The sequence below is a fragment of the Dama dama genome, chromosome 30 (genome assembly GCF_033118175.1).
Source record: "Dama dama isolate Ldn47 chromosome 30, ASM3311817v1, whole genome shotgun sequence".
Taxonomy (NCBI): domain Eukaryota; kingdom Metazoa; phylum Chordata; class Mammalia; order Artiodactyla; family Cervidae; genus Dama; species Dama dama.
Window position 1 is genome coordinate 88,262,600 of NC_083710.1, and position 137,401 is coordinate 88,400,000.

At 54.4% G+C, this 137,401-nt stretch overlaps 4 protein-coding genes across 9 annotated transcripts; 2 read left to right on the forward strand and 2 right to left on the reverse strand.

The window, feature by feature from the left end:
- Positions 1–13,481: 13,481 nt before the first annotated feature.
- LOC133049532 (cAMP-dependent protein kinase inhibitor gamma-like) lies at positions 13,482–13,869 on the reverse strand. The gene has a single exon (XM_061133605.1). The coding sequence runs from the start codon at positions 13,739–13,741 to the stop codon at positions 13,514–13,516; it is 228 nt and encodes a 75-aa protein (XP_060989588.1). The 5' UTR covers positions 13,742–13,869; the 3' UTR covers positions 13,482–13,513.
- A 13,863-nt stretch (positions 13,870–27,732) lies between these two features.
- Positions 27,733–104,442, forward strand: ARHGEF7 (Rho guanine nucleotide exchange factor 7). 6 transcript variants are annotated; one of them, XM_061133540.1, is made up of 22 exons: positions 27,733–27,817; positions 28,003–28,089; positions 41,799–42,130; positions 43,492–43,576; positions 46,336–46,466; positions 50,366–50,567; positions 56,779–56,867; positions 67,292–67,386; positions 67,595–67,690; positions 75,703–75,825; positions 79,987–80,125; positions 80,800–80,859; positions 81,541–81,687; positions 82,390–82,476; positions 84,830–84,908; positions 85,088–85,227; positions 87,199–87,423; positions 89,080–89,173; positions 90,572–90,661; positions 100,676–100,775; positions 100,997–101,051; positions 102,184–104,442. In XM_061133540.1, exons 3-22 carry the CDS (start codon positions 42,020–42,022, stop codon positions 102,304–102,306), a joined length of 2,271 nt encoding a protein of 756 aa, XP_060989523.1. In that variant the 5' UTR covers positions 27,733–27,817; positions 28,003–28,089; positions 41,799–42,019; the 3' UTR covers positions 102,307–104,442. The 6 variants fall into 6 exon arrangements, with proteins under 6 accessions (XP_060989523.1, XP_060989526.1, XP_060989528.1 ...); XM_061133545.1 differs by lacking the exons at positions 27,733–27,817; positions 41,799–42,130 and adding an exon at positions 93,235–93,411; XM_061133543.1 differs by lacking the exons at positions 100,676–100,775; positions 100,997–101,051; positions 102,184–104,442 and adding an exon at positions 93,800–96,056.
- Positions 104,443–109,200: 4,758 nt separating this feature from the next.
- Positions 109,201–118,939, forward strand: TEX29 (testis expressed 29). Its single transcript, XM_061133293.1, has 5 exons — positions 109,201–109,258; positions 110,519–110,629; positions 117,129–117,198; positions 117,928–118,091; positions 118,899–118,939. The coding sequence occupies exons 1-5, from the start codon at positions 109,201–109,203 to the stop codon at positions 118,937–118,939; spliced, it is 444 nt and encodes a 147-aa protein (XP_060989276.1).
- Positions 118,940–131,710: 12,771 nt separating this feature from the next.
- On the reverse strand, positions 131,711–132,234 carry LOC133049161 (ubiquitin-ribosomal protein eS31 fusion protein-like). Its single transcript, XM_061133071.1, has one exon. The coding sequence runs from the start codon at positions 132,217–132,219 to the stop codon at positions 131,749–131,751; it is 471 nt and encodes a 156-aa protein (XP_060989054.1). The 5' UTR covers positions 132,220–132,234; the 3' UTR covers positions 131,711–131,748.
- Between the last annotated feature and the right edge of the window lie 5,167 nt (positions 132,235–137,401).

The following is a 137,401-nucleotide window of genomic DNA, read 5'->3' on the forward strand; positions in this document are numbered from 1 at the left end:
GGACCGCGGCGCCGCCCGAGCCAATCGCCGTCGCCGGGCTCTCCATGGGCGAGCGGGAGGAGGGGGCGGTGGGCGCAGCCGGCCGGGCCGCGGCCGCTCCGAGGTGAACGGCGCCGAGACGCGCTCGCGGCGCGAGGAGGCCGGGCGCGCCGCCGCGATGAATTCCGCCGAGCAGACCGTTACGTGGCTCATTACCTTGGGCGTGCTGGAGTCGCCCAAGAAAACCATCTCGGACCCGGAGGGCTTCCTGCAGGCGTCTCTGAAGGATGGGGTGGTCCTCTGCAGGCTGCTGGAGCGCCTGCTGCCCGGCACCATCGAGAAAGTGAGTGCCCCCCCCCCCCCCCCCCGCCCCGGCCCGCGCACGCACCCCCGGCGGACAGGCCTGGGGCGGAGGGAGGCCCGGGCGGCGGGAGGCCCCGCGCGGACGGAGGCCCCGCGCCCCACCTGGCCCCCGCCGCGGCCCGGGGTACGCCGAGACGCGCGGGCGCGGGGTCGCCGGCGCCCGCACCTGGTGGCCGCGCGCGCGCGCGCGGAGAAGCCCACGCGCCTCTTTTGTGCGCGGGCCCGGGCGCGCGGGGGGCGCGCGGGCTGCGCGGGGAGCCGGCGGCGGGATCCCGCCCGGGCTCGGGGCGCCATTGTGTGCGGGGCCGGCGGGGATGGGGGGCCGCGTTCGAGGGGAGCGGCCCGGGGAGGCCGGGGGTCACGGGAGCCCCGCCCGCAGGAGGAGGCGCCGCTCCGGGCGACCTGAGCCGAAACCGGGCTGCGGCGCCCGCGGGGCGTCCTCCCCGGCTTTGTTTGAACAGCTTTTGTTGCTGGTATCGTGTGAGACTTTCGGCCTCTGGTTCGCTGGCCAGTTGCATTTTTAAAAGATGCGTTTATCAGTCGCGGAGAGCTGGGCTGGGAGATGGTGTGCTGACCTCCCTAGGGAAGAATTCTCCTGTCTCCAAACCCGGAGGACCGCACGCGGGGTCGGGAAGCCCTGGCGTTGTTCAGGGCCGGCCGCAAGTCCTAGGTTGCATTTTCAGGTTCATCCCTGGTTCGGAACAGAATCCCGAGTCTCGCAGACCCGACTGCCCTTGTAGGTGACTTGCGGTTTCCTCGCGGCTGGAGTGTGAACCTTGACCGCAGCTCTGAGTGATTCAACTTTGCTTTCCCCTGGCTCAGCTGACAAAGCAGGACCCAGCCGATAGGGCTGTTTTAAACACGGTGGATCCCCGTGTTTCAGAAACACTACAATCTTACCCCAGTTTTTTTTCTCCCCCATACATAATCTTAAGATCAACAGTTACTTAAATGGTGTTAAATGTAGAAATTAAAGTACACCATAACTTGGAAAAATTATTTAATTTTTTAAATAAGGGGTATTGGCCCCAACGGTACAGTATCAATTTGCTAACAATAACATGTTAATAAGGTGACTTTAGAAAGTAAAATGTTTAATCTTTTAAGTTCATTCATGTTTTGGCACTACATTTTAAAGGTCAGAAAAGATTGTATTCATCTGAATGGTGTGTACATACTAGTTTCAGGTATTTTCTTATTTGGAACATATTTTTTTAAACTTTATTTTTTATTGGAATATAGCTGATTAACGATGCGGTGATGGTTTCAGGTGGACAGCAAAGGGACTCAGTCATACACACACATGTATCCTTTCTCCCCCAAACTCTCCACACATCCAGGCTGCCACATGGAACACATTTATGCAAACAGAATCTGCATTTTAGAAAGACTGTCCCCCTGTCTGTCCAGGGAATAAAAATGTTGCTCTTCAGTGAACCTGGTGTCACAATAAAATTATGATTGAAGACAGGAATAAAGGGCAGACTAACTTCCAAGGCACTCAGAATACTTTGTTGTCATCTGGGTATCAGGACCTCTGGTAATAAGAGACAGATGTTGAGAAGCATTGAAAATGCATGCTAACTTAACCAAAACAGGCTTATATAAAAGATGGTTACATTTCTAAGAGTAAAGCTTTAAGAGACTTCAGAGGCTGTTTGATTAGAAACATGTCATTATCAATGCATACGCTATTTGGCATATTAACTGCATTCATATTGACTGGTGGACTTCAAGAATCACTTTCTTTTAAATTGTAGAAAGATTTTCTTAGAAAACTGTAGCACTCCTTTCATCTCGGAAGCAACAAAGAGAGGAATGACTAACATGTTAAATTTGCAGAAGCCAAACTGAAACAACCCAGCATGCTCTAAAACCATGGTTGTTTGGGAACTTCTTACAGTGCAGCCACCCTTTCATCACTGCCCCCCCCCCCCACCCCTGCCCCGAGGCTCCAACTGGTTTCTTTAGAGGGACCCAGCCACAGTGCAAGTTCAGTGTCAAAGTTGCAAATTATAGACATAGCGACCACTTCTCTGTGGTACAAAGGTAGGTTTGAGGAGTAAAATATTAGCCATTCTCCGCCCCTGGAAACCCTGGGTTTCAGAAGTTTCATGAGCATTTTTCCATTTCCTGAGACGCGTTATTTACTTGAACTTTCCCATGTTTGCATGCACACCAGATAACTTTCCCGTTTGCCAGAAAGCACACACGCTGAGCACCCTTCACCCCAATGTGGGAACGCCAGGCTGAGGACGTTGTTTTTCCTTAAAAAGGAACGTTTGGAAACTTCGCCGAGTATTCATATGGAATTGAAAGGCTCTTGACTCGGCCCCAGCTTGCCACATGAACACATGGAAGACTGGTTAACGGGGTGTCAGCAGCCTGCAACTTAACTTTTTGCAAATTCACAAAATGTAAAACGAACCATCAGATGGAGCAGAGTGTAGCACAGAGTCGGGAGGAGTGTTGGGGCGGCTCGGGTTTCCCATGTGCCTTTCATTAAGAAAGCATGTCCCCGTATGTTTCGTGCCTTTGTAGGTTTGTTCTGTTTCAGGGCCGGCAAGAGGGTGAGGAACGAAAGAAGTTCATCACGGTTCAGATTGTTCTGCTCGCTTTACAAAGCTTTCTGTTGAGGTTCCCTTCACGTGGCCTGCTTTTCTTTAGGCGGAAGGTCAGACGGGAACAGGAGGGGCTCAGAAACTTCCCAGGAGCGGTTCAGGCGAGAGATGCAGTTTGTTACTGACGAGGTGGTCCTCTCTGCTGAAGGGGAGAGAACAGTGGGTGTTCTGAGGTTTCCTCCATCGCCCTGGGCGAGCCCCTGCTGCTTTGATTTTGCCTGGTAACAGCCAGGGTGTTTTTCTGACCTGCCCATACTGTTTGCTTCCGTCATTCATTCCTCCCGTGATGAGGAACACACGGAGGCTGCAGGGTCCAGGGAGCCCTCTGGGCACCCAGCTCCTTAGGTAACACTTTAACCGACTCTGAACCATGAAGTCAGAGGGGGTGAAATTGAGAGGCAGTCACACCCCAGCCTCTGAAACTCCTGTAGGACCAGGAAGACATGTTTGGATAATGGGAGTGGTCAAAGGCTGCTTTACTTACTTACTTACTTGGTTATTGGATGCCCCTCGCGGCTAGTGGGGTCTTGGTTTCCCCACCAGGAAGCGAACCCCGGCCCTCGGCGGTGAGAGTGTGGAGTCCTAACCACTGCACCGCCAGGGAAGTCCCTGGGCCGCTTTAATGTCGCTTGTTACTGCAGCAGATGACGTTGCTCGATTCAAACACTCAGGGACCCGGTTCCCCTCTCTCTGCCCAGGAACACAGCACATGCTGTAAGCCACAAAGTGTGGCCAGGAGACCCTCTCCCACCCGTGTCTGTGGAGTCACACACACTGCCCTGTGGTCCTGCTGGTGCCCGGGGTGTGGTGTGCGTCCAGACTTGTGGGAGCCGCTGGGCTGTGTGTTACCTTCCTGGGACTTCACAGCAAAGATCCACAGACCGGCCTCACATACCAGGATTGCATGCTCTCACGCCCTGGGGATGCTGTTGTGGGCAGGGCCGCGCCCTCTGCAGCGGTTGGGGGTCTGTCCCCCCTGCCCCGAGGTCTCTGTTGGTTCCTGGCTGGTGGCAGCACAGGTCCAGTCTCCCCATGGCGTCCCCTGGGGTCTCCTCTGTGTCGGGATGCCCCTTTCATAAGGACGCAGGTCAGTGGATGAGGGCCGCCCTCCGGGAATGACACTGACTGGTTACATCAGCAATGACCTTGTTTCCAAATAAGGTCCCATTCTGCCCTGGGGCTTAGGGCTGGAACACACGAATTTCCGGGGTCATGACCCAACCCATAACAGGTTGCACAGTAAGTTTGACCAAATCAGCTTATTATGTATTGACCTGCCTGCAGGTGCAAGGTGCTATGGGAGACAAGAAAGACGGCATAACAAGCTCTTAAGGCTTTTAGTCCAGGGGAAGACATAATTCTAAAAACAAGCAGTGTGGGGCTGAAGGAAAAGTAAAAAAAAATGTCCGGTGTAGACAGAGAGGGGCTGAGGAATGAGGAGCTGGAAGGGACTTGCCCTGGGCTGTCCAGCCTCTGCTGATTTCTGAGACATGGGTTAGAGTATGGTGTTTATTTTCCCAACCTATGATTGGGGCTTTCCTGGTGGCTCAGCAGAATCTGCCTGCCAAAGCAGGAGACCTGGGTTCGATCCTGGGTTCTCCAGATCCCCTGGAGAAGGGAATGACAACCCACTCCAGTATTCTTGCCTGGAGAATTCCATGGACAGAGGAATCTGGTGGCCTTCAGTTCACGGGGTTGAGAAAGAGTCGGACACAATTTAGCGACTACACAGCAACAGCAAACTGATGGGGCATTCCTGCCTGATCTTCCGCAGGCTTGCAGAGAATCCGTGCATTCTGATGTGGCAAGGCAGGAAGAAATTGCATTTTCCTGATTGATTCCTGACTTGCTTTCTGCTCATTCTTGAGATTCTGGGTCAGGCTGGGGTAGAAGAAAAATGTAGTCCTAGTGGCCACTGGACAGCGGTTCTGAGCGCCCACCTGGAGAAGCGTGTCTTTTTTCTGGCCCCCTGAGAAGGATGTGGTTGGCAGTGTGGTGTGGTGTCAGGGCCTTACTCCGGACCAGCTGGTTCGGAAGCCGGCGTCCTGTAGCTGCCACAAACACCTGCTCATCACGGGTGAAGCTCTCCGAGAGAAAGGTTCCAGAACGCATGGACTTCTGTGTTTGTAAGGAGAAGACACCTTTAAAGTTTGCAGACGGAATTACTGACTGTATTGAGTTACTTCTACTGAAACTGCTTGAGCTTTCAGGATAGTTGATTTTGTCCTAAGAAACATCTGCCTTTGAAGCAGTGACTTTCAGACACGACCCAGCGCCAGTGAAGAGAGGAGCCATAACTGCGCTTGCTGCTTCATTCGGAACAGAGCAGACACAACTAAATTCCATTCAAGTGGGACTGCCTCCCGTCATCTCCCTAGAGCCACGCTGGAAGTGCTGGGGTGTCGATGCCGGCATTCCCGAGCGCGCGCACAGGCACACGCGTGCAGAGTGCCTTGGGTTTGCGGGCGCTGGGGAAGGGCCGCAGGCTGCCCTTTCATGGGGGAAGCTGTCCCCGGGGGCCCTGGGGCGGGAGGACGCGGCCTGTGTTCTCCTGGGAACTCGTGCTATCGATGGAAGTGGCACCGCGGTGGCCTTCTTCCCGCTTTCTCTGAGCATAGCCCACCTTCAGATGCGGCTCCTTTCCAGAAAGCACTGAGCGCTGTGAGCGGCTAAACTGCTGTGGCCTCACGTGGCCCCCGCTTCACGGGGGAGAACCCTGAGGCCCTGCAGTCCAACGAGCCCGGGGCCCCAGCCGAGCCCGGATCCCCCGGGGTGCCCGCGGCCCCAGGCGGGACCTCCCGGGCGGCCTTGGTGAGCCCCGGCTGGGCCCCCGTCTGCTTTGGGGTCACCAGCCAGGGCGGGAAGGCCGCCGACCTGAGCGGCCGCAGGGGACGCGAGAGCGCAGCGTTAGGTCGCCTGCCGTCCGTGGGCGTCTGAGGAGGGAAGGGGCGGCGTGATGCCGTGCGCAGGCGCAGGCGGGCGGCCTGGCTGGATGGGAGCCGGGGCGGGGGGCAACGGCAGGGAAGGAGGGCGCTGGAGCCAGCCTTGGGGACCGGTGAGAGGCGGCCTCGCGAAGGACGCCCCCACGGACGAGTGTTCAGCTCTCGTTCTGGCACCTGATAACCTCCGCTGGGGCTCCTGGGCCTTCGGACCCTGAGTTCACTCAGAGTCCATCTAAGCTGAGATTTAAAACAATGCCGTGTGTGTGCGTGCGTGCGTGTGTTAGTTACACTTATTTGGTGGGACTGTCTCTAGACTTTTGGGCTGGCATTGCATGGGGGTCAGGAGAAGGAGGTCACGGCCCAGCCCTCCCTCTGGGAGCTCACCTCTGCCCAGGGCAGCACCGGTGCTGGGAGGCCCAGCGGTTCCCAAGACCCACTCTACCCCGGGGCCTGTACCGTGAGGTAAGTCCCAGGATGTGCTCCAGAATCGTCCATTTGCTGTGTGACTTTGGACAACCTGCCCTGCTTCTCTGAGCCTCACTTTCTTCCTCCTAAAAACAAGATTAGGGCTTCCCCAGTGGCTCAATGGGTAAAGAATCCGCCTGCGGTGCAGAAGACACAGGAGACGTGGGTTCGATCCCTGGGTCGGGAAGATCCCCTGCAGAAGGAAATGGCAGCCCACTCCAGTATTCTTGCCTGGAGAATCCCATGGACAGAGAAGCCTGGTGCACTACAGTCTATGGGGTCTCAAAGAGTCAGACACGACTGAGCGACAGAGAGAGAAAATCAAGATTAACCATTCCTGCCTGGAGGAAACGGCCTCGTGGGCCAGTAGGCTTGTCACAAGGGTAAGTGACTGGACGTGAGGGGTTGTGTGCGGTGCTGGGCGCAGACCAGGCCCTTGTGGATGAAACTTTACAGATCAACACCTGGTGCTGTGGCCGGGAAAACTAAGCCAGGATTTGAACCTTAAGGCCGCCCACATCCGGGAACATGTCCTTATTCTCACAACTGGACACTCTTGCCGTCTTAGGGTGCTGGCGACCCTCCCTTCTCACCCTCATGGATCCCATGGTCCGGGGTGGTGGGACCACGGGATGTGTTCCCGGGTCCTCCGCTTAGCTCCAGGTCCCCGCGCAGTTGCTGGGCGCATGCAGCTGCCTGCTCGAGGGGCCAGAGGGCCGGCCGGGAGCTCGGGTTTCGTGCGTCTAGGGTTTCGTGCATGGAAGGGCCCAGAGTCACAGATGGGCAGTGAGGCCCGCCAGGGCCCCGTGTCTGCACTGGGAGGGCGTCCTGGGCCTGCGTCCTGGGAACCGTTTCTGACGTTTCCTCTCCTCCTCATTTCTACCAAGTTAGGGTCGGATCATTTGTTTCCTTATTTTTTTTTGTCTAACTTTAGCTCTGTATTTCTTGTTTGATGAACCAGACTGGTAGTTCTCAGCCTTGCTTTTGTGGGATAGTCCTGTAATCCAGGAAGAAGGATGGGATGTTTGTACATTTGCAACACATTTGTTCAAAATTATTTTAATCTTCATTCCAATGTCAACATATTTAACCGATGTATTTATGTTCCTACTGTGTGCATGCTAGTGTACCCTTCATACACATGGAAACACACACACACACACACACACACACGTATGTTCTGTACTGCCTTTTCAGGCAAGTCGTAAGAGAAACCGTAGGGTCTGAAGTGTAAGGCATTTGTGAATTCTGGGTGGAAGGTGTTCTCACGACGTCATGCAGCACAGACTTGTCATTTTACAGATGGGTTCACTGAGGGCAGCACCATACGGTTGTGTAAGTTGTATACTGTGTGGCCTGGGGGGAGTCATTCACACTGTAGTCTAAATGAATGGGGTCTCCAGGTCTGTGCTGGGGCAATGGGGCATAGAGGTCAGCCTCCACAGAGGTCAGCTTCGTAGGGCACACAACAGATTAGAGAAGGGCCGTGGTAGGTTACGGAGGAGGCCCCCACGCCCCCTCCTCACTGCCCCTGTAGCCACGCCCCTCACGGCTTGTCGAGTCACGCTGCAGCTCTTCCCATCGAGGGGTGGGGTGGGGCCTTTTGCCTCACTTCTTGCATCTGAGCTGACCTTGACTTGTTCTGGCAAGCTTGATGTGGCAAAAGGGGACAGGAACCAGTTCCCAGGAGGCCTGGTGTGTTTCCATGCTCTCTCAGAGCCTGTCTGCACCTGGGACCAGCCCGGGCCCCAAGACCACAGGGCCAAGAGCCTAGCTGTCCCTGCTGAGGCCCCCTGGGCCCACCCGCAGCCCTCCGACCCCATTCATGGGCCAGTCCAGCCGAGGTCAGCAGAGCTGCCACCTTGATCAGAGGTCCCCACTGCTGCGTGAGCCCAGGCCAGCCGAGCACCGCCCGGCGGGCCTGTGGCCCCACGGACAGAAGCGCAAGCGTGCTTCAGCGGCCACTGAGGCTTCCTGGCTGCTTGTTCTGCAGCCTCCCCGTGGCGGTGGATGCGGTACAAGGCTTGAGAGCGCTAGTGGTGTTTTGTGCGTGACCGTAATTGCTGTTACACCGAGAGCAGCCTTTAAAAAGGAACTGATAATCTTCCTATCTTTTCTCTAAAGAAGGTGCATGTGATTCAGAACCAAAAAAAGTGTAGCTCGTGAAGCCTCTCCCAGCTGACATCTAATGGTTTTATTTAAAACGGGAGCCCTGGTGTCCAGGTTTGCTTTGAAGTCGCAGTTCCTGGCAGAAGTCGTGTTCTGGCAGCATGATTTTTTTTAGCAGTCAAGCAGAAATCCTGAGGACAGCCTGGTTTGGATTGCCTGCAATCCCTCTGGCCTGTGGCGGCCCTTTTCCCTCCATCCTGAGTGTCTCACTGCTGAGTTTCTGCCGGGAACACACTTTGCTCTGACTCCCTGATCTTGAGATGGCTGAAGTTCATAAGAGACTTTTTTTTTTTGTACTTAAAATTTTTTTATTCCTAAAATTTTATCTAGCAAATTAATGTTCTAACTTTTGAAATATAATGTGTTTATGCTCAATGATGTCTTAGAGGAAAATACACTTTGGGTAACAGAAACATCTTAGTTGAAAAGATCTTATTAAAACGTTTGACACATAATTATTTGTAAGTTCACAAGAGAATTTTAACTCCAGCTGAAGTTAGTAAATTTGTTCAGGAGTCTTGTCAGGAATACAGACTTTCTGAAAAAAGCTTGTTGCTTTCTGTGTGTGCCTGTGTGGTCAGTTGCTCAGTCGTGTCCGACTCTTTGTGACCCCATGGATGTAGCCCACCAGGCTCCTCTGTCCATGGGATTTCCCAGGCAAGAATCCTGGAGCGGGTAGCCATCCCTACTCCAGGGGATCTTCCTGACCCAGGAATGCGTACCGAAAGGTTATGACTTTGTCCGTCACTCTGTGAAGAATGTTGTAGAAATTCCGTAGAAAGTTGGGCGCTTCGGAGGCCTCGTCCTGGCCCTGAGGCCAGGTTGCTGGCTCTCGGGAGGAGCCAGAGGCGTGGGAACGCACGCCCGTCAGCCTCCACTTCTCGGGTGACCGCAGGGCCGTCTCTCTGTAGTGCTGGAGAAACTGCTTTGTCCAGCGACGTGCGTAGCAGATTTCTTCTCATGGAAACGTGAAGTTTTCTGGTTGCGGTTCTCTTATTTGTTAAGGCATTTTCGTTTCCTTTGAAAACAAGCCCCATAAATAGAACGGGGTTAGGTTCCCAGCAGCCTCTTGGCAGAGGTTAAGCTTCCAGAGAGCAGCACAGGTTGAAGCCACGCCTCTGAGTGGCCAGAGCCTGGGACTGAGCGTCTCCCAGGCTTCATCTTTGCAAGAGGAACGGGGAGGAAAGGTTCGTTTCTCCTTCCTCTGACCTCTGACCAAGCACGTTTATGTAGACTGAACCCGGGTAACTGCCTTGTCGGCGAGCCCAGGCTGGGTCCTCACATAACTCACAGTAACGATTTAATTGGGTGTGAGTCTTAGGCATCCTGTTTATAAATAGTTAGAACGATGTTCTGGGAGTGAGAGGGAACTCTGCACAGGCTTTGAGGCTTCTGTGGGGTGGAACAGAGCTGCCGTCTTAAGAGGCTAGAACAGTAAAGGCAAGTTAAGCGCAAAGTAAGCAGCAGACAGAACAGAAAAATGAAGAACTTGATGACCAACCGGTGACGTGGAAAGCAGAGAATTACCAGAGGGAGACAGCAAAGCCCAAAGCTTGTTCTCTGAGAAGAATCCACAGAACTGATGACCCTCTTAGGCTGACGAGGAGAAATGGGGGGAAGACAGAGTAGTCAGCCTAGGGGGCGGTGACGTGAACGGGCACCTGTGCTCAGGGAGGGGCCGAGCGTAGGGCTGCGGGGTGTTGTCGGGACCCGGGCAGCGGTGGGCCGGAGGCTGGGGGGCAGAGTGTGGGGCTGCGAGAGCGCGGGCCCGTGGGATCCCAGGATACATGAACTCAGGGCGGGTTTTCACAGCCTCATGCTCATCAACGCTTGGAAATTTTGTTAAAAGGAAGTGGACCTTCAGCAATTTTTTTTTTCTTGAAAACGGAGACTTTAGAGAACTCTGTTCCTTTCAGTAGCTTCAGGGAAATACATCTGTGTGGTTTTCCTTCACTTCCTACATGTTTTAACACGTGTTCAAGTCCGGTGAGTGTGTTGCGGCCAAGCAGTGGTCACTCTGAGCCCATTTCCAACTTACTATTTTTTTTGAAATAAATTTTTTATCTTTTTTGAAAATCTTTTTTAAAAAATTTAATATTTATTTATTTTTGGCTGGGCTGGGTCTTCGCTGCTGTGCAGGCTTTCTCTAGTTGCGGCGAGCGGGGGCTACTCTCTAGTTTTTTGGTGCCCAGGCTTCTCCCTGTGGCGGCTTCTCTTGTTGCGGTCCTCGGGTTTCGGGCGTGGTGACACGCGGGCTCCCGAGGAGCGGGTCCTGGGCTCCAGGTGGCGGGCTCACGAGGGGCGGGTCCTGGGCTCCAGGCCGCGGGCTCAGGGGCGGGTCCTGGGCTCCAGGCCGAGGGCTCAGGAAGTGTGGCCCCCCGGGCTGAGTTGCTCCTCGACATGTGGGATCTTTCTCCACCAGGGACTGAAATCTTGTCTCTTGCATTGGTAGGTGGCTTCTTTACCACTGAACTGCCAGGGAAAACCCCTGTCTTATCATAAATGAATTCACGTCAGGTGTTGAGTTTCCCTGCTTTGATTCATTTTGCAGTGAAGGGCTTTTTAGGTAAAGATTAGGATGGTTGAGAACCTGCTACTCTAGGCCGTCTCTACGTGCTGCTGACACCTGAGAGTCCAGATCCATTGGAGGGAAGGCCTTTTTAGGGACAATGTACAGTTTTTAGGAAGTTCGGGTTAAAGTCAAAGACTATTTGCTTTATAATTTTATGAATATACGCACACCTCTCCTGGGCCTGCTCTCTCTCTCTCTCTCATGTAGGAAACACTGCCAATTAGTTACATTTTATAATAAATGAAGGGAGATAAAAGTAAATCAAGTTGTGTTTACTGGGAATACTGTCCCTAAACAACCTCAGTGAGTGTAAGCAATGTTTAGCTGCTGGGTGTTATTTTTTTCCATTCAAGGGCTTCCCTGGGAGCTGAGTTGGTAAAGAATCCGCCTGCAATGCAGGAGACCTGGGTTCGATCCCTGCGTTGGGAAGATCCCCTGGAGAAGGGAACGGCTACCCACTCCAGTATTCTTGCCTAGAGCATCCCATGGTCCATGGGTCACAAAGAGTTGGACACGACTGAGCGACTTTCACTTCACTTCACTTCACTTTCGCATTCAAAGCAATAAAACCCACACTCGTCAATCTGTCTCCTTGTGTGGGGAATGGAGGCTCACTGGTTCTTTTTCCTCCTTAGTCGTTTTCCTTTGAGAGGATGAAGTGACTTAGAGTAAAGAATCCACCTGCCAGTACAGGAGACTCAGGAGATGTGGGTTTGATCTCTGGGTTGGGAAGATCCCCTGGAGGAGGAAATGGTAACTCACTCCAGTATTCTCGTCTGGAGAATCCCATGGATGGAGGAGCCTGGCGGGCTGCAGTCTGTGGGGCCGCACAGAGTCGGACACGACTGAGCATGCGCGCCCGTGGCGGGGACAGTATCGTTGATAAGGGTATTGGAGGAAGACGTCTCTTCCCTCTCTCCCCCACCTCTCAGTTCCACGAAGAGCCTATGACTTGAGATTTCAGGCTTGGGATGGTTTCCTTTTCCTTTTCTTGTAGCTGGAAGCATAGCTGCCCAACAATGAATTTTTGTATAAAAATGTTTACAATTTTACATCAAAGTTATGAGTGAAGCTACTGACATCGCAGCTGGCAGCACCTGTGTTTCGGTGGTGGTTCCTCGCTTTGCACCTTTGGCCCAGGTGGTTACGCAGTTCTTACGCATGAGTGTGCCCAGAACCTCCTAGATGGCTTGTGAAGATGCAGACTGCTGGGCTCCACTCAGAGTTTCTGATTTCACAGTCCAGGTTGGGGAGGGTGGGCATTTCTCACAAGTGCATGCTGCCGGTCCAGGGGGCATGTTTCAGGACCACTCACAGCCCCCGAGCTCATCGGCCTGGCGGTGCTATAACCTGGGGCCAGCCCCATGACCCGCGTGGCGCTGTAAGGACAGGGGACTGAGGTGTGAGCCCCCGGGGGCTTCCCCACAGGTGAGCGCAGGCTGCTTGCTGATCTTGTGAGCTCCCCACCCCCGTGCTGGGGAAATGTCCTAACCCAGTGCTTTTTAGATCAGAACAGAGCAGACCCCTGGCTGCTTCACGGCGGGCTTTTGGAGCCTTGAAACGTGAAGGTAGAGTGTTTTGAAAGAAATCCTGCCTTGGATTGGAAGGGGCACTTGGAATTTATCTGCAAAATGGGATTCCTCACCTGTCTGTTTACTTCTAGAAATTCTTGTATAAAACAGAAGAGAAACACAGTCTCCATTAGGAGACCAAGCTCAGGAGGCTTGCTTGTGATTTGATGACTTTTTTTTTCCCCCCACAAATCATCAGCATTTATTTCCTGGGTCCTAGGTGTCACTTATCTTGGTAGAAAGGGCAGAGAGTTAATCAAGATGGTTTTGAGCACAAAAATCCCTTCCCTAAAAATGGATCTGTGAAGCTCCAGGAGGGAACCTCAGAGCTGCATAGATGGTCCAAGAGTTTAGCTCACAATGGCTTCCAAAAAAAAAAAAAAGTAAATTGTCAGCTCCCTCCCTTCTCTGCTGAGAAAAGTTTGAAAGTTTCTAAAAAGTTTAAAAGTGATTTTTAAAAAACGGGGTAAGAAGGTGTCCTGACTCAGAAGGTGGAAAGGCTGGAGACAAGGGGACTGAGCTGGGACGTGATCCCGCCCGGGCCGCTCACCCCTGGGGTCAGGACCCAGCCCCTGAGTCCCGGCACCCCCTGAATAAATTTACATCCTTGCGGTTACAGTGTCTTGAAAATGTACCCAGGCGCGGGGGGACGTGGTGGGGGCGTGGAGCCTGGGGGTGCGGGCAGAGGGCCTTTGAGGGAGGGGGCTGCGGGAGCCCCTGGGCCCGCCTTTCGGTCTGGCCCTGCTTGCCTGGAACACACTGCTCAGGGCAATGCCAGGGCTCCGGGTCCACGGCGCATCTCCCTCCCAGCCTCCTCGGGCAAGGTCACGTTCAGGATGAGGTGGTGCCATCGCTGCTCTCGGGCTGGCTGCTGGCTTCCTTGTCTGAGGTGCGCACCTCCGCCTGTCCTTCTGCGCCCTCGAGGGCCAGCCCGCCCATGTCGCCAGCCAGCTTCCGCACGCTCACGGCCTCGGAGTCTCCCTGTATGTCGGGGACTGCGTTCCGGCGGTGCGTCCGGTCACAGGAGATGACGTCTGAGTAGGACTCGACCTCCATCATGCCTGTCGCATTGCTCTTCAGGCCTGGTTTAGTTTCTTTTTCCTGCTCGCATCTCTTCAGATTTTCCACTGTTGACTAATCAATGTGGAAATTCTGCCGTCCCGCCACCAGCCGAGCCCGGGCCGCCGGCCCGCCAGCCCGCAGCGCCTCCCGAGGGCTGCCAGGCACCCGCCGAGCTCAGCGGCGCCCTGATGACTTTTTTATTTAAGTCAGGAGAAGGAAATGGCAACCCACTCCAGTACTCTTGCCTGGAAAATCCCATGGACGGAGAAGCCTGGGAGGCTGCAGTCCATGGGGTCGCAAAGAGTTGGACACGACTGAGTGACTTCACTTTATTTAAGTCAGGGCACTTAAGGCAGGATCCTTGGAATATTCATATTAGGGTTGGGAGGAACTGTAGCTCACTAAGAAGATGAGTCATTGAAAGTTACCAAAAGATATGGAGACACTTGTAGGTAAGGGTTCTGTCTAAAACTGAGGCTTTTAAGGGGAGAGGTAGATCAGCCGTCCTGTGGGCTTGGGGCTGGGTAGCGTCCGGGATCCAGGTGAAAACACTCTTCAGCGTGGGGGGTCAGCAGGGCCGTGACTCCTCCTCCTGCTGCCTCCCACGGGGGGTGGGCCTGGGTCCTTAGGCTGGGGACCTCTTCTCTCTGAAGGTCTGTGGGGGTCTGTGGCTTGTGCTGGCTTTCCACCACTACTGAGGGTGTGCGTCTCGATTTCAGTCCATTCGGCGCTCTTCAGTTCAGTAGCCGATTAAGAGGGCCCCCCCGGTGGCTCAGTGGTAAAGAACCGACTTGCCAAGGCAGGAGATGGGAGTTCGACCCTTGCGTCAGCAGACCCCCTGGGCCAGGAAATGGCAACCCACTCCAGTGTTCTTGCCTGGAAAACCCCACGGACAGAGGAGCCTGTTAGGCTCAGTCCATGGGGTTGCAAGAGTCCCAACACAGCTTAGCGACTGAACAACAAAAGCCAATTTAGAAGTGCATTTTGTCACTGAATACCGGAGAAAACAATTTCTGGCAACCCCGCCACCCAAGTCCGGTCACAGCACGCTGCTTTTCTAGATGATACTGTACTGCCGAGGGACCTTCAGGGGCCACCTCCTTCAGATGAAGGGGCTGGAATCACCTGACAAGGGTTTTCAAGCTGCCGTCATACAAAGGCTTCAAAAAACAATTACAGATTCTCTTGAAACAAACGGAAAACTAGGAAATCTTAGCAAAGAAAAAGGAGTTGTAACAAAAGAAACGTGGAAATTACATAGCTGAAATGTAGAATAACTGAAGTCCAGCTCACTGCATGGGCTCAAAACTTGAGGGGAGGAGACCGACTCCGTGGGCCCGGGGACGTGGTCTGCTCGGCCTGAGGGACAGGGAGGAAGGGATCGAAGGAAGGGGACGTGGTGAGGGCCACCTGCGGCAGCCGCAATGAAGCAAGAAAGCTGACCGAGGCTGGGATTCCGGGAGGGCTGCGTCAGCATGTTCCAGCCTCCCAGTGAGGCTTAGGACCCGAGTACAGGGCAGCCTGTCCTCACACAGGTCTCCTGGGCGGCCGTCCCGGTGCCGGCCTCGGGCAGGAGGCGAGGCCTGGGGGAGCCTGCCAGCTGGTTATGGGCCCTGCCTGGAGAAAGTGATCGTCCTGGGTGATGGGGAACCATCCCTGAAACCAGAGCCTGGCGCTCGGCGGCGCCTGGCTGACGTGCCCGTGGAGGGGAGCGGAGCCCGGACCCTGGGCTGGCTGTCCTTGGAGCTCTGGGTGGCGGCTGGCAGCCGGCCTCAGGTGGGGCCGGCGGCAACAGGATGCATCCGACAGCCTTCACAGAAAGGGCTTACGCGTTTATGCTAAAACCCGAGAGCGTCTTTTCCGTCTGTGTCGTTTTGTCTATGGTGATTATATCTCCATGTGTTTTTTTTTTTTTTAAAGCGTGGTTCCTGTATCAAGTATTCAGTTCTCATGTTAGACCAGTTGCCTTACTTTTTGGTTCTAGGTGCTGTCAGCGTCACTCACTTCCACTTCTGGAAGCTGTACCCAAGTGGTTCTGGTACCAATTCGAGTCACAGGCACTGGTCCTTAAGTAAGCCATTCAATCACCTAACGGATAATATGCTCAGTGCTTGTATCACTGTGTGCCAGGTGTTGAGACCTAGCACTCCTCACACAGAGTCTGCATGTGAAATGTGTGTTCCATGTGCAAGGAGGCTCTCTGGATGTGCGCATGGCACGCACGTCGATTGCGTAGCGTGTTTGTGTTGGAGCTATGGGGAAAACCGGGGGCAGGGGCAGGTAGGGTAATGCTGCAGTTTTGCATCTGGCCGGTAGGGAGGTGTGCCAGGGAGTGACATTTAAACAAAGACAATGCATATGAGCAAAGGCGAGACCTGAATATCAGGAAGAAGGGAGTTTCAGGCGAGGGGAAGAGCCGGTGCGAAGGCCCTGAGGTGGGAGCCTGGCTGGCAAATTCTGGGAACAGCAGAGGCCACTGTGGGTTGGGGGAGAGTAGTGGCTGGCTGGTGAGGTCAGGGAGGGCACGGGAGAGCTGCCTGTGCAGGCCTGCTCAGCCATCATAAGGACTTTAACTTAAAAAAAAAAAAAACTCAGTAGACTTTATTTGCAGTCTTAGGTTTCCAGAAACACTGAGCAGAAAGCACAGAGATTTCCATCCAGCCCTCCCCGCTTTCCCCTGCTGTTAACGTCTTGCATCAGTGTGCGTCAGCTGCTGCAGTGGATGACACGAGGCTGATACACTGAGAAAAGTCCGTAGTGGACGTGAGGCTTCGCCCTGCGCTGTGCAGTTGTGGGCTTGGATACCACCCATGTCCATCATCACAGCGTCACGCGGGATGGTTCACGGCCCTAAGACTTCTCTGCACTCTGCCTGTTCATCATCCCACCCTGTCCCCTCATCCCTGGCCGTTCTGCCTCTTCTGGGATGTCATCACGTAGGGTCACACGGTGTGTAGCCTTTTCAGATTGGCTTCCGTCACTCGGTCGTGTGCATTTAAGTCTCTGCTGTGCCTTCCTGTGTCTTGACCGCTCGTTTCTTTTCATGACTGAGTGATCTCCCGTTGTCTGCATTGTTAGTGAGTAAACCACAGTCTGTTTACTCACTCACCTACAGAAGGGCATCTTGATGACGTCCAGCTTTTGGCAGTTATGGATAAAGCTGCTATATACATTCATATTCAGGTCTTTGCATGGACATGTTTTCAACTCATTTGGGTAAAGCGAATTTACCCAAGGAGCAAGACTGCCGGACCTTGGGTGGGAGGATGTGCAGTTTTGTAAGGAGCCGTCTTCCGCGGTCTCTCTGTGGCTCATGTTCCTGCCGGCCGGGGATGGGGCTGCTGTCACCCCAGGTCCTCACCAGCCTGGGGCGCAGTCTCACGGGTGTGCAGGGACGTCTCACTGCTGTGTTGATCTGCACTTCCCTGATCAGCTGACGTGGGGCATCTTTTCACCTGTCAGTTGCGTTGCGATCTGTAGGAAAAGAGGGAATTAACCAAGATGGCAGTGGTCAGGCTCTCTCGCCCCACGTTTCGTAAAAATGTGGTTATGTAACAGCCGAGATCCTTTATAGCACGGTGCGCGCACAGTGACCTATAATATAAGCACCACCTGAAAAGCTCCTGCAGTTAAGGCCAGTTGAGGACAGAATCGCGTTGAGCTGAGTTGTGTGGTTGTTGCTGCTGGGGCGTCAGCCATTAGAGAGGAGAGGATGTCTGCCTGGCTGCTGCCAGTAAAGTGTGTCTGCGGTTCCTGCAGCTCCTGGCGTCTTCGTCCAGCTGTGCCTTGCCTGTCCTGGGTTCAGCGGACAGCGAGATACAGCGAGACACCGTCTTGTGCCCTCTTTGGCGAGGAGACTGTTCACGTCTTTTGCCCATTTTTTCACTGGGCTGTCTGTCTTCTTGTTGTTGAGTTTTAGTACTTCTCTGTATGTTTTGGGTACAAGCCCTTGACTAGACATGTGTTTTGCAAATGAGCTCTTCTTTCCGGTCCGTGTCTTATCTTTTCTTTCTCTGAAAGTACTCTGGCTCTTGTCCTTGAGTGAAATGGAGAGCTGCTGAGAGTTTTGAGCCAAGGGGTGAGGCAACCGGCAAATTATACATGTACAGGGACGTATTCCAGCCACAGTGGTAAAGAAGGTCTAGAACTCCGGAGTCTGCATTGGCACGCTCGTCTTTAACCTAGGAAGGTCTGTTTTTCTAAGCGACCGTTTGAAAATATGTCTCCCAGCTACACGTCTGACAGCCACGGCCCTACATGACTCAGCCGGCCCTCTGCAGATACTCCAGCCTGTTGGCGATAACGATCTTTTATCACCTTTTTATTACTCGCCGTTAATATGACGTCTCAGCTGGCTTCTTTCACGCGAGAGGCTTTTACGGCAGAAGTGTCCCGGCTGTGGCCGCCCCGCCCCTGGCCTGCCCTCCAGGGAGGGTCTCAGCTGCTATTTGTGGAGAGGCGCACGGCCAGCGGGCATCTTCAGCTATTTCCTGTCCCTGTGTTCAGGTTTCTTCCCCGCGTGAAGGCTCTGTTCGGCTTCTCAGCCTATCTGCAGAGTCAGCCAGCACCCTCTGTGTGCCTTCAGACCTCCCCTCTGCTAACCTGCGGGTGAAAACAAAGCTTCTCCAAGGTGGTCTCCAGAGTGTCCCATCTTCTGGCCAAGAGGCTTCAGTGCAGCTTCTCAGACTGTTTAAAAGTGATAGATGGGGTCTCGAGCCAGGAGGGCTGGTTGAGCAGGTGGCTGGTGCTGCTCCGAAGCCCCACTGCTGCCCCTGGTTCACTGTGGGGAGAGGCTGGCGGGGGCACAGCGGTAAACCAGGGCCATGGCAGGCGGCCCAGACCCCTCCTGGACACCTGAGGATAGCGGGGTAGACAGTGCAGTGGCTGCAGACACGGGACATCTTAACCTGAGGCATCTCGGTCGAAGGAAGGAAGCTGGGTTGTCCGTGAGGCAGAGAGCAGACCTGTGAGCCTGCCGCCCCCAGCCCCCCGTTCAGACAGCAGACAGCTCTGCTCCTGGGGGCCGGCTTCCATCCTGGGACTCTAGCTGCAGCTGCTGCTAAGCCGCTTCAGTCGTGTCCGACTCTGTGCCACCCCATAGACGGCAGCCCACCAGGCTCCCCATCCCTGGGAGTCTCCAGGCAAGAACACTGGAGTGGGCTGCCATTTCCTTCTCCAATGTGTGAAAGTGAAAAGTGAAAGTGAAGTGGCTCAGTTGTGGTCGACTCTTCGCGACCCCATGAACTGCATCCTACCAGGCTCCTCCATCCATGGGATTTTCCAGGTAAGAGTACTGGAGTGGGGTGCCATTGCTTTCTCCAGGGACTCTGTAGGGAGAGAGCAAATTAGCCAAGACGGTGGTGGTCAGGCTCTCTCGCCCCACGTGTTGTAAATACGTGGTTATGTAGCAGCTGGGCGTCCTTACAGCACTGCGCGTGCGCGTCACGATGTACCGGCTTGGCCGCGGGCCACGTGTGTTCTGTAAACACATGTGAGCTCCACCTGAAGTGCCCTGGGGGCTGTGTTATGGTCCGTGTCCTGGCCCGTGTCGTGGCCGTGTTGCGGCTGACTGCTGGGTCAACTACAGGAGAACACGGCGTGTCTGCTGCTCCGGCTGGGTGCCAGTCAGTGGAGAACGAGCCTGTCTGCAGTTCCCGGGGCTCCTTGAGTTTTCTTCCAGCTTACCCGCTCGCACCTCGCCTACCGTGGGTTCAGCGAACAGTATGAACAGTGAGACGGACTCTCAGCCCCAGCTGCTGCATGGACACTGCGCAGGTACACGGCACCTTCCCCTCGGGGACCACAGCTTCTGCATGGGCTCTTCCGCCCGTGGGCACAGGCGTGGCCAGCCGTTCTGAAGTGTGTGCATTGGGAGAGGAAACCAATAGGAATGACCAGAAACAGTGCAGAGATGGAGCTGAAGAAAGTCAGCAGTGGCTCTGGTTTCAGTTCAGTCCAGTCGCTCAGTCATGTCCGACTCTCTGCAACCCCATGAACCGCAGCACGCCAGGCCTCCCTGTCCATCACCAACTCCCGGAGTTTACTCGGACTCATGTCCATCGAGTTGGTGATGCCATCCACCCATCTCATCCTCTGTCGCCCCCTTCTCCTCCCACCTTCAATCTTTCCCAGCATTAGGGTCTTTTCCGATAAGTCAGTTCTTTGTATCAGGTGGCCAAAAGTATTGGAGTTTCAGCCTCAGCATCAGTCCTTCCAATGAATATTCAGGACTGATTTCCCTTTAGGATGGACTGGTTGGATCTCCTTGCAGCCCAAGGGACTCTCAGGAGTTTTCTCCAACACCACAGTTCAAAAGCATCAATTCTTCAACGCTCAGCTTTCTTTATGGTCCAAAATGCATGTTTCTATTGGGTTGAAAGTAGAAGAGTGAGAGGGGAAGAACAAGGATGCTTGTTCCATGTGAACGGGTGAGAGTTTAGAGTTAAGACAAGTCTTAGTACAAGGCCTCGATAAGTTGTCTTGTGAGCTTTGTGCTCAGTCGTGTCCGACTCCTTGTGACCCCATGGACTGTATAACCCACCAGGCTTCTCTGTCCACGCGTTCCCAGGCAAGACTGCTGGAGCGGCTTGCCATTTCCTTCTCCAGGGGATTTTCCTGGTCCAGGAATTGAATCCACGCCTCTTGCATTGCAGGCGGCTTCTTTACCACTGCGCCACCTGGGAAGCCCTTGTGAGCTTGGGCTCCTGTCTTCCTGTGTCAGGAAGGAATGAGGCAGTAGAGTGGCCCAGCTGTGCCCCTCTGTGACACTGTGTGTGGGTCACAGCCACACGGGGCGGGTGGCGTGCTGGTGTTCAGATTGCTCTCATTTGACAATAACTGTACATCTGCCTGTTGATCTGACGCTCCCGTGAGGGTAAAATACAACTGCGTTGGAGAAGCTTAGCCCGGGTTATCTGGGGAATGTCTGTGCTCACATTTTTAAAAATCCATTTTTGGCATTGGTATGCATTTGGGATGGTCGCCACCATCTCTCAGAGACTTGAAATGTGCTTTTGGAGTCTGTGGGAAGCGAGCCTCAGGGGACACCCAAGCTAATTTAGGCTGTGCAGTCTTGCCGGCCCCCACCCGGCACTCCTCATGTCTGGGAAGGCTGTGCTTCGTGCATTTCCATTTCTGACTGCCCTTCGGGCTCAGCCAGCTCCTCAGATGACCGTAGCATCCACCTGGGAGTAGGGCTTGTGTTGAAGAAGGGAAGCAGAGTAAAACGTGCTTTATCAAAGGCTTCGATGGCTCCCCGTAGATGACCTGTGACCCCAGGCTGTGTGCCCTGGGAGCTGATTACTCTCTGGAACTCGCTGCCAGGTCCCAGGCGCTACAGCGGCCTCACTGTCCTCTGCGGGACTGCAGGAAGGGCCCTGTGGCCTTCTGCTGGGCTCTGCTGACCTGTTTTCCCTCCCCTCAGCCTCTCTGGGTGCAGAATGAGCATGGCCCCTGAGCAGGAGACAGCCACACACTAGTCAGAATGAAGCAACGGCTGCTGGGTTGTTACAAGTTAGACGAGCCCTTCAGTGCCCGTTTGACTTCTGGGTGGGGAATTTAGGGTTGTAAGCATTGCCTTGCATTTTGGCATGGCGGGTCGAGATCTGCTTTATAAGGGCCCCAATTCACTGAGAGCTGGGCTCTCTGAGGGCCACTTTACCTGTCGAGGAATGAAGACTGGAGTGTTCTTCTTTTTAAAAATGTGTTTATTTAATAATACTTGCGTGTGGGACAGAATTGAAAGGGTACGGAAACGTACAGTGTGACAAGCAGTCCCCACTTCAGTCCTCTGGGCCCCGCTCCCCACCCGGGCGGCAGCCTCTGTTATCTGCTGTGTGCCTCCAGACAGGCCACGCGTTTCTGCACACCCTGCTTTTCCCTCTGAACACAGAGGCAGTGTGTCCGCCCAGGAGGACTGTCCTGTAAGCAGGAGGCTGTGACAGGTCAGGGTGTAAAGCCGCCTCTTTCTGAAAGCAGTGCAGGGGGCCGGTGCGCTGTTCCGTGGCAGGGCTGTGGCTGACTCACTCCTTTCCCTAAATGGCTCTTCGTCTTTCGCTGTGACACCGCATTCCGTTTGTACCACCAGGAGGCTCACTGGGGTTAGGGTCCCAGCGAGAAACAGATGACGCTAAACAGATGGTTGAAGAGTATTTAACGAAGAGACTATTTACAAAGTGGGGGCAGGGAGAAGGCCGTGGAGGCGCCCCAGGAAGCCACCCCTCCTGGGGACCAGGGTCCCAGGCAGCTGGGTGTCTCCCAGCTGTTAGTTTCTTGTGCTTTCCGTCTTAGCTGAAGCCCGTGCAATTCCTTACTGGTAGGACGGCCTGTTCTTCCTGGTGGCAGTTTTGGAAACTAAGACTCTGGACACCTTCAGAGTTGGAGGGAAGGCGCTGCAAGGAGGAGCTGACTGTGCTGGGCGTGGGGTGGGTGGTGGGAAGAAGCTGGGGAGGCGGGAGCCCAGCAGCTGTTGCTGAGGTCTGACCTCTGACCTCAATGCTGCCTTGGGATCTAGTTTGTAGCAGATTCTCAGAACATCAGACATGCCCCTTATCATATACGGACTACAAAAGCAGTATTTCAAAGGGAAATCACAATACTTTTGGGACTGTCTATGCCTCTGCCGGATTACAGCTTTTGGCGGAACAGCCTGGAGTTTGTCCTGGTGGGAGGTTCGGGAGAGGATTGCTGGAAAATGCTCAGGGCAGTTGTTGGAGCGCCTCTCTGGACACCTTGGGGGATGCACTCAGGGGAGCCTGCCTTCGGGTGGCTGCAAATAAAGCTGCTGTGAACATTCTCGAATGTGGCTTTTGGAGGACGTGTTTCCATCCTGCTTGGGTAAATGCCTCAGGGAGGAACTGCTGGGGCTCAGGCGTGTCTGACTCTGAGAGACACCGCGGTTCCCCGAGCACCCCACTGACAGGCGTGGGGCTCCTACTGCTCCCTGTCTTCAGTTCGTGAGACCGCCAGCCTTTTCCAGCTCACTGGTCTGCTGGGTGGAGAGTGTCATCTGTGGTTTTAATTGCATTTCCCCCCTGACTAAGGATGCGCCACACTTTTTCATGTGCTCACTTACCATTCATACAGCTTCCTCAGCAAAATATGGGGCGGGGGGGGGGGCGCTTTTAAGTATTGCCTTTTTTATCATCATGGAGAAGGAAATGGCAACCCACTCCAGTATTCTTGCCTGGAGAATTCCATGGACAGCGGAACCTGTGGGCTACAGTCCATGGGGTTACAACGAGTCAGACACGACAACTAAACCACCACCATCACATCTCCAGTTCTAGGTCCTCAGCTTGCACCTGTGCTCAACTCTGATGAGCCGGGAAGCTGCCTGTGTGCGAGGAGGGCCTGGCGCTGGCCCAGCTGTCCCCTCCGCTTTCACAGCTACGGCCCTTGTGTGTCCCCAGCATGCACGCTCTGGGGGAGGGCTTCCCGGCTGGGTCACAGAGGCCCTGGCGCTGGGAGGGGTGTGACCCTGATGACTGCAGGCTGCAGCTCAGGGTTGTACTTCTTAGCTTTCACAGAAATTGAAGGAGACCCCAATCAAGTGTTAGCTGATGATGTCAAGTTTTTATTTATGACAGATTGTATCAGGACTTTGGCTATGTAACTCAGAAGGTTTCACAGAATCAAGTTACATCCTAATAAAACTCCATCCATTTCCATGCACTTAATTTATGAACAAGGTTTCTCAGTGTTTGCATAAAAAACCCCAAGATGGGAACAGAACTGGTGCTGGTCCATATCTCTTTCCAGCAGTAAGTGATCATCCATGGGCAAATAAACTCATTTAAGAAAACCTTCTTCATAAGAAAACACTATTTCAATGACAGCATTATGTAATGTAGTCACCATTGGGTGACTTTTAAAAAGTACACACGTCCAGTGCTCAAACACACATACACACATGCACGCATACTGTATACTGGACCGTATAGTGTAACACAAGAAAGAAAACCTCGAAAACAGCATTAACTGAAGATTAAACATTTAAAAAACACTGCCTTAAGATATACATTGTCAAATAATAATTAGCATTTTGTAATTAATTTTTATGAAAAACTGTAGTATGTTGCCATCATTTGTGAACTCATAGAGAATTCGTAACAGATCCTGATAGATTAATAGTTGTAAATGTTGAGGCAATTGTTGTTTGTGGTAACTGCATTCTACAAGGGCACCATGACCACTGAATTAGCAGTAACTGAACCACTGTTCCTGGAGAAATACAGGGTTAGTTTCCTTTGAGACTATGGTCACGACATTTGGTCAACTAAGTGATACATAATCTTGTTTTGGGTATGTTTCTGTTTAAAGGTGGCTTATTTAACATATTTGTATATTTACAAATAATTAACATGCCGTGTATCTTCATAAGAAAACACTATTTCAATGACAGCATTGTGTAATGTAGTCACCATCGGGTGACTGTTCTAGAAAGTACACACGTCCACTGCTCACACACACACACACACACACATGTGTGTGCATACCGTATACTGGACAGTACAGTGTAACACAAGAAAGAAAACCTCCAAAAGTGTTAACTGAAGATTAAACGTTTACAAACGTACAGAAACTGCCTCACTGTTGGTGGAGCTGTGTGACACGTGACAGGGCGGTGCGCGGTGTGGTGAAGCCCCTCAGTGTTGGCGTGCCCCTTGGAAACTTGTCCCTGGTGGCTCAGCTGATAAAGAATCCGCCTGCACTGCGGGAGACCTAGGTTCTATCCCTGGGTTGGGAAGATCCTCTGGAGAAGGGAACGGCTACCCACTCTAGTATTCTGGCCTGGAGAATTCCATGGACTATGGGGTCACAAAGAGTCGGACATGACTTCTTTTTACTTCACTGGAAACTGAAGGAAAGTGGTGAAGCTCCCTGGGCAGAAGAGGAAGACATAAAGGAGGGTGGCCTGGCAGCCCTGCCACAGGAGTTTGGCCTTTACAGGTTGGTGATGGTGTCAACAACTTTCCCTCCCAATCTGACTTGAAATAATTGCTTTAACTTTGTCCACTTGGCTTTTTGCCTCATATCTTTATGTGTTTTGGCCTAAGAGATGAATGCAGTTGAGGCAAGGTGCTTAAATGTGAGGCTGCATTTGGGCACAGGGTCCCCATTTTCCACGTCATTGAAAATTTCTTCCAAGGCTGAAGGCCATTCCACCATCTTGGCTGCTGTAAGAGGGACGATTCTTGCCGTCTCAGGCTGACTTGCACTGCCATCCTCATTGCTGACTTCAACACCTCATTCTGCCATCTCATCTGAGTCTTGGTTGGTAGGTTCTGCTGTTGTTTCTCCCCAAATTTCCTCCCTGTTGCCTGCCTTCATGTTATGGAAACCCTCTCCACTCATTTGTTGTGCAATATGCATTATGTTTTTGACACTATTCTTCGTATTTTCTGTGACATCTTCAAAACCTTCAAAATTTTTCAGTTTGGCCAAATGTTTCCCCAACAACTGCTAATGGTAGCCTGTTTGATGCTGTCCCAGGCTGTGCTGATATGATCAATAATGTTGCGTATGGTGACTGACTTCCAGTACTCCAGTATGGTGGTCTCCTTGTTGGTGCTGAGAGCCTCGAAAGCCTGGCTTAAAGCTCCCTGGCGTAAAGTGCCTTGAAAGCTTTTATCATGCCCTGACTGAGGGCTTGGATGAGAGATGCCATGTTTGGGGGCATGAGGACAACTTCTATGTCAGGGTGGGCATTTTTGAGCTCCTAACAGCAATGAACTGGGGCGTTATCCAAGATTAATAAAACCGTGAAGGCAAGGTTTTTGCCATGGAGATAGCGTTCAGCTTCTGGGAGGCAGTTGTGGAAACTTCCCAGAAATATTTCAGATGCCATCCATGCTTTTTTGTTCCATCTCCAATGGACTGGCATATGGTTCAAGGTTCTCCCTCTGAATGCTCGTGGGTTTTGTGCTCTGTGTACCATGAGGGGTTTTCTCTTAAAGTCACCCTTGGCGACTGCACCTAATAGCAAGGTTACCCAGTCTTTGAATGATTTAAAGCCAGGAGCTTTGGGGGCCATTTGCATTGCACAGGTTCACTTGCCAGCATTCTTGTAAAATAAGCCAGTTTCATCAGCACTGAAAACCTGCTCTTCTATATAACCCTTTTAATATATAACACTTAGCAGGTATTTTCTAAACCCTTCTGCTGCCTCCCGATCTGTAGAACCTGGCTTACCTGCAAGTCTAACATTTTTCATGTGGTATCACCTTTTGAATTGTGCAAGCCAACCTGCACTAGCTGAGAAGGGTTTAATATTGTCTTGGCCCTGGGTAAGATGACTGTACATTTCTTTGGCTTTCAGCCTCACAACAATGCTGTCTACTATGCTCTTTTTATTGCTTGTCATCTCATGAACCCACAAATTTAGTTGCTTTTCCATCTTTCCCACAGCTGCATCACACACTATAAAGGTTACTTAAGCACTTTCCAAAACGGCTTCATGTCATCTCCGAATATCTTCTTCCTTTTTCTACATGTACTGTATTGTTGACTCATTAATATTGAATCTGGGGCCCCTAGTGCTGTAACTCAGGCCTGAATGGTTTATCTATCACACGTATTTTCTCTGTAAGGCACATCACAACCTTCTTGTGCTTAGGAACACTGGACCGTGCTTTAGCACTACGCTTGGGGGCCATTTAAAATAGTGAAATCACCAAGGAAAAAAAAAGTGAAAAACGTGGCACCAGTAGATAGTGGAAAGGACATTTGCTTCCATTAAGAGCTAATGTAAGATGGCACAGCATGACCTTATTCACATTCAGCTGGGAACGTGTGCATAAGGAAATTCAAATTTCTTGCTGCTTTGCACATTTATAAATGGCTGAGAAAGTGCTGCAAATATGGATTTTGTGGTTACACATAAATTTTATCGAGTAGGCCAATTTGCAAATACAGAATCCATGAATGAGGACTGACTGAGGGAGTGTGAGGAAGGAGTAGATGGGACTAGAAGGCAGCTTTGGTTTTGCTGTTCCACTGGAAAAAACAAATCTGTTCAGTATTTGGAGGGAAACATGTTGGCACTTCTCTAGGAATTTTTAAACTTTAGGGGGTAAAAAAAGTCTCATTTCCTCCATCTTTGCACTGCCTAACAGCCTGGTTTTCTTTTGTAATTTTAGAAGCCCTAAGCACTTTGACATGAAACCACAGTATTCCTGAGAGAGACCTGATGGAATGTCGAGATTTCACACTAGAGGACAGAAGGACAAAAGTGTCTTGAACGTCCTGAATGCTCGAATTCCCGATGACACTTCAGTGTAAAAAGCCTTCATGTGTAGTTCAGAACAACAAAAAGCTCTTCTGAGGTCTCAGGCTTCTCCCTTGATTGTTCTGTGTAACTGGTGCTGTTCTTGGTTTCCTTCGTTTCTTGCCGTGGGAGGTTGTTAGTAACTCCTTACACGCGTGTCGGTGGCCTTTACAGCTCTGCCTTGGACCAAGCACAGAAGGTCTGTCTGCGTGAGCCCTCGCCGTTCCTCTCCCGGGATGGAGGCTGCAGTTTCCATTTGTCTCCAGCAGCCTTCGCGCTGAAGAGTAACGGGCTATTTTGGTTAATCATTGATGAAGCACATGGTCCATATTTAGGAGAAGAAAACATTGAGCTTTAATCCCAACATGCATAATTTACGTTGTTAATTAGTTTAAATCATCTATTAGAATTCTAGCCCCCCTGCCCCCTCGAGCCGGGGGCGGGGCAGAACTGAAGGAAAAACAGGTTCTCGCCAGCCCCTTCGTTGTTGCTTGAAGCGGCGGAGGCCAAGCTTTCCCGGGTCCCCGCTGGGTGGGCGGGCTGCGTCCGCGGGATCGCGTCGGGGAAAAGCGCCAGCTTTCGGGGACGGAGGAGTCCGCGCGTGGCCCGCCTCGGGTGGGCTGAATCGGAGGCTGAGGGCCAGGAGCCAGGCGAGGAGGCCGTGCCTGCGAGGCGGAGGCCGGAAGAGGTCGCGTGCGGGGGGCTGGCCGGGGCGCGGTCTGAAGACGTCACTTCCGCCGCCGCTCCACTTCCTGGTGAGGGAAGGGGCCTGAGGAGATTGGTGCAGCCGGGAGGAAGGAAAAGGGGTGAGGAGAGGCGGTGGCCGGGCGCGCGGGCGCCGGCGGGGGCGGCCAGGGTCGCGCCGGGCCGCCAGGGCCGCCCGGCCTGGTTGCGTGAGGGGCGGGCGCGCCCGCGGGGGCCGCGGCGGGCTCGCCTCGGGGCGCGCCCGCGGCCTGCGCGCGGCGCTCAGCGCCTGTGCTTTCTGTTGCAGGTCTTCCCAGAGCCCCGGAGCGAGGGCGAGTGCCTGAGCAACATCCGCGAGTTCCTGCGAGGCTGCGGGGCGTCCCTGCGGCTGGAGGTGAGGCCGGAGCGCGGGGCGCGGGCGCGCGGCGCCCAGGGGCGAGCGCGGTGTCGGGGCGGGGACGAGCCCCGCGTCTCGCCCTCCGCGACGGGGAGAGGGGCTCTGCTGGTTCGCGGTGCCGGTGACAAGCGCTCGTTCCTCAGGGGTGCTCTCGGGTTCCTCGGTCTCTGCCTCAGCCTCCTCTCTGCCCTGGGGATGCTCGGAGGCCCCGCATGTGGGTTCGCGAAGCCCAGGCAGGTGTCAGGCCGGGCCCGGAGAAAGAAAACGGGCCCCTCGTCCTCGACGCGCTCCTAGTCTCCCTTGGGCTGTAGGTCAGCTGGCTCTCATTCTGACTGGGCGTTTAGGTTAGAGACGTTAAGCTGCGTCGCGGGGAGCCTTCTGGGCGGGGATGTCGTTTCCACGTTGCTTAGGATTTTGTCTCTACGCTAAGTACAGTCTTTTCAGCGGCGTCTCCCTGGAAACTCCTTTTTCCCGTATGTGGGTATCCCCCTCCCCCCAAATCCTGGGGTAGTGCTTTAGATCAGAAATGCGGCTGCTTTGTGTCTGTTGGGGGTTTAAATCTTGCGTCTCCTACGTGTGGCTTTAGCACACTCTGCCTCTGTTTCCTGATCTGAGTGCTGAGGTGAATTCTGCCAAGCTCCTAGGCAGCAGCGTAAGAAAGCATCTTCAAAGGAACCGCGGTGGGTTCTCATCCTGAAAGGGCAGCTTCTTCGGTTTCTTGGGAAGTAAATCTGGAAGCCGTCAAATCTGAGGAAGAGTCTACGGAAGGCTTATCTGTTGGTACTGTTTTTTATCAACTCTAAGTTGATAGGGTTTGGTATCTGTGAGGAAATCAGACTCAGAGGCGATTCCAGAGCAGAGATGTGGCAGTTCAGGAGTGGGAGAGACATTGTTTCAGAAGGATCCTTTTCCTCTGCTGGGTGAGCTTGGTCATTTTTCATCGAAGTCCCCTGTCAGGCTGTGATAATGAATGTTTGTGGCAGTTTTTGCTTTTTCTTGGTTGTTGTGGAATTTTATTATCCTTTCCAAACTATTCAGGTGTTTTGGTTTTTTTTTTCAATCTTTAAGAACTCAGTTTGTACTTTGATTATAATGTGACATTTCAGTGTCAGGTTTTAAGGAAAGAATTGTTTTAAAGAAAGTTGAATTAAAAAAAAAAAAACCAAAAAAACCCATTCTTAGTTTTCCAAAGGTTACTGTTGAAATTTATATAGCTACTGTTTTTTAAAATTAAGAGCTTATTTAAAGATGTTCTAGAAGAGACTTTGTTCACTAACACATCCTAAGCATCTGGAACAGTGCTTGGCATTTGGTAGGCCTTCCATAAATGCTTGTGATTGGTTGACCTTGAAGTTGTAGTTGGTATCAGATGTTTCACTTTATGTACAAAAATCAATTTTGACTTATTTTGTGCAAATTTTTTTTTGTGCAGATTTTTAAGAATATCTCTTCTAGTAAATTTAATATAGAGACAAGTTTAGTTAACATTCTTTCAAGCTCAATTATAAGTCGTATTTAAAACTTTATGAGAGGTAATAATAATAATAAAGCAGATCAGAAAGCCCATACACTGTTTATAAGCATCCGAGAAAGGAATTCTGTGTGGTATGGACTCAAGGTGGACTCCCAGCCTTGTTCTCATCTGTGATGTGAAGGGACAGGCTTGCTTTCTGAAAGACAGCCTCACACATGCAACACAGGTGTGGCCGTTTCCCAGGGATTTTAAAGAAAAACATGTGAAAGGGAGTGAGCAGAGAAAGGCTTTGTTCTTTTGAAATACCTTGTAGCTCTGTGTGCTTTGTTTTCGCAAAATCCTGGAAGAGAGATTGACAAAAAGCTTTTGAAATTACAAATGTGAAACCCAAAATTGATAGCTTGAATTCTAGATTAGCTTTTTCTTTATGTAAAGTGTCAAGGTGCTTTTTTCCAGAGGTTTAGACTGAACTGTGTTTGTAAGAGACTGCTTATTTTTGGTATATGTATTTTCTTGTTTACCACCATTATAAATTATTCACAGGTTTCTTAAAGGAAAAGAGGAGTGGAACAACGTAATCACTTTATCAGTTATTTTCATGCTTACACATCTTAATACAGTGTGAAAATCAAGTCTTATCCCTCAGTGAGTGGTTCTGATCATGAACGGAGTTTTAATTTTAAAGGACTGTTGTACAGTTTGCATTTATTGTTAAGCTTTGAAAAACAATTTAGGTTTTAGGTTAGAAAACATTTTGAAATTTGGAAAATGTAAAAATTTATTGGAAAATCATATTTAGCAAAACAGCCTATGTGACTTTGATCTTTTCATTTTGCTTACGATTTTTTTTTGCTACCCAGTAAGCATCTTATTTGACTTTTTTTGTTTCCTTCAATAGTGTGGAATTTGATAAGAATTTAGATTTTTTTTCTCATGTTTCTAATAGTGTAATAAGCATGTAAAGTAACACTATTTAGAATTATGTATGCCTTGGTAATGAAAGTTGGAACTTTCCTGGAAAAGTCGAGTTTGCTGATGAAAGGAGCCAGGCACTGTGAGTGTCTCCAGCTCGAGAATGTTGTGTCTGGAAGCCGTCATTCACCTGGTACATGTGGAAGGACGGAACTTGTCCTGGTCGTTGTGAGAATGTTGCTCATGCTGACCAAGTCCTGTGTGTAGTTTTCCCGTGTCCACCTGGCCCCTGATTTCAGCTCTCAGGAGCGTGCTGCTTTCTGTAGTTTGTATTCCTTAAGGACTTGCACGTGTTGCCTTAGTTTACTCCTTAGTCTGTTGAGTTAGCCCAGTCCTCCTTTTATAGGAAGGAGGCACAGTCTGACATAATAGTTCTCACTGTTAACCCCGTGAGTGTTCACTGCAGGGCTGCTGTTTGCCTTGTTAAGGAATACTGCAGAGGTGGTGGCTCGGCAGGTCCTGGGCAGCAGGAGTGGGTATGAGGGTCCGGGTGCTGGAAGTAAACAGAAAGGCTGGCAGGGCTGCGTGGGCCCCTGGGGGGACCGGTGGCGGGGAGCTGGGGCGCGCGGGGCTGGCGTTGGCCCTACAGGAGGTGCTTCGCGCCGCTGCAGGCGGCCTCGCTTCCTGAGCCTCCTGGAGGAGCAGGTGGTGAAGATTAGGGACGCAGCACCCCTCGCTGTGCACTCCTCTGCGTGGTGAGTGAACCGTCCGCAGCTGCAGACCGTTGCCTATCTGGAGTGACCACAGCCGAGGGGGGGGGGGGGGGGGGGCAGGGGGATGTCGGGGAGTAACGCCCTGGATGCTCACGAGTGCCTGAAACCAAAAGGAAACCGGTCCCTAGTGGTGGGACCACTCAGGGGGACGTGTTCTGACCTCACTCTGTATGACTGTTTGGGTGGCATGCTGACTCTGGTGTTGGTTTCACAGGGTGAGGGGTAGACTTGTTCACATCACAGCTGTGGGTCGTGCTGACTTTGTTGTCTTACTTCTTACCTGTTGACAGGTTTGTATCTGTTAACCGAGTCGTTACTTTCTTAGCCCTCTCCGCCTGTGTCACCCTCAGTGGCAGCTGGCCGCTTCAAGGAGTGGTATTTTACAGAAAACCGAGTGTGTCTCATGTCACCAGGGTCCAGGTCCTTTGTCCTTGTCATGGGATTGAATGAATTAGTGTTTAGCACTTAGAACAGCACCTCATGTATATCATGTGCTAAGCAGAGAGTAGCTGTTATTATTATCATTTTCTTGTAGTTTGAACAATGCTGGTAGGCATTTAAAAAAATACTTTATCCCATAAGCCATATTCAGTTACATAAAATTCAAGAAATGGAGAAATGTAAAAGGAAAATAATTATATAATGATGCCATCTAGAGATAACCAGCAGAGAAGGCAATGGCATCCCACTCCAGTATTCTTGCCTGGAGAATCCCAGGGATGGTGGAGCCTGGTGATCTGCCGTCTATGGGGTTGCAGAGAGTTGGACACGACTGAAGCAACTTAGCAGCAGCAGCAGAGATAACCAGTGTGAAATTTAGTGTATATTTTTCAGCCTTTTCCCCCTTTGCATATAAATATGCTTTTAAAATATCCATGACATCATGGTATACACGATGTTTTAAAATGTGCTCTAACTTGCCATAGGGACTGTTGTGTGAAACGTCTGTCGTGTTGTTTTAACGGTGTCCTCACAGTTTGTGGCGCTCCTCCTCGGTTTTGGGTGTAGGGGTTGTTTCGAGTCTTTCTTGTTGTCAGCAGTGACCTTTGATGCCCGTCGCTGTACAGGATTCCTCGTCCTTGATTGTCTCCGAGGGAGATGGTGCCTGATGTGGCAGTGCGTTAGGTCGGAGGTGGGGCTTTTGCAGGCTTTGAGCATCTCTGCCGGGGCATCTCCAGAGACTTCTTGTCCCTTTGCCTTGCCATCAGCAGTGTGTGTGAGAGCGCGTGCCTCTGCAGTCCAGTGGCTCCTTCCTGCTACCTGTCGTTTCTCTTGCCTTCAGGCTAATGGAACCCTCCTGGGGTGGACATTCTAGCTTTCTTACATCATCTGCCGTGCCTGCCTTTCTGGGTAAATGGTAAACTGAAGCCAATGTGATGCACTTGAGATTTCCTGCAGTGGACTTGGGAAGGAGGATGTGAAAGAAAAGCTGTTGGAGTAGGAAGTAGAAGTTGAGAGCCTCAGACGTTTGTGGCGCTGTCTTCCATTTCTTTCACAAGTAGCCTCTGGCCTGGTGCTGGCCAGTGGTGTTCTGGGGCCGCTCTGTAAACGGGGCGCTCTGGCTGGAAGTGAGTTTGGAGACTGTGTGCCAGGGTGCCCGTTTCCCGCTGTGTGAGTAGCGGAGCTTTGACTCCTCCCTGCAGAGAGAAGGGAAAGGTGTCAGTAGGGCCCTCCAGGGTTGTCATCGGCTGGGCTTGATGAGCTGATGAGGTGGGGAAAGAAAGCGCCTTACGTCTTTCTGAAGTCCTCATCTTCCTTGTGTATTTCTGGAGGGCCGATTCTTTCATTAAACTTCTTTGTCCTCATGCCCAGTTCTCATCTAGATATTTAGCAAGGTTGTGATTGAGATTTTGTCCAAAACTATTTAAAAATACTGTTGAAAGAACTAAAACACGCTTGTGTGAAAACTTGAAACTTGTTGATGTAGGCTTCAGAATTAATTGAAACAAAGACAGAAGTGTACAGTCCTTTCCCCTGGGAATGAGATGCCCCACCCAGGTGTGACCACCACCTTGACCTGGATTCAGACGGGTGGACGGTTAAGCTCTGTGCTGTCGCTCTGCACACAGGTGTGTTTGGGGTCACACAGTCTGTCGTCTTAGCTGGTCATCTCTTCCCCTGACTCCATGGTGAGCTGGAAGTGGTAGGTAATGACATAGTGTTTATTGACTGACTTACCGAATAAACTCTTGAAGTCAAGTCATTCATGTTTTTGCCAGAACTTGCCTTTAAAGAAGTAGAGGGACAGTGAGTAATTAAAAAGTCATTTGGGAAAAAAAAGAAAAAAAAAAAAGTCATTTGGTAGGTGAGATGAATAACTGTTTCTGACCATCTTGTAGGTGCTTATAAGCAGAGATGTTAAATCCTCCTCTGACAGTACGATTCTGTTTAGTTTTCCCCGCACGCTCTGTGTCATGCTGCAGAGCCTGGCCAGCCATCCTGCCAGTGAGCTGGTCCCCTCTGCACGCGGGCTGCGTCCCACGCGGAGGCCTGGGCTTCTCTTCCCGCCAGGTCTCTGGGGTCTCCCGTCAGGATCAGCGCCATTCGATAGAAATATAACCGAGCCACACCTGTTATTTTAAATCTCCTAGTAACTACGTTTAAAAAAGGCAAAAGAAACATGGAATTCATTTTTAATAGTACGTTATCTTTAACCTAGTGTACCCATAATGTTCTTATATCAAGGTGTAGTTGATGTGCAAATATTGTTGATGTTAGTTTTTTCACATTCAGTCTTTAGAATCTGAAGTGTACTTCTCTCACTGAAAGCGCCTCTCGCTCTGAATCGGCTGCACTGGAAGTGCTCAGCCCCTCATGAGGCAGGTGGCACCCACGTCGGACCCTTGAAGTCTCCATCATTGAAGAGGCTGGAGACGCACGGCAGCTTGGAGTTGAGCAGGACTGATGGGTCGGGTAGAGTGTGTGCCGAGCGGTTCTGCCTGTGCTGTTTTGTTGAGTCTTCCCAGGTGCCCTGCAGAGAAGGTGGCATTTTCCCCGCTTTGCAGAGGAGCGGATGACAAGGTCTTGGGTCACGGCCCCGTGCGGGAGCGCCGGGGTTTGAACTTGGGTCGTGTGGCTCCACTGGCTGCATCCTCCTGGGCACGCTGCGCCTGGACTGGACCAGCCAAGCCAGAATCGCAGCTTTCACTGGTTTCTGTAGCTGCCTGACAGACCACCACAAACATGGTGGAGTCACATGGAGAGGCAGGCCGCTACCTGCCTCTCAGCCCTGCAGGGAGGCCCCCGGTCCGTCACAGATCCTGACAGCGTGGTGGCTGGCTGGGCTCTAGGTGGGAGCGTTGGGGGGCATGGCTTTCCATGACTGCCGAGGTGGTGGGTGGAATCCAGGTCTTGTAGGGGACTGTGGAGCAGTGGGGAATGGTCTGGGGGGACAGCCTAGGGGGACTGCGGGGCAGGGGCGATGGTCTGGGGGGCAGTCTAGGGGGGACCATGAAGCAGGGGGGACGGTCTAGGGGACCGCGGAGCAGGGGGGCGGCCTGGGGGGACTGCAGGGCAGGGGGGACGGCCTCGGGGACCGTGGGGCAGGGGGACGGTCTGGGGGGGACCGTGGGGCAGGCGGGACGGCCTGGGGGACCGTGGGGCAGGCGGGACGGCCTGGGGGACCGTGGGGCAGGGGGGACGGTATCGGGGGGACCGTGGAGCAGGGGGGACGGCCTGGGGGACGGCCTGGGGGACCACGGGGCAGGGGGGACGGCCTCGGGGACCGCGGGGCAGGGGGACGGCCTGGGGGGACCGCGGGGCAGGGGGGACGGCCTGGGGGGACCGTGGGGCAGGGGGGACGGCCTGGGGGACCGTGGAGCAGGGGGGACGGTCTGGGGGGGACCGTAGGGCAGGGGGGATGGCCTGGGGGACCATGGAGCAGGGGGGACGGTCTCGGGGACCGTGGAGCAGGGGGGACGACTGCTGTCGGGTGCCTGCGTTTTGCATGCTCACGAGGAGAGTCCTGACACACTTGGCCGCCTGCTGCTCTGACCATGGGAATTCTAGCCACTTAGGGGGCCTGTCTTTTGATCTCATTCCCCTCTTTTACTCCGTTTCCCCCCTTTTCCAAGTCCAGTAAAACAGACTTCTTTGAATATCTTCTAGTTGTCACTTTTCTGTTTCCATTTAAAAACAAATCAAGAAAATGCCTGTTCATCTTGAGGAAGGGACCCCCACCTCCTGACTGGCTTCTCCCTGTTGGTCTTGAGGAAGGCGAAGTGCCCCCCCCCCTTCTTGCCCTGAGGCGGTTTGTGTCCCTGCGGAGTTCCTCTGAGTCCTGGGAACTAGCGAGAGGACAGGTTCCCAGCGAATAATTGCAAAGCGAAACAAATCCCGAGTCCTCTCAGACCATATTTAGATGTGAAATCTGCATTTAGTATGTTAAAAAAACATAACTTTCTAGCCAGAATATGCATTTCTGACCTAATTTGACCCAAATTTTGGACCCGATTTAGGTTGGTATGTGTTGGGTGTTTTCCCTGGTCATTGAGAGAGACTGCCTGGTCCTCGAGCTGGGCGGTGCCGGGGTTTGCTGTCCACGGCCGCTGGTATCTGCCCCGCGCTCCAGGGTGACTGACACGTGCTCGCGCTCTAGGGGAGAGCAGCAGGCAGGCCGGGTGGCAGCTGTGGGCTGCTCTATAGGACTGTGGTTCTGGCGTCCCCTGTGGAGAGAGTCTGCTTTAACTCGTTCCCCCGTGGGTCCTTTATTTTTATTTTTCAGTTTTGTCTGTTTGCTCTTGGCTGTGCTGGGTCTTGTTGCTGTGTCCAGGCTTCCTCTAGTTGTGGCGAGCGGGGGGCCCCTCTCTAGGTTCGGTGCACAGGCTTCCCATTGGGGTGTCTTCTCTTGTGGAGCATGGGCTCTAGGTGTGCGAGATGAGTTGCTCTGTGTTATTTGGGATCTTCCCAGACCAGGGGTTGAACCCATGTCTCCTGCATTGGCAGGCTGATTCTTATCCCCTGGACATCAGGGAAGTCCTGGTGTGTGCTTGGCATGAAGGGTTGGTGATGTTGGGGGCGGTCTGGCTGGGAGCGGGGGCCACGTGTTTCCCCCAAGCCTGCAGGAGAGCCAGGAAGCCCGCCCGGCGGAGGAGGCACAGAGGGAAGCTGCTGCTCTTCTCCACTCTTCTCGGTGCAGGACTAGGCCAGCCTGCCGCGCTGGGACTTGAGACGCGTTGGTGCAGCAGCGACTGAACGGACAGGGGCCCTGTCCTGGGATGGCTGGTTTGAGTCCTGTTCCCTGAGGCCTGCAGAGGGAAGCTCTGTGTGTGACGAGTGCTTCCCTGTCTGCTGAAGGGTGAAGCTGGGGGGCCGCTGAGGGGATGCAGGAGAGAGCCTCGTGGTCAGCCCCCTTTTCATTTTGGAAAGTTCACAGTCAGCAGAGCAGCCGGGAGACCAGGGTGAACGCCCTGCGCCTTCACACGGTCGTGTAGACGCTGCCTTGTTCTGTTGCCAAGTTGTGTGTGAACCCGTGGTTCCTCTGCTAGCTGTTTACCCATATCCCTGCTGGGTCAGCTGGTAGAGCATCTGCCTGCAGTGCAGGAGACTGGGTTTGATCCCTGGGTGGGGAGGATCCCCTGGAGCTGGGCGTGGCACCCCACTCCAGTGTTCCAGCCTGGAGACTCCCATGGACAGAGGAGCCTGGCGGGCTGCAGTCCCGGGGTCGCAGAGTCGGACACACCTGAGCGGCTGAGCACAGTACCGCACCCCCGTGTATACTGCGGGATGCGCTCAGCACGCACGTCTTCAAACCAGGCCCTCCTGTTGCGTAAACCACGTCCTGCTGATACCGCCCAGACGTTTGACGCTGTTCTGGCGACGCCATCCCAGATGTGGTCCCCGGGGCCTCCAGGCGACCTCTGTGGCATTTCTTTCAGTGTAGGCGCCACCCAGGGGTCGTGCGCTGCGTTCACTATGACGTGTACCGTTGGTCTAGTTTCTTCACTGTTGTCCTCTATGACTCCCTTGGTTTTGAAGACTCTGGGGTGGTTAGCCGTGGAGCCCTCACAAGAATTCCCTGAGCCTCACCTTGACAGCTCGTGGCCCTCTGCTCCTGCCTTTAGCCCTGCAGTGGATTCTTTATTGCTGTTTTTTATTAGTAGTCTGCTTTTTCTGTCATCTCAGTGAAAGCCTTGGCAGGGATGGAAGTTAATGTGTACTTGCAGTTTTCTGTCTTGACTTGTGTTTCTCAGTTTGGGTTTTGTCACTACTTGCTTTGAGTATTCAGAGAAGACAATGGCACCCCACTCCAGTGTTCTTGCCTGGAAAATCCCACGGACGGAGGAGCCTGGTGGGCTGCAGGCCGTGGGGTCGCAGAGTCGGACACGACTGAGTGACTTAGCAGCAGCAGCTTTGAGTATTAACACAATGTGCTCCTTGCCCTTTTGGCTCTAAGCGTTCGCGCCTAAGCCAGCCATCAGCCTGAGTAGTTGCCGTGCACCTGCTCAGACCCTCTGTCTGGCGACCGTGCCACTGTCCTCCCAACAAGGAGCCCTTGGCGGGCAGACGGGCCAGTGCCGAGCCAGCCTCCTGTGGGCGCTGCCCCACTGACCTCTGTGTATGTGTGTGGGGCCCAGCGACTGATGTGGCTCAGCGCTCTGCTCCCTTCTGGAACCTCTGTCAGGAGGCCTCTTGGAGCCGTGGTTTCCCCTTTACGAGGTCACGTTGGGGTGAAGTCCGCAGCGTAGTGCCTGGGGCCTCAGAGGCTGCCAGTGCTCGTCTTCACACCTGGCGGCGTCTGTCTGGGACGGCGGCTCCTAGGAGGGCAGAGACGGTGCAGCCCTTTCACGCGTTAGTCCTGCTGCCTCACTTTTCAGGACTCTGTGCTCTCTTCTGCCCCAGCCTTTCCTGGAAATGCGTAAAATATTCGGTGTCTCTTTTCTTGAGTAAGTGGTCCCTGTCCTTGTGTTTTAGGTGTCGATACAGTGGAATCCACAAAATCGAATATGATGTAATTGTCATTTTAAGGGAAAAGAAATGAGGGCACATAGGGTGAAAGTGCTGTGTATCGATAGAATCCATCATCGAACTTTTAATTTTATCCCTAGGGTGTAGGAGTAGGTGGAATTAAGTGCAGAATCTGCAGAAGCCAAGAAAGAGAACATTCCCTGCTGGATTTCTGTTTTTCACATATCCCCAGCAATATGGACCATTTGCATTAAACTTAAATAGCACAACTCATTTTTAAGATTCATTTTTTACTCATCTTGTTCTAAAATCACAAATTCCACTTGACAATGTGATAGGGCAAGATTATATTTTTAAACTTTGAGAGCCATACTCCAGAGCTGTGCCAAAAGTAACAATTTCTTGTGTCAAAAATAACTTTCTCCTACATCCATCAGTGGAACTGACCTGGCTGGTTGCATTTAGAATGTTGGAGCTGCCCGTCTCCTACATCCATCAGTGGAACTGACCTGGCTGGTTGCATTTAGAATGTTGGAGCTGCCCGAGTTGAGACAGAGCTCTGTCGGCCTCCCGCGGTGGGGTCCTCTCCTTCAGGAGGGGGGAGGAGAGCCGCTCCGCTGTGTCGGCCTTCCACAGGGGGCGAGGGCGGGTCCTTTCTCTAACGACTGGTGGAAGGAGAGCTGCTCCGCTCTGTCGGCCTTCCACAGGGGGCGAGGGGGGGGGTCCTTTCTCTAACGACTGGTGGAAGGAGAGCTTCTCCGCATTGCCTGGTGTTCCCTCTCTGGTACATTGGCCGGTGGTGGCGTCATTGAGGTGTGAGTCGTCTGCTTTTGCAGCGGTGTGACCGGGTGGGTCAGAGTCTGTTGTGGTTGTGACTCTGAGTCTGATGAGACTGGGAGGGTGTGTGTGAAGCACTGGTGGGAGCAGCTCACTACTGTTGTGTCATCCCTGGGTCTGGTGGTCAGTCCCAGGGCGGCCTTTCCTGCCTGCTCTGGGTCACAGCTGCGGGCAGGTCTCCAGGAGGTGCTTGAGTGTCATCACCTGGCCTTGCCCTGCTCTCTGCGCTGCCCCGCCTCCCCGGCCTCTCGGCTGTGACTCTGGCAGGACTCACAGGTGTGGCCGCGGTGACGGACTTGCTGGCTGTGGCCGGGGGTTCCTGGTGGCCTTGTGGCCTCGTGAAGAAGGACCTTGCTGATCGGCAGCCTGTGCAGAGACAAGCCGATTCAGGAGACGGCCCGAAGCCTCTGATTTCCTGCCCGTGGTTCTTGCTGTTCTCGACTCTTAGTTACGCAAGCCAATAGTTTTTTGTTTTGTTTAAGCCAGTTTGAGTTGGGTTTCACTTGCTTAAAGTTGGGAGGTTCCTGACTGACGAGATCTTTGTTACATGAAGTACACCACCATGTGAAGTTTGCATTTCTGTTTATTATATGGAAGATTCTCCTGACTTTCATGCCATCTGTGAACCTGGAAGCTAAGGCAAAGCCGCTCACCGGTGTTGGGGTGGGGAGAGCCTTTTGGGTGGATGAGCTGGGCACCCTGCCATCACCTGCAGGTGGGGGTGCCCCAGCAGGCCCGGTCAGCAGGAGTGGCGGCTGGGTTTGAGAAGGGAGGAGGTCGGATCCCTGGAGGGCCTGGGGCGGGTTTCTGCAGGGACCCTCCCTCCTGAAGGCGGGGCCGTGGCCCTTCCCTGGACGGGGAGGGTTTGGCGACTGGGGCCTTCCTGTGGGAGATGGGAGACAGAGCCACGTGCTCACCAGGCTGCGGGCTCCTGAGCCACAGCTTGTGGTTGGGCTTCTGGGTGTTGGGGTGACTTGTTACGTCGACAGGTGCCTGGAGGTGGCAGGTGCCCTGCGCTCTGTCTCCCTTCATCCCTGGACCCCACCTTCCTTCCCGGCTCGCGTGGCCCCTGCGGAGGTGCTGACGCGCGGGGAGAGGGGACATCTCCTGAGAGAGCCCTCTGAGGGCAAGCTGGAGACCCGGGGTCTTTCTGGGAGATTCCTTGAGCAGGCCTGTGAGGCTCGTCTTTAGGGTTTGGAAGGAAGGAAGACCTTTGCTCTAGAGCGGTCAGTGCTGTTTTGGGAGGGGACTGACTGAATAGCAGCGAATTCTGTGACTCAGCCAGCCTAAGGGGTTTAACTTTTACCGTCTAGTGTGCCGATGGCCCCGCTCTCCATGACCTGACCGCGGCACTTGATACCTTTCTTCCGCTGTGTGTTCTGGAGCTGTACTCTGCTCAGGAGCCGGCTCTGTGGGGGAAGATGTGGCTTATGTCCCGCTCTTACCCGAGGAGGCTTGCTCAGCAGCAGCCCCCGCGACCCATGGCTGGCCACTCGGGAGGTGTGTCCTGCCTGTTGTGCTGGCTGCGGAGACGGCCTGGCTGTGCCGAGTGGCCTCGTTATCCTGGGGTCCAGGCCGCGGGAGCAGCTCCCGAGCGCTGTGCCCTTACACCAGAAGGTTCCTGAAGCTTCTCTTGGGGCGTGAAGACACCGTCCTGCTCAGGGCGGGTGCCTGTGCTCATGTCTCGTTGGCTGGCGGTGGGTGCGGGACGCCCACCCTGCATCTAGGGAGGGGCCGAGTGGAGGCTGAGAGACTGAAGTTAGACGGGAGAGCTGGAGGGCAGCGTGAGGCACGTGGGTTCTGGGCTGGTCGGCGCTGGCTCTTGCCTTGGACCTCGGGAGCCGGTTTTACCATGTTATTGGTGACGCCTTCGAGAGAGTCACGGGGCTGCTCCTGCAAAGCATAGTCATCTTCTGGCCGGGGGTCTCAGAGCTCCTGCTCTTGTGGGAGGGCCCCGACCGCATTGCCCCGCTGGTGGGTGCTGGTGACGGCTGGCGTGTGGCCGCCTCATCTCTTCCTCGGGGACAGGTGAGCCCTCCTGTGTCCAAGCCTGATACCATGTGTGATGCTGAGTGTAAGGAAAGAGCGTGGCAGAGGGTGGGGCAGAACGGGAGCGAGCGTGAAGGCTGGGAGGTCGAGGTCGGCTCGGGGGAGTGGTGGTCGGGCTTAGCCCTCCCGTGCCGCGTCATGGCCAGTGCGCTTGGGGGCCCCGGGTGCTGGGTGCAGAGAACCTGCCTTCTCTGCTGCGCCGGTGGGGGTGGCACGCTGGGCGGGTGGACTTCTGTCTTCGAGCCTCGGTGCCCTTATGGACTGAGGTGACCACCGGCAGAGGGTCCATGGGCGGGCAGGCTTGTCTCCAAAGCGTGAGTGCCCCGGGGTAACTGTGTGCACCCTTATTCCCACTTTCTCTGAACCCTGAGTTTTTCTTTTGTTGAATAGATTCCTGTTTCAGGAAGTAGTCGGTTATCTTTCTCTAGAGAAGCCCTTTAGTCAAAACATCTGTTGACTCAGAATGTGCGTCTTCCCCTCTGGGTGGCAGGCGCTTGTCTGGTCTCATTGTGTAGCTTCCTGTTGAGAAGTGTGATGTGTGTGTGTGTGAATTCACTTAAGTTCTGACATCACTTTGGAGCCCATTGGTGGGCTGCTTCAGCCAACCAGACGCTTCCTGGTGTCCAAGTAAGATATATAGTTCTGGAATAACAGGAAACTTCAGCTTTCAACATCCTGTTTTTCTGGGTTTTGTGACTCTCTGCCTCACCACAATGAAGGTTAGTAGATACTTTTATGTATATTTTTTCTTGCAGAATACTACAATTTGAATTTTCCACGCTCTGGAATTGAGCGCTGAGAGCTTGAGAGCTGAGACCACCTCCTCCCACCTTTTCCAGGAGAAGGAGCTTTTGTGTTCTAACAGAAGGGAGCGGAGACCTGTTCAGGGCCCTCCTTTTCATAAGGAACTCAGCCAGCCCATTGCAGATGCAGCTACACACATCCACCTGGATCACGGTCTCCTCTGACTTGCACTATGCTCTGTGTCACACGGATTCCAGAGACTGACCTAAGGGGCACTCGTTTTCACAGGCGGGCAGGATCTGGCATCAGGAATGTTTTATCTCCTGCTCCGTCCGCGAGGAAGGTGTGAGCAGTGTCGCCGTGAGCTTGGGTGTCTGAGCTCAGGACTCCCTTCCCCTCTCCCAACTCTGTTTGTGTGCCTCCCTCCCTCAACTTGGGTTTAATGGCCTTTCTGGAGCTGGTTGTTCAACTCTTGGGTTTTCCTTCTTTGGTTCATGTCTAAATAAGCACGCCTCATGGGGATGTTTGCTCATCTCGGAAGTTAAGACGGGAGACTGGGCTGGAGACGGCAGTGGTTGCTGAGATGTGGAGCAGCCCAGTGTCCTGGGTCTGTCCTCATAGCGACATGCCAAGCCGTGGGGGGTGGGAGTGGGCGTGGGAGCTGGGCAGGTCGGCGCCTTCTCACTGCGTGCGGCCCTTCTCTGCATGTGGGGCGTGAGGTCTGCTGCTGCGGGTTTCAGTTTCTGGGGCGGCCCGCGCAGGGACCGTGCCGTGTGCCAGGGCCTCGCTGGCTGTGCTGAGTCCGCGGGGGGGCTGCGGGAACTGGGAGTAAGAGTTAGCTGCGCAGGGGGCGGGGGGCAGGAAGGGGAGCCAGGCTTCCTGGCAGGATGTGAGACGCAGGAACCGTGAACCGGGGCAGAGATGGCGGGCGACCTGCAGAGGAAGTCATTCCTGGGATGACTGGCCACCGGAGTTCATTTTTGCCCCAGTGAGAGAACATTTGAAGTATGTTCACATAGTTTTCATTTTGGCATATGACTCTGTTAATTGCATCTCTGAAAGAATTTTTTCCTCTACTTTTCCTGGCACAGAGTTGTGGGTAATCTGACAGTTAAGTTCTTTGGTGGGAAGGTGGGGTTCTTCAGACAGCGTCTGGGACTGAGGCGTGCGTCTCTGCCTGTGCTGTCTGTGCCCGCGTCCTAGGCCGAGCGAGCGCTGTGTCTGGGCGGCCCTATGTGCGCGCTCTGTCGGCTCCTGGGCGGGCGGGGCCGGGGCTGACGCAGTTATGTCCCTCCTTCTGGAATTGCCTCCCTGCTTCCTCTCCCTCAAGTCGTGTCCACTCTGACGTCTGGGCTTCCCTTCGGCTGCTCTTGACTTTGGCCTCAGCTGTGACTAGGAGAGGAAGTCTGTCGTAGGCGTGCCCAGCAGCCTTGGCCTCAGTCTAAGGAAAGAGCCCTCTCTGAGTGCCAGGAGTGCCCCAGGTCACTGGGCGGGTGGGGCAGGGTGGCTCAGAAATGGGCTCAGCCCCAGGAGCGGGGTGCCCCCGGGAGGGGTCTGGCCTGGTCTCCCGGAAGCTGAGCTCTTGGGGTGCCCCTGCCTGGGTCTCACCTGCAAAGCCCATTGTCTTCCTTGCGCTCCACAGAACCGCCCCGTCCCGCCCTGGTGCCGGGCTCGGCTAATCCTGCTGTTCTTTTTCCGTTGCAGACGTTTGAGGCAAACGATTTGTATCAGGGGCAGAATTTCAACAGGGTCCTCAGCTCCTTAGTGACGCTGAATAAAGTAACAGCAGGTAAGTGTCTTTCTGCTGAACTTGAGGTTGGCGAGGGGAGCCGGGGGCAGAAACCTCACCCTTCTATCAGCCAGGTGATACAGGGTGAACATTACTGAGCTTAGAAAGGATTGCACTAAATTCTTGGCTGTGACTGCTGCGATATTATTATTTTTCCTTGTTAGAGCAGCTCTTCCTCTTCAGGTCCTTGTGTGTCCCAGTGCTTTCCCTCCTCTGCCTGAGGGAGCAGCAGAGGGGCCCTCGTCCAGGGTGCACTCATGGACTGTCCTGGCCCTTCAGATGGGGGAGGACTGTGCCCCAGGGACCACCCCCAGGACCCTCACATTGCTTGTTTGCTGAGGGGGCTGCCCGGCTGCCCAGAGGTCCAGGCCCGGCTTCCGCTGTCCAAGCTTGACCGTGGCTGGCAGTGGAGGTTCTTAGCTGTTGCAGTGGCAGCACCTCGGGTCACGCTGAATTAGGACCCAGCTGAGCGAGTGTAGATGAGGGTGAGGGTCTGGATCCTGGAGGAGAAGGGTGGAGAAATGGCTCCTAGATGGACTTCAGCGCTCCACCCGGAGGAGGCCTCGCAGGAGGAGATGTGCGGCGTTTCGTGAAGGTCGCCCGTGGCAGCGTGCTGCCTCCAGGGCCCGCATGGCAAAGGGGTGGACCTGGTGTGAGCACATAGTGAGGGGCAGCCGGCCCGGCTCGCGATAGCAGTGCTTCCCCCGTGACTCCACGCCCCGGCTTGCCTCGGTCGCCCCCAGCCGCCAGGGCCACGGCCAACGGGCTGTCCTGGGGCTGGACGTGAGCTCGGGCCGCAGGCAGCAGCAGCTTTGGTAGATACAGACCCCATGCGAGCCTGGGGGAGAGATGGCGGGTCGGCTCTTGCCCTGGAGGCGTCCGTTTCCAGGGTCGGAAGGTGAGAAGAGGGGCCCGGAGGATGCTTCTGCTCTGTCCGCCAGGTGGTGACGCTCGGTCATCGAGGCGGGCGTACTGGGCTCCACACGTCCCGTGTATACACAGCCCGGGGCCGTGACTCCAGGGCACCCATGCCATCGCTCTCACCCCACCTGGAGAAGATGTGTTTCTCGTATGTCCTTGATGTCCCTGGGTGTAGAACGCAGAGTGCTGTTCTTTACAAAGACCTGCTTGGACGTTGTGGAGTGAACTCGGTGCTTCTCTCTTCAGCTCTGAAACAAGGCCAGAGCCTTGTCAAGTGGGAGAATTCTCTGCCTTTGGTTTGTTGGCCGCTGCTCTTCATGCTTGATTTTGGAGTCAGTGTGACAGGTGGCCGTGCCTTTGCAGATGTCAGCTGTGAGGGGCCAACTCAGGTGTAAGACGGGCTTCCCTGGCAGCTCGCTGGTAAGGAATCCACCTGCCAAGCAGGAGACATGGGTGTGATCCCTGGGTCGGGAAGATCCCCAGGAGGAGGAGATGGCAACCCACTTCGGTATTCTTTCCGTGAAAATCCCATGGACAGAGGAGCCTGGGGGGCTGCCGCCCGTGGGGTCGCAGAGAGCCGGACGGGACCGAGTGGACGGCAGCAGGGCTGAGACAGGTGCACTGCCCTTCGGGCTGTCGGCCTCGCGGAGAGAGGGCCGCCACTGTCTTCCCTCTGCTCCTGGCGCTTGAAGGAAGTGTTCTCAGGCGTGTGGACAAATCCTTGCCTTTCTCTTGGACAGAGGAAAGGCTGGCGGTGGGGCAGGAGGGGTCCTGAGCATGCTGGGTACAGGGGCAGCTGCTGGGCCACTTCCTCGCACGTGTCCTCTGGGCGCTGCTCTGCACTTGCAGTCGCCCGGGCCCCCGCTCCACGGTGGTAGGGAGTGCTGGCCGTTGCTGGCAGTGCTCATCTGGGCATGAGCATGGGAGGGGCTTCCAGACTGAGTGTCCAGGTGGTTTTCGGGCAGGAGTCCTGGATGCCTGGGCCCTGCTGGCTCTGGGCAGTCGGGGAGTGCATGCCCCGTGGTGCCTGCCTGGGTGCTGGGAGAGCAGCTGGAACGCTCTGTTTCCCTGGGAAGTCCTCTATCTCTCAGCTGTTGATGACTAACTCAGCATTTCCTCAGACCCTGTGCCAGCCAGTCCAGACAGACCTGCCAGAAAGAGGGCCCGGAGGCCCCCAGTTTCAGGATGTTTTCATGGAAGGCCCCCACGCAGCTTCAGGACGTTGCCAGGGCCTGCGTCTCAGGGCAGTGATTCCCTGGAAAACCTTTTTGTGGCCTCGCTTTATCGATCACGCTGCATCTGTGAAGAGGGCTGCTGACCTAGACATGCTGGGTGGTGGAGGGGTGTGTGGTCCTGACCAGACCGAGCCTTTGGTGCCCTTGACCCTGGTCCTTCACAGTCCTGGGAGGTGAGGAAGGTGTGGCTGCCCTTGTGCAGAGGGACTCGCCCTCTGAGGGGCCGCTCTGGCCAGAAGGGGCCAGGGGCTTCTGTTGCAAGTCAGAGTCTTTCCTTTTCTGCACGGTCACACTGGGGCTTGTGGCTTGCTGGCCCCGAGGGGAGGCGTGCAGCAGGGGTGCAGGGGGGCGAGGCCTGGGCAGTGGTCTGCTAAGGAATTCACCAGGAGGCCTGTTTTTTCCCAGGTGAGAGGAAAGGATCAGAACAGACTACCTGGTGACGGAACTGATAGATGTTCCCATGCGGCTTGTTTCTGGGAAGGGCAACGGGGGCATGTGCGGGTGGGTCCTGCGGCCGGGACTCTGCTCTCTGTGAGGGGTGGGCGAGCCCCTGGGGCGGGCAGGCAGCAGGGCACTCAGCCCGCCCCCCTGATGACCTTGCAGACATCGGCCTGGGGAGCGACTCCGTGTGCGCCCGGCCCTCCTCCCACCGGATCAAGTCCTTCGACTCCCTGGGCTCGCAGCCTGCGCACGGCCGGACTTCACAGTTGTTCCAGGGCCAGTACCGCAGTTTGGTAAGTGTGGGCGTGGGCCCCGGTGGCGGTGGTGTGGCGGGGGGCCGGGGTTCGGGAGGTGCTTGGCATGGGGCGGCTGCCTGGGCTGCCTTGCCGCTGTTCTCAGGGCTGGCGTTTGCCACCACCAGATTATCACAGGTCTTACTTCACGTCGGCTTATTTCAAGATGTGCATCCGTTTATCTGGAGGGATGTGGGCTTTGTACATCCGCTTATCTGGAGGGATGTGGGCTTTGAGATGTTTTCCTCGTCACTTGCATGGTATTGTCTTTCCTGCTGTACACACAATCAGAAGTTGAGATGCAAGAATCCATGTCTTGTACTTGGATGATGAAGAAGAGGCTGAATGTGGAGGAGCCTCGAGGTGATTTTTGTCCTTATGAGAGCGTGGCTGCAGCGTGTGAGGGGCTCCCTCTGAGTGCTGGTGAGGCGGGGGCCCCTGAGGTGGACAGACCCTCGGAGAAGGGCTGTGAGCACAGACCCTGGGAATGAGGCCTCGGGGGCAGTGACGTGCGGGGCCGAGTGGAGCCTGTGGGGGTGGCCACCATGTCCGCTGGCCAGGCTGAGGGCTGCGTGGGCACCAGCGAGCCCCCGGGGCAGACACCGGCCTGGCCCTTGGCTTCACCAGCCGCTGCTGTGACTCTGCTTCGTGCGGCGTCCTGGTAATCATTTTGTGTTGGAAACGCAGCGATCTTGTCACGTGAGTCTGAAGAGAACCGACTCTTCCAGTCTTCAGAGGCCACTGCTTTCTGCTTAGCGCAGGGGAATGTCGTTCCGTAAGCACGTGGGGATCCTGGAGAAATAAAGCTGGCCTGGTTGGAGCTGTGCCTTGTAGAGAGATGCATTTGAGTTAGGTCATGAAGCACTGTTAAAAACGGAGAACTGTAGAAGGGGTGTAATTTTTACCTCTTCTTGAACTGCTTGCACTCAGGCTGGCTCTCCTGCTGTGTGTGCGTGACTGTCTTCCCCTCAGAGAAGCCCCGGCCCTGTGTCTGACCTTGTGAACAGCACAGCCCCCCGGGTGGGGTTTCTTGGTACCGACTGGTCAGCGTGTCATGGGGACGGACGCGTGTCACCCCCCACCCCGGGGCTGGAGGGACTTTGGGCCCTGTTGGGAGCGTCATGGTCCAAAGGAAGGAAGGAGTCCAGACCCCTTGAAAATAGCTGCCTCATGAAATACACGCAGAAGATGCAAGAACAGTCAGCAAGCTTTGGGCAGAGAAATCTTTGCTGCCTGCCCCATCAACTCGTGGCAGTTTTCATCTGTTTTTCTGTTTGTTTTGTTTTTGTGTAAATGAGGACTGGGTTGCAATTGAAGAATTTTACTAAGTTAAATGTCCTTTCATGATGGATGTTGCTGAGATCATAGTAAGTACAGGACTGATGTTTTGCCAGAGAAGTTTTGTCACACCAGAAATGGAAAGCCCGCGGCCACCTCAGCTGCGTGGTGGGCATGGTGAACCGCTCGGAGGGAGCGTGGTGAGGGTCCTCCTGACCTGAGGGGAGGATGGAAGCCGAGATGAGATGCTCGTGATTGAAGTCTCCCTTTGCTGCTTCCGGGACGGACGCTGGGGAGGGCCAGGCTGGTGTGGCGTGGCCCCCGGTCCTGTCCTTGCCTTGGGCCCACGCCCGTTCTTCAGGGTGGGGCTGCTCGGCGGCTGAGAGTCTGCCTCAGGAGTGAAGGGTCCAGGCTGCCCTGCCCTCTGCTGACGCTGCCCTGTCTGGGCCTTTGTGGAGTGTCTCTGCCTGAAGGGGAGGCGCCCTGGTGCCGGCCTGGCCCATCAGGAGTCTGTGGGTCGCGTCTCCTGCTGCCTCCTGACGGCGGTGCCCCGTCCCCCCCGGCGCCACCTGTGTGCGCCCGCTATTGGGGATGGGCTGGCAGAGGGCTCCCGGGGCAGTGTGGCGTCCTTCGGGGCCTGCCCTCAGTACCCCGACGGGCTCTGCAAAGCCAGGATGTGGCGCAGAAAGGAGAGTGTCGTGGCTCAGAGTGGACGGCGGGTGAGAGACGGTGATGGCTCGCAGCCTGAGGCGCCGGCGGGCGGTGTCCCTGTGGGGCCCTGACCTGCCCAGGCCGCACCTCTCAGGTGCCCCTCACCCCGAGCTTGAGGGGACGGTGCTCAGTCCGTGGTTCCTCCAAAAGCTTACAAGAGGTTGCTTTATTGAGTACTTCAGGTGTTAAATATTAAGTTTGCATTAAGTGTTTAATTCCGTAGATAAAGATTGATGCATTGTTTTGAATTATTAAGTAAACACGATTTATAGTAGCCAGTGTATGTCTAAACAGGTAAAAATACACATGAACTCTCTCAGGCGTCACGTCAGCTTCTCCTCCTGGGGCTCTGAGCACTGTCTGTGCTTTCTGTCTTTTTCATCCTGTTTAGTGATACACGCACCTAGCGTAGAGCCAGGCGATTCTCTGAGACTTGCTACTGGGAGACATCCAGCAGAGACGCAGCTTTCCCGTTTTCTACAGGCTCTTCAGGCGTTCGTCCGTGTCTCTGATGAACGCCCGTGTGAAGCCTGTTGCTGTTTTTGAACAGCACAGTGCTGTGGCTGTGGACACCCTGCAGTGAAAGAGGGGCGTCGCGCTCCTCCGCCGCCCGGCCCTTACCTGTGAGCGCCCGGGCCCGCCCGTGGCCTCTGTGCTGGCGGCACTTTCCCTGCGACGTCTTTAAGGCTCAGGCTCAGTGGGGCCTGTCCCTTCCCTGATGGTGTTCTGCGCGCCTTTGGCAGGTGGCAGTCTGCTCTTTTGCCTTTTTCGAAAGACTCTCCTCTTGGGCATTCAGACGGGTCTGGGTGTCTCCATTTCCTCTTGCCAGGGAGAGTGTGAGGCCTCCAGCCGCCCCCTCAGCCTCCGTCACCACCGCCTCTGGACTCGCTCTGACCCGAGCCCACCCCTCCACTGCCTCCATCCTCATTTTCTCTTGGTTAGTACTGTTTTGGCAGAGTGCGTCTCACACTAACGTCTTGAGTAAGGGCACTGTTCTTGCATCTCTGCAGATGTCTTTATCCAGATACTACAGTCTTTTTGTCTTTAGTTTTCTGAAGTTTAGGTATGACATGAATCGGTCCAGATATCTTGAGGTGTATCCTGTTTGGGGTTCACTCAGCGTCTGGACATGTGTGCGTGTGTCTTTTGTCACACTTGGGACACTTTGAGCCGTGCTTCTCAGACTCCTTTTCAGCACTGTCCTTTCTCGTCCAAGACTTTGGTTCCAATGTCAGATCTTTGTCATTTATCACAGGTCCCCGGGGATCTCATCGTTTTCCTTGTTTTTTACTATGTCAGTTTGAGTAAATTTTGTAAGTTCTTTTCCATTTCTGAGATTTTCTATTTTATTCGTGTTTTGAGAGAGCTTCGCCTCAGTGTTGGTAACTATGTCTTCTCAGTCAAGCTTGAGTTTCTTTATTCGTGGAACGAGGAGCATCTTTGATTCTTTCTTAGACACTTTGAGAGTGTTGGAAGACGTGGGATCCTGCTCACATCTGTGTCTTAGGCTGCGGTGCTGGCTGAGGGTTGTAGGCTGTGGCTCTGGGGCCAGGCTCATTGACTGGGCGTCCGCGGGGTTCCTGCTGGACCCTGACTGTTGATGGGGGCCGATGAGACTCACAGCCCGGCTCCTGCCCCGAGGCTGTGGAGCGCAGGGGCCGTGCATGTGTGTGGAGTGCTCGTGGGGGCTAACGTGGCCCGAGTAAGGCCTTGCCGGCGGTTCACGGGGTTTCCTCGGGCCAGGGCCTAGGCGGCAGTCGGGGCACGGTGCGGGGCAGGCACTCCCGTGTCTCCTGCCGGCCCCCGTGTGTGCCGGGCGGCTGTGCTGTGGTGCCGAGGCACACCTGGTCTGATCGTAGCGACGGAGACGCCGTGGTCTTCATGACTTCTCCCTCCCTTGTCCCCCTTAGGACATGACCGACAACAGCAACCATCAGCTGGTCGTCAGAGCCAAGTTTAACTTCCAGCAGACGAATGAAGACGAGCTGTCCTTCACGAAAGGCGACGTCATCCACGTGACGCGGGTGGAGGAGGGGGGCTGGTGGGAGGGCACGCACAACGGCAGGACCGGCTGGTTCCCGAGCAACTACGTGCGCGAGGTCAAGCCCAGCGGTGAGTCGGCGGCGGGCGGGTGGTGATGGGCTTGGGGCGCCCGGCTGGGCGTGGGTCTGGCCCTGGCGGAGGGTCAGAGTGCCTTCCTTCCTGCCCAGAGGGCCTGGTGTCCCCCAAACTGGAGGCTGCAGAAGGGGGCTCCACACTCAGACCGGCATCTCCTGCCGTCGTGACACGAGCGCTTGAAAACAGATTCACTCTGTTCTTTACTGTTTGTGAGGAGAAACCTGTCACGTCTGTTCATTTTTAGTTTGTGGTTGCACATTTATATAAAGTACAGTTCATTACCCTCTTCAGGGCTTGAAGCTTCTGTATCGCGTTGGCTGTGTTAGTTTCTTATCGTGGGTCTTTTGCCAGTCGTGTGGTGTTGAGCGATTTCTGTCCCTTTCTTTGCACTAATATGGTATTTTAAAATGCATCCCCTTCCGTACATTTTCTGTAGTTGTTTAACGCTGTTTCTTGGCATTTAAGTAATCATTCCAAAGCCTATCTAATTCTGGAAAGGAATGGTGGTCCTGGCATCGCTTGCATTTCTGCTCAGGTGTGATCACATCACGGCACTGCAGGAGCTCCAAGGCCTGGGTGCTCCCAGTGCTCTCGTCGGGACACTCCAAAGGGTCAGGAGCCTTCTGCCAGGAACTTGGGAACAGAGACCAGTGTACGTGTGTGTATCGTTTCGCAGCCAGGTCATGTCTGTTCCTTGTCCGGCTGCTGCTGGACTCGTGTGGTTTCTGGCCTGGGCTCTGGGGGCCGACGTCACTGCCCGTGGGGCTGCAGCTGTCCGTCTGAGTCCTGTGGGCCTCGTGGTACGTGGCTCGGCATGGAGCTGCTGGCTCATGCGGGGCCCCGTTCCGGTTTTGAGGACCTGCTGTGCTTCATCCACAGTGCGGGTCACATCCCCATGGCCAGGCACAGGGGCTCCTGTTTCTCCATGTCTTTGCCCACACTTGTTTCTTTTCTTTTTTTTTTTTTTGATAATAGCCATGCTAACGGGTGTGAAGTGGTATCTCATTGCTGCTCTTTTTTCTGTAGTTGATCATAAAAACGATATTTGTTTATTATCATTAGAATACAGTTAACAGTAATAGCCAGGTTTTTGTGTTCTGCTTCCTATATAAAGTGCTTTTTATCTGTGACTTTCAGTCCTCACCACAGCCCCAGAAGACAGTGTTGCCGGGATATTCAGGGCATAGGGTGCAGATAATACCCTTCTCTGAACACTCTCCTGTTAATCTGTCCCCAGGCAGAACCAGCCAAGAAGCACAGCGCTGGTGTCCAGCCGCCTGCGTTACAGACACGGCTGCTGGGAAACATGCCTTAGGCTGCAGCTTGGCTGGACTCGCCAGCAACCGCCAGCCCGTCCAGGGGCAACCCTGGCTCTGGCCCCTGGGCCTGAGTGCTGGGGAGCCGACCAGTCCTTCTGGTGCTGAGAGTGCACTGGGCCCTTGGGGGGGGAGGTTGAGGGTGAGGTGGTCTTTCCCTTTACCAAGGAGATACAGGAGGTCACAGAGCTGGTGATGGGCACACCCTCAAGAGGTCACAGTGCTGGCAGAGGGGCGTGTCCTAAGAGGGTCTCGGAGCTGGTGAAGGAACAAGCCATAAAGAGTGGGTTCTGCTGATTGTGTAGATATCTGTTAAATCTGGGCTTCTTGAATTCTACTGTGAACAGCTCTTAAATGTAAATTCTGGTCTGATGTTGAGGCATCATAGTAAAAGTGTGAATGAGTACAAATAAAGTTTCCTTTCTAGGTATTTCTCCTCCTGAAGTTTCCAGAGTTAACCTTGGAAATGACACTGCAAAGATAGGGTGGTTTTCAGGTGGACGTGCGTGTGGTCAGCATCGTCTGTGGTGGCCTCTGGGTGTCCAGCAGCCTGGCAGGTGTATTCTATTCTTAGCTCTACTTCTGGGGGCCATGAGCACTGTGGGGAGGGGGGCAGACACAGCTCTAAGAACCAGCCATCACGTCTCATGAGTTACCTGCGTCAGGAGTAGCCACAGCACTTTGTTCTGCCTGTGAGTCCCGTTTCTCTGACTCGGTCCTGTGTTTCTGTGTGTGTGTGTGTGTGTGTATCTGAGGCCCCTTTAGTTGTGTGTGAGTAACTGCGTTGCTGTCACACAGCTCCTCGCAGGGCTCACGTGGAGCCCCTGGCTTTCATCAAGAAACTGGAAACTTCCCTCGCTTTCCTGTTTAGCTTTAAAATATAGAGAATGCGTGTTTGCTCAAATGAGTGATCTGTTAGGCTGGGGGGTGTTTATTTGATTGTTGAGCTAAAGGAATAATTACTTTGAGGAGTAAGTTTCCATTCCTCGTGTCCTCGGTTACTTGAATCTCTTTCATGGAAAGCTGTGCCTGTCTGATTTTAAACGTGGGCATTTGAGAAGGAAAGACGTGAAACCATGTTTTTAGCATATTGCTTTGTAACAGTTGAGAGTGAAAATCCAGGATCATGGTAACGCTTGTGTAATTGCATTTTTTCTTTTTTAGTAATTTGTATGACTTTATGATTTTGGAATAGATTTCCTTTTTTTAAAGCGCAGGTTTAACGTAGACATTGTGATTAGCAGTATAATTTATCTTTCATTTTCTGTAAACAAAACATGGCAGGTCCCAGCATACAGACTCCTTCCTGCTAAGTGGCCATCGTGGCAGGAGTTTTCTCTGTGTTAGGTTTTGATCTGGTTTACAGGTATTTTTATTGAGCACCCAGAGTTGAGGTCTCCTTGTCCGTGATGTCCCCTGGGGTTGTGTGTCTCCAGGTGGGCTCTGTCTGGCTTCTAGTCGCAAACGCGTGGCCGTGCTCGCCTGCCCCCTCCTGGCTGCAGACGGCAGTGCTCTGTTTGCGCCTGGGGCCTGAGTGTGGTTTCTGGTTTGAAACAGTCCTGTTGAAGACAGGAATACTCCCTCAGAGATCCAGTTCCTCAGACCTCTTCCAGGGGTCTGCGTGAGGATATTTCAGAGTTCGCTGCGGACGTGTTGGTTGTCCTTCCTGAGTATGTGCTGTCTGACGGAAGGTGTGTGTCAGTGTCCCTGAACGTTTTCTGTGGACACTCTTTTGGTGTGTAGAGCTCATTTTATTCACACAGTTGATGTGTATCTTACACACACAGAGACAAGCGCGGTGGTGTCTTGACTGTGCGGGTGGAAGGCAGGCTGCCAGGAGGCTTGTCCTGGAGTGCTGGCGCTGCTCTCGGGTGTGGGGCACTGGGTCCAGTGGTTGGAACGTGGGCGCTGCGGGGCTCAGGAGCCCCACGTCCAGAGTTTCGCCTCTGACACGTTGAGCCGGTGTCCTGCCGTTCCTCACGGTGTACGGACCACACTCACCTGCTGCCCGCTCCTCAGATTTCTCCCTTCCCGCTTCCCTCCGCCCCGCCTGTCCACCGAGATTTCGCCTTAGACCACAGGGCTCGTTTCTAGAGACTGTTTCCTTCTTTTCCAGACGCCCTTCACTGTTGTGGTGCCTTTTCACTCTTTCGGGCCCCTGTTTCTTTCGAGGCGTTTTCAGCATGCGTGCTGTAAGCCTCCTCGATGGTCGTGTTATCTCTGCATCTTGGGACTGGTCCCCTTGCATGCTTCCTGTTTACGCTCCCTTGGTGCCCTGGTTCTTGAGCTTGTTCTCTGTTTGTCTGTCCTCTGATGGCTAGCTGTTCAGCGGGTGCCTCCTTTCCCGACGGCTGACCTTGGCTTCTGGGCCCCAGAGAGCTTTCTCGCCCTCGGGAAACCCCAGGGTCCTCAGGAGGAGGTGTGGCTTTGGGTCGCACGCTGGGCGGGTCAGGCTCCGTTCGGTCTCTCCTGGGCCGTGTCCCCCACCCCAGAGCAGCTTCTCTGGCCGGCTCCCTTTCAGGAGGCGCGCGGGGCTCTGGGACCCCATGTGCTGGGCTGGGGCCACCCTGCGCCGGTGCTGCCGTGCGTAGCCTTCGTTACTTTCCGCGCCTGGTGGGGGCCCAGCCCCCTTTTCTCAGCACATCTGTGTCTACGTTCTGTTGCCAGCACTGTGTAACATTTACTGCGTGAAAGGGAGGACAGGCTGCCTGAGCTGCCCCGGAAGGTGCGCTGTCCCATCCTCGGGGCTCCCCTGCCCTCCTCACAGGGGTGGAGTCTGTTTTTAGCTCTTGGGTGGGCCGCAGAATGTTTTGTTTTGCTTAGGACACTAGGAAGGCTCCATGTTTTAAGATCTGTTTCCTGTGCGTTTTCCTCTGTTACGAGTGGCCGTGACTGACCTCTGTCGTGTTGCATTAACACGTCCAGGTTCTCTCTCGAGGTGCTGGAGGCCCCTGGGGCCCACAGGTCTGCGGTTCCGCCGCCTGCACCTCCACGGACGCCAGCAGGCGCCAGCCCCTGCCCTCCCGGCTCTCCTTCAGGGGGCGCCGAGCCTTCTGTGGAGGGCGCATGGCGTCCCCTCCGTGTGACAGCTCAGGGAGCGTCTGGACGCAGTGTGTTCCTGACACCTCCCAGCCCAGAAGATTCTGTCTGGAGCCCAGCATGTTGTATGCTCTCCTTTTTTTTTTTTTTTTTGAGTGAGAAAAGACAACCTCTTTGAACCTAAACCTTGATTTGTCTTTGTCTCTTCTGCCTGTCTCTTGTTTTTGTAGAATGTTCGCCTGTAGCTTGCTTTAGAAAACCTTTTTCTTTTGGTTCTCATAGTAAGGTGATTAAATGTTATTAACTGTGGTGTTGAGAGGTATGTCTTAAACTTAAGAATTGATAAAATTAGGCAGTTGGCAAATGATTTGCTTTTAAAAATTTGAAAGCAGATTGAAGTCACTCATGAATTAAGCTCGCTTGACCTGTGTTGCCGTGTGACTTCTCTTTGATCCCAGGGCTGTGGTTCAGGCTCAGCCATCTCCACTTTACTGTCGTTGCATATGCCTCCTCCAGATGGCATATTTTAAGGAGGAAAAGGCATTTTTTTTCCTTCAGATGGAAACATCAGTTTTTTTTCCACAGTTAAATGGTAAGATGCAGATATAAGAATAGGGAGGGAAGTTTTCCTTCTTGTATCTCTCGTGGCTTAAAAGTTACTTATTTCCCGTGGAGTTCTCTTTTCCATTCCGTGGACAGAGAGAATTGTTTCAGCTGGGAATAGCACCTTCTGTTTTGTTCTGTATTTTCACCCTTTTGGAAACCCTTACAGAGAGGCACTAAAGGAAGATTGAGGTCAGCCGCTCCACAGGAGGAGGGGGACCCACAGCTAAATATAGGCGTTTTGCTTTGGGCTTTTTATGGGTTTCCGGTGCTGAGAAGCTCATGGAAATACTGAGCACATGGGATCTGGGACCCGGTGCCCGAGGGTGTTTGGAGGGCAGTGCTGCCAGAGAGAGAGGTCCTGGACAGGTGTGGTCAGGGGCACCGCCAGCTGTCTTCGGTAGGGCCCTGCGGAGGAGGTGCGGGGTGCGCCCGTTAGAATTTCCCCTTTCCCCCCGCCAGCCGTGGGCCACTACCAGCCTCTGTAGCTGGAGGTCCAGGGCTAGACCCCCCGCCCCCGCAGAGCCTCGGTGACAGACACAGCCCCTCGCAGAAGCAGGGACTGACGGGCACTCGTGCACACACCTCGAGCCACAGAGTCAGCCGCCAGGCGCTCCTCCAGTGCCTGTGCTGAGGAAGTCTGTCTTGAGTGGAGTTGGATGAAAGGCCTGCGATGCACTTGAATCCTTGCAGTAACCGTGACCACTTTCCTTTGGTTCTGGCTTGGAGGTTCTGAAGACAGTGTGGCTTTTCTCAGCGCCCTGCCTGGGGTGGCTCTCTCCTCTGTCTGTCGCCTGTGTTAGCAGGCCCTCTGCACTCTCAGTGACCTGGGCCCCTCCAGATGCACTCCAGCCTGCGGGTCTTGATGTCTTAACACTGCGTCCCCTTAACTGCCTGCGTTCCCTCCGGTTCTGGGGGGCCAGACTTCACCCATGCTGCACCCTGAGCTGACACATGGCTCATGCGTTCTTTTGTTTGTTGACAGCAGCGGTGTGTAATCCGTGAGGTGCTCAGCTGAGCGGGGAGGCTGGGCTGGGTGGGGAGGCCCAGCTGTGGGGGTCTCTGACCCCCGGGAGCTGATCGTGAGGAGGGGGTGCGGGCTGGGGCCTCTTGGCCACATGCACTTCTGCTCCACCTCCCTGTGGTCTGGGGCTCAGCTGGAGCCAGAGGCCAGGCCGTGGGGGCTGCTGCGCTTGGTGGTCTCGGCCGGAGCCATGAGTGAGCCTGCCCTCCCGTCTTTATTTCAGAGAAGCCCCTGTCACCGAAATCCGGAGCCTTGAAGAGCCCTCCCAAAGGATTCGATACAACTGCCGTTAACAAAGGCTACTACAGTGTGGTGAGTGACTGAGGGGCGCTTTTAAAGAATAACTTGTTTTTTCGATATCTGAAACTCGACGTGTAGAATGGGGGTTGCCTGGAGAAGGGGGTTACTGGCCATGCTGACTCCCGCTCCCGAGGTCGTTCTGGGACATTCTTATGTGTTTGTGTTTGTGTGTGCAGTTGTCCCTGTTCTTGTTGCATAACCTGGTGTTGGGATTATTTCCCCATATGGTTTCCAGTCTTCAGCATGGGATTTTAAAAGGTCATAATGTGATTTGCAGATTTAAGTGCCCTTAGGCTCATATTCAGAGTAGGTTGTCAGTTCTCTAGACCAGTACAGTGTTTAGTTTATTTTGTGTGTTACCATAGTCTTTCCTGGGATTGATGTGTGTATATATGTAAATAGTATGAAGTTACAGGTGAGCATCTGGACATTGTACATAGTGAAGACAAGTGTTTCAGAATCCTGAAACTTGCTGCCTTTTGAAATCTGAGCAGTTTGTGAGCTTGAACAATACCCGTGATAGTGAGTTTCACACCTGACCCAGTCGCCCTGTGCTCCTAGCTGCTGCCTCTACTGCGGACTCGTGGGGCTGCCTTCTCTTCCCCTTTCTTGGGTAAGACACTGCTTTCTTTCCCGGGGAGGCTGCAGGGGGCAAGGAGTGCCATCCTGATTCCCAGTGACGTCCCAGGGCGGGAGCCCCTTGCTTCTGTGTCCATTGGGGGTCGCATCAGAGGACTCCCGTCTGTGTCCATCGGGGGCCATATTAGAGGACTCCCGTCTGTGTCCATTGGGGGTTGTATCAGGACTCCCGTCTGTGTCCATCAGGGGGTTGTATCAGGACTCCCATCTGTGTCCATCAGGGGTTGTATCAGAGGACTCCTGTCTGGGTCCGTCTGGGGGTGTATCAGAGGACTCCTGTCTGGGTCCGTCCGGGGATTGTATCAGAGGACTCCCGTCTGTGTCCATCAGGGGTTGTATCAGGACTCCCGTCTGTGTCCTTCGGGGGTTATATCAGGACTCCTGTCTGTGTCCATCAGGGGTTGTATCAGAAGACTCCTGTCTGTGTCCATCACGGGTTGTATCAGAGGACTCCCATCTGGGTCCGTCCAGGGGCTGTATCAGAGGACTCCCGTCTGTGTCCATCGGGGGTTGTATATCAGAGGACTGCCGTCTGGGTCCGTCCGGGGGTTGTATCAGGACTCCCATCTGTGTCCATCGGGGGTTGTATCAGGACTCCCGTCTGTGTCCATCGGGGGTCGCATCAGAGGACTCCCGTCTGTGTCCATCAGGGGAGTTGTATCAGGACTCCCATCTGTGTCCATCGGGGGTTGTATCAGGACTCCCATCTGTGTCCATCGGGGGTCGCATCAGAGGACTCCCGTCTGTGTCCATCAGGGGTTGTATCAGAGGACTCCCATCTGTGTCCATCAGGGGTTGTATCAGGACTCCCGTCTGTGTCCATCGGGGGTTGTATCAGGACTCCCATCTGTGTCCATCGGGGGTTGTATCAGGACTCCCGTCTGTGTCCATCGGGGGTTGTATCAGAGGACTCCCGTCTGTGTCCATCGGGGGTTGTATCAGAGGACTCCCGTCTGTGTCCATCGGGGGTTGTATCAGAGGACTCCCGCAGGGGCCCGCAGTGCTGCCCTTGTCTCCGGGAGCCCCGCTCCCGCCGGGTGCTGTGTGGAACCAGGTAGCCGTGCTTCCCAGAGGTCCAGTAGTAGCATGTGGCCCCCTTCAGATTGAAGCGTGACCAGTGTCCTTCCAGAGGTCCGTCCGTCTCTAGCCGCGCTCACACAGGGGGAGGAGCCCCGTGCACAGGGCCTGCTGACTCTGAACCGGGGGAGGGGACACCTTGACTTCAGTCTCACATCCAAACTGATGTTCACGTAGCTGAGAGCATAAACAGCATGCTGAACAGCCCGTGTGGTTGTTGGGACATCAGCGTGGAGAGTGTGGAGACGATCTTTCAGCGTCGTGCTCGTTTTGCAAAAGTGAACAAACCCGGTGAGTGACTAAGCCAGGACTCAGTTTCAGCTTGCCTGAGCTCCATGTTTGTAAACTACACAGGAAAGTAAAATGTGGGGCACGCGGCGCACCTGGGCGATTGGAAGAGACGGTGTGTGAAGCTTTTCACACTCCACTTGTCGCTGCGCCTGCATGGACAGCCGCACACGGGACAGGCACTCCACCCCACTGAGGGGCGAGCACCCGGTCCGGGGGTGAGGCCAGCGTGGGCTGAGGTCACGGGAGGGTTTGGGGCCAGTGACTGGAGAGTGCTGTGGGTGGGGGGTGCCATGGCTGGGGGAGTGCCCGAGGTGGGAGGGTGTCAGAGGTGGGAGGGTGTCAGAGGCGGGGGAGTGCCCGAGGTGGGAGGGTGTCAGAGGTGGGAGGGTGTCAGAGGCGGGGGAGTGCCCGAGGTGGGAGGGTGTCAGAGGTGGGAGGGTGTCAGAGGCGGGGGAGTGCCCGAGGTGGGAGGGTGTCAGAGGTGGGAGGGTGTCAGAGGCGGGGGAGTGCCCGAGGTGGGAGGGTGTCAGAGGCAGGGGAGTGCTGTGGGTGGGAGGGTGTCAGAGGCAGGGGAGTGCCCGAGGTGGGAGGGTGTGGGAAGTGGGAGGGTGTCAGAGGCGGGGGAGTGCTGTGGGTGGGAGGGTGTCAGAGGCAGGGGAGTGCTGTGGGTGGGAGGGTGTCAGAGGCAGGGGAGTGCTGTGGGTGGGAGGGTGTCAGAGGCAGGGGAGTGCCCGAGGTGGGAGGATGTGGGAAGTGGGAGGGTGTCAGAGGCAGGGGAGTGCTGTGGGTGGGAGGGTGTCAGAGGCGGGGAGTGCTGTGGGTGGGAGGGTGTCAGAGGCAGGGGAGTGCCCGAGGTGGGAGGGTGTGGGAAGTGGGAGGGTGTCAGAGGCGGGGGAGTGCTGTGGGTGGGAGGGTGTCAGAGGCAGGGGAGTGCCGGAGGTGGAGGTGGTGCAAGCATTTGGAAGTTAAGGCGTGAGTAGGGAGGGTGTGTGTCTGCTGCTGGTGTGTGAGGGTCCAGACGAACCACGACAACACCGGGGAGAGGACGAGGATCTCAGTGGTTCACGGCCGTCCTCGGGCTGGTCACGCCTCTGCCTCCCCTGTTTCTGGGACGCCCACTGAGCATGTGTTGGCAAGCACTGGGTGTCACGCAGGCCTCTGAGGTGCTGTTCATTTTTCTTCTTTTTTTTTTCTGTTCTAGGGAGTGTAAAATCTCTGTGGGTCTTTTTGTGTTTGCTCAGTTTTCTGACCTTGAGCCCCTCTAATGAAGTTTTCATTTTATTTATTGTAACTTTCAGTTCATAATTTCCATTTAATTCATTTTATGGGTCAATACATTCTGTATTTGAGTCATTGTTCTCATACTTTTAAAAAACTCTTTAAGCATAGTTTTCTTTAGTTCCTTGGACACTGTCAGACAGCGCAGTTTGAGTTGACCGTGCCATTGAGAGAGAGCTAGCCCCCTGCAGCCCCCGCCGCCTCAGCACCACTCAGCAGGCGGCCGCAGCTCTCCAGGTGGGCCAGCTGACACAGCCATCCGGAGTCCAGGGGTCACTGCAGCGCTCCCTGCAGACGCTGTGGCTCCGCCCTCACAGCGCCAGCCGTTTCAGGGCCTGAAAATCCTCTGTGTCTTGCCTGTTCATTCCTTGCCACCCTCACCCCGACCCCTGGGGATCCCGATCTTTATAGTGTCTGAGTTGGAATCACCTGGATTGTCAACTTTTCTCTGATACTTATGTTGGGTACCTGGTTGAGCTCCTAGAGGTAAATTGCCCCAGACTGGGTGTGGGGGGTTCCCACCTGACTCTGTCCCCCCAGGGATTTTAATGCTCAGGCGGGTCCAGTTACAGCGTCTGCTGCGGGCAGTGAGACTCACCCTGGAGGCAGTGACCTCGCGTCCCTCCCCTTGTGGATCTGAGAGGAGCTGTTGATTTTCCGTCTCTTTGGTTTTTACCTGTTGTTGGGTGGATGACCACTCTCATGCTCCTCACCTGCAGAACCAGAAAGTGTTTCTCAAAAGAAAAACCATTTGTAGAATTCTGAAAACACTCAAGCCTTTAATGTAGTATTTCTGATTCTTGAAATCTACCCCAGAAAGATTACCTGAGATGATTTCAGAGATTTTTGTGTGAGGATGTTTTCACAGGATGCTTTGTTTAGCAATAAGCTGCAAGCAACCTAAGTGTGTAGCCATGTACCGACGCCTCAGACACCAGTGGTGGATCCGTTTCTAATTCTTACAGGTGCAAAGGGGGCTTTAAAAAACGTCAGCTCATGTTTTCATTTTAAGTACAGTGAACAGAATATAAAATTGGGCAGGTAATGTGATTTTGTTGTGTAAAAGTGTTATCACTGAAAGTAGAAGGCAGTGTGCCAGGGGGCGTGGCGGAGTTGTACTCCTCGGTACCACTGGTAAAGGAGGCTTGGAGGGCTGCCTTGGCCCTGGGGCTCAGGCTGGGTTGGAATGTCACCGGGAGTGGAGACCTCGGGTGGCTCAGACACGGAGGGTCACAGTGGAAGAAGAAACCCCGTGACTTTGCTTTACACGAAGAGTTGACCCGTTTTTGGTGACAGAGCCCGGCGGGACAGTTTATTTTCGAGTGTGAGATGTGTTTCAGTCTCCGGTCAGTGAATGGTCAGGAGTGCCCTTCTTTAGGTGCCTGGTGGGGCGTCGGGCCTTGTGTGCCCTTGTGTTTGATGCCCTGCTGTGGGCTGGCCTGGGGAAGCCCCCCCGCTGCCTGCACTCTGCTGTCTCTGTAACTGAACGCTGGTAATGCTGGCCTCGGCCTTGTAGCATTAAGGGGGTTAGCAGTTGGCCTTAAGATGCCTCATAAGTGTTGGCCCTTAAGAGGTTTTCATGGTTATTTTGTTGTTTAGTCGCTCAGTCGTGTCCATCTCTTTGCGACCCCATGGACTGCAGCACGCCAGGCCTCCCTGTCCATCACCAACTCCCACAGTTCGCTCAAAGTCCTGTCCATTGAGTCGGTGATGCCATCCAGCCATCTCATCATCTGTCCTCCCCTTCTCCTCCTGCCTTCAGTCTTTCCCAGCATCAGGGTCTTTCCCAAGGAGTCAGCTCATCACATCAGGTGGCCAAAGTATTGGAGCTTCAGCTTCAGCGTCAGTCCTTCCAGTGAATGTTCAGGGTTGATTTCCTTTAGGATGGACTGGTCCCAGGGACTCATGGTTATTAGGAAGTGTGTTCAGAAGCGTTTGAGGCCACCATACCATTCTGTTTGCAGATGGGCATCCCATTTGAGGATTAATTACCCAGGGCGGTAGTCCAGGGTGACAGGATTGTGTAATTAAAGGGAGCAAGTGTGTGACCTCTCTCAGCTTGGTGGGTGTGACAGTGAGAGGAATTGGCTGCGCTTCTGGCCTGGTGACAGACCCCCGGCCAGGGGAGGTCAGCGAAGCCCTTCTCTTGGAGAGGCCGGATGCCCACTCCTTCGGGGGTGGACAGTCTTCCGGCACCTCTCCTAGGGGACAGCAGGCTCCCTGTTACCATCAGAGAACGAGCCTTCCTGACTGTGTCTTCTGGGAGGAGAGCAGGCTGTCAGGACCCTCCGTGTCCTGCGGCATGGTGGCTTTGTCTCCAGGGACCGGTCAGCGTTCCTTACGCAGCGGACAGAAGATGCACATCGTCTGTGTCCGCGCTCACCTGGTGTCACGACAGGCGCGGCAGCTCTGTCTTTGAGAGACTGCAGATGTGAGCCAATGGGCAGCGGTCACTGCATATTACATGTTAGAGTGGACGTCCATCACGCTGTAGCAGACCTCCACAGACCCTGCCTGTGCTCCAGACGGACCTGCCCCCGTGCGTCCCCTTGGCTCCTGGGGTTGCCCAGAGCCTCTGCCTGCTCGTCCGGGAGAACCCAGGCCTGGTGGCCGGAGGTTCGCCTGGAGCCACGCTGAGCCAGCCCCGCCTTGGCTGCCTTCATCTCTCACGGTCCATGCCTCATCCACCTTGGCCAGGACTGGTCAGTGCCTCCCCGCGGCCTGTACAGGGTCAGGCTGTTGGCGCACCGCCCGGGACTGGGCCGCCTGCTCTGTGTGCGCTTGGAGCTGCCCCTCCTCTCCTGGGCCCTCGCCCACACTGACCGCCCGCGGCCCCGGCCCTCCTCTCCTGGGCCCTCGCCCACACTGACCGCCCGCGGCCCCGGCCCTCCTCTCCTGGGCCCTCGCTCACACTGACCACCTGCTCCCTAGTTCCCTCCTCTCCTGGGCCCTCGCCCACACTGACCGCCCGCGGCCCCTGCCCTCCTCTCCTGGGCCCTCGCCCACACTGACCGCCCGCGGCCCCTGCCCTCCTCTCCTGGGCCCTCGCTCACACTGACCGCCCGCGGCCCCTGCCCTCCTCTCCTGGGCCCTCGCCCACACTGACCGCCCGCGGCCCCTGCCCTCCTCTCCTGGGCCCTCGCCCACACTGACCGCCCGCGGCCCCGGCCCTCCTCTCCTGGGCCCTCGCCCACACTGACCGCCCGCGGCCCCGGCCCTCCTCTCCTGGGCCCTCGCCCACACTGACCGCCCGCGGCCCCGGCCCTCCTCTCCTGGGCCCTCGCTCACACTGACCACCTGCTCCCTAGTTCCCTCCTCTCCTGGGCCCTCGCCCACACTGACTGCCCGCGGCCCCTCCTCTCCTGGGCCCTCGCTCACACTGACCGCCTGCGGCCTGGGCAGGCTCTGTTCCTGCGGCTCCTGGCAGGGTCCTCGCTCCCTGTGGATGAAGACCGAGGTGAAGCTTTTCCTGTGGTGGCCAGTGCCAGGCCTGTGAGTTGGGGAAGAACGAGCTGGGCCACGTGGCAACAGCCGGGCGGGGTGTCTGTGAGGGTCCTTCCTGCCTTGAGACCCACAGAGGTGTGCCATCCGGGGAGGACACACAGGGCGGGGATCAGGCCGGGCTCTGCTGGCCCTGAGGCTGGCTCTGGGGTGACGCCGAGCACCATGGGCCCCCGGCTTCTGCTGGAGCTCTTGGGCAGTGAATCTTCAGCGTCCCTCAGCCTGTGAGTCCCCAGATTTAGGAATGCTGTAAGCACGTAGCTTCTTTTAAATGGCACAATGACACAAGCATTTAACATCCACCCCCTGACTCTTCTTGAGACTTAATGTCATGAAGTATTGAGGATGCAGAAATCAGGACGCCACACTTGGTCAGTGGTGGCCGGGGTGTGCCCGCGGCCTCTGCTCTGGGAGTGGGAGGGCTGCAGGAATGGCTTCCTCCAGCAGCACTGCTGCCCTTCCTTCTCTGCTCTCCCTCCAGACTCTAGTTCATTAACAGCTGGGGTCCTGTCTAGTAATTTACTTTTTGAAACTTGAAGTACTAGCAGTTTAAATAGAGTGGGCTGGAAGAATATGTGCAATGGTGATTTCTCCTTGTGGTGTGGGGGTTATAGTTAGGTGGGCAGAGAGGGGTGAGAACAGCTCTGCCAGTCTTGAGTTCAACCGGGGATCGAATTCAGGCCCCCTGCTTTGGGAGCACAGGGTCTTAGCCACTGGGCCACCAGGGAAATCCCTGGGTGTAGTTTGTGATAGTATTACTTTACTGTGTCCGGGTCAAATCTTGAAAAGTTTCCTTTATGTTACATGTTCTGTTACATGTACATCAGTTATTTATTTTCAGAGGACTGTCAAGGACACGTGGAACATAGGATGCCCTCGGAATTTGCAGTGGCTCCCTTGTAAGGAGAGTGGTGCTTGGCGCTCCTTTCCTGGCAGCGATGAAGTGGTTTCTGTGGGCTGCGGGGCATGAGTCGGTCCTTTGTTTGGCTCTGCCGCTGCGGCTGACAGCCGGGGATTGTCTGTGAGCTGCCCAATGCGGTCCCCCTGTGGGCACCATTGTTGGCCGGGCAGCCCCACGCCTCCCGCCCTGGGGGGAGCTCGCGCGGCCGGGCTCTTGGCCCGCCCTCCTCATGGTGCCCGGTGACGGCTGCTCTTCCCGGCCCTCTCTGGACCCGCCTGCGTGTGATGGAGCCGTGGCGGCTGGGCCGTGACGTCCCATGGGGTCCTGCAGCAGCCAGAGCGTGCAGCAGTCCAGGAAGGGGAGACAGGTGATGGCTGGAGCCCCCGGCTTGCTGTGAGCTTGGGGAGGGACCGGCAGCCTCTGCGTGGTGGACGCCCGCGCCGCGTGGCTCCCTCAGCGAGTCTGCGGAAGTCAGGGAGAGGAGCGTGGCCTGGGTGGTTTGGGCGGGGTTGCTCTAGAGCCTGTCTTGAGCACTTAATTGAAGGTCCTGTTTGCAGCCAGTAGATGAAGGAGAGGCGGTCGGGCAGCGCACTCTGCGTGGATCTCGGGGCGCTCCGTGTCTGCTCGCCCCGCGCAGTGCTGTGGCTGAGGAGGGTCATTGACTGCCTCGCGCGTGCGCTCCCGACGCTGCTATCCGTGGGAGCTGTTTGTGTTTGTAGGGTGTGTGTGTCGGGTTCCAAGCGTGTCCTTAGCAGAGTTGCTAATAGTTCCTGGTGTTTGTTCTTAGACATGGAGTCTGAGTTGAGCCTGTGTTTTCACGTTAATATAGGGGCTTTCTGTCTTACTCATCTGTGACAGATTTAAATTTTTTTTAGTTCAGGGAACCACCCATGGTACTTGGTTTGCCTCGGGTCATTTTGTAAGGAGAAGATGGGGATAATGTGGATGAAGCGCATCCCCTGGTGATGCAGAGGCAGGGTCACGTGGTGCCCCCGTCCTCCAGTCCTCTGACACTCGGGCCCACTGAGTGTCTCTTGGAGGGGAGGTGTCTAACTGTGAGAGCGGCAGCCACATTTCCCCACGAGGCAGGGTCTCCCAGAGCGGCCCCTCCCCGTCCGCTGGCATCCTTGAATAGGTCCATTCAGGGGCGGGACGGAGCGGAGCCCAGAGCTGCGGCAGCGTGGCAGAGCCTGGGCCCCCCGCGTAACTCGTGCCGAGCCGCCTCAGGTCCCCTGCTCTCACGAATGGCTCTGCTCCCCTCCGGAACGTGGAAGACCCTAGTGAGCACACAGTGGTTCGGGTGGCTTGTGTCAATGCTGAAATCTAAATTTAGCTAATGATTGCTTTTTTCTTAAATGTTTAAACATACCTTTTGATTATCAAAAATCAGGGGAGAAAGCCGAGCATGTGTGGAGTCTTTATGCTGTCTGATTTCTTCTGCAGGGCTAGTTCAGGGTGCTGTGTTAGTTTTGGGGGACCACACTTAGGGCAGGGAGTAGTAGCCCCTCAGAAAAGGCAGGTGTGTGACTTGGTGACCGGAGAAGGCGCTGGCCTGACAGTGGGGTGGAGCAGACGGCTGAGCGGGGCTCCTTGCTCCCACGCAGCCCTTAGCCCGAGGCTGGAGAGGGGGTGCGGGTTGGGCGCAGGTCCACCTCTCCCCGCCTCACTCTTCCTCTTTAGAGGAGGGCTTGCCCGAGGATCGGAGGTGCTGTGGGTCAGGCACTCAGCCGTCCAGGCTCCCATCGGTCAGGCTCCCCGCTGCGGACCTGAGCTGCCCCGCCTAGCCTTGCCCCAGGGGCCAGTGCTCCTGCGATTGCGTCTGAAAGGGGCTCATGTTTCAGCCAGCTCTTTTACACTTAGATTTCTTTCTCAGTTTTTAGGAGTTGTTAGCTGCTTTTGTCTATATATATTGCAGGCTTTCAGGAAACATGTTAATTTCAAGGTTGATTTATAATTATTCTCCCAGAGATGGTAGAATACATACAGTGCATACAATGCTTGTTTTATGCTGGTGGACCTTTTATTTGTAACGTGTACAGGATGATCTGAGATGGTCACCTTCTCTGGTGAAGGTCTGCAGTGCCCAGAAATTGACTTAGAATGACTAGATGCCATCTGGAGGGTGAACTGCATGTTTTTTTTTTAGTGGATGCACTTTCCATATGTCACCGTGCATAGATTTTAAGGGTATAGGTCAATGAGCTTTAACCGGTGTATATGTCTGTGTAACAACTACCCAAATCATGATGCAGAACTTGTCCATTATTCCCGAAATTGATCTCACGTCCCTTTCCCCATTGTCCCCCTACCCCCCCCATCCCTGCCCTCGCAGATGAGTTTGGCCTGTCCTTAGATTTACCATAGATGGGTATATGGGATGTCCTTGTGTGAAAGGCTTCTCTTGCACAATGCGTGCTTTGGAGATGCATCCATGCCTCCATGCTGTTGTGATTGTCAGTGGTTCCTTCTTTCCATCTAAACAGACGTAGCATTACTTATCTGATGATGGAATTCATTCAGGCCTCTTTCTAGGTGTTCCCCTGTTAAATGTGCTTGGCAGGAATATGAAGTCAGTTGGATAGCCTCGATAATAGCTCATTACCTGAATTTACTAGTTAATAATCACAGGGAGTGATAACATTAAACGAATCAGTGTTACATAGAAGCAACCGTGCGAATTGAACAATAGTGATGAACTTTCCAAAGCTTATACATCTTAATGTCAAATAATACTTACCATTTATTGTAGGTGCTACAGAATATTTTGGAAACAGAAAATGAATATTCTAAAGAACTTCAGACTGTGCTTTCAACCTACCTACGGCCCCTGCAGACCAGCGAGAAGTAAGTTAGGTGGTTATTGTGTCAAGTGTTAGAACAGTGGTCCCCTTGGCTATTGCCTCGTGTTTTCAGAGAACAGCAGCTGAAAGGCTGGGACAGAATGCAGCTGAAGACACAAGAGAGCTCCTTGTGTGTTGGGCCGCGGGGCGGGGAGGGGAGGGGAGCATGAGTAAGACCGCTTACACGTGTCTCCTGTTTTTCTCGGCTCTAGGTTAAGTTCAGCAAACACGTCACATTTAATGGGAAATCTGGAAGAAATATGTTCTTTCCAGCAAATGCTTGTACAGTCTCTAGAAGAATGCACCAAGTAAGTAAGAGGCTAATAAATATAAAATTCAGATGGATACAACTGGTATTTGAATGGTCAGGATTAACTTAACTTTTAGATTTCACATTTCTAAAGGTGGATACTGGGTTATTTCGAATGTTTGGGGTATGTCAACTTTTACAGTGAAAGTGTGTTTTAGACTCTTCTCCTCGGTGGGACCTACTGCCTGCTCAGAGCAGGGAGAGAGGTTTCCTGTGAGCAGTGGTTCTTTGGGGTGGCGGCTGCAGAAGGGAGGGAGCGTGGAAGGGAGCGCTGCGGCTTGGTGCTGGACCCCTGCCGAGGTTAGGGGAGCACGGCATGCTGCTCACAGGCACGGGTCTCTGCTTCATCCGCGTTGGTTTTTCTCACATGGGTTTCAGGTACATTCAGGGCTGGATGCATGGCCAGCTTGCTCCGGGTCCTTTCTCATTCATCCTCTGCTTGCTTACGCAGCACCCAGCGTGTGCCAGACGCGTGTTAACGAGACAGAAGTGACCCCTGTCCTAGAGGAGCTGGTAGTCTGGGGAGGGAGACAGCTGGTTAAAGACGGTAGAAGTAATTACAGACAGAGGTGTGGAAACGCTGTGAGGAAAGCTGAAGTTGGGTTTCAGGGGAGGTCGGCCAAGCACTGTGATGACAGGAGTAGGCAGGCAGAGGCCACGGCGGCCGCTTGAGCCGGCCCCGCTCGTGGGGGGCCCAGCCTCTCCATCACTTGCTGTGTGGTCAGTCATCCACTCGTTCTCCTGTCCCCCGCCCTCGCGGGTCACCCTGTGCCCAGCACCCTTAAGCTGGCGCACTTGCCCACGCATTCTTCTATCCTGGAAGAGGGCTTGTTCCTGTGGCAGCCACTGCCCTGCCCTTGTGCTGACGCCGCCCTGGCTCAGGCCGGCCTCTCCTCCTGTGTCCTGCACAGACCTCCTGATGAGGCCCTGACCTCTGGGTGGCCCTCTGCCCGTCCATCTCCCCAGCAGCGTCTGGCCTGAGCCCTGCTCAGAAGCTGGGGGGTGCCTGGTGATTCCTAGGCTTGTTCCCAGCTGTGTCTCACAGACTGGCCTCGAGGGCCACAGGAGCGGCCTGAGGGTGCTGGGGAGCTGAGGTAGGAGGTCGGTCCCCGCATGGCGGCCGTCTGTGGGAGCCCTGCCCGCTCCCGGCTCCCGCCCGCTCTGCTGCACAGGCCTCAGCTCAGTAGGCACGCCCGCTGAGGCGGTGTGTGCCTGCCTTCCCCTCCGCTGCCGCTCGCGCTGTGGCCCCGCCCCCCCTCCGCTGCCGCTCGCGCTGTGGCCCCGCCCCCCCTGCTGCCGCTCGCGCTGTGGCCCCGCCCTCCCCTCCTCTGCCGCTCGCGCTGTGGCCCCGCCCTCCCCTCTGCTGCCGCTCGCGCTGTGGCCCCGCCCCCCCCTCCGCTGCCGCTCGCGCTGTGGCCCCGCCCTCCCCTCCTCTGCCGCTCGCGCTGTGGCCCCGCCCTCCCCTCTGCCGCTCGCGCTGTGGCCCCGCCCCCCCTCTGCTGCCGCTCGCGCTGTGGCCCCGCCCTCCCCTCCTCTGCCGCTCGCGCTGTGGCCCCGCCCTCCCCTCCTCTGCCGCTCGCGCTGTGGCCCCGCCCCCCCTCCGCCGCCGCTCGCGCTGTGCCGGGGCGTGGGCAGTCCTGTCACAGCCCCTCCTCCTGGCGCTGCCGTCACCGGTGTCCTGCGCGCTTCCTGCTCGCTTGTACCTTCTTAGGTTGCAGACTCCTCCGTGTGTTGTGGGCTGAGTTCCCGTTAGTTGTCTTACATTTTGTAGGGCTTCAGCTTATTGAAGAAAATACTGAAATAAACATTTGACATAATTGCTACTGGTTAAATAAACATTGTGTATTTAGTTCAAAGTTAATTATGAGGTGTGTCTTAAGATATAAATAAATTCATCTTTGTGGACACTGGACCGTTACTGTAACATTTTCACAGTAAAATAGTATTTGTTTTAAATTGTTATCAAAATACAAATTTGAACTAGAGAATAGTTTATTTTGTCTGAAAGTTGTGTTTTGAACCATCCAAATAATAGAAACATGGGGATCCACAGATGATACTAACCTTGTAGAACGGACCGGCTGGTACAGGCAGCAGCCTCTGTCCTGCTGGGCCGGCTGGGCCGCGCAGCACCCTCTGTCCTGCTGGGCCTGCTGGGCCGCCCCTCCTACAGAGCAGAGCAGAGGACTTGGGCTGATGAGGCGGTGACTGGGATTGGTGCTGCGCCGACCCAGGTGTCAGAGCTGTCACCTCCGACCCCAGTGGGGTCTCGGTACAGTGGACTTCGCGTCAGAATCGGCCCACCACGTGGCACCTGGGAGGTCCTGAGTAGCTCTTGCCGTAACCTCTGGACTTGCTGAATGAGACCGCATGATTCCATGGAAACATTTCCAGCTCTAGAACCTCTTGCGTCTGGGAAGTTGGGAAGGGAAGGCACTCCAGTGGCACATGGGGCTGTGAGCGGATGGCTTGAGGCGGGGGCTGGAGCTGCTGGCTGGTGATGGGGGCTCCTCTGGGGGAGCCTCAGGTGCTGCCGCCTTCCCGGGCCTCTGGCATCCTTGAGGAAGTTGTCCGTATTCAGGGTTTGGGGTCCAGCAGGAGGGGGCTTGCCAGGGGCTGACAGTGCCCTTGAGGCTCCAGTGTGGAGTCACTCGTGTCCCCGCATGGGGACGCCTCTCGGTCGGTAGTGGGCAGACTTGGGGGGCGCACGGGCTCACTCGGGTCACGGCCACACCCTCGGGAGCCTCCTGGGGGGCTGCTGCTGAAGCTGGTTACTTAGCAGGCAGTGGGCAGACTCGAGGGGCGGGGGGCGCAGGGGCTCACTCGGGTCACGGCCACACCCTCCTGCTCTTGGTCTCCCTGGGAAGTCGGTGGCTGCTGGACCCTGAGCCCTTTCTTTGTGCAGTTATCAGTGCCATCAGGAGCAAACGTGTCATGCAGGGACGTCGCGCGGCAGCTCTGCGTTCTCAGGCCTCTCCTGGAGCTCATCCCGCTCTGCTCCGGGGAAGGAGAGGGGCCCTGGGGGTCCCCGCCTGCCCTGTAGCAGTGTTCCCCCTGGAGAGACTGCAGTGCACTGCCTGTATCACTGCCTGTTACCAGACCACCACCAACTCACTGTGTCAGGCCGCTGACTACTCACCTCTATCAGGCCACTGATAACTCACCTGTGTCAGGCCACCAGTAACTCACCTCTATCAGGCCACTGATAACTCACCTGTATCAGGCCACCGACTACTCGCCTGTATCAGGCCACCAACTACTCACCTGTATCAGACCACCAGTAACTCACCTGTATCAGGCCACTGATAACACACCTGTGTTAGACCACCGGTAACTCACCTGTATTAGGCCACCGACAACTCGCCTGTATCAGGCCACCAACTACTCACCTGTATCAGACCACCGATAACTCACCTGTATCAGACCACTGACAACTCACCTGTGTCAGGCCACTGACTACTTGCCTGTATCAGACCACCAGTAACTCACCTGTATCAGGCCACTGATATCTCACCTGTGTCAGGCCACTGACTACTCGCCTGTATCAGGCCACCAGTAACTCACCTGTATCAGGCCACTGATAACTCACCTGTATCAGACCACTGACAACTCACCTGTGTCAGACCACCGGTAACTCGCCTGTATCAGACCACTGACAACTCACCTGTGTCAGGCCACTGACTACTCACCTGTATCAGGCCACCGACTACTTGCCTGTGCAGACCACTGATAACTTGCCTGTATCAGGCCACCGATAACTCACCTGTATCAGGCCACAGATAACTCACGTGTATCAGACCGTCGATAACTCACCTGTATCTGACCATGGATAAAGCCTCACCTGTTACCTGACCTTTCATAACTCTCCTGTATCAGACCATTGGTAACTCTTGACCTGTGCAGTTCAGTTACTCAGTCGTGTCCGACTCTTTGCAGCCCCATGGACTGCAGCACACCAGGCTTCCCTGTCCATCACCAACTCCCAGAGCTTGTTCAAACTCATGTCCATCAAGTCGGTGATGCCATCCAACCATGTCATCCTCTGTCATTCCCTTCTCCTCCTGCCTTCAATCTTTGCCAGCATCAGGGTCTTTTCCAAAGAGTCAGTTTTTTGCATCAGGTGGCCAAAGTATTGGAGTTTCAGCTTCAGCATCAGTCCTTCCAGTGAATATTCAGGACTGATTTCCTTTAAGATGGACTGGTTGGATCTCCTTGCAGTCCAAGTGACTCTCAAGAGTCTTCTCCAACACCACAGTTCAAAAGCGTCAATTCTTCAGTACTCAGCTTTCTCTGTGGTCTAACTCTCACATCTATACATGACTACTGGAAAAGTCATAACTTTGTCTAGATAGACCATTGTTGGCCAAGTAATGTCTCTGCTTTTTAATATGCTGTCTAGGTTGGTCATGGCTTTTCTTCCAAGGAGCAAGTGTCTTTTAATTTCATGGCTGCAGTCACCATCTGCAGTGATTTTGGAGCCCAGGAAAATAAAGTCTCTCACTGTTTCCACTGTTTCCCCATCTATTTGCCATGAAATGATGGGACCAGGTGCCATGATCTTAGTTTTCTGAATGTTGAGTTTTAAGCCAACTTTTTCACTCTCCTCTTTCACTTTCATTAAGAGTCTCTTTAGTTCTTCACTTTCTGCCAGATCTGCGTATCTGAGGTTATTGATATTTCTCCTGGCAGTCTTGATTCTAGCTTGTGCTTCATCCAGCCAAGTATTTCTCATGACGTACTCTGCATATAAGTTAAATAAGCAGGGTGACAATATACAGCCCTGACGTATTCCTTTCCTGATTTGGAACCAGTCTGTTGTTCCATGTCCCGTTCTAATTGTTGCTTCTTGACCTGCAGTAGATTTCTTAGGAGGCAGATCAGGTGGTCTGATATTCCCATCTCTTTAAGAATTTTCCACAGTTTGTTGTGATCCACACAGTCAAAGGCTTTGGCATAGTCAATAAAGCAGAAGTGGATGTTTTTCTGGAACTCTCTTGCTTTTTCAGTGATCTAGCAGATATTGGCAATTTGATCTCTGGTTCCTCTGCCTTTTCTAAATGCAGCTTGAACATCTGGAAGTTCTCGTTTCACATACTATTGAAGCCTTGCTTGGAGAATTTTGAGTATTACTTTGCTAGCGTGTGAGATGAGTACAATTGTGCCGTAGTTTGACCATTCTTTGGCATTGCCTTTCTTTGGGATTGAAATGAAAATTGACCTTTTCCAGTCTTGTGGCCACTGCTGAGTTTTCCAAATTTGCTGGCATATTGAGTGCGGAACTTTCAAAGCATCATCTTTTAGGATTTGAAATAGCTCAACTGGAATTCCATCACTTCCACTAGCTTTGTTTGTAGTGATGCTTTCTAAAGCCCACTTGACTTCGCGCTCCAGGATGTCTGGCTCTAGGTGAGTGATCACACCATCATGGTTATCTGGGTCACGAAGATCTTTTTTGTATAGTTTTTCTGTGTATTCTTGCAACCTCTTCTTAACATTTTCTGCTTCTGTTAGGTTCATACCGTTTCTGTCCTTTATTGTGCCCATCTTTGCATGAAATGTTCCCTTGGTATCTCTAATTTTCTTGAAGAGATCTCTAGTCTTTCCCATTCTATTGTTTTCCTCTATTTCTTTGCATTGATCACTGAAGAAGGCTTTCTTATCTCTCCTTGCCATTCTTTGGAACTCTGCTTTCAAATGGGAATGTCTTTCCTTTTCTCCTTTGCCTTCGCTTCCCTTCTTTTCTCAGCTATTTGTAAGGCCTCCTCAGACAGCCGTTTTGTTTTTTTGCATTTCTTTTTCTTGGGCATGGTTTTGATCCCTGCCTCCTGTACAATGTCACGAACCTCCGTCCATAGTTCATCAGGCACTTTGTCTATCGGATCTAATCCCTTGAATCTGCTTGTCACTTCCACTGTATATTCGTAAGGGATTTGATTTAGGTTATACCTGAATGGTCTAGTGGTTTTACCTGTTTCTTTCACCTGTTACCAGACCTTTGCTAAGTCCTCACTTGGCATCTGACCATTCTGATAACTTTGCCTGTTATCAGGTCCTTGATTGATGACACCTCTTGTCAGACCACCCCCTCCTATCATCAGATCAGTGATGGAACCACAGTAGCAGGCCTTGCTGACCCCGCACTAATTGTCACAGCTTGGTGTGGGGCCTCCAGGAGGCTGCAGGGGGATGCGGTGAGAGCACCATGCTCTGCTACACATCTTCATGTTCTCAAACCCGCCTCTGGAAGCACGAGAGAGAACCACGATGAAAATCCTCTCTCTCAATTCTTAAGTCATGTTCTGCCTGGATGGTCTTTGTGAGTGTTGCGTGTTCCATTATTTCGGTGATCTACACGCTGTTGCGTGTGAGGTGTGTCAGCATAATACCTGGGCTCCAGTTAAGACCAGCATGCGACCTTTGTGAGCTCTGGCTGCTCCTGCAGGTTGGCGAGTGGATGGACTGTGAAAAGATTCATGAGCTGATGGTGGCGAGTGCAGAGACTTCTTGCAGCATTGGGTTGAGAGAGGTAGTAAACCTCTAGAGCCAAGCATGATGGGAAGAAAGAAGGAAGGTCTTACTTACTGAAGTCATTGTCCGTGTGTAATCCACGGACATGTTAACAGATTAAAGCCCCTTGACCTAGATTTCAGTGTGTTCTCCTCTGAGTGCGTGGGGCTGTGGTCTGGCCCAGGCAGGCGAGGCTGTCCCAGCAGCTCCTAGCCTGGCGCTGAGCAGGGCGTGCAGCCCCGTCATCTCATCACTTAGACGGCGCATCTGCAGGCTGCCCATGCCCCGTCTCCGGCAGTGATTTGCTCTTCTCCGCCAAAGCGTGACGGCCTGTCACTGCTATCGCCTTCGGTCCCCTCAGCCGGGCAGTCGGGGTTCCCTGCAGGTCTCTCGCTGGAGAAGGCAGCCTCCGCCTGCTTTCTTGCATCCGAGTGTGACCGTCTCCTGCTGAGATGTCCGTGTGTTGTGGTCTCAGAGCAGGTGTGTCTTGGGTGTCCGGGTCCTGGTAGGAAGCAGGTGGTCTAGTGCCTTTGGGGAGGGTGCCCTTGGCAGCGTGTGATTCCTGCTCCCCGGTGACTGGGGGGTGCTGCTCCCTCTCTGGGGCGCCTTCTCCCCTCTGGGGTGCCCTCTCCCCCTCCCGGACTGCATGTTGTCCTCTTCTGGGGGCGCCTGCAGTGAGTGGCTCTTATGATTGAGGCATCGACTCTGTCTCTCTTATACTCAGCTTAGTTTTGAACTGGTTTTGTGTCCCCCCCACAGATTGTAGTCACCCTTAAGGTAAAAACTCACTCTTTCTCTATTTTGAATGTGTTCCCAGTGCCTAACTGAATGGTTGAAGTTAATTTATTGAGTCAGTGACTATTTATCCTGCAGATACAGGAAACTGTGACTAATCCCTGAAGGCTGTTAAAACCCACTTGGGGGTTCACACTTGGGAAGGAGTCTGCCAGCAGTGCGGGCGCCCACTTGCTTTGACCTCAGATCCCAGTGAATGAGCTGAGCGCTGGCCCTCGCGTACACACAGGGCCTGCTCGGGGGCAGGCTGTCGGGTCCTGTGGCCCCCGCGGCCTGGGAGGGCTGTTGGCCCCCGACGCCCGGGACTGTCTCCCTCACCTGGTGGGGTGGCCGCTCTGCTCTGCGTGCCACTTGTCTCTTCCCCCCACTGATGGGGCAGCCTCCACCCGGGAGCCGCTGTGGGGCTTCTCGTGCGCCTGTCTCGCAGCTACTTCAGCAGGAAACCTTACCGACCAAGTAACCACACGCCCCGTTCCTCCTCATTTACACACAACATAACGCTCCTGGACATCTGTTTTGCTCACTATCCAAGGAAGGGGCTGACCTGCAGGTCCCGGCGTCTGGACACTCGAGGAGGGGACGGCCTGCTTTCCGCTGAGCGGCTCCCCCGGGGGCTGGGGGCTGGGCGCGCCGTCCGGGGCTGCCCCGTGGGCTGGGGCCCACTCTGGGAGACGCTCCCTAAGTGGGGCTCCGTGTCACTGTCTGCAGGATGCCGGAGGCCCAGCAGAGGGTCGGGGGCTGCTTCCTCAGCCTGATGCCACAGATGAAGACCCTGTACCTGGCGTATTGTGCCAACCACCCGTCCGCGGTCAGCGTCCTCACGGAACACAGGTGCGTCTCGTGGGCTTCTTCCCGGGGTAGGGGTGCGGGCAGCCATGTCTGGGGTTCCCTCTGGGCAGCTCGTTTCTGTCAGTTATTACTTGAAACGTGGTGCAAGCACCCATGTGTTTACTCAAGACTGGTAAGTTTTATTTCCCTCCAAGTGAGTGCCTGGGGAGGACTGATGTCAGGCTTTAAAATCCTAATTTGTGCTTATAATAGAAACAGGTGTGTTTTGAAGTCTCCCCTTCAGCCTGGACCCTTTGGCCGGAGGTCGGGGGCTGGTGGGGGCTCACGAGGGTGGCCGCGGGCTGGTCCGGGCTGCCGGAGCCGCATCCGCCCAGTGCGTGGGACTGGGGTACATGGGACAGCACTGGCCTTGCTGTAGGAGGTGGTGTCCGTCTCTGTGGGGCACGCCGAGCCAGAGGCCGTGCGCGTCTGCTCTGCAGCCGGGAGACCAGGGAAGCAGCAGCAGGCTGCTCTCTGCTGTCTGGTCAGGCATGGCCGGTGTTCCTGGGCAGCAGGGAGGACTGCGGGGCTTGACCTGCACGCAGGGTGGCCGCCGAGCTCTGCTTCTGCTCCCAGAGGGGCTTGCATCTGTGTTAGGGATTCAAAAACTTAATGGTTTCTTCTGAAAACAGCAGTTCAGCCAGAAATCAAGAAATAGTATGAGTCGGAGCAAGGTAAATGCCACTGTGCTCCTGATTTAAATATTTAACCTCAAGTTACTCTAACTTAATATTTCAGTTTGAAGCTTAGAGGCTGTGCTGGGATGCAGGCGTCGTTGGGCTGTTTCTAAACTGAGGCTCCAGCGAGGCGGCCTGTGTCCGTCCAAGTGTGGCCGGATCGTGTGGACCTTGGGCAGGGCCTGTGGCCTGCTCTGAGCCCTAGCCACCGCTCTGCAGTGGCCTCGGAGGTCACCCCGCTTCTCCGGAAGTGCCTGGTTATAGAGTCCTGTCGGCGGGAAGCGGAACCCCTGAGCTGGCCAGCACTGCGTGGACGTGATGAACTCTCAGTAAATGCTGATTGCTCTGGTGTCTCATACTCACGTCGGTCGCTGCCCCAGACTCCGGGTGTTGACTGTTGTTCAGTGTGCCTCGATTCTGAACCTCCACTTGTGTTGATGCATCTCCGTTCCTGAGTGAGGCCAGTCATCTCTGACACAGGGGTGGGAAAGAAGGGCGGTGAGGGTGCCCGGGGACCGCAGGAATGAGAGGCGGGCTGGTCGTCTGCACGCTCCGGGGCAGGCGGGCTGCCGTGCACGCACCTTCCCAGGAAAGCCGGGAAGCATGGATGCGGTGACCTGGCCTGGCATCTCCTCCCAGGAACGATGACTTAGATGAGTTTGCTCCCGAGTGAAATGCACGGGTTGAAATGTGAAGTTTCTGAAAATTCCGCAGGAATTGTTGACGCAGCCCTGGGAGAGATGAACAGCAGGTAGAATGCTGGGGTAAATTACAGGGCATTTTAAATGTGTGCTCACCTTCCGCCGTTTTGGTCAGGGGTCAGCCCCCTGGGGGTGAAGCTGTGTCCTGAAGGTGACATTTAAATCATTCAGATGTTCAGGGGCAATGCTTGTGAGCATGTGCTGCGTTCCCCTCTGTGTTATTACTTTAATGACTGCTTGTGTCGTGGCTAGAACCTCAGGGCAGCTTTTCCCAGGAGAGCAGGAGGGAGTCCAGCCGGGGCTCTGCTCACGGACCCCCTGCCCGCGTTCGTGTGGCGTGTCCCGGGCGGGGGGCAGGACGTCCAGGCCCTGGGAGTGTGCCGAGCTTGGGCGAGCGAAGCGGCTGGCGGGATGCACTGCCCGCGTGCCCTCTTGGGGCCCCTGGGCGGCGGCGCCCCCTGCCCGCCGCTCAGACCTGGCCTCTGCCAGCCCTCCCTCCCTTTCCCTTCTGTCCTGGGTCCTACTTGTGGCCTCTGTCCTGCTCTTGTTGAGGTCGTGAAACCACCACTTAGGGCTGGATCAGTCTGTTTTTCTGCTTGAATATACTTTCTTAGGGATTGATTTAAACATAGTGTTTTGCAGTTTTTAATTCTTATTTTTGGTCTTATGATCCTTACGTTGTGTTAGTTTGGATTTTGAGTGTGAATCTGCAAAATATATGTATGGAGCCTCCGGTCCTGTTGAATTATAACGGATATCTGCCTTTTGCATTACCGTTTGATAGTCGACATCATAGGCTCGTGGCTGCCTGTTGCGAGTGAATTAGAGGTTTCATGATTTAATATGTAGAATGTCTCCTTTTTCCCAGCACAGTAGTTGTTACTTTTTGCTGCGCTAAACTGAGGTTGCCTCTGTGTTCCTCTGGTCACTCTCTTGCAGCCCACAGTATCGTTTGAGTAATTACAGAGGAAAAAACACTGTGTAAGCGTTGCTAGCATCAGTAGAAATTAAGCAGAAAGGGTCTTTGTTTTGTCAGAAAAGCTATAGCCTGCTGTTTTGTTTTATTATGGTACTAAATTTTTTAAAAACTAAACAATGAAACAAATATATGCTAAGTTGCTTCAGTCGTGTCTCTTTGCAGACCCCGTGGACTGCAGCCCACCAGGCTCCTCTGTCCATGGGATTCTCCAGGCAAGAATTCTGGGGTGGGTTGCCATGCCCCCCTCCAGGGGATCTTCCCAACTCAGGGATCCAACCTAAGTCTCTTATGTCTCCTGCATTGGCAGGGGGATTCTTTACCACTAGCATCTCCTGGGAAGCCCATACAGTGATCTGTAAAGATTTATAAAAGGTTTTGTTTCATTTCTTAATTGTGTACATGTCTGGCATTTTGTGACTGTCATATGGATATTAAAAGAAGTTACTTTTGCTTGCAAAAATTCCACATAAATTTTTAGTTGTAGGGAATTTTGGGAGTAGGTGGATGGGTGATAAGAATAATCTGCTTAGTTTTATTAATTATTGTCTGCCATAACTATAGTTATGAAGTTTCATATAATACTAAAATATCAAGAATGGCCCACAGAGACTTTTTTTGTTATTTTTCTTGTGGTAGAAAAGGCCCCAATTGGATTATATTTAAAGGAGTCAAACTTTACTCTTAGTGCCATTAAGGGGGAGGGGTGACGTGAGGTGACCCGCACCGATGGGCTGGGGCTTGAGGATATTTACTTTATGACTTCGTTTATCGTGCTCCTCCCGGTGGGAGACGTGGGGACCCTGAGGGGTTGTGGCCTCTTCCGCTCGCCCGCAGCCCGGGCGTCCTCTGCTCCGTGTCTGGAGGGACTCCTCTCGGCAGCAGTGCAGGCCACAGACTGGGGTCCTCCCGGGGGCCCCAGGTGTCATCTGTCCCATGGTGCAGAGACAGGAATGCAGAGTGTCCATCACAGACGTGAGCCACAGATGTGTGGGTGACGGAGCTGGGCCCCCCGCTGGCCTTCCTGGGTGCTCCTCTGAAGCGGAGCCAGGGCAGCCCTGGGCATGAGGCTGCGGTCCGGGAAGGCGCTCGATGGGGCTGGGGATGCAGGGTGGGGGAGGTGGACTGTGGTCCGGGAAGGCGCTCAATGGGGCTGGGGATGCAGGGTTGCGGGGGGAGGACCTTGGTCCGGGAAGGTGGGGGAGCAGGACTGAACAGGACAGGCTTGCTCTGCGGCTTGTTTGTTTCTGAATGCACGCTCGGGTTCCTTGTCTGCAAATGCAGACAACTTTCTCCCACGGGTCTGAGGGTGAAGTGAAATGATGTGAGAATGCTTTTGGAGGCTGAGCCCCCGCGTGCGTGTCAGGGACAGTGGCACTGCTGTTGGGGGACTGTGGGGCCTGGCGGCTCAGCACCGTGAGTCAGGTGGTTGTCGTCGTGACGCGTCTCCTTGCAGGTTTTACCGTCTCGAAGGACCTGCTCACGGGGCTCTGTCCTTGCCCTACAAGGCCCGCGCACATTCAGGCCTCTCTGTATGCAGGTGGCTCGCTGAGCGGGGCTTTCCTGAGTGGTTGGCTGGGAAGCCGTGGCGCTTTGTGCCACGCACACATGGCTTTGCTCAGGCTGAGGGCCCTGACGTGAGCTGTGGGGGGCCTTCCCTCTGGTGTTCAGAAGTAAGCAGCACGCGAGGCTGTAAAGCCTGTGGCCTCTGCGTGGCCACGGGCGCCGCGTCGTCATCTGGGGGCTGGGGGCAGGCGCGCGGCCCTCCTGGGCTCTGACGGTGGCCTCTGCTCTCTCCGCGCACGCTCAGTGAGGAGCTGGGAGAGTTCATGGAGCTGAAGGGCGCCAGCAGCCCAGGGATTCTCGTGCTGACCACCGGCCTCAGCAAGCCGTTCATGCGCCTGGACAAGTACCCTGCGCTGCTCAAGGAGCTGGAGAGGCACATGGAGGTACGTCTGCCCCGCTGGCCATGCCAGGAGCAGCAGCGAGGAGCCAGACCCGGAGAGGGCTTCCCCACCGGCCTGTGACTCGGGAGAGTGTCACGGGGACTTCGTTGGTTCTGAAGTTGTTTTCCCGTATCCCAGCTGTGTAGAGCAGCGTCTGCTCCAACCACTGCTAGCGGGGATATTTCCAGTACCTGGGAAACGTCGTGGTGTTGAGGGGTCACAAGGGGAACATGTGCGTACAGTGTTAAGTGTGTAAATTATGGAGAGGTGATAGGAAAAGAATCAGCGAACGATGTGTGCTTATCTCATTTTCAGAACACAGACTTGGGCCCGGCAGAAGCTGGGGTTCAGGCCGCTGGCTTGGGTAGGGTGTGGTGAGCCCTTCCCCACGGGGCAGGCAGTCTGCCGCTCCCCTCTGCCCTCTGTTGCCCGAGCATCGGGGCGGGTGGGGGTGGGTGAGGCTGTGGGCTGGCCTCCTCCTCCAGCGCAGAGTCTAGAAGACTGTCCACCGCTCCGTGACCCCCTCAGAGACTGAGCAGGGGCCCTTCAGTACGGAGACAAAGGGACAGATTACAGGCTGAGACTGCAGGGGAGGTTCAAGCCAGTCTCCAGAGAGAGCCTTTCGAAGAACAAACTTTTCATTATGAAAGCTCACAGTGTGTTTCTTTTATTCAAAGGATTATCACCCAGACAGACAAGATATTCAGAAATCCATGACCGCCTTCAAAAACCTTTCAGTAAGTGATAGAGTGTGTTACGGTTTTTTTCCATCAGGCATTATTATTTCAAATGAATGCAGAAACTAAGCTGTGAACTATAATTTGGATTTATTCTCGAGAAATAAAAAATAAATAACATAGTTATTCCATGGCTGGTAAACTTTCATGCTTTATGGCACTGTGGACACCAGAGAAATGGAAGGATCAGTGTTTTCACTTTTACACGGTACCACATAATGCTGTAGTACATGTAAATGGTTTAGAACATGTTTTTAGCCTCATCCCAGTGTCTCTAGTGACGTATGAAATGGAGTGCTGGGCTGCCTTCTTATCTGCTGTCAAGCTGTCTTAATGACTGTTTCTGGAATACGTGTCTTATTTATAGCACAAATGGAACTCACCCTTTTTCCCCTTGTCTAGGTCTTTTCTGGCACTCACTAGTAAAATCAGAGAATGTTTTTCTTGTCCAGTCCACATTTCTTCTAAAAATGACAGGATTTCCTGTATTTTTCTAAACTAGTGTTTCTCATTCTAGAGCTGTTGGTTGTTGTGGGTCTCTCTTGACTTGATTCCGTTCTCGTGAAGTAAGCGCGTTGCTCACTGGCTGGTCTGTCTGAAGAAGAGGTCGGGGCCGGAGCAGGAGAGCCTGGAGCTCGGTCTGGGAGCCCGTCTCCCCTGACGCGCCTCCTGTGCCCCCAGGCGCAGTGTCAGGAGGTGAGGAAGAGGAAGGAGCTGGAGCTGCAGATCCTGACGGAGGCCATCCGCAACTGGGAGGGCGACGACATCAAGACCCTGGGCAGCGTCGTCTACATGTCCCAGGTCCTGATCCAGTGTGCCGGCAGCGAGGTACTGCCTTCAGCGTTCCCGGCGTTTCTCTCACTGGGGGAGCCTCCTCCAAGGCCCCGATGCCTGGCTGGCTTCCCCTGCCGGGGACACCGCCTCCCCGAGTTCCTTCACTGCTGTGGGCAGTGTTTCTCTTGAGTCTTCTTTTAGATTCTTGGGCATCTTTGTGCTTCACTTAGGGTCTTTCTGGGGCTTCTCTTACTGATTGCAGCAAATGAGATTTAACATATAAACAGTGCTCGTCGGCCTTTCATGTAAATTGGGCAGAGCTCTTTGGGGGATGGCAACAGTGGACGTGTTCGGCTCTAGGGTAGTGCCAGGATCCGTCAGTGGGCCAGAGGCGTCTCCCTGCTTTATTCTCCCTGCCTTCAGCCTGAAGGTTCCACCTGGTCTCCACTGCCACTAAAAGTTCACAAGTTCTTCATTTTCTCTCAACCACAGAAAAAAATTTGTTTTTCTAACTCCTGCCTAATGAGTCAATGGCAGACCTAAACTCAGATTTTTAAAAAAGATACTCCATGGGCTACTTGTGAGTCTTATGAATTTGTCATGATTTTGTTTCCATTTAATTTAAATTTGGTAGAAAGAAACACCTAAGCATGAAGTGTGATATCCTATTTCATAAGGCCTAATGTAAATATTTGTTCTCACCATTGTAAATATATGTTTTTAATACACTTATTTGAATTTGTTCTTTTACATTAGGAAAAGAATGAGAGATATCTTCTACTCTTTCCAAATATTTTGCTAATGTTGTCTGCCAGTCCTAGGATGAGTGGTTTTATATATCAGGTAAAACACATTTTCAGTTTGTATTTGTTTATTGTGGATGTGAGAACTGTTTTAAGGCTCACTTTGAGTTTTTGTATTAAATACTATGTATCTGTTCGTGTGCTGCCTATAGGGTTGTACCTAAAGTGTTACATTCACATCCCTACAGACACTCCTGTCTGTGTTTCGCTGTAACTGTGCCAGTTAGGATCTTTGTGTTAATCCAGAGCAAAAAGAGAAGGAAACAGGTATTTGCACAGCTGACCCCGAGGACGCAGACTGCTGGATGCAGGCCAGCTGGTCACCTGCCGGTTGTTCTGCTGCTTTCCTGCCACCCGCAGGCCGGCTGGGGGTGGGGGGGGACGTGCAGCTGAGGTGGTCTGTGGGCCCCCAGTGGAGTCAGCAGTCACTGGCACACGCCAGGGGTGTATTTAGCTTTTTTATTGCTAATGGCTTTTCTGATTTTCTTCGAGAGGATATGAGACTGATTTAAGAAGAAAGGGCAAGGGCAGAGTTCTTCTGTTTCTGTATGTTAATTTAAAGTGTGGTGTTGCCTCGCCCTCCTCCAGGGACCTCCCCACCCAGGGATGGAGCCCCGGTCTCCCGCAGTGCAGGCGGCTTCCCTACCGTCTTAGCCACCAGGGAGCCCATTAGGTGCCTCACGGTCTCTCTGTGTCCAGTGGGGCTTCTGGCAAAGTTGACTGCTCTTGTCTTGTGCGGCCCTTCCATCAAGTTTTTGAGGCCTGACTGGTCGCCAGGAGCCATTCCCACAGAAGTCACCCTGGGTTTGCTCTTGAGTTGCATTTCCACACATGTGGCACGCTGTTTTTGTCCCCAACAAGTGCTCTGGTGGGTCCTGAGTCCAGAGCATTCATGGTTGGCTTGCACCTGCTGGAAAGCTCTGCAGCCCAGAGAGGAGTTGGCGTCACACACTTCCTCTGAAAGGAGCACTTCAGGCGTGAGAAAGCAGATAGGCACGGGCCAGCCCAGGGAAGGACCGCCTCCTGATTCGTGAGCCTGTGGTTGAGCCAGCGCCCGGCTGAGGGAGTACCTGCTTGGCTCCGCAAGCCAGTGGCCGCCACTTAAGCGACCACGGTCCCTTCCAGCTGCATCCCCTGGCTTCGAAGTCCCCCCCACCCCGGGGCCCAGGGCCCTGTGGTGACCTGTGGGGCTGTGGTGGTGTCCAGGGCGGCCTCAGGCCCCAGGATGCTGGCGTCAGCATGCTGCCGCATGGCCGTTTCCCCCTTGGGTGCGCTGTCCAGGAGGCTTCTCTCCGAGTGCTGTGACCCCCAGTGCACGCGTGTCAGTGTTCACTTCTGGCTTTGCCCCACATCCAGCCGCAGCGAGCTCGTCCTGCCCTCCGTGGCTGCTGCTACAGGCTAGTCGGGGCCACGCAGCTGTTTCCTGTCTGGCTGCTCCGAGCTCTTGGTCACCCTGGCGCCGTCGGCCCCTCGGCAGGGCGTCTGCAGTGTTCATACCTGACCACACAGTGCCCGCCCGGCGGCCGTCCCACCCGCCCAGCTGCGGGACAGGCTCCTGAGCGCGGGCCCTGGCGCCTGTGGACTGGATGAGGCCTGTAGGGGATGCGGAAGGCCGGGCCCCGTGGGGTGCTCTCGGCCCCCCGGCCTCTGCCCGGGTATCAGGAGCCCTGTGCCCTGCAGCCTCACTGCTGCCTCCCTGCTCGGGGTCCTGCGCTCAGGGGCCTCTGGCCCTGACTCCGAGAGGTGTTCCCTGAGCACTTGCTCGGCCTCCGCAGCTCTGGTGTCTGTCAGTTGAGGTCGGCCCTTCGCGGCCCAGTTCTGGCTCCGCTCCCTGCTCGCCCTCGGTCTCCAGAGCGGGCGGGCTGGTGCGCGCTCTGCGTTTTGTGCAGCTCCGGCCTGGCTGTGATGGGCTGTGGTGATGGACGACCAGGCACCGCCCTCACACGGCTCCTCTGGCTCCAGCTTCCTGTATTTTGCCTTCAGACGTGGAACTTCCTCTGTTCCTCTAAGGCATATCTGTGCTTCCTTTCTACAAACAACATCATTTAAAATAAGCCACCGGGGACCCTAGTTGTTGTTTTTTAAATCATAGTGTATAATGTTTTGTGTCTTGCTGTTTATATTTAGAATAACTCATCAGATGAAATGTTTTTATTCTGGTTTGCAGCCCTGTACCTTTTTGCTGGCTCATTTCTTGGTTATAGTATTACGATTTCTTATTCAAGGTAGAGGTTTTTGTATCATACATGCTTTTGGTACAGACGAGATTTTTTGCTTTACGAAGATATTTCCTCTGCCTATTCTAAAATCATTTAATATTTACTTTAATAACGGTACCTTCTTTACTAGAAAAGCACTAATTGTTTCTTTTTGGGGGGGGGGTTCTGTTTTAGGGAAAGCTACCAACGACAGGAATGACAATCACAAAGCTTGAGGACAGTGAAAATCATAGAAACGCGTTTGAAATATCAGGTGATAGGCACAGACTGTGTGGGTGCTATCTGTCCGGGCGCCGAGGCAGTGGCCCCGCTGACCCCCTGAGGGCTGCGTGGAGGTGCTGTGGGCCTCCTCGGGGTGCGCGTGTGCATGTGCGCTCTGCTGCCCTTCCCGCCCCTGCCCCCCGCCCCCCAGCCTGCGTCTGTCTCTTCCAGGGAGCATGATCGAGCGGATCTTGGTGTCCTGCAACAACCAGCAGGACCTCCATGAGTGGGTGGACCACCTGCAGAAGCAGACGAAGGTCACGTCGGCGGGGAACCCCACCGTCAAGCCCCACTCCGTGCCGTCCCACACTGTAAGGGCCCCCGTCCCGCCCCCCAAGTGCAGACCCCAAGTTAGGAGAGCACGGCCCGGGCCTTGGGTCTCTCTGCAGACGTGTCCTCATCCCCCGTGGACCGTGATCGCTTCACAGGGAACCCACTTATAAGCCAGGCCCGCTTGTGCTGCCTCTCAAGAATTCACACACATGGACGCACACAGTTCTTGCCACCCGGTTAGGTAGCTGTCTTGCCCAGGGTGGGCCGTGAACACTAACCTTGGAGGTTTCAATCAAAACCCTGAGAACCACTGGTCCATAGAAGGCTTCTCTGAGCATTTTAATTGTATTTATTATGTTTCATCAAAAACAAAAACGAAAACCAAACTTATGATGACAAAAAGGCCCAGATTCATGTTGAAGGCATTAAAGTGTAATTTTTGACTCATCATTTTAAGAAACCTGAATTTTCTGTTTTTAGAAAAGCTCAGCAGCTCTGCAAGTTTTTAGATCCTTAAACATTGCAAAATATATCAGTACCAAAGTGTCAGTGCTTAAAGCTAGCCTTTACTGGTGTTGCCTGCTTAAGATACTGGTATTGAGTTGTCTGAACACCTGTTGTCTTTCCCTGCGAGCTCTGACGAACGAGGTGCCCTCCTCACGGTGACCTCGGACCGCATGGCATGGCCAGCTTGTGAGGGTCTCTCCTGGGACTTCTGCCACGTGTTTCACACCTGTGGTCGCTGTCCTTGGGCTTGAAGGGTTTTCTCAGGGATGGTGCCATGGCATAGTGTACTGGTCACGGGTGCAGCTTCTTACTCCATTTCTCAGCAGTCTGGGGGTAAAAACCATTCATCTGCTTCAGCTATCATTTTGAATGGTTCTGCCATGACAACTTTTTCATATTGTAAACGTATACTAGAGATGCTTAGCTTTCATGGGACTGAGTTTATCCCAAGGGCACATGTGTGCACATCAGAAGGGAGTGCTTTCTCACTCACGTGGGAACACCCTGAAACCCACCTCTGTGAAGTCCCACCTCAGGTAGCCTTGTGCCCTGTGCTCGGACCCTGGCCTCTGGTCCCAGGGCAGCGGTGTGGTTACCGCAGAGTCCACTGCTTCTGCCCTCGAGCCCCGGCCTCAGCTCTAGCCCAGGCTCCCCTTTAGGCCTGTGTTTCAAATGTTACTCATTTCTTCCGAATAATGACCATACTCTTGGTTTCCAGCTCACAGAACAACTCAACTTTTTCTCCTGTTAAGCATACCATATTGTTTTGGGTTAATTTGAGGTCACCGGCTAATTTTGAATTGTTACTTATTTTGTTTAACATTTTTTTATTTGTCAGTGTGATGTAATACTTTTGGGGTTTCTAGGAGTACAAACCCCATTAATATCCTTCTGAGAAATTAGATTTATATAACTTTGTCTTGATTAAAGCTGATTTGTCTGAGAAAATGTTTTACCCAAAGGATTGGTAAAATTTTTCTATAAAAAGACAGTAAATATTTTTTTGGTTTTTAGGCAATATGGTCTCTGTTACAATTGTATTTTGCTTTTATAATATAAAAGCAACCATTGACACGAATGGGCCTTACTGAGTCCCAGGAAAACTTTTTTAAAGCAAAAACGGATCAAGCCCTACTTTCCCTGGGGAGGTAATAATTACCCTCCCCCAATCACATTCCCAGTGCAGGGAATGCCCATTCTTTTATAAAATCCTGATATCTGTATTAAATGAAATGCCCTCTTTGCAAATGTGGCTGCATGGCAGTTAAAGGCGGTCCATGGATTTCCAGATCTGGACCCAGCAGCCTGCTGCTTCCTGCCCTGAGCTCAGCGGGCCCCACGCAGGGTGTGGGGGATGCTCGGCCTGGCAGCCAGTAACCTGAGCGTCTGGAGGTTCAGGATGCACGCTAGCAAGTGGGCGCTGATGTGCTGGGAGGGGGCTGGGCTGGCCCCGGATCCTCTGGCGGTGAAGGAGCTCTGCTCTCTCCCTCTGTCCCCGGCAGCTCCCCTCCCACTCCATCACCCCGTCCAGCAAGCACGCGGACAGCAAGCCCGCGCCGCTGACGCCTGCCTACCACACGTTGCCCCACCCCTCCCACCACGGCACTCCACACACCACCATCAACTGGGGGCCCTTGGAGCCTCCGAAGACCCCCAAGCCCTGGAGCCTGAGCTGCCTGCGACCCGCACCCCCGCTGCGGCCCTCGGCTGCCCTCTGCTACAAGGAGGTGAGCCGTAGTGGGTTTGCATCTGTGACGTGGGGCCGATGAGCTGCTTCAGAGCGGAAGGCTCTGCCTTCACTCCCATGTCACCCCTTCCTGCGCTCCAGGGCCCCTGAGTTCAGGGGAGACCCCAGCTGCGGTCCCCTCTGTGCCCATCACAGAGGGAGAGGGGCCAGTTCTGAGCAGTGTTTGCACTTTGAGGAAGCTGGTGACTGAAGTGACAAGTGTGGTGATCACACGCGTGAGCTTGAGTGTGAGCCGGGGTCAGTTATTGTGTCTGGTGTGGATGTGGCCATGAATGTGGGGGTGTGGCTTGTGCGGTGGGCATGGTGGGTCGGGATGTGGGTGTGGCTCTGAGCATGGTGGGTGGGACTATGAGCTTGGTGGGCGGGGCCTCTGTGAGCCTGGTGAAGCACCTTTGCATGGGTTTGCATCTCCACAAGGCCACATTTGCCGAAGGACCTGGGGCAGACCCTGCCTCCATCCTTGCTGGAGAAATTTTAAGGTACATAGAAGAGTACAACATAAATTATAGTTAATCCTTTATGGGTTTCGTTAGTGAACTTTGGTTCTTAGGAAATGTATTTTCCTGGTGGCCCTGTGCCAGGTCGGAGGAGCATTTTGGCAGCCTCATTGCCTAGCTCAGTGTTCAGGGGGCGGTCAAGCCCTGCTGCAGGTTCATGACAGGAGAGGGGGGAGTAGGGTGAGGAGAGAGGAAGGCTTGGAGGGTGTGGCCGTGAACATGTCCAGCGTGCTGAGCACACAGACCGCCTGGTCATGGAGCAAGTGGTCCTAGAGCAAGGCCATCACTGAGCACCACCGAGCGGGCACTCTGCCCTGGCTTCCCCTCCGCCCCCTTGCCTCGGGACACGTGCTGCATTCACTTCTTTGGGGACTGATGGTTTCTGCGGCATTTTCAAGCACTTTGAAAGTTTTCACTTTCACAGATTTTGGAGAGATACCTTTGGAATGCAAGCTCTGGTCTCTGGGTGCTTTTCAGCCTGATCCCTCCCATAGCCTGACTCTCCCGTTCTCAGCCTCGGAGTGGCCTCTTGAGGTTCACCAGCGGTGTATGTCCATGATGCAGAAGTTAGCCTTTCTGACATTGGTGTTCAGTATGTGCTTGACAGTCAAAACGTTGCCGGCCGCATGGACTTGTGCATGCTGTTCCTCTCCTTCCCCTTCAGAGGATCTAGATGTGTTGTGGACGGAGGGACGGACTCTGGGGCTTTGTCTGCCAGCGGAGGGGGCACCAGTGTCCTGCCTGTGGGCTGATTCTTTTCCATTTTCTTCCCCCTTGAGGCATAGAATATGTTCCTAAAGGAACTGTTTTCCCTCACCTTTCTTTTAGAAATAGTTCCCTCCTGTCTTTCTGGTTGGCTGCAGCAGGGGGTCTGCCCCAGAGTGGGCCGCGCACGTGGCTCCCTGAACAGGCGTCAGCCAGCTGCCCTCCTCCCTGCACCACTGGCCGCTGCGCCTTCTTGGGCGCGGTCCGGTGGTCCCGGCCCGGCGGGTCCAGGTGGAGGAGGGCCGTCAGAGCCTGTGCCTGAGGATGTCAGCGCGTGTGGGGCGGGTGCTGGAGTGTTCTGGCTTCCCTCTCCGCTGCGGCCGTGCCTGCCCACCGGATCCAGGGTCTGCCAGCCTTTCCCTCTCCTTCCCCAGGACCTGAGCAAGAGTCCCAAGACCATGAAGAAGCTGCTCCCCAAGCGCAAGCCAGAGCGGAAGCCCTCAGACGAGGAGTTCGCACTGAGAAAAAGTGAGCGCCTGAGAGGACACACGTAGCTCTCCCGGGTGGGGAGGCGGGGCCTCGAGAATGGAGGCGGGGCTTTGGGATGCTAAGGCGGGGCTTTCCAGAACCACAGAGGGGAGCAAGGGCCCAGCCTCGGGTCCGCTCTCGAGGACGTCAGAGCTGGGCAGCGCAGCCCCCTCAGTGCCAGCCGCAGCTGCATTGGCAACATCCCCTGTGAGCGTTACCCCCTGTGGACGCTGACTCCCAGCGGATCCTGCAGGGAGTTAAACATTGTTCTCACAGAAACCTATTAAACGACTGGTCCAGTTGGTGACATGTAAGTTTCTCGATGGCTCCTAAGCCCTCCGTGTGACGCTGACTGTTAGGAGGGAGCATCTGGCCTGCCTTGCATGTGTCTATCATAATATGAGATGCTGTCTGAGCATTTTTGGTACAGCTTGTAAGTGGCTCAGTCCTCCATTCTTCCCCATTTTTTACAAATTAGTTGAGGATTTAAAAATATATATCTAATATCTTAGAAAATATAGAAACATTTAGAACAATAGCAGAATTGAACGCTACAGCGGTATGAAGCATGTGGGGTGTGAGGGCTGCCTGGCACCAGCACCATCAGACGCTGCTGCTCCACAGGCTCCGTGCTCCACCAGGTGGCCTCTGGGTGCAGGCGAGGCCTGTCTGGAGGGGCGCCAGCTCAGGCCGAGCTCTGGAGCCCTGCCTGCACGCTCTGGGCTGTGCTCTCAGTTTCCCGGATTAACTATCTGGTGGGAATCTGTGGATCAGGGAAGCGCTTGTTCTCAAGCCTTTGGTAAATAGGATCAAATGGCCTTTCCAGGGGCTGTTCCTGTCTTCTCTGCCTCCCATGTGTGGGTGCAGGAAGTTCTTTCTGATAGCTGCATCCACACAGAGAATCATGGTTTCTGATTTTCTGAGGCGATATGTGAAAACACCATCCCTAGTTTTAATTTTTACTTCTTGGTGACAACATTTTTCTTTCTGTGTTCTCTTATGATCTTTTCTTGGTGACAATGAACATTTTTCTTTCTGTGTTCTCTTGTGAATTGTTTCTATTTCTTTTTTCATGTTCAGGATGGGGATACTCTTTTCTATGGATTAGTAAGACAATATATATGTATAAATATATATACACACATACACACACAGACATATGTGTGTGTATATATATATGTATATATATTTGGGTTTTAGCTCTTTGCCAGATATGTTGTAGATAAAAAAATACATAGAAAAAGTAAACATCCTTTGGAACATAACTATTCTGTGAATATCGGGAAATGTTTATCTGACACGAAGTCTGGGGGGGGCGTCGGCTGTCAGCACCGCGGGTGAGTGGCTGGCCAGGCTGTGCTGGTGGCTTGGGTGGTGACGGCTGTGTGTCCCTTGCAGGCACGGCCGCGCTGGAGGAGGATGCCCAGATCCTGAAGGTCATTGAAGCTTACTGCACCAGCGCCAAGACGCGGCAGACGCTCAACTCAAGTAAGTGTCACCGGAGCCCGCTGCCACTCTGCTGGTTCCTTCTGCCTAAAATCACGCCCCGAAGGACGTGGCTGGGCCCCGTGCAGGCTCTCGGCGCGGCCCCTAGTGAGGCTGCTTCTGTGGCCTGGCCCGCATCCCTCCGTCGTGAGAAGGGGTCTGAGCGGTCAGTGACACGGCCCCGCTGGGAGACCTTGGAGTGGAGGGCGCTGCCAGGGTGGGGAGTCTCTGGGGCCTGGAGAGGACGGCTTGTGTTAAGACACCAGAACGCACTCTCAGTTCAGTTGGTCAAGCTGCTTAAACCACTGGTGTGGAAGTGGGGTTTTTTTTATTTTTTTGAGGGAAGAATTTCTTAGAATTATTGTCACAAACACAAGCCTAGAGTTAAGAGTTGTTTTTTAAATAGCAACTCCCCGCCCCCCAAATGATTGCATTTAGAATTTTTGCTGTAGACACCAGTGAGTTTATGGGTAGATTTCAGTACCTCTCAGTGTACCTTCATCTTACTTATAATGTCCTCTATGAAAAAATCTTAATCTGTCGTGTGAGCAGGAAAAGGTGGATTCTTTCTTTTCCCCAACTTCCTGAGCATTTGAGAGTGGAGTGCAGGGTGGGTATAGTCAGGATGTGGTTTGTTCAGGAGGAAACGGGGCTGAGCTTCTCCTGCCTCAGACTGGATGACATTAATTCTGGCATGAAAACTGGCTTTTATTAGGTGTTGTGTTTGGGCTCCCTTCTCCATCTGGACTTTGGTGAATTGCTCGTCACCTCATCTGTACCACCTGCAGTGTGACGTTGTGCTTCCAGTTGGTGTCAGGTCTGTTGTTAAAAAAAATGCTGGAAAGAAAAGGTGGAAAAAGGAACAGTCAAGTGCTTTAACTTAGCTTTTGCTCAAGGTGACTGCAGGTGTGAGGCTAGGGCCAACAGGATTAGCCCTGGGTACAGCTGCAGATGATTCGGAACCTTCTTTCTGGCTCGTACTTTACACGTCCCGCCCGTGATGTTGGGACATCTGGTCTGCACCCCGTCTGGTTTGAACGCCTGTCTGTCGTGACCGGTGCTCAGAGCAGGTGAGGAAGAGCAGGGTGTGCGTGTGGCGAGAGTCTGCAGGTGACGGGGCTGTAGGCTGTGAGCGCAGACCATCGTCCCTGAGGACAGGACGGTTTCCTATTTGAGACTGCATTTTGGGTAATAGGCCGTATGTGCCTGTAGTTTTTGGGTTTTGAGTTTGAGATTTTTAAAAAATTACTCAACTTCAGCTGTATGAAGCGAAACTTGAGCTTGGCCATCTCAGGTGAACAGACCTAGTGACGTGAGCTTTGTGTTTTTGTGTGGGCCTCGTTTCTTCCCCGGGGGATGGGGCCTGGAGTGTGTAGGTCTCGCCACGTTGCCTGTGTGTCCAGTTCTGCTGTGCGGGAAGAGCACTCGGCATTGGCCAGCGCAGTGGTTTTGTTTTTAACTGACCTTACGGCCTCACCCTCTGGGGCCTGGGACTGGCCGTGATGCACGGTGGTCAGGAACAGCAGGAGTTGTGTCCCCCACGCTGGCCGGGTGGTGTGCTGCGGAGTCTGCAGACGGGCCGGGCGGGCCGGCTCTGTCCTCACGGCATGCGCGTCCCCGCCCGAGGCTCAGCTGTGTGCAGCGCACCTGGGTGCAGGTCACCCGCATCATCCACATGGCCTCAGTGTGGACTGCTGTCCTCCCGTCCATGCCCGCCGCCTCCTGCTGCCCTCCCCCGACACGGGGCTGCTGTTCACGGCTCCCCTCGCGTCAGGGGGAGGGTCAGCATGGGGCTTGATGCGTCTGGTCAGACGTGTCTCCCCGCGTGCCCACTCCCCTGGCTCCTGTGGGTGGGTGCTCTGGGCTGGAGGCCTGTGTGCTCTGCAGGGTGGGGGAGCGGGGGCGGGGCCTGCGTCACCCGGTCTCCGTCGGAAGTTCTCGAAGTCATTACAGTTGGACAAGGTAAGTTTAGACCCCCATCATTAAGATGGCTTCTAGTCTGGCAGAGAGGTAGCTGAAGAAGTAAGTCAGAAATCCTTGGGAAGTATTTTGCATTCAGTATATCCACATTAACCTCATAAATGTTTTCTTTTACAAATAATGTCCTAAATGAGACTGTTTGTTAATTGAATGTGTAGCAGAATTGGTTATTTGTCCTATGTCTTTAGAATTTTCTTGTGATCGTGGTCTTAATTTGTAAAAGATTTCGTAAGTGAGGGCCTAATAGCAGTAACCTTAAAAAGGAGCAGTTTGGAAATGGTATTGTGATATATAGGTTTATTTAAATAATCATAGATCTCTAGTTTTGTTGTAAGGGTCGTGCTAATTAATAAGTCAGTAAATGAAACGCAGCCATAGATAAGGAGAAATGAACGTTGCTGCCGTTTTTTAACACTCTTTTCTCTTTCCCTTCTCTTCCCGTCACCTTTTGCGTTTGTTTCATGTTTTGGTTGTGGCTCTTCCTGCCGTCTTCCTGCTCGCCCCCCTCCGCCTGCCCCCCTCCGCCTGCCCCCCTCCGCCTGTCCCCCCTCCGCCTGCCCCTCCCCCCCGCCCCCCACCACCCCCACCCGTCTTAGCATGGCAGGGCACTGACCTGATGCATAATCACGTCTTGGCTGACGACGACCAGTCAAGCCTAGACTCCTTGGGTCGTCGCAGCAGCCTGTCCCGTGTGGAGCCTTCAGACTTCTCGGAAGACTCTGACTATGACAGTATATGGACAGCCCATAGTTACAGGATGGGTTCTACACCTCGTAAGAGCTGTTGCTCATATATCTCTCACCAGAACTAACGCGCCTCTCAGCTTTCCTTAACGATGCTTGTCCGCAGCCTGCTTTTCTTAGATGTTCTCTCGGTTTCTTGTCTCTTATGTGATGTTTTAACAACTTTGGGGAGCGTTTCTGCTGTTTCCCATTGTACTTTGTGGGGCTTACTGGCCACGTGGAGTGTCCACGCAAGCGACTGACTGTTGAAAGCGGTGGCGTGTCCGCACAGCCACACCGAGGGTCCTTTGCCCATGGGCAGTGGTGGTCTCACAGCTCCACGTGGCACGGTTAGGTTTTTTATTCTCAGCGTAGCGACTGTCTTGTTTCTTTTTAGATACAGCTGTATGAACACGTTTGTATTTTATACTGAAACCAGGTCTGTGATCTGAGTGACCTAGCGACGTGGAGGAGACTCTGGCCTTCCATGCAGGGACGTAATTGTGTGTGTGCGGGACGCGGCAGTCCAGTAGGTGGAGAGATGAGAAGAACCGTGCCTCCAGAGCCGAGTCCAGACCGGACGGCCGAGTGCTCGGCTGCCCTGGAGGAGCCTCTGTCAGTGCGGCGGGGCTGGGCTCCAGGCCGGGCCGGCGCGCGAGGGGCACATCCATACCCCGCAGATGGCCGGCTCCGGGCCCCGCTTCCCCGCAGGCCAGACACCCGCATGTCATCCCCCCAGACTTCCGTTAGTTGGAGGAGTTTCCCTTAGAAGGCGCTTGGCAAGCCGGTGCCCCTGCAGGGCAGGGCGGAAGTCTGGCCTCTGAGGGCATAGGTCAGGCTGTGTGCGTACCCAGGAAGCCTGGCCGCCCCGACTCCCAGGTCCGAGCCTGCTGCCTGTGGGCACACGTGTTTGTTCTCAGCTGCAGGGAGACTCCCTTCACAGCCCCGGTGGAACATCACCCTCACTCTTGGTCGTCATGGTGATGGAAGTCCCCAAACGTTTACCAAGTTGCTGTGTAACAGGCTTATGAGAACATCTCAGATCTGGGGGTGCCCCCAACTTCCCTGGGGCTTGTTGTGGGAGCTCCTCACTGCCCTCCCTCAGACTGGTTCCTGCTTCACTAAGAACTGACTGTGCCCCGTGGCACGCACTCATGGCACCAGTCCGCACCCAGTCCACACTGGGGGGTAGGGCGGGGCCCCTCCGCCTCACACTCAGCTGTGTGTTAGGGATGCCGTGAAGCCGGCCTCAGAAAGCGAGATGCCATAACAGTCGGGGGTGGCGTCTTCCCTCCGTGTGGGTGGCCCGGCCCTGTGCTCCCAGCGCCCCGCCTCCTCTAGCACCAGGCTTGCGGGGTTCTGACCTCATTTGCACGGAGCGGCTGTGTGCCGGTGTCCTGCGCCCCATGCCCGGGGAGCTGGCCCCGCTGTGCACGGCGCTGGTCCCCGCGGCCCTCCCAGGGTCCCGGCAGGAGCTGTGCTGGAGGGCCAGCGCCCCAGGCAGGGGCTCGTTAGGAAGCCAGGAGTCACACACGTCTGTCGGTCCCCAGGTGTCTGCTGAACTGCTCATGCCACCTGGCAAGTTCATATTTTTGTATCAGTTAGTGTAAATAAGAAAGTTGAGGAGCAGTCTTTTGGAGTTGGTCAGAGCCCAGTGTTCGCCTGTTGGGGAGAGGGGTTTATATACACTCAGCCAAGTAGCAAGTGGGATTATGGGAGAAATACGGTCACTGTGAGGCTCATACGCTTCATGTCATGCAGTGCATTCAGAAGCGTCTGTTTCACTTCATGTCACATCAGGTGATGTCACAGCTTTTCAGGTTCTCACAGTGCAGGGTTTTCTCTATGCTCAGAGACTGAGTGTGCTGGGCCGGGCGTTGGTGCATGTGGGTTTTTGGGCCATGTGCTGTGTGCACCTGGGTTCCTCTTGAACGCCAAATGTCATCTGGGTTGTCCTGACGTTGATATTCCAAACACCAAAGTTTTCCTGTTTTCCCATAATTCCTCTTTGTGCCAATTAAAGCCATTTTGACAATGATTTTCTGTTGATTCTAACTAAGATCACTACAGAATGACCACCTGGCTATCTTGTCTGTCTGGGTTTGTTCTGAAGTCTGGCACCTCTTGCCCTTGTGACCTAGTTGGAAGTATTTGTACCACTGGCTTGAAAGCCATTCTCATGGGGCCGAGGAGAAGGAGCGCCATGGCCAGTGTTTCCACTGTTGCGGAACTTCAGTCATGATGAAATAGTACCTGTGTTTCTGCCATTCTGTAATATCTCTGTGTACAGTTAGTGTTATAATGACGGGGGAAGATTCTGAGCTGCAGGGCAGGTTTAAGCCATTTCCAGGCCCTTTGCCAATGGCTCAAATGGTGTTCCCATTGAATTGATACTTGCCACAAGTCTATAAGCTATATTATGTGTTTTGCATAAAACTGCCAAAACACAGGGATGTGTATATAGTGGTGAAGACCTTGAAAAAAGTCTGCGTATTGTGCTTTTAATCTGTGAACGGGAAAGCCATTTTCCGTGGGCGCCTGCCGTTCTGGACTCAGTCGGCTGTGTACCTGGATGTCGCATTGTACTGTACAGTATGCATATTCTGTTTGTGGCTGCATATGGCAATGAAGTGTTTGTTTTATATTCAAAAAAAGACATCTGTTATATACAGTTGAAATAAATTTTGCATTTGCTAGCCTCTGGCTTTTAATATTTGTTACGTGGTGGGGGTTGGGGTCGGGGGAGCAGAGTTTGCAGTTGACTGTGATGGCTGTCGGGAACTAGCATCTTCCGCAGGACGGCGGGGCAGTGGGGCACCCTGTACCTGCCTCGATGGCAAAGCCCGCACTGTCTTAGGTTAAGTATGTTCTAGATGATGCAAGACGACTCTGCACATGTTTATTTCATCTGTTTCCCTCTAATTCTTTTTTTTAAAGAAGTTTTCGCTCACTGGGAGGTTTGTCTTCAGAAAGAAGAGCTCTCTCTTTCCTCTTTTGGTGGCGTCAGGGGTGTGCATAAATGGAAAAAAAGCCCACCATTCAGTGTTTATTTTCCGTAGCCTAAGGTCTCAGGTTTTGGTTTTTATTTGTAGGGTGCATGTCTAGACTCGAAAAAGCAGAATGGGAGGGGAAGAAGTGCCTGAGGGGGTATGGGACCAGGGCAGGGCGCCGAGGACGACCGGCGTACGTCCCTCTCTGCAGAGGGGCCTGTGTTTTTGTTTTGTTTTTTCCTAAGAAAAATGAATTGAAATCCTATAACAGCCAGAAATAACAGAGTGGCCTACTGGAGAGATCTTACTAAGTAGAATTTTTAAAATGTTAACATTTTGTTTCATGCTGAAAGTTACTTCAGTTTCTGTGAGTTAAGGTCACGTGAACTGTGCTGTCAAGGTACTCCACCGCTGGCCAGAGAAGCAGACATTCCCTTCTGAAAGACCCTACACGGTCTTCAGGGTCTCCAGGCAGGCCAACCCCCATCCCGGACCCACACGCACCGCGCATCCGCTGGGCTGGGAGCTGCAGGCCACCGGGGGTGCCCCCAGCGGGTGGCCTGCCAGCCGTGACAGCACCCTGGGTCGAGGCCGTCTCCTTGTCGTCAGGGCAAGCCCTCTGTCCACGAGGTGGGGGCGCTGCACCTATCCGTGTTCCCACACTGGGCCCCAGCTCCATCCCCAGCTGAGGGCGCAGAGCGACCCCTGCTGGCCGCACTGCTTGTCAGCCGGCGTGGGCTGGGTTCGCTCTGAGGAAAGACAACAGCTGCGCAGCGCTTGTGTGTGTGTTCACAGACACGTGCGGGGTTGTGTGCTGGCTCCCACTCCTCAGATCATTTGCCAGAAAGCTGCAGAATGTTCCTCTTGATGATGGAGAAGGTGTTCAGCACTCAGATTTAGGTGCTGAATTCAGGTTAAATGGGTATTTTTGCTGGAAATTTTAAGCACTGTGGACCTCCAGGAAGTGGCTACAGCTCTCAGCGTTTTCCACAATGACGTGCTGCAGGATCCCAGTGGTCTCCTGGAAACAGCTTCGTGTTGAGCACAGAGCTGGGGAGACACAGGTCCTGTGTGTGCTGGTGCCTCGTGAACACACACACCTGTGTCTTGGCCCCTCTCAGTAGAGGATTTCAAAGTCACAGCGGTCTTTGGAGGTTCTGCTATTGAATTCTTTTTCCAGCTTAACTAATTCAGAGAAGATTTTCTGTGATGCCTTTAAAAGTACTAAACTGATCTTGGAGAGAGCTTGTTAAATCTACCTACTTTCTAGAACTTTGTTCTTATAGAAATAGTCGACTTACTTATAAAACTGGCAGGAGAATATTCCTTTGTTGTTTTGCTGAAAGACTTGCAGGTTTTTTTCAGTTGTTTCACAAAAGTATGCTGAAACTAGGCAGCCTGTGGAGTTCTGTGCAGGCCGATGAATAATCTTCACTGATAAGCCTCCTGACTCACCAGCACATCCTCAGTGGCATTTTTCACGTCGGCGTGTTTCAGGAATCCAGCAGTTGGCACTTCCTGTCTGTCATGTAGCCTTCTGCTCTCGTGCGCTTTTAGCGTATTTGCCGAGATGAGAACGGTGTCCTTGCACGTGCAGCTCTTGGATCGGGTCTCACAGTCACCTCACACGGTGGGGTGTTTAGTTACGAATTCATCTGGCAGAAGATACTGATCAAAGGGACCTCTGAGTTAACACCCAGAACAGCTCTGCAGAGGCGGTTGGTCTTGTTCTCTTTTTATGGCACATGGACTTGAGGCTTTGGTGTCAGGCCTGAGTTTACCAAGACCCGCAGCCCCAGTCCCTGCACACCCCTGCTCCCAGAGTGGACACCACCGCCCCCGCCCTCCGTGATTCTGTTCTGTGTATTATTTGAAGAATTCACTGCTGCAAGCGCAATGTAAATAGGTTGCCTAGGAATCTAGAAGATGCAAAAATAACTGAGGAGAAATAAACATGGAATTTAATCTTCCTAAAGCACTTTCATGAAAAAACACGTTCTGCCTGTGGTCTCATTAGCTCATTAGTTGGGGTGAAGAAACGTCGTGTTACAAGCCACCCATGACCTGCCCACCCTGGTGGCCCTTGGCCTGCCTGTGGCACCCAGCTTAGCTTCCAGGGCAGAGCAGGTAACAGTGGGGACCCCCGGGGCGCTGGGGTCCTGCGTCACCCGCATGCTTCTCCTTACAGGGAAAGAGAGCCCTTCACTCCCTGACGTGTGGTCCGCACAGCAGAGTCCTTAGGAATGCTTGTCTGTTTTCGGGGAAAATAGCACGCACTCCCTCCTCCCAGTAGGAACATGGCCAGTGCTAGTGTTGGTGTCGGAAGTCCGGGCGCTTCCTGGACCTCCAGATTCTTAACCCGGCGGCCCCTGTGCCTCCCAGTCGTGTTGCTCCTGCGTGCTTCCTCCCTAAGCGGTGCTTCCCCACATGGCCCAGACCTCCCAGAAGCATGTGCTGAGAAAGGCCCGGAAGACGGCATGGCCGCAGCCCCGCACATGGCCCCTGGAGCCGGTCATCACCATCGGCAGGGCAAAGCCTTTCAGGACGTGTCCCTCCCCGGGCCCAGGGCTTGGAGGACATCGCCTTCTGTCTGAACAGCCTGCAGGTCGGTCACCACGCTGGGCAGGGTGCGAGCTGGGTGCTGCCTGCCCCCTGCACCCTCCAGCCTTGGAGCTGTCACCCCAGGACCCGCATCTCGGTGTGAGCACCAAGTCACTAGTGGAAGGTCGTCTGTGAAACAGCAGCTGACAAGTTCACGCACAGACGTGCTCTGGCACAGCAGCTCCTCCCGGCCGTGGCAGGGTTCCGAGCAGTCCCCGTGGTTACAACACCTACGTCCTAGGACACATGGACGCGGTGCCTTGGGTGCTGTAGAAAACTCGTCTGTCCAGACGCTGGCGCTGTAACGGTGTGCTGTCCCTCTCCGGGCCAGGCGGCCTCCTCCCTCTCAGGCCCAACGCTGGGGTGTAGCACGACCTTCCCGCCTGCGGGACGGGGCTGGAGCGGGGCTTCGCAGACGCCCGCACGGCGGCCAACAGGGGCACCCGGCCCGGTGAACCAGACCCTCCTCCCTGTCGCTGGCTGCCCTGGGAGTGAAGGGGGCGCTCGGTCCCCACGTCAGGAGCGTCACGGGAACCCCATGTCAGCAGCGTCGACAGCCGCCACGAGCCCTGTTCTGTTCAGAGGAGGGTGAGCTTGCAGTGAGATGCTGGTGGAACCGTTAAGTCCCGTCCTGAAAGCGTATGTCGTACCAAATGCTCCCACCACATGAGGATGCCCGGGGCCCTCGTCCAGTGTGACGGACCTTTGGGAAGGTGAACCGAGGGTGGAGCAGAGAAGACGAGGTCGGGCGAGCCGAAGCGCCATCTCCATGGCTAGAGTGTGTGGATTGTATCGGAGAAAGAGCTGCGTTTATCGCAGTAACCACTAGCAGGGGCTCTGCGGCAGGTCACGTCCCTCCTCAGATGTGCATCTGATGTCATTTTTCAAAACTAGGAATGATACACTAAATGTAACTCTTTAAAAAGGTGATTTTTCTTCCTTGCACCCTTAAATGAGGTTTGATTCTTGTTAATTTCTGAAGACCTGTTCTGCAGTAACGGTTTCTCTGGCCACTGTCCTGGGTAAGCTTTTGTGCTGGGTCTTGGTTAAATGACATAAATATTCCTCTAATATTGTAAACAGTGTTCCTCCTTTTGGAAAAATGTTTATATTCCAGGGAATGTAAATACTATTTTCATAAGAGGATTAGTAATAAACTTTTTCTTAACCATGTGCTGTAACACTTTTAGCTGTTGCTCTGGAGTTAAATGTTTTAAAGACCAGTTCACTGACATGATAAATATTGGAATATATCTTCTGCATGATCTGATGGTTCTGTTCTAAGATTCCTGGAATAAAATGGCACAAAATTTGGTTGATTTGAATATCCCCCAGAAGTTTGATTATTTCCTCCCAAAACACCCAAGTCAATATGGTCAGAATCTTCAACTTACTACGTGTTGAAAATTTTTAAAAGATCAATAATCCAGATTCATAAACTGAAGCTCAATAAATTGCAAAAAAAAAGAAAAAAAAAAGTCTAACATTTCCTTTCCCCTGTCATGCTATGGGCTTGAAGAAGACTTGGCTTCAGTCTGCAGAGGGAGAGGAACTTGGTAAAGGTTACCCATCCCCATTTTATCTAGAGAATGTATTTCTTAACATACTGGAATTAACCCCTGGAATTTAATATTAATAATTAAGTAGTGTTGTATAGTCGAGTTCTTTTAGTTCTGCCGTGGTATTTACCTGTGGGTTTCTTTTTTTTCTTTTAATGATGACAGGTTCACGCAAAGAATCTGCTCCGCAAGTTTTGCTTCCAGAAGAAGAGAAAATTATAGTTGAAGAGACTAAAAGTAACGGTCAGACAGTGATAGAAGAAAAGTAAGCTGTGTTTCAGTGTTTTTAAGTGTCTGTGGCAGGGAGGGCTTCCTGGCTGAGGTCCACACCCCGTGTGTGGAATTGGGCCTTCCCGGAGCTAGGCCTGGGTGGGTGCGCGGGGCGGGTGGGCGCGGGCTGGGGGGTGGCGGGCAGGGCGGGCAGCGGGCGTGGGGTGAAATGGGGTGCTCGCGATCCTCATTCAGGGTGCCCCCCTCTCTGTCTAGGAGTCTCGTCGACACCGTGTATGCGCTAAAAGATGAAGTCCAGGAGTTACGACAGGTGAGTTGTCATCTGTCTGTAATCGTTTGAATGGGGCCGATGAGGAAACCACGGTGTTAGACCTGAAGCCAGCTGCCCATGAGGCAGAACAGGAGCCTCCTCTCGGGGTCTGGATCAGCAGCAGATCAGCAGTGGATCTGTGAGTGTGAGAGACAGGAAGTGCGTCTATAAGGCGACTTGCCAAGCGTTCTCTCCACTGCCCTGTCTGGGCGTCATCAGACATCTCAGATTCTCCCAGAACAATTGTGAAAACACCTGAAGTTGCTTCTGGTCAGATGTCTTGTTAGGTGCCAACAGGGACTGTTCTCTGTCACTCCGGTGTAGCGTGTGGTCCTAGTTCTTGAGAAGACCCATCAAAAAGCCAGTTAGACTGGGCTGCCTCGCCGAGCAGACTTGTGAGCTGCATCCTTTGTGTCAGTGGCTTCCGTGTGTGAGACGCAGCTCGTGGCTGGCCTGGGCTGGACGGACGGCAGGGGACCGGCCACGCACCCACAGCTGCCCCTGGCCGGCCGCCTGCCGCTCTGCCCGTCCAGGGGCCGCGCTGGCATGGACCGCGGTGGGGGGTGACGGGGCCCCTGGCTGGCCGCCTGCCGCTCTGCCTGTCCAGGGGCCGCGCTGGCATGGACCGCGGTGGGGGGTGACGGGGCCCCTGACTCACTGCCGCTCTGCCCGTCCAGGGGCCACGCTGGCATGGACCGTGGTGGGGGGTGACGGGGACCCTGACTCACTGCCGCTCTGCCCGTCCAAGGGGCCGCGCTGGCATTGACCGTGGTGGGGGGTGACGGGGCCCCTGACTCCCCGTCTCTGTGCCCCTTCTTAGCGCTGTGGAGACTGTCGCAGGCGCGGGAGAGCAGGAGGCATGTGAGCCCTGGCCCGTTCCTTTCGGCCACTCTCACGCTGTGTTTTGTAGATTTTCTGGTTCACAGTCGTAAGAGGAGTGCCGGGCCTGGTCTGTCTATGGGTTGTCCCGGCGCCAGGAGTCACTCTGCGTCTGAGACCCTCGGGGGTCCCGTCAGCCGCGCCCCTGGCCGCCGTGCAGGGCGGGCCCCTTCAGCGCGGCCCCGTCTCCTCCGGGAGGGGGCCCTTTTGGTGCCAATGGTGGTTAATCCCCTGCGGTCTGCTTCTCCCGCAGGACAACAAGAAGATGAAGAAGTCTCTGGAGGAGGAGCAGAGAGCCCGCAAAGACCTGGAGAAGCTGGTGAGGAAGGTGCTCAAGAACATGAACGACCCTGCTTGGGATGAGACGAACCTCTGAGGGGCGTCCTGGTGCTCCGTCAAGACCGCTTCCGAGACTGAGCCTGAGCCAGAGCCCCGCGACCCCCGCCCCTGGCGCTCAGGCTGCTGGCGGGGGTGTGTGGAGACTGCAACTGGACGGCTGTGAGCTCCAGGCCGAGCCCAGGCCGCATCCCCCCCGACACCCAGTACCTCGTTCCGCAGTAAGTGCGGTGATGGCGTCTGGACTCGCGGGCTCCGAGTGAATACGTGTCAATGTTACATGTACGTTCCCTGTAAATGCCCTGTTCTGGACGCACACGGCGGTGTTTCTATCTGGGCTGACTGCTGGGCTGCAGTCCCCCTCGCGCTCACCTCCCTGCTCCCGCGCCCTGGGGCGTGTGCTCACCGCTCGTGGGGACCAGAGGCTGCAGACCCACAGCTGTTTCTGGGGGTGCCTGCTCTGCCGCCGCGCTCCAGAAACACCTCCCGCGTGTCTGCCTGCGGCTCACCTGCTTAGACCTGCAGGGGCCCGTCTCCCCCGGCCCCCACCCCCCAGTCTCCTGGTCAAGCGGGGCCGCAGGCCACGTGCAGCACTCGGGCTGAACCCAGGAGCCGCGTCTGCTGCCAGCGGGCCCCATGACGGGTGTGCGCATGCCCGCCTTGTGTGAGCACGTGCGTGGCGGAGGGTGCCTGGCTGGGGCTGGCCTGGGAACTCAGCCAGGTGCACCGTCCCGTCCTCCCCAAAGGCGTGAGCTCCCTGAAGCCTGTAAATAAAGTGTGTTATTTATTGCACGTCACCGCAGGCCGTGAGGACGCGCTGCCGGGTGCAGGCGGGCTCTCTGCCTGAGGCTGTTCTGGCTCCAAAACCTGCCGTCCTGGCTGGCGCGGGCAGGCCTTCCATGCTTGCTGAGGGGGCAGTGTCTGCACAAATCAAGCAATAGAACACGCCTGAGACTCCCCAACGAGTGGGGGTCAAGACCGGTCCCCCCACCCCACCCACCCCACGCCGAGTCCAGATGGCCAGGGCCCAGAGGAGGGGCCTGGGGTCCAGCCGGCTCACGGGACCTGCCCCTGCGCCCCGCTGTTCTGAAGAGGTCGTTTGTAAAGTGAGATGAACTCGTAGAGGACAAGCATCATGTCTTTAAAAGCCCAAACCCCAGCCCCTGAATCAGGGGCGTCTCGGAAATGCCCGCGTGGTATCAGACGCGACTGTGGCCTGTGCTCCTCTGTCTGCATCGGCCGGACGCCCCTGAGCTGGAGCAGCTGGTCTGGGCGCCCGGTCCCCCCGCGGCCGTGCCCTCAGCCTCCTGAGCTCTGGGGGTGTCCGGGCCTTGACGACCGTGAGGACACCTGACCTTGTGACGGGAACTGCCGGCTTCCTGTGCTCAGCGTTTTGTTTTCTTCGTCGCTGGTGGGGCTGGAAACGATGGCCTTGCAGTGTCTGGTGAGCCCTGTTTTCACAGTAGGCCCTTTGGTGACGCGTGAGACCTCGCAGTGGGAAACAATCCAATCCGTGCACTGAAGCTTGCTGTCTCGAGCAAATTCTAACTCAGGAACTCGTCATCGCCTGACTCTCCAGCACTTTGTGGCAGGCGGTCTTGCCGCCCACACCCCGACGGGGCGCCCGCAGAACCTGCCTTAACTGTTGAATTGTGCATCAAGGGGGTGCACATCCTGTCTTCTCACCGCCCCTCCTCCCCAGGGGTGGCCGTCGACATGCTTGCGTGACGCGTCCTTCCCGGGTCGCAGGGTTTTTACTAAGCTTTCTCGGGAGCAGAGACGATGCATCTGAGCGGTTCTTCCTACAGACCTGCCCTGTTGTCAGTGGACTGCCCCCATGTCTCCGGGGGACTTTTGAGGGGCTCGGCCTCCCAGGGGACGTCAGGAAGGGGCCATCTGCCTGCTGGAGTCACCTCTGCCACACCTTCCACGGACGAGGAGACGGAGCGACGTCCTCGCCTGGGTGGGAGGGGATGTACCGGAGTTATCCGTGGCCGGGAGGCGTGCTCTGCGGCAGGTTGAACCATTGTCGGGGACTCCCCGCGGGCCCCCGTTCACAGCCGTGGGGGTCCTCCACAAATGCCCCCCCCGCACCCCGGTGTCCTGGTCTTGACTACTCACGCTCTGTTGTTGTAATTATTAAACTGACTATTTTTCTTATGTTATAAACATGTCACTTCATTGTCTGTGATTTTTTTTTTTCTGCATGTGTGTACCTTTATCGTTTCTTTTAAATTTTTTTTTTAATCTTAAAATTCTGGTGTGAACTTTTGATGCTGGAAAATATCACATTTATCTTTAAAATCGAGTTTGGGAATATTTGAAGATAAGTTAGAAAACAAAGTCTGGGAGAAGGGCTTCCCAGGTGGCACTTGGGGTAAAGAACCCGCCTGCCAACACAGGAGACACAAGATGCAGGGTCCATCCCCGGGTCGGGAAGATCCCCTGGAGGAGGGCATGGCAACCCACTCCAGTGTTCTTGCCTTGAGAATCCCATAGACAGAGGAGCCTGGCGGGCTATGGTCTGTGGGGTCACAGATTCAGATATGACTAAAGTGATTTAGCACACATGAAAAATGAGAACAAGTGTGGGGGAAGGAAGTGGGAAGGAAAGGCTGCCGTCCGGGGGCCGAAGGCTCTCACCCCTGGAAGTCCAGGCAGACGCTGGGTGGGGCTTGGTGGAGGGCAGACGCCTCTCCCTGGATCCCGTGGGCCCTTCAGCGTCGCAAGGCAGGAGCAGGTGGCCTCGCCCTTCCCTCCACTCCGTCCTGCTGGAGGAGGCAGGTGTTTAGAGAGCAGCCAGGCCAGGTTGGGGGACAGAGTTCCCAGGATGTCCGCTCTTCTCCCCCGGAGCTGCCGCCCCTAGAGGACAGAGCTGACGTCGCGGTCAGGGTCACGGCCCGGGGCTCCGTGTTGGAGGACGTGTTCCGTCAGACGCCCCGGGTGCCCCGGCGTCATCTCTGGGTCAGACCTCAGGGAGACACGTGGCGGGAGGTCTGCCCTTCCGGAGGCTTCCTCGAGTGCAGCTGGTGCCAACATGCCTCTGGCTCAGGTTTAAGTTTTTCTCTCTGGTCACGCCGTGCTGTGTGCCGGTGCTGAGTTCCCTGACCGGGGATCGAACCCCTCCCCCTGCATTTTGGGCACGTGGGATCTTGGCCACTGGACCTCCAGGGACGACTGAGACGCCTTTCCTCACACACTGCTGGGTGCCGGTCCCCTGGGCTCCGTCGGGGCTGCAGTCACCCCATTTTAATTTCTCTCTCAGATGCAGTGTTTAACTCAATTTTACTTGTGAACAAACGTGACTGGCACGGAAGTGGAAGAGGGGTGAAGGTGGGACGCCCCTGAGCGTGGCGCCCCTGCAGGAGTGGACGCTGGGGGTCCCTGCGGTCAGCTGTGTCCGACTGCTGTCCTGGGCTGGGAGGGTGGGGTGCACGGTGGGACCCAGGCCCCCCACCTCTAACCCACTGCCCTTGGGTTTGTCTTCTCCCGTAAGAGCTGGGTTAGAGCCTGCCAGGGTGTGAGGCTCCCTTCCCTGGTTACTGTTCAGCAAAATGGGTGACGGAGCACTGGTTTCCTGAGGCCGCCGTAGCAGGGGCGGTGAACTGGGTGGGTTCTGACGGCAGAGCCTCATCTCAGGGTCCTGAGGCCTGAAGTCTGGAGCCCACGTGTCGGCGGCCTGTCCCTCTGGAGGCCCTGGCGGGGGTCCCCTTCCAGCCCCCGTGGTGGCACGATCCAGGGTCTCGGGCTCAGCCTCTGTTGGCGCGTGTCCATCTGTCCGCCCTGTGCCCTCCACCCTGTGGTTGTGTTGCCTCTCCTCGGAGGGACACCTGTCACATTGGGTTAGATCTCAAACTGATGGCGTCTGCAAAGGCCCAGCTTCAGTCAGGATCACGTGCACGGGTACTTGGGTTCAGGACTGGAACAGCCTTTCTGGGAAATACCGTTCCACCTGTCCTGGGGGGATGTGGACTCAGCTCCAGCGCTGGCCCGTCCCCCCGCTGGCCTGGGGCACCTGCCCTCGCAGAGGCCACCTGTGTGTGGCTCTAGGTTCCCAGCTAACCACCCTCCCCTCCCTGGCACTGACCGAGGAGGGGGTCATGGGAAGGTCTCGGAGGAGCATCTTCTGTTTGAGAAAAGCCAGGGAGGCTCCCACAATTCCCATGGGAAGGCCTCTCGGTCCAGGACAGACTGGGTCTTCTCCTCGGCTAAAATCACGTCACAAGGGAAAGGGCTTGGCCAATAACAGGAGATGCCGGCCCAGGCCCCCGTGAGCTCCCCATGGTCCCCTGCAGGCCGGGCCTGGCCGGTCAGGAAAGGGGGCAATAGACCCTGGGGTCCCTGGGCAGAGGGGGAGATGGTCCGTCTGCTCCTTTTGGGTCCTGCCAGCACTGTGGTGACCCGGGCGCCCCGCCCCACCCGCCTGAGCCAACACTTGGGCCCTGCCCGGGGAGTCTGTCCCAAGCGCCCTCACCTCCCCGGCTTCCCTGCGCTGACCCAGCCCCTGCACGGCAGCACGTGACCTTTCCCACTGCTCCCCGGGAAGCTGGTCCATCGATGAACTTGAACCTGCTGCACGGTGGTGTGAAGTCAGTTCCCAGGAGGGGGCCTGGCTGCCGACACTCCTGGCGGCAACGTGAACTGGAGCGGCTGCTCTGGGGACAGTCTGGCTGCTCCTCGGAAGCTGAGCCAGGAGCCACTGCCTGACCCAGGGAGGCCGTGGCCAGGCTGTGTCCGAGGGAGGTGGGAACCCACGTGTACATGAAACCTGTACGTGGACGTCCACAGCGGCGTTACACATAGCGGCTGAAGAAGTGGGACAGCCCAGACGTCCATCAGCGGACAGACGGATCAGCAGACGTCTGCCACGTGGGCAGCTGTCCTGGAGCCGTGAAGGGGGGCGGTCTGGCACCCCCGCCCCCTGGATGCATCCTGAACGCGGCAGGTGGGAGACACCAGACCCAAGCCCACGTGTTGTGAGATTTCATGGATAGGACGTGTCCAGAAGCGAATTCAGGCTTGGGGTGGATTAGAGATCCCTCTGAGGGGTGGGGTGTCTGCTCACGGTGCTGGGGGTCTCCCTGGGCTGATGGCATGCTGTGGACCCTGGATCATACAGTCCAGATGGCTGAGCTATACACAGTGGACGGCAGCGCAGCCCCGGGCGCCGCTGGACAGAGGGGACTGCCTGGCCCCAGGCGCTGCCGGACACCCCGCCTGACCCTCTGAGCCCCTGGACGTGGGCTCGTTACTGGGCACCCAGCACGGGCCAGTCACGTGCCTGTGTGTATCATCACCTTGCTTTCAGGTGAGGAAACCAGGGTGAGAGAGGCTGGGTCATGTGGGCGGGGTGGGGGGCGGTGGGGGGGGGAGCAAAGCGGCTTCTCAGGGGAGGGGCGGCCCGCAAGTTTGGTGCTCCGCCAGGCGCTGGTCAAGGTGGCCCCGCCCCAGAGGCCCTAAGCCGGCCCCAGCCGACCGTCTGCGTGCTCCCCTCCCCGGGGCTCCCTGCTCCTCGTCACAACCGGCCCTGACCTCCAGTGACCCCAGCTTCCTTGGACTTGGCACCTGCTCCCCGCGGGCCATGGCTCCCAGCATGAGCCCCTGTCCACCCTCGGCCTGCCTTCCTGCTCCCTCCTGTCCTCACCCGCTGGGCCAGAGCGACTCTGTCCCCTCCGTCCCCTCCTCCCCTGGACACTGACATCCCCTCCCACACCCCCGTCCCCACACACCGAGGCCGCTCCATCCAGGGCTGCCTGCAGCCTCACGGGGACTGCAGCCCCGGCAGGAGGGCACCTGTGCTGGCCTGTCCACTCGGAGCCCAGGGCCCGCCCCTCCAGCCTGGTTTCCCCTCCCGCCAAGTCCAGTCGGGCTGCCAGTCACCAACGGTAATTAAAACAACAGGAAACACGTTTGGTCACAGCCCTCCTTTAATTTTCTCTCGGGTGATCGTGTTATCCCAGGCTGACGCTTGCCTGCTGACTGTCCTTCAGGACGACGCTGTAAAGAGAGCGCTCACTCTCTGCCCTGCACAGACCCTGTTCTGTCGCCTGACTTCGCGTAGTGTGAAGGCTGAAGCCCCCGCGGTGACCTGCTCGCCGGCTCCCGCTTGGTCTCCCGCCTCTCCCTGCCTGCCGTCCTTGGACTGCAAGGAGATGCAACCAGTCCATCCTGAAGGAGATCAGTCCTGGGTGTTCATTGGAAGGACCGATGCTGAAGCTGAAACTCCAATACTTCGGCCACCTCATGCGAAGAGTTGACTCATTGGAAAAGACCCTGATGCTGGGAAAGATTGAAGGCAGGAGAAGAGGACGACAGAGGATGGGATGGTTGGGTGGCATCACCAACTCAACGGACATGAGTTTGAGTAAACTCCGAGAGTTGGTGATGGGCAGGGAGGCCTGGCGTGCTGCAGTCCCTGGGGTCGCAAACAGCCGGACACGACTGAGCGGCTGAACTGAACTGAACTGCGTGCCGTCCACAGGCAAGCCGGGTCCTCCAGGGCTCTCAGCTTCACCAGGCCTGCCTCACCCCAGGGCCTCGGGGCCTCGGCCTTGCGGGACCCAGTTCTGCAGAGACTGGCTGGGCAGCAAGGTGGGCGTCGCGCAGGCAGGAGCTGGGGGCGGGGTCCGCAGGCTGCTTCCGGTCCGCAGGCCTCTGTGTGACGTCACGGGGCCTGTGTGACGTCACAGCCGGCGGGCGGGCCTGCCCTGGCCGGGAGCCGTGGCGGGTGGGGCGCTGGCCGGTCCCTCGCTTGGTCCGAGCGCTGTTGTGCACGTGAGGCGCGTGGCCGCGGCTCGGCCGGGACATGCCTGCCAGGTGGGGCCGGGCCCCCGCCGGCCGCCCCCGTCCCCGCGCCGGCCGCGCCGGGGGCCCCGCGCTGACCCGCTCTCTCCCCAGGTCCCCGTGACCCCGCGGTCCTCCTTCAGCTGCTACGATGAGATATGCGCCTGAGTTCAAGAAGTCCCCCTCGCACCTCCTGAAGAAGTTCGCAGGTGACTGGCCAGGCTGCAGGGGCGGCGGGCGTCCCCGACGACGGGGGACACGCGGACGGCGAGGGGCCCTGAGGGCCGGGCCTTTGCAACCCTGCCCGCGCCTCCCCGCTCTCTCTCCATCGAGTGACCCGTCCAGGGGCCCCTCGGAGGACTCGCCCCAGCGAGCCCAGGGACCCGGGAACCCGGACTCAGCGCCGAGAGGGCGGGGTGCTCCTGAGCCGGAGGGCGGGCCTAGGTGGGGCCAGAGAGGCTCCCAAGGCAGGAAGGCCGCAGCGCCGGTGGGCCCGGGGCCCCATCCCCGAGCCCTCACTTCACCGCCGTGGAGACTGGGCATAAAGGAGACCCCTAAGATGGCTTACAGGTGGTTTCCCAGGGATGTCCCGAGGGGGCTTCTCCCCGCAGGAGGCTCTCTGCCTGGGACCCGGGTACCCTGATACCCTCCTGCACCTAGGCTGTCCGGGGATCCTGTCCCCCCAAGTCTGTCTGGGAGCCTGCCGTCCCATCTGTCTGGGGAGCCGGCCCCCCAACCCGGGTCTGTCTGGGGAGGCTGACCCTCACCCTCCCCCTGTCCCCCCATCTGTCTGGGGAACCTGACCCCCACCTTCTGTCTGGGGAGCCTGCCCCCACCCCAGATCTTTCTGGGGAGCCTGCCCTCCCCTGTCTGTCTGGGGAGCCCTGGCGCAGGCCTGCAGGACATGAACGGCTCTTACATCCGAGGCACACGTCGTGTTCTGGACTCATTCTAAGCCTGGGTTTCACCTCTGGGAACCAGGATGCAGGCCTCCCGACTGCCCGAGCCAGACAGGCAGAGGGCAGGGAGGGGACCAGTGGGGCGGCTGCGGCCCCTGAGGGCCCCGCCCACCCATGCAGCCCACAGACCCGGGCCCTGAGCTGTCCTCCATGGACTTCTGAATTCTGAAATGACCCACGGCGTCATCGTTTTCACGCACCCTTTGCTTAAACGTGCCTTGGTAACACTTCCTGCCCCAGCCCCCGGGCGCCCACGGTGTCAGACCTCCGTTTCCCGGTCTCTCTATGGAGCACGGAGCCTGGCGAGCTCTTGCTGAGATGCGTTAGTTGCTTGGTCACCGGAGGACCCTGCGTTATCCTGTGTAATTAACTTGACACGAATTCGTTTAGAAATCGCATCTTTCCAGTGGGACTCTCAGAGTGAGGTCTGTGTGACGCACCTAGTCACACTCCTCCGAGTCGGCGGGGCCGCGGCCGCGGGGTGACACCCTCCGTGTGTCTGCCTTGCAGTGTGCGACATCCCTCTGTACGACATATGTGACTACAACGTCAGCCGGGATCGCTGCAAGGAGCTCGGCTGCTGCTTCTACAAAGGCATCTGCTACGAGAAGGCCCTGCCCAGTGAGTACGCGGCTGGGCGGCCGGGCCGGCAGAGCCCCGTGGGCCTGGGACGGCTCCCCTCACCCGGGTCCCCCATGTTGGATGGGCCTCCTTCCACGTCCTCTGCCACGTCGCCCTGCTCGGGGTGGCCCGGAAAAGAGGGCTTGGAGGGGCTGGTTGTGGGCCTTCTGCTGCCAGGGGACGTTCACTGCCCAGCGGGCCTACGCGCTATTGGAGAGGCTTCTTTGAGCTCCGTCCATCCTAGGGGCGTAGAAGGCTGAGCTGGCGCTGCCAGGTCCGCAGAAAGAGCCGGCTCGGGCTGGAGCCCTTGCACCGTGCGCAAGGATGCCCCAACTCTGCAGGGGCCGCTGTCAGGGGTTGGAATAAGATGTCAACCCGGCACTGAGTTCTGCTTCCCATCCTGAGCCTGGGGTCGGGGTAGGACTGGCAGGGACACCGGGAGGGCGGGGGCTCGAGTCGCGGAGTGGCCACACCCCCAGGTCAGGCAGCACAGGGGCACCCAGGGAAGCAGAACTCAGGGGCGGCCTGAAGCGGGGAGGGGGGTGGGGAGGAGGAGGCGAGCCACAACGCCTGGCCCACAAGGGCCACTCCGACAGTGCTTCCTTGATTTCCTGCCTCTGGGCTCATCTGGATTAGTGTCTCCAAGCCCTCAAGCTCCACTTGGTCGTAGATGCATTTTCCTGGCCCGTATGCCTCCCTTTTGGAAACCGGCAAGAGGGCTTGAGGACGTTGGGGAGGGGCGCATGGTCTCGGGAACGGGCAGTCTGCAGGAGGCCTCACCGGACGCAGGAAAGAGCCCCTGGCGCTGGCCGCGGACACTCAACAGCTGGGATGCTTTGGGAAATGTGTCCTGGGCCCCCGTCCCTGCCCCCACCCCACCCTCACCCCCCAGGGGGCATGCTGCGTGCTGTGGCCCTCCAAGTCTCCTCTGTGGCCTCAGGGGTCTCAGCCCCCCACCCCCAAGACCTGCCTTCTCGTTCCTGGAGCTGGGAAGTCAGACACACTGCCCTGGGGGGCAGCTGATCCCACTCAAAACATCACTCCAGTGACTTCAAGAAAGTTATGTTCTGGGCAAAACAGTTCAAGAAGCTAAAGCATTGGCGAGATCTGGATTCAGCCAAATGGGGAGCAGTGCCTTCCCTTGGGGTGAAGATTTGGTATTTAGGGGAAAAGAGGAGTCAGTTTGGCTCAAAAAGAGGCAGAAAAGAGGCTGTACATTTGGGACACTCCATTGGAAAAGACCCTGATGCTGGGAAAGATTGAAGGAGGGAGGAGAAGGGGGCGACAGAGGCTGAGATGGTTGGATGGCATCACCGACGTGATGGACATGAATGAGCTTGAGTAAGCTCCGGGAGTTGGTGATGGATGGGAGGCCTGGTGTGCTGCAGTCCATGGGGCCGCATGGAGTTGGACACGGCTGGGCGGCTGAACTGCAGCAGTGGCGTCCCCCAGATCTCTGAGGTTGATCTTTCTCTCTGACACTCGGATGGCACGCTCTCGGTGGCCTTGGCTTTGGCTTTGCTGATTCTTGTCTTTTGTGGCTCAAATCCACCAGTTTGCTCCTCTGGTGAGGCTTTCATTTCCAGGATTATACTTTCAACTTCAGAATTTCTACTTGGTTCCTTTTTTAATGAAATCATTTCTATCTTTTTATTGGTGAGATATTGTTCTCATGCTCTGTTCTTCAGATATGGCTTCCTTTAGTTCTATGAACCTGTTTACAATGAAGTCTCTGCCCAGTCAGTCTAATATCTGGGCTTCCGGAGGGACCATTTCTATTGATGGCCTTTCACATATCATGTACATGGCCGTATTTTCTTGTTTCTTTGCATGCGTCATATCTTTTTGTTGTTGTTGAAAACCAGACATTTAAATTATGTGATGTGCAACCCTGAAAACCAGCTTCTCCTGCCTGCTAAACCTCTCGCCGTGGCGGGGTCATTGTCTAACGATGACTTTTCTGGGTGATTCTGTAGCGTCTCTTCTTCGCAGTGTGTGCTCACTGAAGGCTCTGCTTGGTCAGCCTCGCGGTCAGCTAGTGTCTGGACAGACACCTCCACAGACGCCCGGAAATAATCATCTCCCGGTCTCTGCCAAGGGCCCTGTGTGTGGGCTGGGACCCAGCGTCAGCCAGGTGTCCCCAGCTCTGCCTTAGTCTCCACTTCCTGCTTTCACGGAACCTGAAGGTCAGCCAGCAGGGTGAGCCTGGGACCGCCTCTGCCCTCCTAGGGATGCTCCGTGCCTTCCATGGGCTGTGTCATGGCTCTCCACGTCTCCCTGGCGACGGTCACTCCCCAGGCTTTCTGCCTTCCACGGGCTGTGTCACGGCTCTCCACATCTTCCTGATGACGATCACTCCCCAGGGTTTCCCGAGAAGCTGTCTGATCAGCCTGTTGTTTGCCCCGAGCTGCTCTTGGCCCCTTCAGCCGTTGTGATTCCAACAATCGCCTCTGATTGTTTCCAGCCGACTGTAATTTGCTGCTTTTTGCATTTTTCATCCTTTTGTTTTCATTTTGCAGTTTTAATGGTTGGACACATCTCACTATTTAGAGAGCAGCCAGTCTAGTTCACTTCATCTCCATCATGGAGTTTTTCTTCCTAGAAGACTTTGGTGTCCTAAGCACATATGCAGCTTAGTTTTTCTGAGACATTTACTGTGGGAAGCTCCTAAGAGCAGGAAACTTTAACATCCAAAGGGTAGTGGGTTTGCCCTTCAATCTTCCACATATAAAGATGCAAAAGACGTTAAATTCCCAGGTAAAGTCACAGGACAGGTTACTGCCGTTGTTTTTCAGCCACTCAGTCCTGTCTGACTCTTTGCGACCCCATGGACTGCAGCACGCCAGGCTTCCTTGTCCTTCACCAACTCCCAGAGCTTGCTCAAACTCATGTCTGTTGAGTTGGTGATGCCATCCAACCATCTCAGTCTCTGCTGTCCCCTTCTCCTCCCGCCTTCAATCTTTCCCAGCATCAATCAGGTCATAGTTTTGGCTGTTAATCATCCCTGTTTGCTCACATCCTAATGAAATGGAGCCCAGAGAGCATAAAGCAGTAACATGGACCATTCAAGGGAGAGTGCAGCCAGTGAAAACAGAAACTCAAGCTGATGCTTTTTCTTCTTTCGTCTGTTCCGTCCCTGAGCATCTTCTCCTCAGAGTTTCGTGGTGGGAGCTGGCCATTTGTAACTGTTTGTGTTTCAGACATCATGTGAATTAGTGCCATCACTTTATGCCTATCGCTTATTTGAAAAATAAGCCTTATTCTTTTTAGCACCTAAATTATTAGTGTCCCTAAGGAACCTAGAAAAGAACAGAAACCCAGGAATTTTCTGTCCTTGAAGAGGGCTCATTGTTCCACAAGTGGGCATGTCATTTTTTGCCTGGAGGCGAGGATTGAGCCTTTTTCCATCCTTTCAGTTATAACACACGAGTCGTGTGGGCTGGGTCTTTTCTTCCGACTCCTCTCGCGTTTGTGAGCGTGGCCCGTCCGTGGGCAGAGTCTGGGCAGTGAGCCCTGCACTGGGCTCTCACTGTGCCCTCGGCATTTTTCGTTTCTTTGACATTTTCTCGTTCAAGACGGCGCACAAACCTTTGTGCTGTAAGTTGTAGTGCTCCATGACAGCGTATTATGAGTTCTTTGTGCTCATAATTCCATGTTATGAAAACCTTTCACCAACTTCTTAAATTGGCTGGTTTGAAGTGCACTTTGTGTTATGGCATAATCTGTATTATTAAGAACATGAACTTGGGGAATTAGCATTAGATCTTTGAGAAGAAATGGGAATTCAGAGAGAATGACTTGCTTTCAGTCTTCAGTCTTGAGTTTAGGGTACACTATTTAACCTGTCATTTTTTTCCCCTAAGTGTTTGACTTCAGTTTCTTTGTGGGACTTGCTGAGACAATTTCAAAACTTTTGTTCAACTATCTGGGGGAGGCTTTGCCAAGATATTCTTTCAATTGCTGCTGTTTCTGAGTGATCAATCATAATATGTGTTATATGATAAATTGTACATATTGCTTGCCGCTAATAGATGCTGGCTAGAGATTGTGCAGAGAGAATCACTGAGATTCAGTCTCTGCCTTCAGGAGCTCGACCTCAAGAAAGAAAAGTACTTGCACACGTCAAGATATAGAAGATATAACCGACAATTGAAAACTAAATCACTGTCTAAATCTGTGTGTCTCTCTAACAGGGATCCACTTACATTTAGATTCTGAATTTCTTTCATAAACCAGGGCACAAATAGATTCTGAATTTCTTTCACGAGATGGGACGCAAATCACAGTAAGGAGTAGCCGCTGCTTGGAATGCAGGGATGTGTGGGCTGCCTGCTCCTAGCTGGGTGACGGTGGCTCAGTCGCTAGGTCGTGTCCGACTCTTTTGTGACCCCGCGGACTGCAGCCCGCCAGGCTCCTCTGTCCCCGGGATTCTCCAGGCAAGAACACCGGAGTGTGTGTTGCCATTCCCTTCTCCAGGGGATCTTTCTGACCCAGGGGTTGAACCTGGGTCTCCCGCACGGCAGGAGGATTCTTTACCATCTGAGCCACCGGGGGCTTCCTCTTGTCACTGACCCAATTCACTCAGACTTGGTTTCCATTCCATTCGCTCAACACTGTTTAAAGCGCATTGATGCACCAAGGTCTAGGAACTGCCCTGTATTAGTTACCTATCACCAGGTGATACATTTCCCAAGCTTACTGGCTTTATCAGCAACTCAGAGGCTTGGCTGGCTGGCTTGGGCTCAGGTGGCTCAGGAGACCGCAGTCAAGATTGCGGGAGGCGGTGGTTGTCTGTGGCCAGCCCGGGGCTGGACGGGCTGCTCCGAGGCTCCCACTTCGCTGCGGGTCAGCCCTGCGTGCGCATAGACGTCTGCTTCATGTCACAGGTCGGCTCGCAGCTGTGAGACGCTCTTCCCCGGGGCCAGCGGCTGGAGCGCGAGCGTGGCCACAGCCGCGGTGACCCTGACCTTTGAGGTCGCGTCCCCCTGCAGTGCCCGGTTCAGAGGTCACTGCGGGAGCGTCCACACCGCTGCGTTCATACCAGGGGGTGAGAAACACTGGAGCAGGGTATCACAGTCCTGGAGGCGAGGAGGTGAGCCCAGGTGAACGCCTTTCCATGGCCAAGGCGTCGGGGACAGAAAGAAGCCAGCTGCCAGGATGCACCTCCAGCAAGAAGCTCCCAGCCAGTCATGGTCACGGGGCTGCGGCTGCCCCTGAGCACCGTATCCGCCCCCTGCCTGTGAATGCGCTCGTGAGAGCCGGCCGGATGCTCAGCCCCTGCTTGCCGAGCTGCGTGGCGTCACTCCCTTCCGTTTCCTGACGGGAGCCCCACATCCGGGACCCCGTGGCCCCAGGGACCCACCAGTGAGGACGCCTGATGATGCTGCCCCTGGGTCAGGGGCAGACGGCTCAGAGGGAGGAGGAAGCAAGGGGACTGAAGAGGTCACGTCACAAGTCGGGTCGGCATTCGCCAGCTGGCCGCTCCCTCGCTTTGAGAAAGTGGGAAAGACAGTCGGCGCGGAGGCCCGCGGAGCTCGCGGATGGGCCAGCCGGGGGTCAGGGCTCGAGCGCCTCGTGTGGGGCACCATGCAGGCCCGCCGGCCCGCCTCGCTGCTTTACATCCTGGCCTGAGCCTCACGAGGAGAGCGGGGGGACAGAACTGGGGGGTGGTCCGAGTACCTCCATGGAGCGGTGCCCACGCAGAGCTCCTGGGCCCAGGGGACGCGGGTCCTGTCCTTCAGTCGCCCGAGTCCCGAACCGGCTGGCAGACGGAGGCCCAGCGTCAGTTCGTAGGGAAGGCTGGCCCCTGGCCCCACGTGTGAGCCTGGGCACCACGAGGTACCCCGAGGTGGAGGACCCCCACCCCGGAAGGCCTGGGGGTCGCCCAGCTGCCCCCTGTCTCTCGTTCCCAGGAGTGGGGAAGGGCTGAGAATTCACACCCGTGAGGGGTGCTCCTGCACCGGGACACTCGGGGGGCGTGGCTGCCCTGAGTCACCTTGAGAGGCGCTGGGCCTTCTTTTGGGGGCTTGTCCAGAGAAGGTGGGACCTGCCGGGCGCAGCGGCCGCCCCTTGCGGATAAAGGAGCACTCGGTTCACGAAAGTTGCAGTCAGACCTGTGGAATTTATCACCTGAAAACGCCTCCTAATGTCTTGGGACAACTGACCTGTGTATTGAGGGGCCATTTCCAGGGAGGCCAGGGCAGGGGGCGGCCCAGGTCCCAGGAGGCTGGGTGCTGCTGACTCTGGGACAGATGGACAGAGTGTCTGGACAGATGGACGGCCCTCCCCATCACTGTCCTCAGGGGACGGTCCTTGGGGGGGCCCCCCGCTCGGGTCCATGGCCGCGTTTCTGGGGGAGGAAGGTGCAGAGGCCGGAGCCCGGGGCTGAGCCAGGCGGGGGGTGTGGAGGGCAGGCAGGCGGGGGCTGTGGCCACCGCGGGGAGGCAGGTGGCTCTGAGGAAACGCTGGCCCGCAGTGACGCCCAGGAACTGTTTTCCAGCTTACGTGCAGGTGTTCTCTGCTCTGATCGTGATCATCGCCGGAGCCTTTGTCATCACCATCATTTACAGGTCAGCGCTTTCCTTCCCTGAACCTCACTGTGGGCCCGAGGGGACAGGAGCAGGGTGCTGTGGGCGGGCGGACCCCGTCTTGCTGCAGTGTGGGCGACGAGGAGGGCCGTCTGCGGGCACGAGCCGGTCAGGGTGCGCGCGTTCCTGCCCAGCACCCTCGGGGCCGACACCACCCTGGCTCCTGGCGTCTCAGCCTCATGGCCAGCGGGCGCTGGTCTGCAGGCCGCCAAGCCCCACCCAGTGGCTCATCCCTCGGCCTGCAGCGGTCGTGTGCTCAGGCCCGAATCTGGGTGCGTGTTAGTGGTCAGGACACGGCTGCCAGGCCCTGCAGCTGCCTGCAGTCCACAGGCAGCGCCGGGCTGCAGCCTGCACTCGGGGCCCCGGCCCCTGTCCTGTGAACGGAAGCCGGTGAGGCTGCTTGAACCACTCTGTCCAACGGTGAGGAAAGAGCCTGTTCCTCCTCCAAGTGGAGCCGGGTGGCACCTCTGTGGCCCTGCCTGGCCGTGACCGTGGGCCACGCACATGCGGCCCGCTCCCTGGTGTTTGTGGGAGCCCGGGCGCCATGCGCCCGGTGAGTCTGGAGCTCCTGTGAAAACAAAGCTGAGGTGACAGAGCGTTTCTCCTTCAAACCCGCTGGCAGGGTCGTGAACACTGTGATGCTGCGGGTGCGTCCTGGTGGAAGGCCGGGCGGCCCCTGGGGGTCCCCATCCTTCTCTCTCTGCCCGTCAGAGTCATCCAGGAGAGCAGGAGAGGAAAGGAAGTCCCCACGGAGGCGCCTCTTTCAGCCAAGTCCAGCGTCCAGGTGGAGACGCAGCCGCCCAGCAGCGTGGGGGCGGGCTCGCAGGCCCCGAGCATGGAGGCCCCGCAGTCCCAGGAGAGTGGCGGGGAGGACGGTAAGGCGGCGGGCCGGCCAGCTTCATTGCTGCCGAGAGCGGCTCTGCTGGAGACCCTCGGCCTCCACCCGGGCCCCTGCGTGCGGCACTGGCCTGCTAGTCTGGACAGAAGCGCCATCTGTCTTCTCTGACCCGGAGGGTGGGCTTCCAAAGTGGGCTCTGCCCATGGCACGTTGGCACGGCTTCTGTCCACAGCGTTCCTCCCTTTCCTGCCCCCACCTGTGCCCCCAGCTCCAGGTCTGGGCAGGTGGTAGGTGGGGGGCGCAGGGCGGTGGGCTGAGCTCCCTCGGGCACTGGCTGGAAGCCGGCGGGCTCAGAGCGTCGCCGCCTCCTGCAGCGCCTGCTGTCCGGGATGCGTCCCACCCACGCTGGTTCCCAGGAAGCCTCTTGGCCTCGCAGGCGGGTGGCTTTGGCCGGAGCCCCCGGCAGGTTCAAGGAGGCGCGACCACGGTGACCAGCTGTCCTGGGCCGCAGGTGGTGGGAGCCAGCGTCAGGCTCTCACCATCCCAAGGGGCAGTGAGCGGCCTGCCTGGCTGTCCTCTGGGACCTGGACACGGCCCCAGGGGGCCTGCAGGCCTGGCGCCCGCCTCCTGCGGGGGTGCTACCTGGGGGACTGCAGAGTCTCCGGCCCCAGGACTCAGCGGACAGACCCCGGTGCAGGGGGGTGGGCAGAGACCCAGCCGCCAAACGCGTTTCTGAGTGAATCGCGTCCCTGCAGCTGCATCCACAGGCCCTGGAGGGTCTCCCCCTGGGGTGGCCGAGAGTCCCACTCAAAACCCACTTCTCTCTGTTTTATCTTAAATCCAGCGAGTCTGTTAGTGACAGAGGAGGAGGAAACAGAGGACTGAGGCGCGGGGCAGAGGCTGGGTGACGACGGGAGGAAAAGTCTGACCGCGGTGGGGCGGCCGGGGAGCGGCCGTCGAAATATTTTGTGGAGTGACCACCCGGTGAGAGGAAATAAAGGTATTTTGAAATGCTTGTGCTCCGTGTTGGGTCCCGAAAGCTTGTTTTCCTGCCTCAGGAGGGAGCAGCCCCTGAGCTGAGACCGGGCCCCAGGAGCTTGCGTTCTCGACGCTTGGCTTGTTCCGACCCGGACCAGGCAGTCCCCGGTGCGGCTCACCCCACCCAGGGTGGGCTGCAGGCTCGGTACGGGGGTCACTCAGACCGCAGGGAGGTCAGGCCCGGCCCATTTTACGTGTCAGCTTGAGGGGCCACTGGGTGTTGGGAGGCGGTCATATGTTATTCTGGATGTTTCTGGACGAGGTTGCTGGGTGGGGGGGCGGACTGAGGGGACCACAGTCCCTCCCTAGTGAGGGCGAGGGTGAAAGTGTCTCTCAGTCGCGTCCAACTCTTTGCATCCCGGCGGACTGCTCCTCTGTCCGTGGGATTCTCCGGGCCAGAATACTGGAGTGGTGCCATTCCCTTCTCCAGGGCATCTTCCCGATTCAGGGATATGACCCGGGTCTCCCACATGGTGGGCAGATTCTTTCCCTGGGTGGGCCTCGGCAGTCCATCCTGAACAGAAGGAAGAAGGAATAGGCTGACCCTCCCGTCAAGGGAATTCCTCGTGCCTGCCCTGACGACCTTTGATCCGAGAAATTATCTTTCTCCTGCTTTGGAGTTGAGCTGAGATGGCTCCATCCCTGGTCTTGGGCCTGACGGACGCAGCCTGGGGCAGGCAGCACAGACCCTGGTTTTGGGCCTGATGGACGCAGCCTCGGGTGGGCAGCACAGAGTCTGCTGGGCCAGGGCTGCCTGCCGTCTCGGGACATGTCGGCCCCCAGTTCCTGTGAGTCGGTCAGTCGGTCGGTCTCCGGCTGATTCTGTTCCTCTGGGGAACCTGACCAGGACCCACCCAGGCAGCAGAGAGCTTGGCCTCAGCCCAGAGAGAGACCTGGGAGGTCCCTCCTGAGCCGTGGAGTGTCCCAAGTACAGGCATGTCTTGTGACGGGGCGGGGGGCAGGTCACACGCACACGGTGACTCGGGTGGGGGACTGGCCGCAGAGAGACCGGCCTGACCCCTGGGGGGACAGAGGGCTGGGGATCGGGTGGCGACTCAGCCACGCCTGCCACGAAGCCACCGCACACACTGGCAGGCTGCAGCTGAGCCCAGCGCCCCGGGCAGGGATCCCATTGGCGGGGCGGGGGGTGACGTGTCCTGAGGACAGGGCTGTGCTGCTGTGGATGCGTGGACGCTCCCACCCCGTCTCGTGTGCCTGCCTCAGCTGGAAAGGAAGAGACGCATCCGTTTGTTTTCACGAACCTGTGATCGTAGGAACCGCGCTGCCCTGAGCTCTGTGACTTATTCTAGCGAATTGTGGGCCACAAGGGTGCTCAGGAAGCCCCCCGAGGGTGCAGCCAGCCGGCCTGGAGCGTGGCTGCTCCGGGCACCCCGGGCAGATGGCTGGCGTTGGAGGGGACGGTGGTCCCTGAGGCCGTGTGCTGTGGCCACCCCTTCCTCACCGCAGCGATCTCCTTGAGTGGGCAGTGGGCTCAGCTCTGCTCCCCACTGGGGTCAGGAGGATGCCTGCCTGGGGTGGGGGGTCAGGCCTGCACTGTGAATGCACGGAATGTGGGGCCTTGGCTGCAGATTGGGTGGAGGGGGTACCAGCCCTGGTCTCGGGGTGTCTGAGGGAAAGCGGCCATCCTGCAGAGAGCCACCGGTCTAGAAGGCTGGCAAGAGATGCGCCTCGTTTTGCATCCTGAATCTCGGCACTGTGTGTTCTCCGTGGCCATCCACTGACCCTCTGCAGTGGGGAAAACAGATTGCCCTCATCATGGGAAACAATCTGCTTCCGTAACCGGCCCATCCACACGCTGACACGTTATGTAACAGTTCTCATTGTCCTCACTTGTCTAAGAATAAAAACACTTTATTCTGCAAGTAAGGCGGCGTACTCTGTAATCTGATTTTTTGATGAAGCAAAGAAAAGCTGGTTTATTTTTAGATAATGAACGTGATGATAAGTCCTAATTTGGCTCCAGTGTCTGTAAGCGCCCGACGCAGTCAGCCTGCGCCCTCTTCTCCACGGGCACACAGGCGTGGCTGTGCCACCCGCCGGCACGCGGCAGCTTTCCGGGTCCGATCCACACAGAGGCTGCTGTTGATTCTCCAGAAAGAAGAGAATTCAAGTCAGAGTGTTTTCTTTGGCCAAAACACTCTCTTCCCACCCATGATGATTTTCAGTCTGGCTTTTCTTGAGCTTGTTTCTAGGTTGCAAGAAAGTGGGTTTTAAAAATGAATCCTCATCTCTCATCCCCATAGCGTGGCTTTAGGAATTAAGTGGGGGCTCTGCTGCTAGAGGTAAAGAACCCACCTCCCAATGCAGGAGACACAAGGGACGCGGGTTCGATCCCTGGGTTGGAAACATGCCTTGGAGGAGGAGGGCACGGCAACCCACTCCAGGCTTCTTGCCTGGGAGAATCCCATGGGCAGAGGAGCCTTGTGGACTACAGTCCATGCGGTCACAAAGTCAGACACAACTGAAGCGAGTTAGCGCATGCACACACACACATAGGATAAAGGTCATTCTGAGTGCAGAAGGCTTTGTGCCCCCCTCCACGTGCTGAAAGTGTGAACGTGAAAGTGTTAGCTGCTCGGTCGTGTCTGACTCTCTGCAGCCCCATGGACTGTAGCCCACCAGGCCTCTCTGTCCATGGAATTCTCCAGGCAGGAATACTGGAGTGGGCTGCCATTTCCTTCTTCAGGGGATTTTCCCAACCCAAGGCTCGAACCCAGGTCTCCTGCATTGTAGGCAGATTCTTCACCATCTGAGCCACCAGGGAAGCCCTAATACTGGAGTGGGTAGCCATTCCTTTCTCCAGGGGAATCTTCCCGACCCAAGGATTGAACCCAGGTCTCCTGCAATGCAGGCAGATTCTTCACCGGCTGAGCCGCCTGGGAGGCGGGGCCTCTTCTTTCTAGAGCCTGGCTGGAGCCCTGGGCGAGGAATCGTGTCTCCAGGTCACAGATGCGTCTGAACGTGGAGAGGGACCAGAGTGAGACGCTGAGGCTCGGACGCCCAGCATGGGCCTGCTGGCCCGGGGTGTCTGGGGCATCACAGTGGCAGCAGGCGAGGCCGCGGAGATGCCGGGCTGGGGCGGGGAGCCTCGTCTGATCCAGCAGCCCAGGCGGAGTGTTTTTCATCCTGTCTGAGGGCAGCACGGAAATCAGTCCTTGCTGTTGAATGAAGGATTTGGTTTCCAGGAAGCGTCCGCACGTGCCAGGCTCTGAGTGAGATGCAGGGGAACCCAGAGCTCACCCGGGGATGCTGGGGCGGGAGGTGGCGCCCGGGGACACGGAGACGGTGGTGCAGCTGCTAAATCCTGCGGGAAACACCGTCCCCAGCGGGGAGGCAGGCCGGGAAAGGGGCAGGAAGACGGCCTGCAGACGCCCACAACCGAGCCCAAGGTGGGTAACAAGGGGCCCACTTCGAGGACGGGGTGACGGTTGGGGGCCTTGAGGTCGGGAGATGGTCCTGAGTGTCCACGCGGGTCCGGAGAAGGTGGGGGGGCGGGTCTCCGGGCGGGATCAGAGAGCGGCGCCCCCTCCGAGGAGGAGCAGTGAGTCGTGCGATGCGAGGTGGAGCGGCTGTGAACCAGCGGGCGCGGTGCTTCCGAAGCCGGAAGCGGGAAGCCGGAAGCGGGAGGCGGGAGGCGGGAGGGCCCGCCCGCCCCGCCCCGCCCCGCCCCTTCCGGCGCCCCGGGGGCAGCCCCGAGATACCCGTGCTTCGGCCCAGCGAGGCGCGTGCTGGGCTTCAGGCCTCAGGACCGTCAGAGGACCTGTGAGCAGACGGGGCCACTGCGAACGCGCCGTCTAGGACCCTGGGTGCCCCGTGTGCTCCGCTGGGGAGCCCGTTAGAGACGCGGGCCCCTGTGTCGGCGCCAGCTGGGCCAAGGCAGGGCGTGCGTTTAAGAGCAGAGCTGGCCCTGCCTGCCCGGGGCCAGGCGAGCAGGGCAGGGAGGAGCGGAGACAGCAGGACCCGGCTCCGCTCGTCTCCCCACGAGCCGTGAGGCTCCCCGGACTTCCCTGGGGACCATGAGCGAGGCTCTCTTGAGGGTGACAGCCAGCTACTAAGGAGTGTGCCTCCTCTGTGTTCATCTGGTGAGTCCTCACGACCACATTCAGGCTGCGTGGAGCGGGGCTGGGTCTCATCACACCACCTCTCCCACCTCTCCTTTGAGCAGCCCCGTGGCTGCTGCCTGTTATCATTAACCACCTAGAATGACACCTCCCAGGCATGTCCGTTTCATGTTCCTCTCTTCTGCTTCTTAGTATTTTGTGTACAAGTACTCTGAATTTAGGTAAGTGTTGTCATTAAACTTCCCATTTATATATTCATTCCTTCACTCATATCCACATAAACTCACGGTACGATTGTTTAAAGGGCTATGCTCTGCCACTGTATAGTCCCCATAGGTAGAGCTGTGGTTTTTCCAGTGGTCATGTACAGATGTGAGAGTTGGACCGTAAAGAAGGCTGAGCATCGAAGAATTGATGCTTTTGAACTGTGGTGCTGGAGAAGACTCTTGAGAGTCCCTTGAACTGCAAGGAGATCCAACCAGTCCTTCCTAAGGGAAATCAGTCCTGAATATTCATGGGAAGGACTGATGCTGAGGCTGAAGCTCCAATACTTTGGCCACCTGAGGCAAAGAACCAGCTTGTTTGAAAAGACCCTGGTGCTGGGAAAGATTGAAGACGGGAGGAGAAGGGGACAGCAGAGGATGAGATGGTTGGATGGCATCACTGACTCAATGGACTCCCGGAGAGTCTGAGCAAGCTCTGGGAGTTGGTGATGGACAGGGAGGCCTGGCCTGCTGCCGTCCATGGGGTCAGAGCTGACCATGACTTAGCGACTGAACATCAGCTCTGTTTCCACCGTCACTTCCTTTGATGTGTGAATTCCCTGTCCAGCCAGAGAAGCCCTGCAGGCAGCTCGTGCCCCTGGCCTGTCTCCACTGCTCCGGGAGAAGCTTCCTGCCCTCCAGCACAACACGGTGTCCAGGTCCAGACCCGGGATCAGCCGTCTCTCCTAGGACACTGGGTTCCTTTAGTGGTTCCTCCTTTATGCTTCAGCTTGAGGATCCAGCCATAGTCACACTTGGCCGTGAGGGGGCAGGGGGCTCCTCCCCCACCCCCAGCAGGAGGCTGTTGCAGGGTCCCCCCCACTCCCTGTGGGCCACCTTTGCTCCCAGGAGGTCAGGGGACCCGCCCGGGGCCTCCCCTCCGCCTGAGCAGAGGTCCTTGCCCGTTACCAAGGCCTTGCTTGTGCCTCACCACACTGCTGCTGCTTTTTTTCTGGTGACTTAAAAAACCCTGCTTATCTCTTCTGCTCCAAATTAATCCCCCGTGTTGCTTTATTGAACCATTTGTTGCCGCAGTGACTGTTGATTGCAGACGTACATCATTTCTCCCCCGGCCTTTTCAAGGGCCAATCACTATGGTAACCATATTATGGAAAATTGCTTTGTCTCCTTAAAATACCCTTCAGAGAAAGGCCATTCGGTATTAACATTTTCCAACTAAACCTAGTAAAGTCAGCGATGGGAAGAACCCATTCCCCGTGCCTGCGTGTTTTCAGGCTCGCAATTTAAGGAAACTCAGAACAGGACTGCATGTTGGGAGGAGAAAGAGTTCTCACGCTGTGATACGTGTGCATGCATGCTTGCAAATTTGAGAAAATGTGTTTATTTGGGTCGGTGGTTGCAGCACGCACCTTAGTGGCTCTTGGGAGTGACCAATTGCTGATTCCTAGTCCTGGGCAGAGGTTGAGATGGAGATGGGTGCCCTGCTCCTGGCGGGCCTGGAGGAAGCCTGGAGCCCCAGGGAAAGATGACCCTGCGGGCAGATGGGCCCTGGAGCCCCAAAGCCCACGTGCTGCGCCCACAGAGGGCGGGCCATCCCGCTAAGTGGGTGTCTGGCTAGGGCCCAGGGCAGGTCACACAATGGAACATGCTTTGTTGCTGTTTTCCACTGACCCTCGGGAGTTTTATGTAAGCGTTCTTGGGCGGTAGGCTGTTTTTTTTTTTAAGAGTAAGAACCATTTGAACTGGCTTCTGGGTTCCTCGGCCTTTTCCTTTTCCAGGAAGGAGACGAGCGCGCAGAGGTGTGTGTGTCAGAGCTCGTCTCTGGCCACACGGCGTTAAAGTTGCATCTTGAGTCCTGCTCTGCTTCCTTCTCAGTGACGACCCTCCATTAGATTCACGCAGGAGCCGAGTGTAACTCGCACGTGGTCCTGCGTGCCTCGGAAGGACATCAGCGTCCTGCCCACCCCCAGACCCTCTCCCCTGGGGAGGACACTGCTCACCATTTCAGTGCCGACCATGGGGGTTTCCTGCCTGTTTCTAAACAGTCTCCTTGTGGAGCTGTTTCACCTGCACTTACTATGGACCAGGAGCTCCTGGAAGCACGCTTTTCGCCTTTTAACTCTTGATTTTCTCAATAACCCAGGAAGGCAGGTACTATCTGTTGACCCGTGAAGAAACAGACCCAGAGGGGTTAAGGCGTTGGTGCCGACACACAGCGAGGAAGTGGCGGAGCTGGGCCTCGACCCGGGGCTGCCGTGTGGCTAGAGCGTCAGCTTTGTCCCCTGCGCGCGGGAGGGTCAGGCTTACCCGCGCGTAGCCTCTGCGCCCCTCCTTCCAGCACTGTCTGCATCACTGACGCCCGTGTTCTCCTGTGCCCTCTGCCCCTCTCTCTCACACCATCCTGACTCACCCGGGGGTGTTTCGGCATGTCCTTGCCAGGAACGAGGCTGCCCCGACTTGCCCGTGCTGTTCTGGGCTCCCCTGCACATCAGAAACACTCCGTATTCCAATTCGCCCAGTTGGCCCCAAAATGCCTTTCACATACCCTTTCAATCCAGGAACCCCCAAGGACCACGTTATGTCTGTTTGGGCATCTCTGTCACTTCGTTTGGTCTCGAGCAGCTTTCCCCCCCTCACGACGTGGACACCACACAGTCCAGCCGAGTGTCTCGTGCGGCGTCTGCGGCCTGGGCTGTGTGCTTCCTTCCTCGGGATTCAGTTCAGGTAGACTGTTTCGGCAGGAGGGCCACACAGGTGATCTGTGTCCCTTCTGGCTCGTTGCATTGGCTAGCTCTGATCATTTGGCTGAGGTGACTCTCAGGCTTGCCCAGTGTAAGCTGTGTGGCCCTTTCTGAAAATGATAAGAAATCTGTGGGATGAGACACTGAAGCTGTGTGAACATCCAGCCCCCCAACAACCTTCCCCCAATGATTTTTGTCATCCTCAACTGTGGTTGCAGATATTCTAATTGTGTTATTCCTCCTATGTTTATAACGGACTTTCTTTTGTAAGTTCAGTTCAGTCACTCAGTCATCTCTGATTCTTTGCAACCCCATGGACTGCAACATGCCAGGCCTCCCTGTCCGTCACCAACCAAACTCATGTCCACTGAGTCGGTGATGCCATCCAACCATCTCATCCTCTGTCATCCCCTTCTCCTTCAATCTTTCCAAGCATCAGGGTCTTTTCCAATGAGTCAGTTCTTTGCATCAGGTGGCCAAAGTATTGGAATTTCAGCTTCAACATCAGTCCTTCCAATGAACACCCAGGACTGATTTCCTTTAGGATGGACTGGTTGGATCTCTTTGCAGTCCAAGGGACTCTCAAGAGCCTTCTCCAATATCACAGTTCAAAAGCATCAATTCTTTGGCACTCAGCTTTCTTTATAGTTCAACTCTCACATCCATACATGACTACTGGAAAAACCATAGCCTCGACTAGACAGACCTTTATTGGCAAAGTAATGTCTGCTTTTTAATATGCTGTCTAGGTCGGTCATAACTTTCCTTCCAAGGAGTAAGCGCCTTTTAATTTCATGGCTGCAATCACCATCTGCAGTGATTTTGGAGCCCAGAAAAATAAAGTCAGCCACTGTTTCCACTGTTTCGCCATCTATTTGCCATGAAGTGATGGGACTGGATGCCATGGTCTTAGTTTTCTGAATGTTGAGCTTTAAGCCAACTTTTCCACTCTTCTCTTTCACTTTCATCAAGAGGCTGTTTAGTTCTTCACTTTCTGCCATAAGCGTGGTGTCATCTGCATATCTGAGGTTATTGATATTTCTCCTGGCAATCTTAATTCCAGCTTGGGCTTCATCCAGCCAAGTATTTCTCATGATGTACTCTGCATATAAATTAAATAAGCAGGGTGATAATATACAGCCTTGACGTACTCCTTTTCCTATTTGGAACCAGTCTGTTGTTCCATGTCCAGTTCTAACTATTGCTTACTGACCTGCAAACAGATTTCTCAAGAGGTGGGTCAGGTGGTCTGGTATTCCCATCTCTTTCAGAATTTTCCACAGTTTATTGTGATCCACACAGTCAAAGACTTTGGCATAGTCAATAAAGCAGAAGTGGATGTTTTTCTGGAACTCTCTTGCTTTTTCAGTGATCTAGCAGATATTGGCAATTTGATCTCTGGTTCCTCTGCCTTTTCTAAATGCAGCTTGAACATCTGGAAGTTCTCGTTTCACATACTGTTGGAGAATTTTGAGTATTACTTTGCTAGCGTGTGAGATGAGTACAATTGTGCCGTTGTTTGACCATTCTTTGGCATTGCCTTTCTTTGGGATTGAAATGAAAATTGACCTTTTCCAGTCTTGTGGCCACTGCTGAGTTTTCCAAATTTGCTGGCATATTGAGTGAGGAACTTTCAAAGCATCATCTTTTAGGATTTGAAATAGCTCAACTGGAATTCCATCACTTCCACTAGCTTTGTTTGTAGTGATGCTTTCTAAGGCCCACTTGACTTCACATTCCAGGATGTCTGACTCTAAGGGAGTGATCACACCATCATGATTATCTGGGTCACAAAGATCTTTTTTTGTGTAGTTCTTCTGTGTATTCTTGCAACCTCTTCTTAACATTTTCTGCTTCTGTTAGGTCCATACCATTTCTGTCCTTTATTGTGCCCATCTTTGCATGAAATGTTCCCTTGGTATCTCTAATTTTCTTGAAGAGATCTCTGGTCTTTCCCATTCTATTGTTTTCCTCTGTTTCTTTGCATTGATCACTGAAGAAGGCCTTCTTATCTCTCCTTTGGAACTCTGCATTCAAATGGGAATATCTTTCTTTTTCTCCTTTGCCTTTCACTTCTCTTCTTTTCACAGCTATTTGTAAGGCCTCCTCAGACAGCCATTTTGCTTTTTTGCGTTTCTTTTTCTTGGGGATGGTCTTGATCCCTGTCTCCTGTACAAAGTCACAAACCTCTGTCCATAGTTCTTCAGGCACTCTGTCTATCAGATCTAATCCCTTGAATCTATTTGTCACTTCCACTGAATAATTGTAAGGAATTTGATTTAGGTCATACCTGAATGGTCTAGTGGTTTTCCTTACTTTCTTCAATTTAATCTGAATTTGGCAATAAGGAGTTCATGATCTGAGCCACAGTCAACTCCAGCTCTTGTTCTTGCAGACTGTATAGAGCTTCTCCATCTTTGGCTGCAAAGAATATAATCAATTTGATTTTGGTATTGACCATCTGGTTATGTCCATGTGTAGAGTCTTCTCTTGTGTTGTTGGAGGAGGGTGTTTGCTATGACCAGTGCGTTCTCTTGGCAGAACTCTATTAGCCTTTGCCCTGCTTCATTCTGTATTCCAAGTCCAAATTTGCCTGTTACTCCAGGTGTTTCCTGACTTCCTACCTTTGCATTCCAGTTCCCTATAGTGGAAAAGACATCTTTTTTGGGTGTTAGTTCTGGAAGGTCTTGTAGGTCTTCATAGACCATTCAACTTCAGCTTCTTCAGCATTACTGGTCAGGGTATAGACTTGGATTACTGTGATATTGAATGGTTTTCCTTGGAAATGAACAGAGATCATTCTGTTCTTTTTGAGATTGCATCCAAGTACTGCATTTCAGACTCTCTTGTTGACTATGATGGCTACTCCATTCTTCTAAGGGATTCTTGCCCACAGTAGTAGATATAATGATCAACAGAGTTAAATTCACCAATTCCAGTTCATCTTAGTTCACTGATTCACTGCTTCACTCTTGCTGTCTCCTGTTTGACCACTTACAAACCACTTCTTTTGTAAAGAATGACTTTATCTTTCTAGCCTTTTCTAAAAACGAATTCACTGTGGACTCAATTATTCTTTTCAATCCCATGTGCTATAATCTATTATCATTAGCATTCTTTTTCACGATCAGATTGTTTGAAGGCTGACCATTGAGCCCCTCACATCAGGTTCTCTCACTTTTTGATATGGCCCATTTGACAATTAAGGGGTTCTCTGCCTTCTGACAGGAAAGGTGTTCCTTGCTCACCATGCCTTAGCCTGAGATGTGGGGTGAGCTAGTTTTCTAAGGGGACTTGGTTACTTTCCATGGGGAGCAAAGTGTGTAAACAGACTTGGGGTGTAGGAGGGCTCATTGCTGCTGGCCCATTGAGTGGACGGGGCTGGAAGTTATGTTTCCACGGATGCTTTGGCGCAAACCCAGACCCGCAGGTTGTGCCTATTTCCACGTTCGTCTTTACCGTCTCTTGTGGTGAGACTCTGGGTCTCCCGGGGCTGAATAAACCTTGCCTCTTTGCCCCACCATGCCACGCACAAGCTCACTTCAGAATCACTACATCAACACCGTGCTGAACACAAGTTTGTGAAGAGAAATCCCAGATGTCTCTGCAGTAACTGTTGTTACAGTAGACCTCACAAAGTGTGAATAGTCAGAGAGCTGGGGTAAAACTTTGCCTGTATTACTTCTCCTTGCTGTGAGGTTGTGTTATCAGTTTGATATGCTGTTAAATTCCTTTGCTTCTTTGGGTTTCCAATTTTAGGGTATGACATTTATTATCATATTTGACTTTTAAGAAGTATGTTAAGCTTTTCAGTTCAGTTCAGTTCAGTCGTTCAGTTGTGTCCAACTCTTTGCGACCCCATGAACCACAGCATGCCAGACCTCCCTGTCCATCACCAACTCCTGGAGTCCACCCAAACCCATGTCCATTGAGTCGGTGATGCCATCCAACCATCTCATCCTCTGTCATCCCCTTCTCCTCCTGCCTTTGATCTTTCCCAACATCAGGGTCTTTTCTAATGAGTCGGCTCTTTGCATGAGGTGGCCAAACTATTGGAGCGTTAGCTTCAGCATCAGTCCTTCCAATGAATATTCAGGGTTGATTTCCTTTAGGACGGACTGGTTTGATCTCTTTGCTGTCCACTAAGCACCAGAATTCAAAAGGATCAGTTCTTCAGTACTCAGCCTTCTTTGTGGTCCAGCTGTTGCTTCTTACTGCATATAAATTATGTCACAGTTTAAAAAGTTTCCTTCACATCTTTCACTATAAAAGAATCTACCCATATTTTCTTCTAGAAGTTTTCCTATGTAGATCACTGATCTGTTTGGTCTTTATTCTGGCATGTGGTGTGAAAGATAGACTCATTTATGCCTTTTTAAACAGCCACACAATGATCACAATGTTAATGAAAGTGGGGTCCATTTGACTGCTCAAAAGCCAAGAAAGAGGCAAGGCTGGTGGAAAGGAAAGTTTGCTTTATTTTGGAGGCTGGCAACTGGGGATGGGAAGCAGGTAGGGCAGACTCCTGTCTGGAGGTTGACCTTCACCCCCGCCCCCCTCAACCAGGGGTCCAGGGTTTTTATAGACTGAGGGAGAGGGCTCCATGCAGAAGTGGAGCCCGCTCTGACAGCCGTCACAGAACTGGTCATCGCTGGCCCGCCCAGCGCGGTCTTGGTCGTCTTCAGAACAGCTGGTCTTCAGGGCCACGGTCCCCTTGTTCCCGTCTCCTTGAGGCCGGTTCTCAGAGTCGCGGCAGCTTGTCCCGGCTGCAGTCTGGTCACCGTGTCATTAGCTTCTTCCACCCGGTGTTTCAGGGTCTGCAGGGTCCTGAATGTTACCTGTAGGCCTTGAGCAGGGACTGAAGCCCTTGGCTTTGCTCGCTGACCCCATCGCTATTCTTTGGTCTGCTCTGACTCTTCCCTTTGTTTTGGCATGTTCTCACTTCTCTGACTAAGCTTATTCTTTGGCTAAAGTTTTTCCACAGACAAAAGGCAGGCAGAGGACATGGGCAGAAGGACCATAGGTATGCTGTGTGTCAGCAACATCTTTTATTATCACAGAAACCATCTTTTCCCAGTGATCTGAGATGTCACCCTCACCATGAACTGTATTCACATATGATTTTGGGTCTCTGCCTGGACTTGTTGTTCCACTGGTTGGCTTGCTCTTTTGCCAAGATCACGGCTTTAATTATTGAGGCTTTTTAGTATGTTTTAATATCGAGTAGGATTAATCCTCCCTCACTGCTCTGCTTTTAGAATTTTCCTAGCTATTAGCTGCATTTGAATAATATGCAATATAATTATGTTGAAGGCTTAATTTTTCATTTAAACTGTAGAATCAGCTTGTGTAAGTTCACAATAAAAACTTACTGGGAGTTTTATTTCCATTTTGTTAAATGTATATAGTATCTCTAAGGAGGATTGATGTTTTTATAATGTTGAATTACCCTCTGCAAGAACGAAGGATTTTTCTTTTTTCATTTGTTCAAGTCATTTTTGTGCTCTTCACGAGTGGTTTGAAATTATTTTCACGTGCATTCTGCATATTTCTTTTTATTTTATTTTATTTTTATATGTTAGCTCATATCTTTATTAACCAATATACAATTACTTGTCTTCTGGTTTGTTGAAACAATAGGTCAGACAACATTTGCCACAGTAATGTCTGTCGAAGTGACTGGCCATAAAAACTCCAGCACCACATTCATCTGAGGGACACTCCCGGCGAAGGCGACTGATTTTGCCATTCTCATCCACCTTATAGTATTTCAGAACAGCCAATGTAACCTTCTTTCTCTTATGCTTGTTCTTCTTGGGAGTGGTGTAAGACTTCTTCTTCCTTTTCTTAGCACCACCACGAAGTCTCAACACTAGATGTAGAGTGGACTCCTTTTGAATGTTGTAGTCAGACAAAGTACGTCCATCTTCCAGTTGCTTGCCAGCAAAGATCAGTCTTTGCTGGTCAGGAGGAATTCCTTCCTTATCCTGGATCTTGGCCTTTACATTTTCTATTGTATCCGAGGGTTTGACCTCGAGAGTGATGGTCTTCCCCATCAGGGTCTTCACGAAAATCTGCATCTTGGCGGCGGTTCCACCGCAGATGGCGGATCCGAAAGGCTGCATATTTCTTGATAAGTTAACTCATAAGCACTAGACCCTCTTTGTTGCTTTTGTAATAGTGAGTTTCTCTTCCATTGCACACCCACACAGACACATGCTATTGGCTTTTGTGGATTCATTTTACCTTCTCCTATTTTTAAAAGTTCTTTTATTATTTTTGTTATTTTCATTGTTGAGTCTCTTTGATTTTCCAAGTATATTTTCACCTCATGTGCATATAAAGTTTTATTGCTTTCCGAATTTTCAACCCTGTAATGACTTTTCCTTATCCAATTGTATTAATTATATTTTCAATATAGAGTTAAATAATAGTGTGTGTGTGTGTGTGTGTGTGTGTGTGTGTGTGTGTGTGAGTTGCTTAGCCATGTCCAACTCTTTGCAACCCAATAGACTGTAGCCCACCAGGCCCCTCTGTCCATGGGATTCTCCAGGCAAGAACACTGGAGTGGGGTGCCATTGCCTTCTCCAAAAGGAACTATAGAAAGAAAGTGAAGTCACTCACTCACGTATGACTCTTTGCAACCCCATGGACTGTAGCCTACCAGGGTCTTCCATCTGTGGAATTTTCCAGGCAAGAGTACTGGAGTGGGTTGCCATCTCCTTCTCCAAAATAGTAGTGTGGAGAATGGGAATTCTTGCCTTCTTTCTGACCTTAGTGGGAAATACCTCTATTATTTTCCTATTAAGAAAGATAATAACCTAAAGGCTGACTTTACGTCTGGGTATGTGGAGTCGCAATGAGTCGGACAGAACTGAGCAATTAACACTTTCACGTATATACATGTGTATGTGTGCATTTAAGTACAAATGTGGGCTTCCCAGGTGGCGCTATTGGTAAAGAACCAGCCAGGAGACAACGACATGTGTTCGATCCCCGGGTTGGGAAGATCCCTCGGAGGAGGAAATGGCAACCCACTCTAGTATTCTCGTTTGGAGAATCCCATGGAGAGAGGAGCCTGGTGGGCTACAGTCTTTAAGGCTGCAAAGAGTCGGACATGACTGAAGTGACTTAGCACACATGCACGCAGATGCAAATGGAGATAGATCTGTACATATGTCTAAGTGTGTGTCTGTGTATTTAGAGAAATATCCATGAATTCTTATTGCTACTGCTGCTAAGTCACTTCAGTCGTGTCTGACTCTGTGCGACCCCATAGACGGCAGCCCACCAGGCTCCCCTGTCCCTGGGATTCTCCAGGCAAGAACACTGGAGTGGGTTGCCATTTCCCTCTCCAATGCATGAAAGTGAAAGGTGAAAGTGAAAGTGAAGTCACTCAGTCGTGTCCAACTCTTAGCGACCCCATGGACTGCAGCCCACCAGGCTCCTCCATCCATGGGATTTTCCAGGCAAGAGTACTGGAGTGGGTTGCCATTGCCTTTTCTGGAATTCTTATTGAAATTGCTGAATTTTATTGAAGGCTATTTAGTATTATGGAGAAAATCATACCATTTCTTCCTTATAGCTATTATTAATGTGGCAAATTATATTAATGGATTTTCAAATATTGAGCCAGTCTCACATTCCTAATAAATTCTACTTACACATGATGTATTATTTTTTAATCTGTTTTTGGATTCTGTGTGCTAGTAAGTTTTGAAGGATTTTTTGCGTTGATATAAGAAATATGGGTCTCTGGTTTTCCTTTTGGGCTATCTTTATTGGCTTAGAGATCAATATTATAGTTGCTTCAAGAAAGAATTTGAAGGTTTCTGTCTTTTTGTATCCTGCAACAATTTAAATACTGTTGAGATTATTTTGTATTTATATAATAGATTCCCAATAAACCTTTTGAGTTTTATTTTCTTTTTAAGGGAACAGTTCTCTTAGATAACTTTCTGTATTTTGTCTCTGGGAGTAGGTCTGTTTAAGCTTTCTATCTTTATTTGGGTCAATTTTAGAAAATTGTGTTTTCCTAGGATATTATTTTGGAGAAGGAAATGGCAACCCACTCCAGTATTCTTGCCTGGAGAATCTCGTGGACAAAAGAGCCTGGCGGGCTACGGTCACAAAGAGTTGGACACGACTTAGTGGCTAAACCAGGATGTTTTTGTTTCATTTATATTTTTAAGTGAATTTGCATGGAGTTGTACAAAATAGTTCTTAGTTTTTTATGCTCATATTTTTCTTTGTTATTTCTCCCTTTCTTTCTTTATTTTCTTGTTTAGGCAAATTATAAAAGTATGTGTTCATCTCTTCTAAAAGAAACTACATTTTGATTTAATCCTTGTGCTTAATTTTCTATTATGTTCTATTAATAGTTATGTTAAGAATTACTTAGCAAATATTAAGTAAATATGAATTTGGTTTCTATTCTGTCACATTTACTTTTAGCTTTATTATTTTTTTCCTTTTGCTTTTTCTTGGCTTATTTTATAGCTGTCTTTCCAGGTTTTGAGTTGGGAACTTAATTCCTTTATTTTTTTTCTTTTATTCTATTGGTATAATTTTGTAAAGTTACACAATTTTTCCTGATCACTGTTTTAACTGTATCCCATACATTCTGATATGCAGCACTTTTATTGCCCCTAATTTTTAGTAATTCTACAATTTTTATTTGTATTTTTCAGCTAATGACTGTTTTTTATTATAGAGTTTTTTCTCCCCCAAGAAGAAGAAAAAAGGGCTTTTTGGTACAGTGCTTAGATTCTGTATTGTAGCTTTTCAGCATTCCTGATGGAGATTTATGTTTGTATTTCATTATTGAACACTTGCTTGTGGTGAAATGTGCTGTGTGTTTCCATGACTGCTTTGAGGGGGGGCGTGTCCTGTGTCCAGAGGTGAAGTTTACTGCATCACCAGGATCTCTGTCTCCTTCCTGATGCTTTGCCCTTTGACCTTTCTTGGACCGAGAGGAGCGGTCTTCCCCGGAGCTTAGCGGTTCCCTTCTCTGCATCTTGATGGTCCTGCACCTCACAGGTGGTTACTGTGCTTCACGAAGGTGTTCACAGCAGACACGGCATCATGAGTTGTCGCTTTAAGCACCCAAGGTATCCTTTTCATCTGTCTGAATGCCGTTTCTGCACCGGAATCCTACACTGACCGTTCACAGCTCTCCTCTCCTACTGTGCATTTGCCGAAACCGTTTGCCCTTTTGGCAAAAGGAGACATGTTGCTCTGGATGCATTTCCTGGATACACATGGGGTTTGATTTTACTTTGTGAAACCATTTGAAAATCTTTAGTTTTCAGTGTTGTGTTTGAGTCAATCGTGTTCTATAATGAAGTGTTATAGTTACTGTGTGTATTGTTATGACATGTTCTATTTATTTATTTTTAATTGTTTGCTTTCCTTCTTTTCTCTTTTTTTCCCCAGTGACTTGTTTCTTTGCCCCGATGGTCAGTCTCTATGTGGACACCTTGATGACGCCTTCGTCTCCCCCCACCCACTCGATCACCCCCTGCTTTTTTATTAGCTTTCGCTGTCTGCTGACTCCTCTCCCTCTGACCTCCTGGGTGAGCTGGCCCCTCGGTTTGTCCCCAGACAAGCTCGCTCACCTCGGAGCTGTGACTCCACCCCTGCCCGCCCCCAGCCAAAGTAAAGTTCTTCCCCTTGGGGACAACTGTCCTGTGTCCTCCAGAGGAACTGTCCTTTCCTCATCCACAAGGTGTGGGGCTGACCTTGATCCCAGCCCTGGGGTGCGACACTCGAGGCCCAAAGGGGGAGGTGGGTGCCCCAGGCCCCCGTTTAGGACATCAGGGGGCAGGCCTGGCCCCAGGCACAGCCTGCTTTTGTCCCGAGAGGCGGAAACCACATCCCAAGAGGGCTCAGGCCCAGCTCTTGGGGTCGGGGGCAAGCTCATCACCCTTATCTGCTCTTTTATTTAAAAAAAATTCTAATTGGAAATAGGTATTAAAATTCCTGAATCAGTCATTGAGTTTTTCTCTCTGAACTTTCATCTCTATATTTTTCATTATCCAAATGATTTTCTCTATTTCTAGTCCTTGAAGTGAACAAGAAAAAAAGCGTAGTATTCTCTGAATTTTCTGAACAATCTGTCTTTTATGGCATGCTATTCTTGTCCATAAAATCAACGTCTCTTATCTCTTTGATGTTAACTGTACTTGAAAGAAGCTCCCCTGCTCCCTTTATTATTTCTATTTCCTCTGAGCTAATTCTTTTTTTCCTCTCTTTCCCACCTTCCTGCCTCTGGGTTTTGTGTTGGGGACTTTCTCCCAGTGCCCGGAGACTCTGACTCTCTGGACATGGTTTCTGGGATGAGGCCTGGGGGCTGGAGCAGCTGGTGGAGACCCCTGAGCAGCAGCTGGCTTGTCGGTTTTCCCAGACAGCACTCCTGCCTGATGAGACCTGGCCTCTGGGGCCCAGGGGCCCATCGAGAAGGATGCTGCGTCCCGCTGTGTGCCCACGCTGCTGCTCCGGCTGTTATGACAGCATCTCAGCTCCACACCCGGCTGTGCCTCTGGTCCCACATGGCAGAGTTTACTGATCCCGCCTCCTCAGAGACGGCTGCAGTGGGCTGGGGGCCGCTTCCTGCCCGTGGAAGTTGGGGAAGGGGCCTGGGGTCCAAATAAGCCTCAACAGACCCTGCCCTCCACACCCGACATCCCCCCCTCAGGAGACCCGAGTGTCTCCCACTCCCAGCCTTTTGGGAGTCCTTGGGGGAGCTGCAGTCAAGTGTTGTTGCTTTCTCCATCCTGACGACACCCAGGTTTCATCACCACTGTATTTTCTCTGTCAGTGGCCACTGTGTATTTGCTTTCCATCCTCCAAAAACGCACTGACGCCTTGAGTCTGCCATCAATGCCTTTACCGTTCCACTGGGGAGCACCACCTCTGTTCTGCAGGGATGACTTCAGTGCTGGGGAGCAGGGAGAGGATGTTCTCATCTCCTGAGCCACCCGCACCTGCCTTCTCTGCTGCCCTCCAGCTGCTCCTGTGCTTTATACGTTTACCTCCCCCGCCCTTCCTTTCTCTTTTTCAACTGTCCACAAAGAAGGCTGAGTGCCGAAGAACTGATGCTTTTGAACTGTGGTGTTGGAGAAGACTCTTGAAAGTCCCTGGGACTGCAAGGAGATCCAACCAGTCCATCCTACAGGAAATCAGTCCTGAATATTCATTGGAAGGACTGATGCTGAAGTTCCAATACTTTGGCCACCTGATGTGAAGAACTGGCTCACTGGA

Coding starts and splice junctions, on each gene's coding strand:
- LOC133049532 (XM_061133605.1), bottom strand. CDS start 13,741: ATGATGGAGGTCGAGTCCTACTCAGACGTCATCTCCTGTGACCGGACG.
- ARHGEF7 (XM_061133540.1), top strand. CDS start 42,020: ATGCTCTGTGTCACACGGATTCCAGAGACTGACCTAAGGGGCACTCGT. Junction 89,174..90,571: donor GGAGTTCGCACTGAGAAAAA/GTGAGCGCCTGA, acceptor TGTCCCTTGCAG/GCACGGCCGCGCTGGAGGAG. Junction 90,662..100,675: donor GCGGCAGACGCTCAACTCAA/GTAAGTGTCACC, acceptor TAATGATGACAG/GTTCACGCAAAGAATCTGCT.
- TEX29 (XM_061133293.1), top strand. CDS start 109,201: ATGAGATATGCGCCTGAGTTCAAGAAGTCCCCCTCGCACCTCCTGAAG. Junction 109,259..110,518: donor CCTCCTGAAGAAGTTCGCAG/GTGACTGGCCAG, acceptor TCTGCCTTGCAG/TGTGCGACATCCCTCTGTAC. Junction 110,630..117,128: donor CTACGAGAAGGCCCTGCCCA/GTGAGTACGCGG, acceptor ACTGTTTTCCAG/CTTACGTGCAGGTGTTCTCT.
- LOC133049161 (XM_061133071.1), bottom strand. CDS start 132,219: ATGCAGATTTTCGTGAAGACCCTGATGGGGAAGACCATCACTCTCGAG.